Source organism: Canis aureus, chromosome 8, assembly GCF_053574225.1.
Source record: "Canis aureus isolate CA01 chromosome 8, VMU_Caureus_v.1.0, whole genome shotgun sequence".
NCBI lineage: Eukaryota > Metazoa > Chordata > Mammalia > Carnivora > Canidae > Canis > Canis aureus.
Window position 1 is genome coordinate 51,718,025 of NC_135618.1, and position 123,080 is coordinate 51,841,104.

The window sequence follows — 123,080 nt, forward strand, 5'->3', positions numbered from 1 at the left end:
CAGCCATGTCTTGATTTGGACTTTGTCACAAGAGCCAATACATTCCCTATTCTTTTGCCGAAGCCAGTTGAAGTGTTGTCACTTGCAAACAGAATCACACAGCTAGTTGAATGCAGGTTAGGGACTAAGCAACCAAGCATCTCAATATCCAGGCCAGGCTTTTTTTTCTCCACTGCACCTCTGAATGTGTTCAATGTGTCCCAGACACATGCCATGTGGCCCCTGGACTGCGAGACACAGTGTGGGTGACCTAACTCCGTGGAGATCATGAGGACATCTGGGTGATCGGCCACAGCCTTGCAACGCGGCTTGACGGGAGATGTGCTCAGCAAGGACAGCAAACCCAGCAGCAGAGGCTGGGCATCTACCCCTGCATTTCAGGGCCCCCCAGGATGACAGATCAAAATTCCAGAAATGTGCACCTGTTCTGTATTCCAGAGATTGTTTTTGCGCATAGAGAGACCACTTGAGGCCCTGTAAGCAAAGACTTAATGGAGCTGAGTCAAAGTCTGGGAATGTGATGAACTGACGTCCTCGGATAGAGAGGACTTGTGGGCATAAACTAACCGAGCAAATGCCATTGGGTGGTGATGACACTGCAGTTCAAAAGCGCTTTCCCGACCTTCGGAGTCTGCTACTAAAACAAAGCTGATACTCGACCAGAACCAGAAGTTCTCTGAATGCGGAAGAGAGAGGGAGGTATTACGTTGTGTTGGCTAGTACGAGGGTTTGACAGCTGTAACCCAAAGTCAAAATAATCATGGCTCTAACAAGATGAAGGTTTGTCTTTCCCTCTCAGGTGAAAGTCCCAGCTAGTGTGGTGGCTCAGTCTGTGACATCATAGGGGGTGCAGGGGCCTCCCATCCCGTTGGCCTGCCTTCCTCCAGATGCTATCCCATCTCTCAGTTCCAAGATAGCCACCACCATGTCCAAATTCCAGACATCAGGGAGTGGGGGGAAGAGGAAGAGGAGGGCATACTTCTTCCTTTAAGGGCATGATGCAGAAGTCCCTCATAGTACATTGGCCAGAACTTGGTCACACGTGGTCATTATTCCAGGCAGCCCTATGTCCAGCTAAAAATTGGGACAGTGTACCTGTAGAGCTTGGTTCCCCAGCCTTGGTGCCATTGATGCTTGGGCCATTGACACTTGGGCCAAGTGGGGCGGCTTGGGGCGGCTAGCCTCTATGTTATAGGGTGGTTAGCAATGTTCCTGGGCTCTACCCACTAGATGCCAGTAGTCTTCCTCCTCCACGTTGTGATGACCCAAATATTATATGTCCAGACATTACCCAAAGTCCCCTTGGAGACCAAACTGTCCCTGCTTGAGAATCCAACTAATAGTGCTTTATAAAGATAAAGCATGGTCTCTCCCATGAAAAAAATCTGGAGGCAGGTGTCCCGAGTTGGAAAGACAACTTGGCATTTTCAGCAGAGATCCAGGTTCCTCTGGCTTTGTGCCCCACCCTCATCAGCAGATGCCTTTCAATCTCAAGGTCATCTCATGGTTACGACTGGTCAACTGCTCTCCCACCCACATGCCAAGTGGTAGGAAGGAAGAGATTGGAGCAGAAGCAAGACTTTCACCTGAGCCAGCCTCTTTTCAGAGAGCTTTACCAGAAACCTTATCTGGCAACTTCTACTTCTACTTCCATCTCATTGGCCAGAATTCTCCCTGAAAGGGAATCTGGGAAATATAGTTTTGTAGCCAGGCATAGTGGCTCTCCTGGCATTATCAGAGTTCTTTTGGAAGGAAAAAGGGGTGAATTGATGTTGCGTAGGCAGCTAGAAGTTTCTGCCTCACTTTCCAAGATGGGAATCTGTGAGTGGCCAAAGGAGAGGGTGATAGGGAAGAGTGAGAGAAAAAGAGAAAAAGGAGAGAGAAATCATTGCTGAGTCAAATTCTGAGAGGAGGTACCATTCCCGGGGGCTCCTGGGTCTAGGTTGAGGAGACACAGGTCAGTGCAGAAGCTGACTTCTCACTCTGAGGCTCTGCCCTTTTGGCTCTTGGCTACTGGAGAGGCTAACTGCATGGGAGGACTCTTGGCCAGGTGTAGCTCTTCCTGGGTACACATGACCCATCAACTTGAGCTCAGCTGGGCAGTTCTCAGGGGTGTGGATGCCTGTGGCCTTGGGGATGGGTAAGGGTATCTGGAGCTCTGGATCCTGTAGCCACTTTGTTGGGAGGGCGCAGAGGTCAAGGCAGTAGAATCAAATATCCATGATGACTAAACAGAACAGAGAGGGGATCCCTGTGTGGCTCAGTGGTTGTACGCCAGCCTTTGGCCCAGGGTGTAATCCTGGAGACCCGGGATCGAGTCCCACATCAGGCTCCCTGGATGGAGCCTGCTTCTCCCTCTCCCTGTGTCTCTGCCTCTCTCTCTCTCTGTGTCTCTCATGAATAAATAAATAAAATCTTAAAACAAAACAGAGGCTCCTTGGTGGATAAGACCCCTCGCTTTGAAAGGTACCTTAGTGGGGCATGTCTCATTATTTGATCATGACCTTTGAGGAAAGGGCGTGGTGTGGTCTCCTCCCAAAACATCACTGTGTTTTACCTAAATATAGTCAAATTTTATCAAAATGAATCTCTTTCCAATATAAATACAGGAAAATAAAGATGAAATTTCCCACCAGCTCCTGAGGCTTTAACAAAGAGCCCCATCCCCCGCCACCATGCCAGACACCATTCTAAGTGCTTCACAAACATTAACTCATTTAGTTCGCCAAAACTTGCTATTTCTTGGTAACTAAGGCACAGAGAGGTTAAGTAACATGCCCAAGGTCTCCCAGCTAGTAAATGGGAGCTGAGATTCAAACCCTGGCAGGCTGGCCCTGGAGCCTATATGCTTAACCACCACGTCATCTCCCTTTCCATCATTCTGAAGGAAGGAATAAATAAACAGGGATTCCTCGTGTGCTTGCTCTCCGTAGGATGCCTTTGCATTTTGAGTGATGTACAAACACATAAAATAGGGAGGGCTCTGCCTCCAGATGGTGGCTTCTCGGGGTTGCTCTCAGGAAGTTCTCAGAATTTGCGCACCTTGGTGAGAAAGCCCCTGAGAACAGTGATGTTATCATGGGAAGGGGGCTGGTTTGGGAGGCAGCCAACGTGTGGCCAGAATCTTGACTCGGCCAAACACGAGTCATGAGACTCTGACCGAGCTACTTAAGTTCTTCATAGCTCAGTTTTCATATCAGTAGGATGGGAATAATATCACTTAACCCCCTGAGTTATTCTTAGAAGGCTTAGCTGAGATCATGCAAACGGAATGCTGGGCACGCAGTGCGACCTCAATAAACACTGGCTCCTGGTGTCATCCCCCTATTACAGTATGTGTCCCACTCTGCTGCGAGTCCCTTATTTTTGGGTAAGCACTTGTCTTTCATACTGGTTGATAAGTCCCTCAAGGGTGGAGGCTGGGTAGATTCCAGTGTTTTCTGAGGCATACCTGGCAGGGACAAGAGGAGGGTGATAAAACAGTTAGCAAACAACATTTCTCAAGATCTGTCCCATCTCGTGCTATAGAAGATCCAGATTATCAACTCCTTCATGACTTGTACTGGGAGGCCCAAGGCGCGTGTGCTCAGAACACAGACCTCTGGATTTTTATGCCCCTTCCTCCATTTGCCTCTTTCTTTAGTGATGGGCTCTTGGAAGGAAATGACTGGATCAAAAGCCATTGAACAACATCCCAACTCTCGACAGAAACTGCCAAATTGCCTGCACCAAAGCATTACAGTCTAAACTACCCAACAGTGTGTGAGGGTGTCCATTTCACCATAACATCCCCGACATTGAATCTTTCCTGTTTTTTAGCTTTTTGCCTATCTGAAGGATGAAACGTGGCATTTTGCTGCTGTTTTGGTTCTCTTTATGATGGAGTCTGCATTATTTCCTACGGTTACTGGACATGTGGTTTTCTATGAGACACCTTTCAGCAGTGGGGGACATGTAGCTCGGATGACCACACTGGGACCCCTTTTCCATGTTTTCAAATCTCTGTGCTCCCAAAGCCTACCACAGGGTATGGGACAAGGCTGGCATTCATGTGTGACTGTTGAAGGGCACTGAATCTTTTTGCAGTCGGCAATGGTCTAACTAAGCTGTTCCCTGGGGTTAGAAACCCTCCAGCTCAAGAAATCATACAAGAACAAATTGTAGAGAGTGAGTGGAATAAATATTTGAGCATTTCAGAGCTATGGTGGCTTTGATTGTTAAGCTGAGAGTCTTGCTGAGGGGCAGGTATGGAGATTGACAGATCACAGGCTGTGGAGCCCTTTGTGGGCTAGACCCGCTGTGCTATTTGGCAAGTCTGTCCCCAAAGATTCATTTGGAAGCTACACAGTGAATAGTCCAAGGCTACTGCAGGAAGCGCTGCCTCCGGGGGGGAGTGTGTTGGATGTGACCTGCCCTGTGAGTCAGAGGCTTCTTGGCTGCAAGGAATCCAGAGGGACCAACATGAGCCTCCCCTGATCACCAGCCTCCACGTCATGCCCTTCGCGACAGCCAAACAGCCCATAAGATTGCCCACTTGTCCCTGAGCCTGGCCCTCTGGCCCTGGAAACGGGCCCTGGAGTCTGGTCCCTCCTTCCTTTCCACCCTCTCCTCCATCCAGTCCCATCTACTGTTGTTTCCATTCCCTGCATCTTGAGCACAAGTGTCTCCAATTCCTTGGCTCTGAGCACAAAGTTTGAAATCAGAGACCTCTGCATTCAAGCACTGGTTTCACCATCATATCCTGAGTGCTGAGCACGATGCCGGGGGTGTAAGAAGAACTCAATCATTAGCTTAAAAATAAATGATTCCTTACCCCTCAGAGTATGGTCCCTGGATCTGTGGCAAAGGCATTGCCTTGGAGCCTCTTAGAAATACAGCATCTCAAGGGCAGCCCTGTTGGCACAGTGGTTTGGCGCTGCCTGCAGCCTGGGGTGTGATCCTGGAGACCCGGGATGGAGTCCCACATCGGGCTCCCTGCATGGAGCCTGCTTCTCCCTCTGCCTGTGTCTCTGCCTCTCTCTCTGTCTATGAATAAATGAATAAAATCTTAAAAAAAAAAAAAGAAAGAAAGAAAGAAATACAGCATCTCGGGGCCCTGCTCCAGATCTACTGAAACAGGATATGCATGGGAACAAGCCCCCCAGGTGATTCATATGCACCTTTGAATTTGAGAAGCACTGGCCTAGTTCATATACTTGGCCTGAAAATCAGTGATATCCGGTGTGTACGTGCCTGGCAAACAGCTTGATATATTACAGATGTTCAATAACATGAGTCATTTCTTTCTCTGTCCCTTCTGCCCTAGAATGCAAAATCTTTGAAGAGAGGGGCCATGTCTCATTTCTCTTGAGGTCTCTAGTCAAGTCTAGCACCTGGCTTGTAGTCATGCTCAGTAAGTTTTTAAGTGCCAAAGACTTAACACAGCTTAGTACGGTGAGTTTTCAAAGTGCAGTTTGCAATCCATTAGTAGGTGGGGAAATAAATTTAGTGGGTTTTAACTATTTAGAAAAATAATTAGGGGGTGCCTGGTTGGCTCAGTCAGTAGAGCATGGAAGTCTTGATCTCAGGTTTGTGAGTTCGAGCCCCATGGTGGGCATAGAGATTACTTAACAAATAAATTAAAAAAAAATTAAAATAGAAGAGAATAGAAAATATCAAAGTGCATCCCATATAATAAGGGTAAGTTTTATTTTGTGAGATCTTGTTTTTTCTCAGATGTGCATGTGTGGGCACATGGGTATGTATTGGGTCACTATGTCAAAGGTATTTCTTCCTGAGAGTCACAGTCTAACTTGGTCAAGCTGGCCACCCTCAGCAATTCTGTGTGCAGGTTCTGGAATCAGACAAAGATGGATCCTAATCCCAGTTTTCCTATTTACTGACTGTGTGACCTTGGGCAAGTTACTTAACCTCTCAGTTGCTTCCAACTATGAATAAAGTTGTTACAAACATCCATGTGAGGTTTTTGTGTGGACATAAGTTTTCAAACCTTTTGGGTAATGTATGGTAAGAGTATCCTTAGTTTTTGGGGTTTTTAAAAAAGTTTTTATTAAGATTTATTTATTTATTTATTTATTTATTATTTATTTATGATAGAGAGAGGCAGAGACACAGGAGGAGGGAGAAGCAGGCTCCATGCCGGGAGCCTGATGTGGGACTAGATCCCAGGACTCCAGGATTGCGCCCTAGGCCAAAGGCAGGTGCTAAACTTCTGAGCCACCCAGGATCCCCTTAATTTTTTTTTAATTTTTTATTTATTTATGATAGTCACACAGAGAGAGAGAGAGAGAGGCAGAGACACAGGCAGAGGGAGAAGCAGGCTCCATGCACCGGGAGCCCGACGTGGGACTCGATCCTGGGTCTCCAGGATCGCGCCCTGGGCCAAAGGCAGGCGCTAAACCCCTGCGCCACCCAGGGATCCCTGTCTGTGTATATTGATACGTTTAAGTCCCTGACTTACCCACAGTTAAAAAAAAAACAACAGTCCACTTGCCTAGGGATAGGGGCTTGGGGGTGATGGCTAAGGAGTATGTGTTTCCTTTTGGGAGTAATTAAAATATTCTTAAAGTGATTATGATGATGAGTGTACAAATCTGTGAATGTTCTAAAAGCCGCTACACACTTTAAATGAATGAATTTTATGGTGTGTGCTACAGACTGAATGTTTTGTCTCCACCCTCACCCCCAACTCATATGTTGAAATTTATCTCCAGTGTAATGGTATTTGGAGGTGGGGTCTTTGGGAGGTGATTAGGTCATGAGGTGGAACTCTCATGAATGGAATTAGTACACATAACAGAGACCCCTGAGAGTTTTCTCGCCCTTTCCATCATGTAAAGACATCATGGGAAGCTGGCCATCTGTGGACCGGGAAGCAGGTTCTCACCAGACACTAAGTCTGCTGGTGCCTTGATCTTAGATTTCACCTCCAGGGGTATGAGAAAGAAACTGCTTTTGTTTATACACTACCTGGCCTATGCTACTCTGTTACAGCAACAGAAACTAAGACAGAATGTGAATTGTATCTCAGAAAGCTTTTTGAAGAAGAAAGCCACCCAGATTTATTTCTGGCACACTCCAGTGGTGGCAGCAGTGCTGGTGTGCAGTGTGGGTCCCATACCCTTGAGTGTGTGGGGTTCACAGCCAGGAGTAAATGATGAGGAGCACAATGTGTCCTCAATCTATTGGAGAATGGCTCCTAAGTCTAGGGAAGTCACTTTTACCAACAATAATCAAAATGCCACCGAATTTCCAACATAGTCCCAAGCCATCTTGGCTGCTACTTTGGGCTTTGCCCCTATCTACCCCCCCGGCCCCCTCCCACACCCTGTTCCATCTAGGCTGACATACAGCAACCTACAAGGTAGACCAGCAGGCCAGCTTTCTCCCAGTTCCTCCTATCTTCTGGTGGTTGTCTGCTCTCTGCTCAGAGGGACCTCCTCATTCCCTGGGCTTTGTGAAAGGGCTTTCGGATCTTCAATTCTGAGAACTCCTGAGAAGGAAGTGAGTTGTTGATCATTATAAATCACCGAGTCCCTATTATTAATGATCTTTTGGTTCCAAGTGTTAAGAACAATTATCCACACATTTGGAAGAAAAGTAAAAAGACCGCTGTATAACTTTTAAAAATTAAATTTGACACCATCTTCTTAAAGGTTATCTGATTTTTGAGGGGATGTAACTGACTCTGTTATTGATTGGGCTCCAATTCTATAAAGGTGTTAACTGGTAGAAAATTGACAAGTTGCAAATGATTTTTGTCCCGTGGAGATGCAACTGATTTTTGCCCAGTAGAGATGGTAATCTCAAAGATTATTGACAAGTTATTATCTTATAGCAGGGGTCAGCAAACTTCTTCCGTAAAGGGTCAGGAGAGAAATATTTCAGGCTTTGCAGGCCATATATCCTCTGTTGCAACTATTCCAGTCTGCCATTGGGGCGTGAAAGCCTCCATGGACTGCTGTGAACAAGCACGGCTGCATTCCAATAAAACTTTATTTATGAACCTGGAAATTTGAATTGTATGTCATTTTCATGTTACGGAATATTGTTCTTTCTTTTTCCAGCTGTGTAAAAATGTAAAAAAACATACAAATAAAGGTGGTGGGTTTGCTCACCAGGTCATAGTTTGCTAACTCTTGGCCTAAAGGTTTTATTGTGCTGCTGGTCATTAACTAGTTTCCTATTTAACTTAGAAATATATTTCAACATTCTTTTTTTTTTAAGATTTTATTTTTTTAAGTAATCCCTACACCCAGTGTGGGGCTCAAACTCACAACTCTGAGATCAAGAGTCACACGTTTCACCTGGCATTCCTTTTTCCTACAAACTGTATTGTGGGTGTATATGTGGTGGCAGTGCGTATATATTAGTTTCTTCTATCCTCTGAACCATTTTTGCCATCTAGCTGGTTCCTTCATTAATGAATTAAATACATCTTTGTTTTTTTGTTTTTTGTTTTTAAAGATGTATTTATTTATTTATTCATGAGAGGCACACAGAGAGAGGCAGAGACATAGGCAGAAGGAGAAGCAGGTTCCCTACAGGAAGCCTGATGAGAGACTCGATCCCAGAACCCCGGGATCATGACCCAAGCCAAAGGCAGACGCTCAACCACTGAGGCACCCAGGTGGCCTTAAATACATCTTTGACACATGTTCACCATGTATTTCCAATTCATTTCGAATGTGGAATAGTTGGGTTATCTCTTTTGTTAGCTGGGCTCCTCTCTTCTCCGAGTACTTTATCAAGATATTTTTCTAAAAAAAGTCAAGTCTGTCCCTACAAGAAATTCTGATGCCTACAATTTTCCCCCATCCCTCTATTATTACTATGAGGCCCTTTTTGCAACCACGCCCTCCTTCAAGGAGCCAATGGCTGGGGCTGGCAATGGGCTGGCCTGCATGGATGAGAGATAATGAGTTAATGATACTGATAGTGGCAAATGCACAGCGGGGCTTGGCAATGAGCGACCAGTGAACGTCAAGCTGCCAGGGCCCACGTGGAGGCCAGCAGGGCGTGTAGAGCCTCTGAGGGCTCCTTCAGGGCTTCGCCCGCATCTCCCCCATCTACCCCTTGCACCCATACTTATGGCACAGCTGGGGACTCATTCCTGTGGTATCATTATAGTAGGAACCAGAGCTCCCTAGATGACTTGGCTCTGACAGCCCAGTGTTACCACTGGAGACTTTCTATTGTAAGACAAATAGCATTGACTCCAGTGGGCGTGGGGAGCAGCATGACTCCTGCTGAGGGCAAGTTCACTGGAAGCTTGGTTGTTATTTGGTTCCATGGGGGGTAGGTGTTAATTAAATAGTCCCTGGGTGCTGGGAGGGGACATCTCCCAGCTGAGGAAGACTCTAGAAACTGGCAGTTCTCCTCCCAATTCAAGATGGCCAAGACCACTATAAACAAATGCTCATCCTCAGTGGTAACCAAAGAATTATTGTTTGGGGGCATCCGAGTGGCTCAGTTGGTTAAGTGTCTGCTTTCAGCTCAGGTCATGATCCCAGGGTCCTGGGATCGAGCCCCACATCAGGCTCCCTGCTCTGTGCAGAGCCTGTTTCTTCCTCTACCTCTGCCTACCGCTCCCCCTGCTTGTGCTCTCTCTCTCTGTCAGATAAATAAAATCTTTAAAAAGCCCAATTATTGTTTAAAATCAGTACCAGCAATGAATGCTATTTTTGTCATCTTTGCATAGATTAGGGTGGAAATTGGTATTCCCTTCTTGAAAGGATTTGGCAATAAATATATTAAACATATTAGCATTTTGTCCTGGTCACTGCGGTTGGTCCTGGGTGCTTGGCCAAGTCGAACCTAGCCTTAGGGGTTATGAGAGAGAATGGGCTGAATTCATCATATTTTAAAAGTAGCTATATAGGGATCCCTGGGTGGCTCAGCGGTTTAGCGCCACCTTCAGCCCAGGGTGTGATCCTGGAGTCCCTGGATCGAGTCCCACATCAGGCTCCCTGCATGGAGCCTGCTTCTCCCTCTGCCAATCTCTCTCTCTCTCTTTCTGCCTTTCATGAATAAATAAATAAAATCTTACAAAAATAAAAAAAATTAAAGTAGCTATATATATTTTTTAAAAGATTTACTTATTTGAGGGAGAGAGAATGAGTGTCAGGGATGGGCAGAGGAAGAGGGAGAAAGAGAATCTTAAGCAGGCTCCACACCCAGCGCAGAACCTGATGTGTGGCTGGAATCACGACCTGAGCAGAAACCAAGAGTCAGATGCTTAACCTATTGTGCCACCCAGGAACCCCTAAATTATATATTTCATCCATATTTCTACAACTTGCTTTTAGCACCCAACAATATGCCTTACACATATTTTGTGTCTGTACACAGAGGCTGCACAATGTTCCACTGACATGTGCCATAGTTTATTTAACTGATGATTTCTTTTAGGGCAATAATTCTCAACCCTGTTTATCCCCCATCTCCCATGCCATAGATAATGGAAAATGTTCACATTTCACATTTATAACACATTGTTCCAGAAATGCACAGTAATATGTAATAGCCTGGGAACCTCTGCCCTCACTCTGTCTCTTCCTTTCCATTTTGAAGAATGCATATTGGAATGAAAGCCAAGGGTGAGTGTGGCTAGAACTGGGGTATAATCTTGAACTCAGTCTTAAAAAATGAGTAAATCCCTGTCACACCTTCCCTTTTAATTATTATGACTATCAAATACTTTGGGACACCTCACAACTGGTCTCCATATGCTTCCTTAGTCCCAGTTAGTTGGAAAGGGAGAAAAACCTCTCCTCCCACCATGAAACTGAATGCTTCCTTACATAACAGGCCACTTGGTTATTCGAATGTAAGACTGTAGGCTCTCTCGGTATAGAGGAAAAAACAGCTTTTCCAGTGGCCCATCCTAGCTCCTGGAAGCCATAGGAGGAGGGAATGAGGCATAATTCTGCTTTTGATGTCTGTACATCAAGGGAGAGGAGAAGGGGTGATCTGGGCACAGGAGGTGGCCAAGACTGATGAACCTGTTAGGATCCAACCACTTTGGCACGTGTCCCAAGTTGAAATGCAGAGCTGCAGTAACTCAGGCATGACTGAGTGGGCCCCACGTGGGCAAAGTGCTCCGTGTCATTCACTGCACCAAGTGCCTGCACAGGGGGCTCTGTCTCAGGTGAGCAGACTGCTATCCTGATGCCAGGTTTCAGCAGAGGTGTGCACCTGCGTCCCCACCGGTGGTCTGGCAGTGGGGAAGGAGGATGACTCAGGATTGCTTGTGTTGCGGCAGTACACGAGCCAAGAGGACCAGGACCTGGGTGCTGCCCACGTGGGTTGAAAGGTTTCTTCCTTTGAGGAGATAAACTGGAATGAACATCACCCAGGGATATTGAAGTGTCACAGAAAGAAGGATCTGTGGCAACGAGGACATTCTTAAGTACACGCAACAGGTGCCGAGTCATCCTGGTTCAATACTAAATGGGCGGTGTCCTGTCCTTGGCCTAGCTGATGAAGTGGGCATGGGAGTACCAATCAGCATAATGACAGGAGATGTTTACTGAGTGTCTACTATGTGCCAGCCACTGTGTAAGCACTTTTCATTGAGCATCTCACTCTGTCCTCACAGCCTCATTCCCATTTGCATTTCCAAGTGGAAGCCTGGCGAGGTGAAGCAGCTTGCCCCGGGTTAGACCTTGCAAGTGCAGCGGCTGGGATCTCAGCCACGACTCTGACTCCAAGCTCACGATCCTCACCTTGAGGCTCAGCAGAGCCCCTGTAGTGGGCTTGTTGAGAGGACTGCAGCAGCTTCCATGGCTAAGGTCCCTGACAGTCAGTAGATTTTGTTTTTTTGTTTTTTGTTTTTTCAGTCAGTAGATTTTGGGAAGAAGTGCTGTTGCAGCCTAACCTGGATAGAAAAGAAAGCCCTGGATTCTTCTAACATGGCATATTTGTGAGGACTGGCTTCCTCAAGAGAATTCCCCAGCTGGTCCGAGCCTCCTTAAAAGGATGGATGCCTGGCTGTTGGCTCTGAAATTCACTTCAAAATAACAGGTTTGATTTCTCTGTTGTTGTTGTTTTGTTTTTTTTTAATATATTATTGTTATCCTTTGAATTGGGTAAACCACTTAACTATGCCCCTTGTGTTTATTTTGACAGCTAATAACAGCTCCTGATTCTCTTTTGCAGCCCTACAGAGAATATGCTACTTGTTACGAGCTGAGAATAGGAAGAAAAAACACTCCCTCCAAAGACTTTTCACGGGTGTGAGATGTGGTCTTGTCCTTCTCTGGGAAGACTGCCCTGAGGCTGCAGTTAGCTTTCTGTGTTCTCATCTTCCTTCCCAATTTGAAATATTTTTTATTTTTTTATTTTTTTAAAAGATTTTATGTATTTATTCGTGAGAGACACAGAGGGAGAGAGGCAGAGACACAGGCAGAGGGAGAAACAGGCTCCACACAGGAAGCCGGATGTGGGACTCCATCCCGGGTCTCCAGGATCAGGCCCTGGGCTGAAGGCAGTGCTAAACCACTGAGCCACCTGGGCTGCCCACCAGTTTGAAATTTAGAGTTGGTTCCTCACTGCCTTCTGGTACTAGAGATATTTTTGTTGTTGTTGTTTTCAATATGGCTTCCATCAGCTCTTTTTTGACAAAACATACCTCCAATTCCTTTTGGAAAGCCACATGTCTTCAACTCTCAGGCTTGATTGCATGGATCCTGCAAGACTGATTGACTTAAGCAATCAATCTTTTCTCCTCCTGGCCATGATGATGGGTTGAATTGGCCAAACAACCCAGGTACAGCCAATGACATGATAAGAGATGGTTGCCAGGGCTTCTGAGAGACACCCCTCCTTCTCTTGAAGGATATGAGCTGTAGAATTAAACTGGCCATTTTTGTTTTCCCAAGTGGAGAGACTGGAGCTTCAGGATCAAGCCAACACCATGGCGGCAGAACAGGGAGACAAATATCTTTGACAATATCATTTAAGCCCCTGGATCGAGCTGCGACTGAAGCTAGATACCTCTGGGCTTTTCAGCTTAATGAGTAAATCAAAGTCTTCTTGTGTTTAATGCCGTTTGGGTTGGGTTTTCTGTCACCAACAATCAAAACAGTCTCAGTGATGCACTTGCCTCTGAGGACTGGCAAGGGAGCAAAAGGAGCATCCATCTGCTAACTGGGGGCTCAGTCTGAAGGTGGGCCAATGTGTTGGCAAAAGTGCAGGTAAAGAGGGACTCTATACACTGCAGGTATGAATATAAATTAGAACGGACTTTTGGCGGGGGGGTGTCTCATTGTATTTGAGGTGTATGTGTTAATCTGGGTCCTCTGAGAAGCAGGCACCAGGATGGATTAACTGTGCAAGGATTTTATTGGAGGAAATGACTTTGTGAAACAAAATACGAAGAGAGCCAGGGAAGGCTGGGAGAGGTGTCAGCCTATGATGCAAGTCTGGCCCCCCAGGGAAGGACAGAGGGTAGAGGTGTCCTAGACTGGCCTGTGGTCTAAGGCAAGTTCAGCAAGGCCATCTGGCGTCCCTGAGCCAAAGTCCACCAACAAAGGAATGCTGCCCCCTCCCTCCCCAGGAACAGGGCTGCTCAGTCATTGCCTGGGAGCAGCCTATAGGAAGTAAAGCCTCGGGGAAAACAAAACATGGATTTCAGCCACAAAAGCCAGGGCCCTCAGTCAATTATTTCCCTGGGAGTAGGAGGCCCTCAAGGTGAATTCTCATGGTGCTCACAGTACATATGCCCAGAAAACACTATCAAAAGGTCAATAGTGGCTAACTCTGGCTGGTGGGATTATGGGAGATACACATGAGGCACGCTGCATATGTTTTTGCAGTCTGCATGCACATTTTTGTAATAAAAAGTAATCCTATTTCTTAAATGTGCATACACTTTGAACTGGTAATTCCACTTCTAGGAATATATCCCCAGGAAAATAATTGAGGATGTATATACAGAGATGCTTATCACTGTGTTATCTGTAATAGGGAAAAATTAGATGCAGCTAAAAGATTAACAATAGAAGGAATGTTAAATACATTTTGATATGTCCGCATGCTGGGACTGTATGCTTCACTTACGACGACCCTATGGGTGATATATATTTATTATCTTGAGCGCCAGCCTCCCTGTCTGTCTCCCCATCTATCCACGTCTAGGTCTCTCTAAAAATATCTCTTGATTGTTTCCACCCTTTCTTCCATGCATGCATGCATCCATCCATCTATCTGCCCGTCTATCTACCCATCCATCTACCCATCCATCCATCCATCCATGCATTCATGCATGCATCCACCCATCTACCCATCCATCCATTCATCTATCTGCCCATCTATCCACCCATCCATCTACCCATCCATTCCATCCATGCATGCATTCATGCATGCATCCACCCATCCTTCCACCTATCCACCCGTCCATCCATTCATCCATCTGCCCATCTATCCATCCATCCATCCACCCACCCATCTGCCCATCCATCCATCCATGCATCCATCACTTATCTATCTCCCCTGCTTTCCCCCCACCCTCTCTCTCTCACTTTCTCTCTCATGGGTTATTCTCAGGCTTGGTTGCCTGGCTTCCCTGCCCACAGCATCTCAGCAGCAACAGTCTAGAAAAGATGGGAGATTCTGTGGGCTGTCAGAGACTGGCACACTGACACCCAGATATGATGACAGGCGACAAAAATACCTGAAGTAGATGAAGCGCACATGACCCTGAATCATCAAGAAAAGACTAATCTTGTTGAATATCATCTGTTTAGGGAAGCAGGGAAATGTATAACACTGTTTAGAAGATTCCTATTCAAAGTAGGAAAAAAAAAGAGTTAGTTGTGATGCTTGGGGAATGAGTTTTAGTTTTCAGGAAAAGTCACCTATGGAGAGCTCCTCGTTACCCAGAGCTTCCTGATAAATCACAGTCAGAGCTGGAGGGGAATGCATCTCCATTTTTCCAAGGAGAAAACTGACACTCAGAGAGGTTAAGTCACTTAAATGGGGTCACATGGTAAGTGGAAATGGTGGGATTTGAATCTATGTCTTTTTTTTAAAGATATATTTTATTTATTATTTGAAAGAAGGGAGGAGGGGCTAAGGGAGAAGAGAGAGAGAGAGAGAATCCTAAGTAGGCTCCACGCTCAGCACAGAGCCCAACTTAGGGCTCGATCCCATGACCCTGATATCATGACCTGAGCTGAAATCAAGAGTTGGATGCTTAACAGACTGAGCCACCCAGGTGCTTTGAACTTATGTCTTTGTGATTCCAGTTGTGGTAACATGGAGCTGCCCCACTCAGATCCCCCTCCGGGGGAAGAGGGCAAAGAGCTCTTAGCTGTTAGCTCCTTCAGGGTCAGCATCAGCCCCGGAGAAGTAACATCCTTTCTGGGGAAACCTGTGTCACTGACTGAATGGCCTGGCCATCTCAGCCCCATGTGGTCTGCTCCGATGTCAATATTTCTCCTGGATCTCCCTGCCAGGCTGGCTGATAATTCACCAGGTCACATCTCAGGTCCACTTGTTCCTCTGCTTTCCTCTCACAGGTATTGGTTCCTAATAAATGACCTCTATGCCAAACTCTGTTTCAGCAACTGCTACCAGAAAACCCAGTCTAGAACCACTGATACTGGGAGTGGTCTGAAGAAGCAGGCAACAAGGCAGAGCTTAGGGGCAGGATGGCTTCCCTCTATGCTGGCAATTGGTAGTGGTGGGTAGAACCCAGACAGGCCCTGGCACAAGGTGGTTGTAACTCGATGGACTGAACTGGGAGGATGTACTGGGGGGCAGGGAATGCTGTAGGAGAGGCCATGTATCAGGCAGTCGATGAACAGAGAATACAGTACCCCTGAGCATAACTAGGTTGGATGGCTGTTGCTACAAGGCTTTGATGCTCTACAGAAGGATACTCATCAGCCAAGGACAAGTAACAGACCCTTGCTCTAGAAGTGAAAGCCAAGAAACCTCTTTGGTTGCAGACAAAGAAGCTGGCAGGAGGGCAGACCAAGCCCAGGACTGAGAGGGATCGAACTTCAAAGGCAGTTAAGCTCCTAAGCAAGGCTATGGTCAAGGCTTGACTATGGTCAAGGGCCCTAGTTGGGACCCTGACCCATGGGATGAGGTCATCTGGGTGGTACCCCCAAAGATGTTTCCACTTTGGGGGCCATTGTGAATAATGCTACTATGACCCTTCACCTTCGAATACCTGTCTTCAATACCATTGGGTATATACCCAGCATTGGAATTGCTGGGTCATATGGTAATTCTATGTTCAACTTTTTGAGGAACCACCATGTTGTTTTCCAGGATGGCTTCACCGTTTTATTCTCCCACTGGCAATGTATAAATTTGTTAATATTTTTGTTTTTCTTTGGGGAACCACCAACCTCTTTAGGCCCACGTGGTTCAGATGGTATTGACTCCCATCCCTTCCTGCCCAGAGATGTGCATCTAGGCAGGGCCTAGCCAACCAACATACACCAAAGTGGAATGCGCTGAGCCAGGCCAATGAAATTCAAGTCTGAATCTAGAACAACCTCGGACTTCTGTTTAGTTGGGGCAACAAACCTGCCACCCCTTTTTATTTATCAAGCCAGTTTATCTTGTGTATCCTGTCACTTATGACCAAGTAACCACTCTGTATCATTAAAGCTTGCTTGCTTCAAATCTCTGCCTGGGAACTCTATCTCATCTGTGTTTCACATTATTGTTTCATCTACGTTACGTACAGCTACAAGATGGTGTTGGAGCTGGGCTCACTGTGAGGGGCCAAGACTGGATCAGTGAATGGTCAGAGAGGCGATCTTGCAGACAAAGGGGAACTTGTGGTTGCAGGTGTTATCATTCCAGGACCTCAGAGCTGTGATGGAAAGAAGCAGAGAATCTGGGTGAGGGTCCACCTACCACAGTAAAAGTCACCTCACCACCCCACTGGAGTAAAAGCCCTCTCCAGTGGCCTCACATCTGCTTTGGCACCCCTTTCTTGCTGATGCTTGATGAGGCTGCTGTCCAGCCTTTCTCTCTCATAAGGCTAGTCCTGACTTGCCACTGTGGATAGGGCAAGACAAACTTCACCCTGATACTTGGCCCAGCTCTGGCTCCCAGGCTCCAGCCTGGCCTCTAGGGTAGCAAGTCCCTGTTCCATACCTGCCTCTCCTGACCAGGAAAAGAAAAAGAGCACCCAGGGAGTAGCAGTTGAGTGCTTGAATCTGGACTTCAGTAGATCTTTGTTTGAAACCGCTTCACTACTTGCTGTGTGACCATGAGCAAATCACTGAACTTCTCTGAGCTTCCGTTTCTTCATCTGCCAAATGAGAATATTGATAGTTTTTACTTCTCAGGGTTGGTGTGAGGAGTAATGATACCCTTAATCCTGATGGCGGCGATTGCTAATACCGCATGCAAGCCATAGTGGCCACCTTATGTGCATTAGCTTCTTTCTTCTTCACAGCAACCCTGCAAGTTAAGTAGCATTAGCTCATTTTGCAGATGAAGACATCCAGGCACCAAGAGGTGAAGGCGTTCACTTTGGGCCCCCGAGATTAATAAGGGGTGGAGCCGGGGTTCCAGGTCAGCCCAGCTGTATCTCCTATAACCCCCAGATCTGCCCTGTGGGTAGGAACGCTTACTAAACCCATTTTACAGAAGGGCACACGGGATGTCCGAGAGCACACGTAATTCCCTGCAAGGACACAGAGCTGGAGAGCAGCAGGGCTGGGGCTTGAACCCTGGTGTGTATTCTTTTCACCACTTATACCTGCGTGCTTCTGCAGCCAGGCCTCGGTTCCAGTCCTCGGGAGCCTGGGCTAGGGTTGCACGTGGGTGCCCTGGCCAGCTGACACAGAAGCACCATCCTGTCCTTTGCTCCTTGTACAAGTGCTCCCCACCCTGGCCCCGCCCCTACCACTAATACCTTTTCATTCGGATCGCAGATTGCAGCCTGCATGTCAACCACGCACCGCCACGTACCGTTTAAACTGCATCCACCGTGGAGAAGGCCCCTGGCGCCCCCAGCAACCTAATTGGCTGCCCATGGCACCTCCCCAGCACCCCTGCAGGAGCCCTGCTCCCTAGGGCACCCACCGCTGCTGGGCCGGTACCATATCTGCACACAATCCTCCTCTTCGGGGTCCGCGTGGACGCCGTCATCTGGCTGGCTCCCGTCCCAGTAGCTGTAGTCATAGGAGGAGCCGTCCGTCCACTCAAACTGGCCTTCCTGGGCGGTCCCATCCCGAGTGGAGGAAGCAAGCCCACGAGAGAAAGATCTGGCATGAGAGCCAGCCCCAGCTGGGGAATGACACCCAACACCTCCCTATGGAGCAGGACAGAGGTCCTTGGTGGCTGTGAGATAGTGTTGTGCCACCACTGCCAGCTGCTGCTCAGTGAAGCCTTATCAGAGGCCACGCCAGGTGCTTTCACCTCGCTGTCCTCAAGGTGGGCACCCTCATCCCCATTTCACAGGTGAGGAAACCGAGATCGGAGTGGTCTAGCCAGCCAAAGTCGTACAGCTTCATAAAGCATTAGTGCTGGGATTTGAACCCAAGACCTTACCTACTACACTTTTTTTTTTTTTTTAATTTACCAGCAGACAGGGGTCACCCTTCATTTCTTTCCTTTTGTCCACAGAGGGTGTATTTTTCTTGCCCGACGTGGGACTGCTCTGTCCAATTACAAGAGAACGCCTGTCGGGAATTTGATTGGTGTTAAAATAAATGTGCAAATTAACTGTGGAGAGGACTACATCTTTGCAATGTTCTGGAACACAAGCCGTTTCTGCATTTATTCAAGTTCTTAGAAAAGTCTCCCCCGGAGCACTGATGATTGTGGAGGGGGCGATCACGGGCATGGCATGCGCCTCCCAGAGAGGTCAGAGCTTGTCCCTGCAGCTCTACCCACCTCTTCACTGCAATCTGGACAAGGGACCTTACCTCTCCGTGTCGGTTTCCGCACCGTTACCATGGGGCTGATGTCTGCCCCCAGAAAGGTCCTGGGGGACTGATGGGGTAAAGCCCATGGAGGACTTAGCTGGTACCTGGTTCCTGGTGCCCCAGCCCCGAAAAGAAAATTTAAAAAAACAAGCCCCTTTACTGTCCTATCATTCTTAAATGTTGTAATACAAGTTCCTTAAGCCCAGTTGAGTGTCTTCATCATCCCATTTCATTTCATATATATATTTTTAAAGGTTTATTTATTTACTTAAGCACTCTCTATGCCCAATGTGGGGCTTGAACTCATGACCTCAAGATCAAGAGTTGCACGCTCTTCTGACCGAGCCAGCCAGGCACCCTTATAATCCCACTTTATTTTAACATTTATTTATTTGAGAGACAGAGAGAGAGAGAGAGAGAGAGCACGCATGTGAGCATACACACACAAGTGGGGAGAGGGGCAGAGGGAGAAAGAGAATCTTCAAGTAGACCCCTCGATGAGCAGAGAGCCCAACCTGGGTCTCGATCTCATGACCCTGAGATCAGGACCTGATTCGAAACCAAGAGTCAGATGCTTAACCGACTGAGCTGCCCAACACCCCCCCAACCCACATAGTCCTATTTTAAAGTTACTATTACAAATAGAAATGTGGGTTGTTTTTTTTTTTAAATTACAACTTCTATATAGGTTCTTGCCAGATGAACTCTATGGATTTAAAAGATAGATCTCTATTGAGTTTGGCCACTATGGTTACTTTTGCTCCTTTGACAGCAGCTCTCACCAGCCTAATGAGCTGTGATAGTGTGCCAAGCATCAGGCTAAGCTCTATTACGTTTTTACATCAAGGCATTATTATCATTGTCCCAGTTTTGTATCTGAGGAAACTGAAGCCCAGAGAGGTAAAAAAAAAAAAAAAAAAAAATTTGCCCCAAGTCATCTTACTGGCCACCAGTAAGCGACAGGACAGGAGCTGGAACTGGAGACCTGTGCCCCACAGTACTCTGGGGTGAGGCTGGCAGCACAGGTGCAGAAGAGAGACAGTATTCAGCTCACCCAGGGCAAGTATGGGGACACAGTGTCCCCGTGGAGTCTGCAGGGATATCACCAGCTATAAGGTCTGGCGCTGGCTATCCTTTTTGGCCCAACGCCTCACCATTAACCCATCGACCCCTGCCCCACTCTGCATCCCAGACTCGCTTGTCTTTAAGGTCCTTGAATGGGTCACGAGCGCTCACACTTCAGGCCTTTGGCCCATGCTATTCCCTCTACCTGCTTCTTCCTCTAGCTGACTCCTATGTATCCATTAGACACCAGCTTAAACGTCTCTCAACTAGGGGGCCGGGGTAGCCATGGAAGGACACTGCTGAGAGCTCCTTTAGGAGGACCGGCTACAGGGAACATAGCTGACTGACGGCCTGAACTCGCCTGCCCCCTTGGGTCCATCCCTGCCTTCACAGAGAGACCTGGCTTCCTCCAGGCTGTGCCCAGGCCCTGTCTCAGCAAATACTCGAGGGTGCGATGGCTCATTCCTGCCGGGTGCAGCACTCCTCTAATGGCCTTCTTGCCCGAGAGACAACTCAGGCAACTCCCCACTGGCCTAACCAAATCTTTCTCAGATCATATGCTGTGATCAGAGGCTCTTCCTCTCCGGCCTTCCTTCCCCTGCTCCCCTCACAGGTCTCAGACCCACATTTCTGTCTGCCTGGACACCTTCCCTGCCTCCTTTTTTTTTTTTTTTTTATCCTCCAAGATCTTTCCCCACAGAAATCTCTTGCACATGTAATTACACGTTTGTGTATGACTTCTTGGGAACTCAAACCCAAACGGAGGCTTCTCTGACCATACTGTGTTCCCATCATATGCTCTTTTGCACCACTATATTCTAACTGGGACGTCTTGGTGTCTGATTTCTCTCTGTGTGTGGGGCACGTAGCAGTCACCTGGCATTTAGATGCCATGCGAAAGATTGGCTAAATCGAAGTGGCGTCTTGGCTAGAGCTTCCAAGAGGGCCTGATGGCTATTGCTTTCTTACCTGTCTATGATCATGAAGCCCTGTCCAGATGTCAGCTGGGATCCCAGGCACACAGCTGTTCACCAGGTCATATACAAAGACATTCTCTTCCCAGCTGCAAATGTGAGCAACGCCATTGCATGTTACTCCTTGCCTCTTTTCATAGGACAGAGTTGAAAATTGAAAGCAATCCTTATTAACCTTCCTGGACCAACATCAATTGACGGTATGATGCAATCCTGCTCTTTCTTTAATTACATCACCCAGATGTGACTGTCTTTTCTTCTTCTTCTTCTTTTTTTTTAAGATTTTATTTATTTATTCATGAGAGAGAGAGAGAGAGGCAGAGACACAGGCAGAGGGAGAAGCAGGCTCCACGCAGGGAGCCCGACGCGGGACTCGATCCCGGGTCTCCAGGATCACACCCTGGGCTGAAGGTGGCGCTAAACTGCTGAGCCACCCAGGCTGCGTGACTGTCTTTCATAGGCACCCCTGGATTGGATTCATCCTGGTTCAAAGCAGATCTTAGCACTGCGATTCATCTTAAAAATTTAAATCTGCCTCCAAAACACAAGTGAACAAGCTGGAACATATTGACAATATCGGGAAGAGACAAAGAAAATATACTACATTATGCACATGAAATAATTTAAGACAAATCTCCACTAGACATTTTTGTTTTCTCTCAAAAGCCCTCCTTATGCAGCAAGTCTTTACTTATCATACTAATTTTTTTTTTCTCACATTCCATCTCCAAAATCTTTTGCTTTCCTGGAAAATTCAGCCCTGGGCTTGAACTTAGCAGAGCCCACTCAGCAAAACCAAAGTTCTTCAGTTAACAGTCCACTCTCCTTACAAAGTGTCTTTTCAGGCTGCTATATCTAAATGCCATCGACTAGATGGCTTTCCAACAACAGAACTCTATTTCTCCAGAACAGTTCTGGGGGCAAAAATCCAAGGTCAGGGTGTCAGCATGGTCAGGTGAGGGCCGTCTTCTGGGTCACAGACTTCTCACTGTATCCTCACATGGAGGAAGGGGTTAGGGGAGCTCTGTGGGGTCTCTTGCATGAGGTCACTAATCCCATTCATGAGGGCTTCACTCTCATGGCATAAGCACCTCCCAAAGGCCCCACCTCCTAATATGATCACACTGGGTGTTAGGATTTCAACATGCGAACCTGGCGGGGGGGGGGGGGGGGCACAAATATTCAAACCATAGCAGAAGGCATTGGGATCTTTTGGGAGATTCTTACCTCCTATTGCAAAGAGCTTATAAAATAATTCACCTAACAAAAGAAATCAGTGGAGGACACTGAAGGCAGTCTGCTGCCAAAAATAACAAAGAAATAGAGATGGATGGATGGAGAGATAGACATAGAGATTTTCATTTGATCATTAAAATGTTTTCTGCGCACTGTGCTTGTTTTGCACCCATGAACTCAGTGAATCCTCGCATCAAACTGGCACTCGGGCACAGAAATTATACTACTGGTTGCTTACTCCACAGCCATGTCTAATCCCTTTGCCTGTTGCCTGCAGAAGTTAGGCAAGCTAGATTTCACTTTCCAGCCTCCTTTAGAGCTAACGCTGGCCATAAAACCCAGTTTGGCCGATTGGATGTGAGGGGAAGTTTGTAAGGGACACTTTGGACATACTCTCCTTCCTGATAAACAGACACAGGCATCTGGAAAGGGCCCAGCTTCCACCACTGCCTTTCCTTCTTGGGTTGTAGTCATGTGGGCACATGGTACATGGGGTTGCTGCAGGAAGACCGTGGGGGGCGATGAAGGCTTACCCAGTGCTCTGACGTCAGCGAGCCTGGGAGATGCCATTGGCCAAGGTCAGGAGGTTGGACAAAGCAAGTGAAAGCACATGGCTGAACAAAAGCCACACCGCACTCACAGGGTTCCCAGACCCAGAGGCACAGATCCCACTGGACAGGGGATTCCTAGTTTTGGCTTCCACCTGGCATTAAAAGGTAAAGTTTGGTGTGATGAGGAAGTTATTATAAGGTAGTAATTATCAGCCTCGGACCTAACACCTAGCGAACAACTCACTTCAAAACAGGACTATGTGGATGGACCCTCTATGTTGCCACAAAGTATATCTGCTCTCATTGGCTTCATTGGAATGGCCACCCTCCAAAGGCTGCCATCTTGTCGAAAATGCCCACTATTGGATCGCCTTTGTCTTGAGCCATTGGTAGCAAATCAAAGCACCCATGTTTATTCTCCTTAATTTTGTGTTTGTGGAAGAAATTACTACTCCATTCCAGAAGCACTTAGACCCCTGGCCCTCAGCATCTTTCCTGACATGGTTCTCCAGGCAGTCACGTTCAGGGAGTTGCTTAGCAAATACTGTTATAAACTAAATCTTAGGGTCCCTCTCAAATTCATATGTTGAAACCTAACCCCCGATGTGATGGTATTAGGAAGTGGGGACTTTGAGAGGTGATTGGATCGTGAGGGTGGAGCCCTCAGGAGTGAGATGAGGGGCCTGAAGAAAGAGATGCCAGAGAGCGCTGTCACCCCTTCCACCCTGTGAGGATGCAGCATGAAGATGGCCCATTTGTGAACCTCAGAGCGAGCTCTCACCAAGAACTCAGCTGTGCTGGCACCCTGATTTTAAACTTCCAGCCCCTGGAACTGGGAGAAATAAATTTCTGTTGTTTATCAGCCCCCCTGTCTGTAGTATTGTTGTAACAGCAGCCCGAATTGGAGGAAAGGGAGGGAAAAGAGGGTGAGCGAGGCAGGGCTTGCGTGCCCTCGCAAAGATGAGCTGACGTGGGACCGCTAAGTAAGAACTGACGCCCTGAGATGTCTAGGATTCTAACAAATGAAATCATTAACAGCTCCTACTATTGAGCACTCAGTCGAGCTAACTGTGGGAGAGCTTCACATGCTTGGTCTCCTTGGTCAGATGGTGTGAGGAGGACGAGGCGGAGCTAGGACTAGTCCAGGACTGTCTGACTCTAGTGCCCTTAGTGCATATAACATCTCCTCCCATGGGCTTCTCCAACTGGAACATCTGATGTTCCCATTCCTTAAGCTTCCTAAATTCTTCAAGGTCCTGGATCCAGGACCAGCTCTTCCAGGAAGTCTCCAGTGAGCCCCCGTAACCGCTCCTGGACCACCCGGAGCACACGTTTCTGACCTTCCAGGGGCAGGCTGGTTGGTTTAGTTCTCTATTTCTCATGGTCTGGTCTCTCCAAATGGGCCACAAGGACCACACAGACCAATAGCAAGTCTTACATCTATTTGACATTTCCTCTCATGCCATCAGCAGGCTCCATTCAATATCAATGTTCCAAGAGTGTGTGTTCTGACATGTGAATGATCCAATTTCTGGGGACAAAGTGATTTTCAGCTCAATGGGTCTTTGACCTTGGTCCTACCCAGCTGGGCAAGTGCTGGAATCCCCAAATGCCTCCCTCATTCACCGTGTGGCTACACTGACGGCCAAACATACGTTTTGAGGAGTCATCTGGTGGAGTGGCTGTCCAGTCACTTTTAGTGATTTTTGCCCTCTTTGTTCAACAACACCTGCTTGGGAAACTATTTCGATATTTTATTGCATTTCCCCCATATCTGGTCAAAATAACTGGAACAGAGGGAAGCCCAAGTTGCTACCGTAAGTATCCAGGAGCACGGATTAGATGAACTTAATTCAATCGAACAAAGATGGAAATTATTAGGTAAGCAGAAAGTATGAGGGTCTGAAGCTTCAATCAGATGCTCCACGGACATAAGCTGATTGTGTGTTTAATTATGAAAGAAAAAACATTTAAAAACCATGGAGAAAACACCAGAAATACAGAATCGGGTTGTGTCTCAGAGACAAGATATAATTAGGGATTTTACAATGGTGTCTGGCTTTCTGCAAACTGAATTCCATGTATAATAGCTGAATGAATTGTTCAGGTTTAACTTTCCTACGTGTTTGCAAGAAAGTTTTATATGGCCAAATGGAAAACAACCTGTAAAGGAGAAGGAAGGGAGAGAATGTTAGTATGAGAAAGGCAAGGAGGGGCACTGGCAGTTGAGAAGACAGGAAGAAGGTAAGTAGAGGCAGAAAAGAGCAGGAATTGGGTCGGGGGTTGCCAGAAGCATCCAGATTTGCCTGGAACACTTTCTGGTGCCTGGCTAACCAAGGTTAAGGTTATAAGCACCATGAGCAAGGTGAGCTGCCCTTCCTGTGGGCTGGCTAGAGGGAAACCTTCATTTGGGTTTTTGGTTTGTTTGTTTTTTTAAGAAAGAGAGTGCTCTGGGGTGGAGGGGCGGAGGAAGAGGGAGACACAGAATCTCAAGCAGGCTCCATGCTGACATGGGACTTGAATCCATGACCCTGAGATCAAGACCTGAGCTGAAATCAAGAGTTGGACACTTAACCGACTGAGCCACCCAGGTGCCCCTGAAATCGTTTTAGAATTTACTTTTTATCACATGTATTTCATTTTCCTCCATAGTCTCGTAATTTTTTTAAAAAAGATTTTATTTATTTATCTGAGAGAAAGAGATAGAGCATGGGGGGAGGAGTGGGAGAAGCAGACACCCCATTGAGTAGGGAGCCCAATGCGGGGCTGGATCCCAGGACCCCGGGATCCTGACCTGAGCTGAAGGCAGGTGCTCAACTGACTGAGTCCCTGAGGCACCCCCAGGCTCGAAATTTTTGAGAGCTTCTTTGACTCATCCTTGTAAGTGCCAGTCCTGTGCTCTGTTCTATATCACAGAGGATTTGCCCTGAAGACCACTTTTCCCAGGTTTTCTTGTCAGCTGCCCGGCAAGTAGTTGGAGGCATGGATAAGGATGGGAGGGAGAGAGAAACCAGGGTATGTGTCTCCCTCTCTGCCTTGGGAGTCGCTGGCAGGGGCTGCCTCACCTGGGTGGCTCCAGCTCCCCTAAGACTAGTTTGCCCTGGGGCACCTGGGTGGCTCAATCAGTTAAGCATGTGTGCCTTCAGCTCAGGTCATGATCTTGGGGTCTTGGGATTGAGTCCCACCTTGGTCTCCCAGCTCAGCAGGGAGCCTGCTTCTCCCTCTCCCCCCTGCTCCTGCTCTCTCTCTCTCTCTCTCTGACTCCCTCAAATAAATAAATACAATCTAAAAAAAAAAAAAGAAGAACTAAAAAGACTAGTTTGCCTTCCCCTTAGAGGTGGGATTGGCTTCCCTCCTTCCTGCCGTTGTGAATCTCTGGTCTGCCTCACTGCTGCCTCTTTCAGTTCTTAGATTCCATCACTTATGCATGTTAAATTCTCTGTTTTTCATATTTGTAGTGGTTCCTCTTCTTCTGAAGATCTGACTGCCTCCCTATATTCTTGAGCACCCCTGAGATTACAGGGGGAGCTCTCCATATCTGTTGGATGAAACCATGGAGGATTTGCTTAAAAATTAAGATACCTGACCCCTTCTCTGTTTTTAACAAAATTCGGTGACTCTAAAGCATAAAGCACCAACTGTCTTTCTGAGATTCTTGAGAAACAGAAGCAGGGTTGTGAAGCTGTGGTTGGGGTACCATTGGAACGTAGCACTCTTGGCTTCAAGGAACCCACAGGTCGGCGAGGACGTCTGATGTGAAAACAGGTCATAATGGGGTGATGAAAGAAAATGCTCTGGGAGAGGCGGGCAATGAGTGCAATTAGGATGCCAGAGTTGGGGTGACTTCGGTGAAGAGATGAGCCTTGAAGGCTGAGGAGGTATTTACTGGGAAATGGCAATTCCCAGCAGAGGGAACAGAATATGCAAAAGTATGGAAGAGTAAAAGGGCTGGACCAGACTGGAGAACTTGGAGATGGTCAGTGTGGCTGGGACTTATAAGGGAGACACAGACGAATGTGGAAGGAGGCCTCGGTGGGTGGGCTACGGAATTTGGCTATTTGGGTTCAAATCCCAGCTCCACCACTTTATAGGTAGGTAACTTTGAGCAAGTCACCGTCTTGGAGGATCACATTCCGTGTCTGTACAATGAAGATCCCTACCTAATATGGTTTGAGAGAGAGCTTCAACATGATGATGTCTATAAACACCCAACAAATTAGTGTCAGTTATCATTCCTTATATCATATTCTTTGCATGTATTTATGTGAGTTTTTCACAGGGTCAAGCCCCCTTGTGCCGTAGTGTGGGCCACAGCACAAAATCAGCACTTATGAAGATGGATCCTACAGCATGCCATTTGCTACCCAAGCTAAATGCTTTGCCTTCTACTGTTCCAATGAGAATTCAGGCTAGATCAAATTAGCTAGAATTACCAAAGAGAAACACCGTTGAGAAATGCATTTCTCACTCCCCTTTCCAAAGGGGGTGCTCAGTCGGGCTGTGGGGGACAGATGTCCACTCACCTGTGGATGGAGGCCAGTTTGGCGGACTTCCTGCCGATGGAGAACTCAGAACAGTAGAAGTCAGCCTCAGCCCAAGTCTTATTGAGAGGGAAAAATCTGTAGCAGTGGCCTTTGAACTCCATCCAGAACAGGGGGCAGAGGGAAGCCCGGGGCAGCTCCGGCATGGCTGTGGGCAGAAAGAACACAGACTGGCGGGAGGGTTGGCAGTGTGCAAACAAGGTTTGCAAACAGCTTCTGACACCTTTTCAAGAATGAAAATAAAACATGGCCCATTATGATAAGTCAAATTCCATGCCTGAGGTCCAAAGAACACAAGCATACCCAAAATTTACCAAATGACAAAAGTAATATATGCTCATGATAGAACACCTGGAAAATGTTACTGCTCTAGTGTATTTTTCTTCATGTCCTGCTTGAATGCAGTGATTTGTAAAAATTCAATTATTATATTGTACTCTACATACCTGTCAATATTCTGAATCCCAAAAGTGAGAATATATTTCCCCCATGTCGTTATATAAATTTTTTTTGTAAACATTGTTTTTAAATAGCTCTTGAATACTCCACTGAATGCCCCCCCCCCCAGAGTTTATTTAATCATCCCCTTAATTTGTGGATAATCAGACTGGTTCCCCTCTTTAAAAACAATTACACCGAATGCTGAGACGAACAGCCCTTGTGCATCAAGCTTTTTCAGCATTTCTGGTGATTTTCTGAGGAGGGATTTTTAAGGCTTTGATACAATTTGCTAAATTGCCTCCTGAAAGCAATTTATACTCCCCAGTAATGCCTGAGAGTGCCCACCTCACAGGGCCCTTGCCAGCACTCCATGTTATCACTTCCATGGCAATCTTTGCAAATTTTATAAGCAAAAAATACTATCTTGTTTCAATTTGCAATTCCAGGCTCTCTGGTGACGGCGGAGATTTTTCCAGGTGTTTACTGACAAACGACAGCTCATCAAACTATTTCTATCTGGAGCCCATCAAACCACTGGAGTTCAAGATGTGTTCCTAATTCTGAAAAAAGCACACAAGGGAAAACCCATGATTGGGGCAATAAAGTTTTCCCAAGTGTTGGCCTCCCTTGAAGGCCTCTTAGGAGATACTCTTTTTGGAAACCACAACTCAAGATGACTCGTTAGGGGTTGGAGGGCATGCCTAGAACCTTCCTTGAACAAAGTGAGGTGGCTCACCCATGGCAGTGGGCAATGGTGAAATCTGTTGGACTGGGATCTGGGGGCCCGAGTCCCAGCCACCAGCTCTGCCTGACGTGTCTTGTGACAATGGCACATTTCCTCCCTTCTCAGCTGTCAAACTGGCTGGTCTTTGGGGTCCCTTTTTGCGGTCACCTAAGGATGTGGGGTCTTCGCCTTTCAAGCCACTGTAACAGCTGGCTGAGCTCCTGAATAATTAAGTAATGGACAACAATTATGGAGCATTTGTGATGTGCCAAACACATACAGGGAAACTGAGGCTTAGGTTAAGTGACTTGCCCAAGGTCATCCTGCAGATAGGGATTTGAACTCAGCCTCCTGACACCAAAGTCTTGATCTGAAAGTCCGCAGGATGCTTCACCATGGGCAATTAACAGGGCTGAGAATGGTTGACAGTCTTTTAGCATCTACTTCATGAGGTAGCCAGATAAATTCGCAGAATGCATGGCATATATGGATTGCCCTGTGATAGTATGATTATTAATGATAAGCTCAGGTTTCACAACCAGGGTTAATGGGGCTTCCTGAATCCCCTGAAATTAAATGCAAAATCAAAAGTGCGTGTGTGCGCATGTGCTCATGCTTCTACCTCTGTGCATTTATTTGGGGGAAAGAAAGAGTCAGTGGTTTTAATTAAGGGGGCTATGCTAAGTGCTTCCCATCACCACCAGAGCCACTGGCCTTTCTCATTTGACCAGAACCGGCCTGTCCCCCATCCCAGGCAGCTGTGTCAGTCCTGGCTACGTCCCCTTACAGTGCTGGGTGTTGCTGAGCTCTTTGTGGGGACTTTGTGGCACTAACCTTTTATCTAGTAGAGAGACAGCAATAATCAAATGAAAGGGGCTGGAAGGGGAAAGGAGGAGACAAAGGCCGGAGCTCCCCTCTCCCTGAGGCCCAAGGGCTTCTCCTGGGCCCTAAAATCTGGTGGATATTTTTAATCAAGTCTCTCCAGGGGAAAACAAGCTCCCTCCTCCACACTGCTAGTTCCTTTGACTTTTTCCACTGAACAAACGGTGGTTATGGATGCCTGGAGTGAAGCACACCAGAAAATGGGGCTGTGACAGGTCACTACTCAATTACTCCCTTTCCACTGGGCAGGCAAAGGCCTTTAATTAGCAGAGTCTGGTAGGCAAACAGGCATGAGTTTGCCCTGGGACGATAAGGAACTCCACCCTGCCTGGTATCCCTGCACCCCCTTTGCCTCTGGGATTTGTGAAACGGAGAACAGAAGGATCCCAGAGGTCGCTCATCAGCCTGAACCCCAAAGTAGCCTGCACTAATCCGGGTCTCCCTCCTGAAGGGATCTCTCTAGGTTTATGGCTTTTACAGATAAGGATGGCAATGTGATAAACAGGACCAACACTGCCCAGCTTTCTTCTGACTCACACATTGTGTCAAGCTCTTTGTACCCATTGATTCATGTAGTGCCCACACATCCTACAAGGTAGGTACCACAATCACTCCCACTTTACAGAGGAAGAAACCAAACGACAGAGAGATTGAATAACTTGCCCAAGATCACACAGCTCCTTTTTTTTTTTTTTTTTTTTTTTTGATCACACAGCTCCTAAGGGGCAGAGGTGGTTTTTAAAGCCAGGCTGTGTGGCTCCAGATCTAATTTAGGGATTCCTGCTCCATTTTTTCTTCTTTTAAAAAAGATTTTATTTATTTATTTATTTGAAAGAGAGAGAGAGCATGAGCAGGAGGAGGGGAGAGGGGTAGAGGGATGATAACCTGAGCAGAAGGCAGAAGGCAGATGCCTAACCGACTGAGTCACCCAGGTGCCCGGGTTTCCTGCTGCATTTAAGCCCATTTCCTTTTGTCTCAATCTTGATGGTCTGGTCCTTCATTCATTCATTCTCTTTTTCATTCAACAATTCCTGTTGAGCACCTACCTGGGCTCAGGCAGCTAGTTGGCTACATGCTGGAGATATGGTGGCTTCTGAACTCTTGGGTCTTACAGTCTAATGGAGATTGACTTTAAGAAAAATTAGCACAGGGCTGTCTGGGAGCTCGTTGGTTAAGTGTCTGCCTTCGGCTCAGGTCATGATCTTGGGGTCCTGGGATCGAGCCCCATGTCATGTTGGGCTCCCTGCTCAGCAGGGAGTCTGCTTCTTCCTTTCCTTCTGCCTTCTGCTCCCCCTGCTTGTCCTCTCTCTGTCTCTGTCTCTGTCAAATAAATAAATAAAATCTTAAAAAAAAAAAACAAAAAGAAAAAGAAGTACAGATATAAAATGTCATTAATATGTTATTTGTGGATGTGTGTCCTGCGAGCAAAAACTTGAGGGAGCAGCCCCCTAATTATTGTGGAAGCTGGTCGTTTGTTTGCCCCCTTTTCCTCCCTAGTTGAACTGGGGGCCGCCACAACCCTCTCTTCAAGGAGCCTGTGGGTGATTACGACAGAGTTCCCTTTCCAGATGGGGGAATTTCAGGGTGTTGTCACAGGAGCACCTAAAAGGGGCATAGACGGATTTGGAGATCTGGGAGTCCTCCTGGAGGGGATGATGTGTCATCTGAGACCTGAAAGATAGGAGTCAGAGAAAATGTTTCAGGTGCTCGGACACAGGAGGTACAAAGGCTCGGAGGTATGAGAGAATGGAACCTTTGGAGAACATTTGCAAATGGCTCAGCCTTGCTGGGAATCTGAGGGTGGGAAGGCAAGAGATGAGGCCAGAGGTGACAGAGGGAGGGTGGAGGGATAGAGAGGGGAAGAGATGCACAAAGGAGCTTGTTGCTCTGGAAACCAGGAGGCCAAACTGCAAGGTCTTTTACTTCAATTAGCAGCACTAAAGGCCACCAAGGTCTCTCAGCTGGGGTGGGAGTCAAAGTCTTTAGGAGCTCTGAGCTTATGAAGAAAAAAGCACACACCATTGGAGTTCAGGGCTCATTTTTCCCCCCTCTCTCTCTTTTTAAAAGAATAAATTGTCACCTTCCCACTCAATCTGGCTGCTCGCTCCCCTGGCCCCAATCCAGCCGCCTACAAATGCACTACCCTGCCGCCTCCTGCCCAGATCAGCCTTGAGAGCCGGCCAGGAGAGGAGGTGAGGAAGGCTCTGGGGTCCACATCCCAGCCCCCACCCCACTCCCACGACAGGGGCCCAGATTCCAGGAGGCAGGAGGAAGTGCTTAACCTTCCTAGAAGGTGGCCCCTGGGAGGGCTCTGTTGCCCTCACCGCCTTTGCTTCCTGCTGCCTCCCTGACTACATGTCCCACTATCAGGCCGTCCTCCTCACCCGTGAGGCTTGGCTCTGGTTGTCAGAACCGGGGGTCCTGGGCCTCTCATGCCTAAGCTTTGCTTTCCCTTCTCTGGGTCACCCTTGTGGCCACATGATACAGAGGGAAAAAGCACTGGGTGACTTCTTGTATTGTCCAAAGAGTGGCCATTCATTCGGTGGTGAGTTTGTAACTGCTGAGACCAGCCTAGGAGGGCACCAGTATCCCCATTTCACAGCTGAGGAAACTGAGTCTCAGAGAGGTTAAGTTACTTACTCCCACAGCTGGCAAGTGGTGCTATCAGGGTGAGCTCAGAAATCCTTAAACAAAGGGCGCCTGGGTGGCTCAGTCAGTTAAGAGTCTGCCTTTGGCTCAGGTCAGGATCCCAGGGTTCTGGGATCGAGGCTCTGCATCCAGCTCCCTGCTCAGCAGGAAGTCTGCTCCTCCTCCTCCTCTCCCCTCCCGTCTCCCCCTCCTCTTGCTCTCTCTCTAATAAATAAATAAATCTTAAAAAAAAAGAGAAAGAAATCCCTAAGCACTTCCAGAAAACATCTTTTTTCTGCCCTTGGTTTTCTCATTTGCAAGACAGATATATTAAACACCAAATTTAACAGTGTCATGGACTGAATGCTTGTGTCTCTCCCTCTTCAAATTCATATGTTGAAGCTCTAATCCCATGTCTTTGGAAGTGGGGCGTTTGGGAGGCCAGTCGAGTTAGATGGGGTCATGGGGGGGCACTCATGATAGGACAGGTGCTCCTATAAGAAGAGAAAGAGGGGCCCCTGGGTGGTTCAGTTGGTTGAGCGTCGGCCTTCGGCTCAGGTCATGATCCCAGAGTCCCAGGGTCGAGTCCCAGGTTCAAGTCCCAGGGTCGAGTGCCTGAGTTCCAAGTCTGGCTCCCTGCTCCGTGGGGAGCCAGCTTCTCCCTCTGCCCCTCCCCCTGCTCTCTCTCTCTCAAATAAATACAATTTTTTTAAAAAAGAAGAGAAAGGAGAGAGACCAGAGTACCCCCCGCACCTCCATGCACCCCCGCCCTGCCACCACCACCTCTCTCTCTGCCAGGTGAGGACACAGCACGGTGGCCATCCGAGGGCCGAGTACTCACCAGGAGCCAAGTTGCTCAGGATCTTCATTTTGGACCTCCCAGGCTCCAGAACTGTGAGAGATAAATTCCTACTGTTCAGGCCTCCCAGTCTATGGTATTTTCACTATACATTATAGCAGCCTGAGCCGACTAAGACCAAAAAAGTTAATCAAGCAAATAATTCAATGTCTCCTGGGTTCCTATTCAGCTTTGGGGTCTGTGCCCTCACAGTCTCACCGTCTGGGGAGAGGAACCAGGGGCAAGGCCACGAGTCATGCTACCCTAAGGCGCGTTCCAGCGATATGCAGACTCCTTGTGCCCATAGAGGAGGCCTGGGGAGTGGGTCAGTGTCCGCGGGGCACTCTGGGTTCTGGATCTATGATCCAGGCCCCAGGGTGTATTCTAGAAAGTGGGGACATCAGGTTGCTCAGACCTCTATGCTCCAGCTTGGACTCTCGAGTCCAGCGGCCCCCGTTGGACACTCAGCTCTCCGTGCCTCTGTTTTCTCATCTATAAAATGGACACGATGATGACGCCTACTTCACAGGGCAGCCACGGCCCGGCTCGTAGTGGGCATTCCAGAAAGCACTGGATATTACTAGAGCAGAGACAGCCTGGGCCCCGGAACCTGCCCACAGCAGGGAGTGCAATGCCAGGTTCCTGGAGGGAAGGACAGGCCTGATGCCTCGCCTACCCCCGAAGCCCTGCAGAAGCAGCACCCCCACAAACCCCCCCACCCTGGCTTCAAACGCGCCTTGCCGAGCCAGGCACGGAAACTTGACGGTAATGGTTGAAGAGCCCTAATAGCAAATATTTATGCCGCTTTTACAACGTGCCAGGCTCTCTTCTAAAGAGCTCTACACTCATTAATCCACTTGAACAATGTGATCGAAGCCAGGTTTGGAGGAAAGGGTTTGGGAAAAGGCTGTAGTCCGGCTAAACCCTCCCAAGTCTCTCAGAAGCATCTAAAGGGATTTCTTTCCAAAGCAAATCCAGAAGTATGGCTGAGTCGCACTAGGTGCATGTATTTGCATGTTCATGGAAAGTCGGGAGCCGTGGGATGAGTGATGAAATGACTGATGCTCTGTCCTGCTTTGCACAGAAAGGCTGAGATCCGGGGAGGAAGACGACTGGGCCCATTCTCTATAAGGAGGGCTCCTGGCTGTGCACTCACCTTTGTGGTTGGCAAGGCCCACCATGACCCTAGGGAAGCCCTCCCTGGTCCACATCAACGTGCACACTCTTGCTCACTCTCTCTCTCTCTCTCTCTCACACACACACACACACACATGCTTACACTCACACACTCCCTTCTGGGTTGAAGTCACTTTCATCTAGAAGATCTGTTGCTCCGGCTCCAACTAGGCTTTCTGCTGGGCTGGGAACCTGGAGAGCAAGAGAACCACCACTTGGACGGAGGATGACCTTGGCAGGGTCACTGGCCTCCACAGGCCTCAGTTTCTACAACTGTAACATGGGAGGGGTGGGCTGACCGGAATTCCAAGCTGTGTCTCCTGACCATTTCTATCACATCACCAACAGCTGGAGCAGCAGAAGAGCTGGCAGTAATAACTCATGTGCTAAGCACTTCCTCTGCAGGATCTCACTGAAGATCCCCAAAACATTTAGTAGGCGCCATTATGATCCCCAGTTTCCAGGCGAGGAAACCTGATGCTCAGAAAGAGGTGTCACAGGAACAGGCTAGTGAGAGAGACTTCCCACCTGTTCCACTTGCAGACTCAGCCTCTGGCCCTTCCCACACACCCCGGACGGAAAGGCAAGGCTGTGGGATGTATGAGGCAGACCTCAAGGATATTTTGTCCACCTTCTCCCCTGCTTGCCCATTGCATGGATGAGGAGACTGAGGCCCAACAGCAAGGATGCAGAGTTACTGTGAGGGACTGAATTTCTGTGTCTCCTCCTACCTACTTCATATGCTAGAGTGTTAACCCCCCATGTGATGGTGTTTGGAAGGGGGGTCTTTGGCGGGTAATTAGGGTTAGATGAGGTCATGGGGAGGCCGCCATGATGGGATTAGTGTCCTTATAGGAAGAGGAAGAGAGGCCTGAGTGTGCACGTGCCCTTTCTCTCTCTGCCATGTGAGGACACAAGGAAGGTGGCCATCAGCAAACGAGCAAGAGAGCCCTCACCAGGGCACAGAATCAAGCAGCACCTCGACTCCCCAGCCTCTGAACTGTGAGAAATGATTTCCTGTTGTCAAAGCCACCCAGTCTGTGGACTTAGTGATGGCAGCCCGAGCGAAGACAGACACTCAGAGAGTTTATGACAGAAGCTGAGTCCCTAACGCTTGCCCAAATGAACAAAGACTGCCACTCATCTGCCACCATCAGGGAAGGAGCCCAGGTACATCTGAATTTCAGACAACAGATCATTTTAAGCTTATGTCCCCGGCAATATTTGAGACATGCTTATACTAAAAGATGATTGTTTATCTGAAATTCAGATGTACCCGGGCATCAGGTATTTTATCTGACACCTCTATCACCCCACTGTTTAAATTCACCCCAGCTCAGTAACAGCCCAGGAGTGGGGTCTTATGGGAATCTTATGAATATTTCATTATTAGATGCGCTTTAATAGGGATCCAAATAGTATCCCTGTCATAGACTTATTGTGGAGGTTAAATAAATCAAATCCATATACAAGGAGATCCCTGGGTGGCTTAGCAGTTTAGCACCACCTTCAGCCCAGGGTATGATCCTGGGGTCCCAAGATCGAGTCCCGCATCGGGCTCCCTGCATGGAGCCTGCTTCTCCCTCTGCCTGTGTCTCTGCCTCTCTCTCTCTGTCTGTGTGTCTCTCATGAGTAAATAAATAAAATCTTTAAAAACAAAAACCAAAAAACAAATCCATATACCAAAAGTGCTTAAAACAATGCCTGGCACCTAGTGAGGGCTATGTAAATCCCAATTGGTTATAGGTATTCTTATTATTTTAGATATTTTAAACAATGTTTGGGAAGAACCCACAGGGTGGAGGTGACAGGCAAGATCCTCAGTCCAGAGCAGACTGAAGGATTCACGAATCTTCCCACCCAGACAGGTCCCTCAGAGTGAGCACCCGGGTCTCCACATGGCAAAGAGGAAGAAAGTGAACTCATTTGAAGCCCTGAGTCTTTCAAGTGGGACCGTGGGGGGCAGGGGGGGGCACATGCCAGAGGCTGACAAGTCCTATTTGAAGGGGACACAGAAAACCCACAGAAGTGGGCCACGGAGCAGTGACCTCCAGGGAGGCCATGAGAGGGACAGCTGTGTCCCCTTGCATGCCCAGCCTGTGGTGGCACAGCAGCAGGTTTGAAAGGTCCCTGGGAACAGCTGTCACAGCCAGGGTGGGGGTGGGGGGTACCCAGATCCAAATCCCTACCCAAAATACCCTTTTCAGACCTTCCTGTGGTGCCAAGCTCCAAGCCTGAAGCACTTCCCCACTTTATCTCCCTCCCTGTGCAGAGTAGCCCCAAAGGGTGCCACTCTGACCTCCATTTTCCCAAGGAAGCTGAGCTCAGAGAGGTTAAGACATTTGGGTGAAGTCACACAGTTTTTAAGATGCAAAACTAGGATTTAAAATCAGGACTCTCGGGGCGCCTGGGTGGCTCAATTGGTTAAGCGTCTGCCTTCACCTCGGTCATGATCCCGGGGTCCTGGGATGGAGCTCCATGTGGGGCTCCCTACTCCGCAGGGAATATGCTTCTCCCTCTCCCTCTGCCCTTCCCCCTGCTGTGCACTCTCTTTCTCTCAAATAAATACATAAAATATTTTTTAAAAAATAAATTAAATCAAGACTCCATGTCTGAGCCTGGGACAAAGCCCCCCGAGTGGGGGACGGGGAGCCGGGGGTGCTCCCACCACTCCCCTCTGCCCAGCGGGCCTGCAGAGCCAGCCAGGCCTCACCGACAGAATCAGGTGTCCGTGAGGTGCCCTCTCCACCTGCTCAGGCCTGGCCCCGTGCTCACCTGGGCTGATACTGATGTCCGTCTGTGGAAAGGCCTGTGCACACAGGAGGGCCAGGGAGGCCGCGGCCCATGACCCCCACCTTTGCATCCTGAGCCCCGAGGAAGCCACCTTCAGGCCTGAGTGGAGGAGACGGGCCCTGTCACAGGAGCTCTCTTGGGAGCAGGCGAGAATTGCTGAGCTCAGGCCACTGGGCTAGACCCCAGTCTCCTCCTCCTCCCCTCCCATCTCTCCTCCCTCCTCTCTGCACCGCTGGAGACGCTCAGGCTCAGAGGGACAGCCTGAGAGCTGCCCTGCTCGGCCAAGAGAAACTACCGCCCTGCCTCGGAGCCGCTGCGTGGCTTTGGGCGTGGGTTCGCTTCTCTGAGACTCAGTTTTCTCCTCTGTGAGATGGGAGAGTAACAGAGCTTGCATCCTGTCTGTCACAGGAGATAAAGCATCTGGGGCTCCCTCGGAGGAAATACATAGCAGAAGGTAAAAAGAGAGGTCGGAGGGGCCTGCGTGCTTGGGCTCAGCTCGTCCCCACCTCACACTGGCCCTGAAGGCAAATGTTTGAACACTGCTTGCCTAGGTTGTGGCAAGGAAGGCCTAGGTGGTTTACCCTCCTCTCTTCCCCTTCCCTTTTCAGGGTTTCTTAAGAAGGGGTTAAAGGAGGGGCCAGCAGAAGGTTCCTGATCCAGAATAAGCGTCCTACCAAGAGAAGCACATATTATCATTTGTGCAGAAGTCTCATGTGTGGTTTGCTCAGACTTCGAATAACTGTTTTCTTTTGTTAAAAAAAGATCTTATTTATTTATTCATGAGAGACACAGGGAGAGAGGCAGAGACACAGGCAGAGGGAGAAGCAGAGTCCCTGTGGGGAGCCTGATGCAGGACTCAATCCCGGGACCCCGGGATCACGACCTGACCCAAAGGCAGATGCTCAACCACTGAGCCACCCAGGAGTCCCAAAATAAATGTTTTCAAATCCACTGGTGTTTCATGGGGAGTGTCACTGCATTTATGAATTAATATCTCTAAACATCGGAGCTTTACTCTCTCCCACTTCATGTGTTGTCAGGGAGTCACTTTGCCTTCCTGAGGCTGCAGTTGCCTCCTTAAGACAATAGCGGGTAACAGCAGTCCCTACCTAGCAAAGATGAAATGAAATCACCTGTTTGTAAAACTTAGCACAGATGCTGGCAAGTAGTAGGTGTTCAATAAGTGATAGCAAATTTCGCTATCGTACCACTGATCCAGAGTAAGCCTTTCCTAGCAGAAGACCCTGCATACTCTCCACCCTACACCCCCCCTCCCCTTCCTCTCCTGAAATGCTCCATCAGGTGCTCTGACACTGTGTGTGGCTGGCACCCGCAGGGAGGACTTGAACCTGTCCCAGCCACTCGTTTTATCTCTGGAACACCCGCTGCTGTGCCTGTGAGGCATAACTTAACTCGTGCCCACGCAGCATGCGTTGCCCTGCTGGCACTGGCTGGAAAGCCTGCCAAGGCCTGACTCAGGCTACAAGCACAGCTCAGGCTCAGTTTCCTCCTCCTGCCTCATGTCTACCAGTTGCCTCAAAACTTTGTGCTGGTGCACACCCCCAGAGCACGCACGTGTATTTATTTAGGAATGACATACATTTATTATATAAGCGATGTGCATGGATTACCTACGGTACTAGCAGGTCTGTTATAATAAAGTTCCCCTCCCCCCAAACTGACAATTTTTTTAAAGGTTGGTACAAAACATAAATAAGTTTGGAGCTTTTCTCCCCACGCTCCATCATCTGGGGCACTGCATTTCAGGGGCTCCTGCTGTCACAGAAATCAAGCACCCTCTGAGTGTGAACTCACCAGGTAGGGGAGGAGGGTGGTCGGACAGAGGCCTTCGGAAATCCTTTGGGAAAGTGGAGGATCCTGTGATTTGGCAAATAAACTAAATGATGTGTGTCGATAATGTGTTGGCAGGTGATGGGTGAAGGTTTTGGTATATGGGTTCATGCCCCCTCTCTGGATGGAAACAAGCAAAGTGTTTGTTATATGCTCAATCCCATGCATGGTCTGTCGACCAGCAGCACTGGTGTCTCCTGGGAGTTTGTTCAGAATGCAGAATTTCAGGCCCCAGGTCAGACCCACCGAATCAGAATCAAGGGGCTCTGTGTATGTTAAAGTTTGTGCAGCATTGCTCTAGACAGGGGTAGGCAAGCTTTTTCTTTTTGATTCTGTTTCTTAGGGGCACCTGGGTGACTCAGTGGTTGAGTATCTGCCTCTGGCTCAGGTCATGATTCTGGGGTCCTGCGATCGAGTCCCTCATCAGGCTCCCCAGAAGGAGCCTGCTTCTCCCTCTGCCTGTATCTCTGCCTCTCTCCCTGTGCCTCTCATGAATAAATAAGATCTTCAAAAATAAATAAATAAATTCTATTTTTAAATAAAAATTGTATATATCTAAGGTGTGCAACATGATGATTTGATAGACACACGCACAGTGAAATGATCCTGTAGTCAAACTAATTAATATATCATCTCACATGGTTACCGTCTTTTTGGTGAGGAGAGTACCAGAAATCTACTCTCTCAGCAAATTTATTTGTATATTTTATATATTGATGTATATTTTGTACTCATACTCATCATATTCATGATACTCATGAGTATGCCATATTCCTCATGCCGTACATTAGCTCTCTAGACTCATCCATCTCACATTACTGTAATTTAAACTTCCATAAAGAGCCAGATAGCAAGTATTTTAGGCTTTGCAGGCCACATGGACTCGGTCACAACTACTCAACTCTGCCAAAGACTATAGGAATGGGCCTGGCTGAGTTCCAATACAACTTCATTTACAAAAACAAGCAGCGAGCTGGATTTGGTCTATGGGCCATAGTTTGCCAACCTTTGCTTTAGACCCCAAGTTTACTGACCAGAAAGCACTTAACAAATACAATCTCTGCTGTCATTTGGAGGTTGTGGAAGTCTCTTTGTAACATAGTGTATAGATTTTTCTGTCTTCCTAAAGCCTTTATTCATTGTGTGATGGCATGACCCACCCTCCTGCCCCCATACACACATCCACACACACTGTGCTCATGGTGGTCTGGGGATTCAGTGATGATTGTCCCCCCACCTTCTCTGCTCTCTATCATCTTATCATCTATCATCTATCTAGCATTTATCATCTATTTATTATCTATCATCTATCTATCTATCTATCTATCTATCTATCTATCTATCTATCTATCTATCATCACCTCTTTTAGTTTCTTAGCTTTTAAAAAATTCTGTTTATCAACAAAACCAAGTCTCCTGTCCCCTTACCACCATTATAAAAGGGACAGTAAGAGGCTGGTTCATTTCATGGCTTTCCCTTCAGGCACCCACTGCAGTACCCATTATGTAAGTACATACTGATTATGTAAACCCATAAGCCTCAGTTTCCTTATCTGCAAAATGGGAACAAATCAATGCTGGCCTCATAAAAGTGCTTAGAGCAGTGCTTGACATGATAAGCACTTAATACACGTTAGCTACCATTAGATCACTATGCAACTTTCGAAAATACTAGAGGGGAAGGTATGTGGTTGAGTGGTAAAACCACCTCCCAATGGATAACTCCTGCCAGCCTTGATGGAAATGCCGTCGTTTTTTTCCCTAGGCATTTAATCTTTAGTTTTTACATAGCAGTGATCATTCCTGAGTTTTTTTTTTTTTTTAGATTTTACTTTTTATGTTTTTAAGAATTTATTTATTAGAGAAAGAGAGCACGAGTAGTGGGGAAAGGCAGAGGGAGAGGGAGAAGCTGACTACCCACAGAGCTGGGAGCCTGATGTGGGGCTCGATCCCAGGGCCCTGAGATCATGACCTGACCTGAAGGCAGAGCTTAACCATCTGAGCCATCCAGGCACCCCTTTATTTTTTAAAAAAATTATTTATTTGAGAGATCTCGTGTGCGTGCCCTGGCATGGGGGAGAGGTAGGGGGAGAGAATCTTCGAGCTGACTCCCCCCTGAGCATGGAGCCTGATGCAGGGTTAGATCTCACCACCTCAGGAGCATGACCTGAGCTGAAATCAAGAGTCGGACACCTAACCGAATGAGCCACCCAGGCCCCCCTAAGATTTTATTTTTTTAAGTAACTTCTACATCCAACACAGGGCTCAAACTCACAACCCTGAGATCAAGAGTCCCATGCTCCACACCTGAGCCAGCCGGGCGCTCCAATCCCTGAGTTATTTTCACTGGTCTTTTTGAATATAAGAAAGAGCACGTAGCTCACTGGCGGTGGAAGATTGGCCATCCAGAAGGGAAAGGAGTCCTTTCTTCCCCTGCTGTGATTCCCAGCATTCCAGAAGGGAAATATCAGTGCACCAAACAGCTGTTCCTGGTGCCCTGAGACTCAGCATGTCTGAGCTGGGCTGGCAAAGGTCACAGTTTCTGTCAACTCTCAAGAGTGGAGAGACAAGAGACAAGAGCCTCAAGGATTGGCTGTGGGAAAACAGACTTGGCTTTCAAAGGTCATCCCGTCGCTCCCATCCTACCTCCTCCCTTTGAACTTGGGTCCTCACGTCCCAAGAGGGTGTGTGCAGATGGCCCATGAATCTCCTTTCCCATCTTCTAGCTGAGGAAGAGGAGGAGGATGCTAACGAAAACATTAGCCCATAACAGGGCACCTTGGACCCAAGTTTCTATAGAAACCAAGTCGTTCCTTCACCTTCAACACGTTTCCCTCGTCTCCTGGCAGACTCTCTCCTTGGAGACATGGACGGCTCTGACATCCATCCTACAACTGTCCCCTCTGGTCAACCAGCAAACATCGCCTGACATGTGCTTCGTAGGAATAGCCAGCAAATACCGCATGGGTGCGGGCATCATCCAGGATAATCCTCATATTAACCATATGGAGTAAGAAGAGTCCCCCTATTTTCAGACAGGATAGTCCAGCAAGCGTAGTTGGTCACACCAGCTCTGCATTCGTCTCCAGGCCTGCTGAAGCAAAGTGCCACAGACAGGGTGGCTTAAACACCAGGGATTCATGGTCTCACAGTTCTGGAGGCCCAGAAGTCCAAAAGCAAGGTGTGTCTGCAAGGTTGGTTCCTTCTGAGGGCTGTGAGGGCCGGATCTGCCCAGGCCTCTCCCACTGTCTAGTAGGTGGTCATCTTCTCCTGTGTCTCCGCCCATCATCTTCCTTCTGTGCGTATCTGTCTCTGGGTCCTAATCTCTGCCCCTGCCTCTTTTTTTAAAAAAAGATTTTATTTATTCGTGAGAGAGAGAGAGGCAGAGGGAGAAGCAGTCTTCCTGTGAAGCAGGAGCCCTATGTGGCACTCGATCCCAGGACCCTGGGACCATGACCTGAGCCAAAGGCAGACATGCAGCCACTTAGCCACCCAGACGCACCCCCCCCTTTTTTTTTAATAAGGACACCAGTTATACTGGATTAGGGCCCAGTCAATGGCTTCACTTCAACTTGACTACCTCTGTGAAGACTGTCTCCAAAAAGGTCACACACTGAGGGCCTGGGGGTCAGGACACCATGTTTTTGAGGAGGCCACAATTCAGCCCATAACAGCCTCTAGAGTCAGACAGGCCCGAGCTGGTATTCTACTATCATTTACTGGCCACTTCATCTCATTAAACCCTGGCTTCCTCTTTTGTAAAAGGGGAGTCATGACATCTCCAGTGTGGGTTTCCGCGTGAGGACAACATGTTTGGCACTTCACATTGGGCTCAGCCCTCTTGTTATTACTGATGAGGGAGGCCGATGCCGGGGATGCTCCACCTCAAGAGTGAGCTCTCAGGCCATCTGATCTTCCTTGTGGCTGCTGCAGGCTGGCTGGGCATGCAGCCCAATAGGACAGTCCTCGTGTGCCAAACATTTCACATCTCCAGGGGTGGACCTCAGATCCTGAGGAATAGGCGTTGGGAGCTATATACCTCAGGTTCCCCATTACGATCACTTTTTTTAAAAAGAATTTATTTATTTATTTATTTATTTGAGACACAGAGAGAGGCAGAGACATAGGCAGAGGGAGAAGTAGGCTCCCTGCGGGGAGCCCGATGCGGGACTTGATCTCAGGACCCCCGGATCATGATCTGAGCCGAAGGCAGACGCTCAATCACTGAGCCACCCAGGTGCCCCTATCCTGATCATTTTCAAGTGTACCCTACGGGGTCCCCAGTGTGCCTAAGCCCCAGTGACCCACAGTTCGAGTCAATGCAGCTTTCATCTGCTTTTCTCCTTCCTCTTTTTCTTCCATTTATGCTTCCTAGAGTCACCTCCCCAGTAAGCAAGCTGCACCCAAGTCCTAGCCTCAGGGTCTGCTAGGTAGGGACCCTAACCAAGGTACTGAGAAGACTGTAGCTCAGAGAAGTTATAAGGCTTGTGCAAGGATACACGGTTAGGGAGAGGTGAGCCCACGATTTGAACCACGGCTTCTTTGGCTCGAAAGCCCATGGGCCCAATCGCTGCTATTCCCTCATCTCTAGTGCCAAACGCCTGCTATGCTCCCATCTTCCTCATTCTGTTTGTTCTCTCATGCTTTTATCCTCTTCTGTACAACCATGATAAGTCATTTTAAGAAAAGGGAAATGTCTTCTCTTTTTTTTTTCTCCTGAGAAACTTCACTGAACCTAGCCCTCCCGCCTTCCACCTTGACCTCTATGCCCTATTAGTGCTCTGAGTCATTGGGATGGTTTGTTACACAGCAGTAGTGACTGAAACACCTCGCACTCTTTGTGCCCCGTGTTCATGAAGAAAAAGAGAACTCAAATGCATGGCACAAATAAATAATCTTTAATTTCAATAAATAGCTCCCCATTATGCCAGACAATAGGCTGTGGGAATGATACAGAAGCATCCAACAGGGAGAGATCTATTCTAACTACACTAATTCCTTAGCATGAGAAAAATGACTTTGGGTCACACACAAACACAGAGATGCTCAGAGTATGACAAAGGAAGGAGTCTTGGATGGGAGTGTGGTGGCCATTTTCATCCATGTAGCTGTCCTTTGCAGGTCTTCTGGGTGCCACAATCACCACAAATCGGTCAAATAATGTTACTTTTGCTCTATCATATTCTATTTACTTGACATACACACATGCTGTTACTGAAGGTGGGGTCTTGACAAACAGGAGGACACTGGGTGAGATTTTGCTGGGAGAGGCAGAGAGAAGGGAGGGCTGAGGACTGAAGTCCCGCCGAGCGCCTTGCTCACCAGGAGGACACACAGGGACACACACGTGTTCACCTGGGAGGGCACACACATGAGAACGTTCACATACATACCCACAGGGGGTCTTAGGAGTAGGCTAACATGAGGACAAGTTCAGTTAAGCCAGGGAAGTTTCTTACACCGGCATATTTCTGGATGCCACTTGGTTTCTTCAGAGTCTAATCTATCACGTCCACTAAAGAGAAGACAAAGTACTTACATTTTTGGGGAAAGGTATCAGGTTTGAAGAACCCCAGGGAACAGCAGCCTGTTCAGAAGCCACCCAGGCAGCAGCTGTGCATTCTGGGTGTGGGGTCGGGCCTCCCACATACTGGCCAAGCTCTTGGAGAATTTCATCTCAATGGAGGCTGGCACCCTTGGGGAGGCCTTTCTCTGGCCTGAGGGTTAAAAGTGCATTTGGGGGTAGGAGTATCAACAGGAGCAAGTACTGCCAGTAAGTCTCACAGCAGAGTCCACTCTGCTTGTGACATATAGATGGGGTTTCCAGAGAGTTCTCAGGCTTTGCTCATTGAGAGCAACCATTTTGTGTTCAATAGTCAGCTTCCTCTCAGTTCTGAGAGGATTTAGGGTGTGTGTGTGTGTGTGTGTGTGTTTGCGTTGTGGATATAATAGGCATGTGACACATTTTCTGTCTTAAATTTTCTTCCTTTTTTTTTTTTTTTTTCCCAACAAATGAAAGCTGCTTTCCCTGCAGCCCTCAGGTCACCTCCAGCGAGGCGGGAGACACGCGGTCACACTCAGCCCGGGACCTCAGGCTGTGCCACTGCTCCACGGCGGTGCGGTGAGTGTTGAGCATCCGCCGCCAGTGGTTGGATTCAGAGGGGCCCGAGGAGTACTGGCCGATGACAATTCTTCCGATGAAGTCATTGCTGCTTTTCATGTTGTGGCCAAACACTAGGGAGCCAGAGGGGCGAGGGCAGCAGGGAGGAGGTAAGAAGAAGGAGAGAAACAGAACAGGGAGGCAGGAACAAGACAGAGGTCGTTAGTTTACAAAGTCCTCAACTGCAGGCGTGGGCTCTTTGCTTTTAGGACATAATCTGTTTCTTTTATTTCTTTTATTTTTTTATTTTTTAAATTTTTATTTATTAAAAAAAATTTTTTTTCATCTGTTTCTTTTAATGGTAAGAACTCCCACTTCCCCTCATCTCATCCTCCCGCGAGTCCCCTCACTCCAGGTGCACTGGGTGGCCTCCTGTTCCTCACCACGCCAGGCCTGTTCCCGCCGCCCGGCCTTTGCACTGGCTGTTCCTTCTGCCGGAGAGCTGCGTCCTCTACAACATGCAACATTAAGCTCACAGCCATCGCCCTCCCACGCTGTCTACAGGGCCCTGTAGTTGGGTAGTTCTAGGGGGACAGTCAACCATCACTGGAGTCTGGTTGAGTAGTTAACCCGGGGGTAACTTGGGGGTTCCCAATTGAGGCACTGCTGACATTCTTTGTTGTGGGCGCCATCCCGTGCACTGCACGATGTTGAGCAGCACCTCACGCCTCCATGCAGTGCATGCCAACAGCACCACCCCCATCAGCTGTCACAATTCAAAATGTCTCCAGACAGAACCCAATGTCCCCTGCAGGGCCAGTTCACACTGGATAAGGGCCGTGGGCCATGGGGCCAGATGTCCTCGGTGACCATTAGGCTAGCTCTGGGAGCCTGAGACAAGGGAAGGCATCTCTCTGAGACTCAGTTTCCTTCCAGGTTAAATAGGACTCTTGACAGCACTTTACCTCATATGTCACTGTGAGGTTTTGGTGAGATACTGTATGTAATGTCTCAACACACTGTACCTAGAGAAGCCCTCGTTGAAGGTTATATTGCTATTTTGACCCCAAATTTCTGTCTGTGGACCTTTTATAAAAGAGGCTTTATGTCTCCTCCGTTCTGGGCAACGGAGGCAAGCTTCCTGCGAGAAGCGGCCACGGCAATTTCTTCTACCCCTTGGTGTACTGCGTGTCTCTTTGGAAGGCTTCTCTGTTAATTCCAATGCAAAGCTTAATTTGTGTCTTTCAAGCCTAATGAGATGGTTAGCTTGATTTATCTTCCCAGCCAAGTTCTGCCTAATTCTTTATCTGCGTGTGGGTAGTCCGGGCATGCCATCTCACTAACGGGAAGGCAGGCTGTGTCTGTGTTATAAATGAAGGACTGCAGAATGGGAAATATCACAGATTCACCCAGCAGGAGCAGAGCAAAAGCGGGCTGGATCCCAGGAGGGATGCCGATTATCAAGTAAACCAGCTAAAATATGCAGCCAAAAACAGAGCTCGAATGCTAATGAGCCTCTGTTCTCCCCTGTGGGGTTCACATCAAGAATTCTAAATGATAAAAATTGGGGGAGGGGCAGGGAATGAGAAGAAAGAAAGAAAAGTAGAAAAACAAAAACAAAACTCCATCCATTGCCTTAATACCAAAAAAACTCAGGGTGAACAAGGCTAGCCCGTTCCAATTGAGTCCAGTACCACTCAAGGGTCCAGCACCTGTCAGCAATGTGGACAAAAATTGGACCATGTATATTTTTTGTAACTTGCTAAAGGGTTCAGTATGCACAGGGAGACCTTGTGAAGATCCCTTGCTGAAGGGAAAAATTAATTTTTTTAAAGATTTTATCTATTTATTTATGAGAGACACAGAGAGAGAGGCAGAGACACAGGCAGAGGGAGAAGCAGGTTCCATGCAGGGAGCCCGATGTGGGACTTGATCAGGGACTCCAGGATCATGCCCTGGGCCGAAGGGAGGTGCTCCACTGCTAAGCCACCCAGGCGTCCCTGAAGGGAAAAATTAGGACAGGAATCTTTGCTTAATAAAGGACATTACTAAGGAGTATTTGAAGTTTTTTTTTTGAAATGGTAACACTTAGGAACCACACCCGAACCACCACTAACCACGCCTAGTAGGCAGTGTAAGGTTTTATCTCACCAAACAAAAGCAAATTACCAGAGTCTCCTTCTATGCGGGCCTTGATAAAGCAAGACACTATCAGGAGGCCTTTTCAGGCTTTATTTGGGTTTCTTCCTTGAGGGCAAAATACTCTATCTTCCGCTGCCTCTCCAAAGCTCAAGAATTAAAAAAAAAAACATCCAAGTAAATGACTGTAGGTTTTCCCTGGGAAAAGGTTTTTAAGAAAGGAAATCTCAAACATTCTCAGGTATTGTTGGTGAAAGAGGAAGCTGGTTCAATTTTGGGGAAAGTTTCACAGTATCTACTTGAAATAACTTGTGATCTAGCAATTCTATTTCTAAGAATTTATCCCACAGAATTATCTGCACAAATGGACAAAGATATACTTCAAGAATGCTCTCTGGATATTAGATATTGGATAATATCTGGGTATTAGAGCCTGCCAAATCTTGCCTGCTGTTTTTTTTGTAAATAAAGTTTTATTGGAACCTTCTCAAACCCATTTGTTTACACAATGTCTACAGCTGCTATTACACTACAGCAGCAGAGTTGAGTAGCTTTAAGAGAGACTGCGCAGCCCATAAAGCTGAAAGTATTTCCTATCTGGCTCCTTATGGAAAAGCTTGCTGACTTCTGCTCTAGAACATTGGGAGAATAAAAAATGTAAATAACAAAAAATGTCCATGAAGAAGTATATCTGAGGCTGGAGTGCCCTGTTTACTCCCTTAGCCCATCCTAGAGGCTGCCCACAGCTCCTGAGCACCCAGAGCCCTTGGCTGGGGCCACACCAGTCTATGCTAACTATGACTTATGGTGGAATCCTTGGGCCACTCAATAGCAGCTTGACCTCTGCAGGGGCTGGAGACTAGCGTCAGCCACTTGGATGCCTATGGGACTGATCCCCTGATCAATATCCCAGACACCAAGGCTTGTGTGAACTTCCCTGACTGGTTACCCTTCAAGTGTGTCTCCATACATCCTTCCTGGGACATACAACTCTACTGGGGAGAGGGCAACCAGAAATTCGTGTCTGGTCTCTCCTGGACTTTGCCCTCTGTGCTTCTTTCCTTTGCTGATTGTGGTCCGTTTCCTTTTTCTGTAATAAACTATAACCATGAGTATAATGGCTTTGGTAAGTCTGTGAGTCCTTCCAGGGAATCACTGACACTGATGGTCTTGGGGACCTTCCAAGCTGCAGTTACTGGATTCATCAAATGTCCCCGACTGGCTTGCTTCCCTTTCTTAGTAAGGGTCATCTCCTTAGTAGCCTACTTGAACCCAAGTCATTGTCTTAGGATCAGCTTTGGGAAGGATCCAGACAGACTGGCAGAGACTAATTAAATCATTTCTGATGTAATAATGCCATGGAAACCAATGTCGCTGTAAAATGGGATAGACCTATATATATGAAATAGAAAAATCTCCAAGACATATTGCTAGGAGACAAAAGCAAGTTGCAAAATAGTATATGTAAACATAATCTCTTTTTGTTTAAAAAAAAATGTTAATATATAGAATAGAAAACAATCTGGAGGAATTTCACCAAACTGTTAAGAGTGGCTCTCTCCAGGGAGCGGAAACAGGGAACTTTCTGCTTTCTGTATTATATAAGTATAGTTTGCACTTCTTGTAAGTACATATTGTTTTGGAAAGAAAACAAAAGAAAAAAAAAACAAGTTGCCATTAGAGAATCCACATCTAAATCGCCAGAAGGGAAAGAAGACTAAAAGGAAGTCTAATATCCTACGCTCCTTATCCCAATTTGCAAAGTTACTTGGCTTGGTGAATCACTTGGCCCTAGAAAGGTAGGAGCTCCTAAATGATTCAGCCTTTCTGATGGGAAGCAGTTGCTGCTGTGACCATCTGAGTTAATTGGCAGGCTTTGGCACTTGCAAATCACTTGGTAAAGTTATGGCAATCTTGACAGTCTTTTAAAAATCGAACATTTAAAATGCAAATTATAATAAGCCAAAGCTGAATAAAACTAATGACTTCTATTATAAAAGTTGCCTCAGAGAATATCAAGATTTGCTATCACTGTAAATTCTAGGGAGTGTGTTGTTAGAGAAACAGGGAATTAGGACTGAATACCTACAGAATCCAGATAGGGGCCCGATACCCCGACCCCTCCATTTTACAGCTAAGGAAATCAAGTCACTGAGCTAGTTGATGATAAAACTTGAAGTATTTGCAGCAAATATCCTGTGAAGGAAGTCAATTCTTCATAACTAGATCCCTACTTTCTCTCTCTTTAGAAACAATCCCAATCAGAAATTTTGTTGTAAGGCATCCCCAAATATCACTGCTGGTTGTTATGGGGGACTCATTCTACTGCAGTCCCCAGTATATTACTGGACTATGTGCCCTAGTTATCTGGAAGCAATTTCCCAATGACCTATACAATCTAGAATAGCACAAAGGCATCACAACAGTCAGAATAGATTCAGAGTCCGTGCACAAAACCCATGGAGAGAACTCCTCACATTTTCTCTAAGAACCTATTCACTCTTCATGGATTTAGACATACTCAATAAACTTGGCCATCTGAGTTCCCCATCTGTAGTAATTCATTTTAAAATTTTTTTCAAGATTTTATTTATTTATTTGAGAGAGAGAGAGAGAGAGATCATGAGCAGGGGGAGGGGCAGTGGGAGAGGGAGGAGCAGACTCCCCACTGAGCAAGGGAGGCCAATGTGGGGCTCGATTCCAGGAGCCTGAGATCATGACCTGAGCCGAAGTCAGATGTTTAACTGATGGAGCCATCCAGGCACCCCCATCTGCAGTAATTTAATTTAGCGGATTTTAACTACCAGCAGATACAAGAACTTTATGTTTTTTTTTTTTTAAGATTTTACTTATTTATTTATTTAGGGAGCAAGAGATAGTATGCAAGTGGGTGGATGGGCAGAGGAAAGTGAGAGACCATTTTAAGCAGATCTACGCTGAGAGCGGAACCTGTCCCAGCTCGATCTCTTGATCCTGAGATCATGACCTGAGCCAAAATCAAGTCAGACACTTAGCCGACTGAGCCACCCAGGCACCCCAAGAACTTTAAGAAGTCCAGTAGAATGGGGCCATTTGGCGAAGGGGCAAACAAGAGCCAAGGTATAGTCACCGTGTGATCATTTATTTTTTATAGTTGTAACTGAATCAGTCAGAAAGCTCAGTGCTTTGGTTAATGGGTCAAAGTAAGTGTGAATAGCTCACCAAACAGTTAAAAATTTAAAGTGATTTTTAACATTGAAGGGAAGGGGATTCATTCAGTGGAAGATACACTTACACAAAACCCCTTTGGTGCCCCCTACCCCCACATGGAGCAGAGCCACCACCTTGCCCTGTGTTCTCTCACCTGTCACACTGTGTTATCTCCCTAGCCTCGACAAATCTCAAGCGCCCATGCTATGGACTCAGAGGATGGCCCTCTGTGCAGACAGGCAAGCCACCAAAGTCCAGTTTCACTACCAGATGGGAGGCACGGGTACACCTAGCATATGCCACTTTCTGGAATTTTAAGCTCACCTTATCTCTAAAGAATTACCAACATATTTGTCTGCTTCTGTGGCACCAATCACCATGGCAATTTAGGTGAGGGAAATCCCTTTGGCAAAACAAAGCATGATGAGGGGTACCCACTGGGCTCAGGGACAGGCTTTGGAGGAGCATGGAGAGTTAACACTGCTTTATTAAGTGCCTACTAGATGATGTATGGCCCAGGGCTAAGCATATCACGTGGATTAACTTGCTAAATCTATGTATCAACCCTCTAGAATAAGCTTTCTCCCCTTTAGCACTACTGACATGTGGGGCCTGTTCATTCTGTGTTGTAGGGCTGTTCGGAGCCCTACAGGATATTTAGATACACCAGGCGCCACTAGCAGTCCTCTCTCCAGTTGTGACAACCCAAAGTTACTGCCAGGCATCGCCATACATCCCCTAGCAGCATCACCTAACTCTTTTCCATGGAGAACCACGCTCTCAGGCACTTGCTATCACTGGCCCACTTTATAGCCGGGGGTGGGGGACCGAGGCCCAGGGAGGTTCGGAGGCCGGGGGGGGGGGGGGGGGGGGGAATTGCTCACTGCTCCAGTCAAAATCTAGGTGCCCTGAGTGAGTCAGGGGCAGTCTGAGGCTTTCACATGTTGATATTTGCTGTGAAAATGAATCTGTTCTTCCCCGCAAGAGCTAAACTCTTTTGGTTGCTAATTTAGTTCGCAGAGGCAGCCGGTCTGGAAGGGAAGCTGGATGACTTAGCATGTGGGTGTCATAAACACTGCAAATTAAAAGGAAAAAAAAATCTCGACAGCAACCCATTTCTGCAAGTTTGGTTCACAAGGTGATACCCTCATATGCAACTTTGAGGGTGACAACACAGTGCAGGGGTGCCCCAGGTCATGGTCAGAACCCCACCTCATCAGAGGCCCCACAGTCTACCTTCTTGGGTGCTGAGTTAAGCTGTTCCCCCATTTCTGAAAAAACAAACAAATCTCCCCTAAACAAACAAACAAACAAACAAACAAACAAAAAACAACAATGCATGAAGCCAGCAAAACCCACCCTGGGCTGTTTGCCAGTCCTCCCTAATTCCTCAGTGTGGAGGGATCCCCACACTTTGGATGTTCAGGAGTCATCTCTCAACCTTCAGAGGAGCCCCCAAAGCAAGCTCCTTGTCCTCTTTCCCTCCTGTCCCCTCCTCTCCATACATGAGCTTTTTTTAAAAAAGATTTTATTTATTTATGAAAGAGAGAGAGAGAGAGGCAGAGACACAGGCAAGGGAGAAGCAGGCTCCATGTAGAGTCCGATGTAGGACTCGATCCCGGGACTCTGGTATCATGCCCTGAGCCAAAGGCAGGAGCTCCACTGCTGAGCCACCCAGGCGTCCCCATACATCAGCTCTGACACACCCCAACAATGGTACCCACTCTCTCATCAGCTTTTGCAAAACTTCCTCAACCTATACCTCTCGCTCTTTTTTTTTTCCTCTCTGAAAGCTGAAGCTGTTTCAGGTGCTTCTTCCAAACAAAGTAAATTATATCCTTTACCTGGGCCTCAGTTTTTCCATTTATACAATGGATGGGTAAATGTAGGTTTTAAGACTCTTTTCAACTATGATATTTCTTTGGTTCTAAGAAGTTTCATCCATGACAGAAGAGTGAGGTTTCACTTTGTGATTCACAGCAGCTGCTCGGACAGAATGTTTTTTTCCATGTTCCTTCTTCCAATGGTCAAAATGGCAGTTTAGATAACAGTATTATAATTAAAAATCAGCAAAACCAGGGCGCACCTGGGTGGCTCAGTTGGTTAAGGGTCCGACTCTTGATTTAAGCTCAGGTCATGAGTTCAGGGTTATGGGATCGGCTTACGATTCTCTTTCCCTTTCCCTCTGCCCCTCCCCCACCATCCCCCCTTGCTCATGTGCACATGCACACGCTCTCACTCTTTAAAAAAATAAAATGAAAACTCAGCAATACCAAATCCTGTGTCCCCTACACTAGGCACTGAGAAAAGTAGTTCATATATATTTTTTGACTCAATCCACACCACAGCCCTATTAGGGAAAGTACTACTTATATCCTTTTGAAGATGGAGAATTAGAGGCTCACTCACAGGGGTTAGGAGGCTGAGCGCCCAAGGTCATAGAGCTGGCATGTGGCACAGTTGGGATGGACACTCAGTCCAGCAACATTTTTCCTTCTCTTGCCTCAGAAAGTCTCACCCATTCCCCATTCCACTGACTCTGCTATATGACAAAAACAAGACTCGGAGTAGAAATACAGTGCACGTACGCATTTGAGTTAGGTCCTCAAGCTGGCCTGTAAGGCAAGAAGCATCAAGAGTCACAACGTGCCTCAAAAACCCCTCACAAAAGTGCCATGTGGGAGACCTTCCCATCATCCCCCTAGAGTCCAGCAGGGTCAGGTTTGCTTCCAACATGAGAATGGACGATCCTTCAGGTGGACAGTGGACAAGGAAGCTGTCTTACGTGTACAGGGGACTGATCTGAAAAATATAATACTAGCATCTAAAACTTATATAGTACTTATTAACGTGTCAGCCCTCATTATATGGATTCTTGATTGCACTAAATGATTTTATCCACGTGTTGATTTACAAGATCAGCCTATTATTACCTCTTGGGGCTAGAGGTCACATACTACCATCATGGCTCGCTTTCCTGAAGATGCCTAGAGAGAGCCCTGGGCATGTGGTGGGCATGTGACCTCGACTCCTTGCACTTGCCTCCACACCTCTCGCCCCACTGAAAGCATAAGGCCCCAGGCAGAGGCCCCTTTTGGCCAGGTCTACAGGAAATACTGGTTTAATGGGAGTTGTTCAATTTCTTTAATGCAGGGGTTCTCAGCTGGGCCCATTTTGCTCCCCAAATATGCCAATGTCAGGAGATGTCTGAATTGTCACCACTAGGGAGTGGATGTGGCTAAACTTCCTACCATACTTGGGATAGCCTCACAACCAAGAATCTCCTGGCTCAAACTGTCCACGTGGACTGAGGCTCAGGAACCCTGACTTAAAGGGAAAGCATGTGACCTGGGGTTTTCCCTCATTAATCCACTGCACAAATTGGAGAGTAGAGAAAGAGGCCTCTGAGACCTGTCACTGTGGCTTTAGATTAGGTCTCTTCCTGCTTCCTCAAGACACAGGAGTCAAGATTGAAATTCCTTTTGGGGTGCCTGGGTGGTATAGCTGGTCAAAGACCGGCTTGGTATAGCCAAGAGTCTTTGGCTCAGGTTGTGATCTCAGAGTCATGGGATCAAGCTCCAAGTTGGGCTCCATGCTCAGTGTGGAGTCTGCTAGAGACTCTCTCCCTCTCCCTCTGCCCCTCTCATCCTCTCTCTCTCTCTCTAAGAAAAAAAAAAATAAATCTTAAAAAAAAATCAAAGTTCCTTTTGAAATTCATTTGGACCACTGCTGGACCATTTCTTTACTCTTCTGTGTGGAAACTGAGCCATGTGGAGCCTGCGTTTATAAAGATGACATATGGATTGAAGAATCACTTTCAGAGCTGAATCACACCGTCTAGGAGGAAGCATTTAAAAGTGTGACGGTAACGTAATGTGCTTGTTTTTACATGAACAACCAAAATTTATATATCTGAAAGAGGATCATCCTTGTACACTTGTCTCTGAGATGCTGGCATTGCTCTGGGGGAAATGTTCGCTACAAACTGGCTTCAGAGCTACTTGCAAGACACCTGTTGAAGCTTCAGGGGGACAATTAATCAAATCTTCCCTTCTCCATCTTCTAAAACAATCGAGAAATAATTGAGAAAATAAAGGAGAAATACCACAAACATGTGAATCACTCGCAAGGCTTTTAAAAAATACCAGTGCCCAGACCTCAGCCCAAGAGATTCTGTTGACTGGTTTGGGGTAGGGGACTGGATGCCAGTGTTTTTCAAATGCTTCCCAGGTGCTTCTCATGGGGTCAGGTTAGATATACTGTGTTAGATGTAGAACAAAGTATCAGTTGGATTGGTATCTTGGCTGGATTGTAGAAAGTGGCCTGACCCCACTATTTGTTCTTCTGGAATTAAACTTATCTGACTACTGGAAAACAGTATGGAAGTTCCTCAGAAAGTTGAAAATAGAGCTACCATATGACCCAGCAATTGCACTACTAGGGATTCACCCCCAAAATACAAATGTAGTGATCCAAAGGGGCCTATGTACCCCAATGTTTATAGCAGCAATGTCCACAAGAACCAAACTACAGAAAGAGGCCAGATATTCATCAACAGATGAATGGATAAAGAAGATGTGGTACACACACACACACACACACACACACACAATGGAATACTACCCAGCCATCAACAAATTGAAATCTTGCCATTTGCAATGACATGGATGGAACTACAGGGTGTTACGCTAAGTGAAATAAGTCAATCAGAGAAAGACCATTATCATATGATCTCACTCATACGTGGATTTAAGAAACAAAACAGAGGATCATAGAAAAAGAGAAGAAAAAATAAAACAAGATGAAATCAGAGAGGGAGACCAACCATAAGAGACTCTTAATTACAGGAAGCAAGCTGAGGGTTGCTGGAGGGGTAGGGGTAGGGAGACCCGGTAACTGGGTGATGGGCATTAAGGAGGGCATTTGATGGAATGGGCACTGGGTGTTATATAAGACTGATGAATTACTGACCTCTACCTCTGAAACTAATGATACACTATATGTTAATAAATGAATTTAAATAACATTTAAAAATAAATAAATAAATAAACTTCTCTGACCCAAACACAGAGCAGGCCTTGTCGCGGCAGGGTCAAGCATGATCAGCAGGCTCACTGAAGGAGCTACAGAGAATGCTACCCGTTGTGGGCAGGAAGGTCCCACACAGGAGAGGAGGGCTGGGAGATCTCTACTACCTTAATCCTATCCAGCAGAGGACCGTGGACCTCCACATGAAAACTCACCAGGTTCCCAGACAGGTAAGTCAATTCTTCCCTGGGAGGAGTAAATACAAGACAACAGAGAATAAATCAAATAATAAAATGAATATAAGAGAGCCCAGAGGTGTTACTTTAGTGCAAAGGTAGGTGGACTTTAACCATAAAGAGCCAGACAGTAAATATTTTAGGCTTCAAGGGCCATCTCTAGTCTCTGTCCCAACTCCTCTGCCATTGTAGCAGAAAGCAGCCACAGACAACATGTAAATGGATGGCCATGAAAGTGACATAATAAAAATATATATATTGGGTCTCTGCCCCTACTTCCTGACACAAAGCTCCTAAAACCCTTGTAATTTCCTATGTGATAGGGGTGATGGGAGCAACTTTTGTTATAATATTTGGTCCTAGTCCCTGGTTCATGACACAAGAACTTCTAAGACCCATGGAATCTTCAATCGATGAGTGTCTTCTTGTATACTCATGAGGTAGTTTCCAGATAGTTTCAGGGTGGGGGTGGGTTGCCAGAAAGACCAGGGCAGGATTTAAGGGCTGGACCTTTCAGCCCATCCCAACCCCCCAACCTATGTATCAAGCCCATATAATGCTTTTCTGTATGTTAAACTTCAACAAAAAGTCAACTTTAAAAAACAAACGAATGGGGTTGCTGTTTGCAACTGATCTCGAAATACATGAAAAAAATATAAACTGAAATATGGAGAGATGGGTAGATGTGTGATAAAGCAAACAGCAAAATATTCATTGTAAAATCTAGATGGTTGGGAATAGGGGTGTTGACTGGATAATTCTTCCAATATTTTTTTAAAGGTTTTCAATGAAATGTCGAGATAATAAAAAATAAACACACAAATTCAACTGTTTTACTTTCATAGCTGTTAACTTGCTTCTTCCTCTTTTTTAAAAAGCAGGCTCCATGCCCAACGTGGGGCTTGAACTCACCACCCTGAGATCAAGAGTCACTTGCTCTTCTGACTGGGCCAGCCAGGTGCCCTCATTAATCTGTTTTTTTTTTTATGCCACAGAAATATCAGCTTCTAGGTCTGTGTGGCTACCCTGTTCACAGGCTGGCCACAGGGTTGTTGGATCCCAGAGCAGAAGGGAGCCTGGTAAATCGTGGGGGACACAGGAGTGAACCAGGCTGCCCTATCTGGAGAGATATCGAGGACCTCCTGGTGGGTCCTCCGGCCAGGTTATCCCAATGACCACAATAACCAGATGACACGTGGCCAGAAACACTGGCCTGGGCCTGAACAGAAGGGTCTGGCACCCTGATGCTCTCTAATCACAACAGCAAACAAAATATTCAAATCAAGGGGCACCTGAGTGGCTCAGCTGGTCAAGCATCTGCCTTTGGCTAACGTCGTGATCCTGGGGTCCTGGGATCAAGTCCTGCATGGGGCTCCCTGCAGGGAGCCTGCTTCTCCCTCTGCCTGTGTCTCTTCCTCTCAATCTGTGCGTCTCATGAATAAATAAATAAAATCTTTAGAATAAATAAATAAACTTAGTTATACCAGTGGGCGTGCAGTGGATCTTACTGTGGTTTTACTTTGCATTTCTGATGACTAATGAAGCACAGAATCTTTTCAGGCGCTTCTTTGTCATTGCTGTGTCTTTTCATGAAGTGCGTCTGTTCAAATCTTTGCCCACTTTTTATTGGATTGTGGAGTGTTTGTCTTATTACTAAGTTTCTGGAGTTCTTTTTTTTAAGATTTTATTTTTTTATTTGAGATTGAGAGAGAGAGAGAAATAGAGTGTGAGCATGAGCAGGCGGAGGGGCAAAGGGAGAAGCAGACTCTCTGTTGAGCAGGGGGCCCAATGTGAGGCTCGATCCCAGGACCCCAGGAATCGTGGCCTGAGCCAAAATCAAGAGTTGGATGCTTAACTGACTGAGCCACCCAGGCATCCCTGGACTGTAAATTTTGACAATAGCTATCCAAATGGACAAACACATATGCTTTGACTGAGCAAACCCACTGCTGGGTTTTCAGCTCATAGTACATCTGGACACATCCAGGGAGACATGTTGAGGGTGACCACTCCAATAATGTTCCTAACTGCAAAAAACCCTGGAATGAATCCCAATGTTACCAACAGGGGACTAATTAAGTAAATTCTTCAACTCCTGGAGTTAATGAAACATCATGTGGTCATTAAAAATAATTAGAGGGATGGGACGCCTGGGTGGCTCAGTGGTTTAGCATCTGCCTTTGGCCCAGGACGTGATCCTGGAGTCCTGAGATCGAGTCCCGCGTCAGGCTCCCTGCATGGAGCCTACTTCTCCCTCTGCCTATGTTTCTACCTCTCTCTCTGTGTCTCTCATGAATAAGTAAATAAAATCTTAAAAAAAAAACCAATTAGGGGGAATCTGCACTCCACATTAGCCACACTGATCTCCTTGCTATTTCTCCGTGTAAGGGCTTTTGCACTTGGTATTCTTTTTGGCTACAATGCTCTTCCTACATCCACGTCCACATGGCACACCTCCAATCTCCTTCACAACTCGGCTCAAATGTCACCTTCTCCGTGAGGCCCTTCCTGGCCACCTTGGAAAAAACTGCAATCCTCACCCTACTCCTCCCTGTTCTCCTTCCTTCATTCTGTTTACTCCTTAGCACTGAACATCATCTCTACATGGCATCATACAGTTACTCGCTTTGTTTACTACCTGTCTTCCCACGTTCAAGTCGTCATCTGATGAAACCAGAATTGTGGTCTAATTTGTTCATTATTGTATCCACAGTGCCTGGCTCTCATATACACATATAAAATATGCCAGTATGAAAAGATGTCCAAGATGTATTATGTGAAAAGAGCAAGTTACAGGAAAGTATATATATTCTGGATACTAGAGGTAGCGGATGGAGATACACACACACATTCGTGTACACCTACCATGTATACACATACGTACATGCACACACTTACATACACATCCGTGCATATATTCCTAGAAAGAAGCCTTGTTAAAAGTAAATTACCTTTAAGTAGGGAGAATTAGGGACTTTTACTTTTTCATTCTACTCTCTCCTATATGGTTGTACTATATATACACATATATATGTATATATGTGTATGTGTGTATATATATCCTTTCTAATAACAACACTGAAAAGCCATGAGAATTCCTTTACCCTTATAAACCCTTTGTGTCACCACATGCAGGTGACATGCACCCATAAACCACAAGGTAGGGAGGAATAGAGCCCAGATTTTAAAATATTCTGCTTCTCTCCTGTGGAGCCAGGCTGCGCCCCATCTGTGCAGGTCACATCACCTGGGAAAGGGGCTTGTTTGCTGAGCAGGATGCTTCTGTCTGCCCAAATTTTTATGGGTGGAAGCAGGGAAGCCATTTGAAAAATCTGTACAGATGAGCACAAATTGACTCAAGTTTCTGCTCCTGAATTCTTCACACTCAGGCAGCCAAAGAAAAACCACTAGAAATGAAGAGAGGTTAAAATGCCATAAGGAGAATAAACATGCCTCAAATAGGCGCATAACTGGAGCAGACTGGCTCTGAGCTGGCGCCAACCTGCCCTTCACAGAGTTCACTACCCCCACCCGGCAAACTCCAAGACCAGCAGACCTCCTTGCTCTAGCTCAGGGTGTCACCATCCCAGGGGGGCGCTGTCCATGCACTGTGGGGTGTGAGCAGCATCCCTGACCTCCACCCACTGGATGCCGACAGCACCCCTGGAGTTGTGTCAACCAAAAACGCTTCCAGACACTGCCAACCATCTGCTGGGGGACAAAATCAGCCCAGCTGAAAACCGCCGGTCTAACTATTCTTCTACATCAGCAGGTACACTGTGCTTGCCAGCCAAAAGGAGTGTGGCGAAATCACTACGAGGACCACTCTCGTTAGCTTGAATTCCTCGAGCCTGGCGTTCAGTGAGGTGGGATTCCCCAGTGCGGACGCTCACGGTGAACTCAGAGGCAACAGGTGCTTAGGAAGGCAGCACAGCAAGCTTGTCCATGGCCCAGGCTGGCTTTCATTTGCACCCTTGGGTGTCTGTGGCCGAGATGGCTGTGAGGTCACCAAAGCCTCTTCTTCCTGGACAAGCAGCTGGACTACAATCCTGGCCTCCCCTGTAGAGGGAGCTGTAGCCAATACGGTCTGAGTCGAAGTGGAAGGGACAGGTAGAACTTCCAGACCTGGTCTATTAAAGCTTCCCACACAATCCTCATCTCTCTCTCTCTTCCCCTCCCCTAACCACCAGCTGGAGGTGAAACCCTCCAAGGCCTGAGAAGATAGCAGAGCCACAAAACGGAAGGGGCCTGGATCGCTGAATCCTTGCATGGAAGGCAGCTCATGAAAGGACCCACAAACACCAGTATGCAAGCAAGAGATAAGCTTCTACTGTGGCAAACCACAAACCAGTGTGGCTGACCTACTACCACAGCCTTACCTGACCTTAGCTAATACAGTAACTTTTAGCAAGTCACCTGAGCTCCCTGAGCTTCGGTTTCCTCCTCTGTAAAATGGGCATAACCCTACTACCTCCCTTGTTTAGTTGTTGAGGATCAACTGAGAGAGTCCTGGGAATGTGCCTGGGACTTACTAATAGGCCTTAATGAAGCCTGCCTCTTACTAAAGTGGAAAGAGTGACCATTGAATTTCTGCCCTTCTCTTTTTGCCTCTTGTGCCTTCTTTTCTGAGTCATGCTCAATAACCTGGGAAAGAATGATTTGCCGTAGTCCTCAAACGCCTTAGCGCCACACTGGGCTTTAGGGAAACTTCCTGTAGTAAGGATGGGGACCCTCACGTTATCACACGGTTGTCCATGCATCTTCTAAGTGTCCTGGCCCCTCCTTACCAAAGACATCACTGAGAGGCCTGAACAGGAATGGAAGAGGATCCCACCCATGAATCACCCATAGGCTGCCTCTCCTCTGCTTCTCCAGCCCTGATCAAATTAAACAGAGTAAGACCTAAAAGCAATCACATCATGAGAACTTTGACACTGAGCCAGTGGACACTCTTCCCAGGCCCACTCCGGGACTGAGGATCACAAAGAGAGTGGCTGTGAGTCAAGCCCCAAAGACCCTACCTTGCCTGGCCTGGGCAGGGCATTAGCTCCCTGACAGAGAGGGAAGGCCGACCCCTTCAGCTCACTCTGCTCATCCTTCACCCACCTGTTCGTGGGCGAATAATGCCCTTGCCCAGCCCGTCTCTAGAAATGATTGCCATTATAAGCCAACTACATCCTACTTTAATGTGGGGGGTTGGGAGTTAGGCAGAAACCCAGGGGAGCATTTTCACATCAACTTACACACAGGGAAAGAGAAAATCACACCCACTGAGCATCTGCTATGTGCTAAGTATCCCTGCACGCATGTCATCTCACTCCTTCGTGAAGGCAGAAGCCACATCTGTTGTGTTCACTGGTTTCCCCGCTGCCTAACAGTCTCAGGCACACAGTAGGTGTTCAATAAAGACTTGTCATCTGAGCTTACCGTGACCCCTACTTGTTGCTCTGACCTCATGTGTGTTTCATTTACAGCATTAACTAGGCTCTGGCCACTTGTGCCTCCTTGCTCATTCTGGCCCCAGGGCCTTTGCACTTGCCCATTCCTCTGCCTAGATGCTCCTCTCCTCCATCTTTGCACAGCCGGCCCTTTCTCAGCTTGTATTACCCAGTTTAAAGTGATGCTCCAGCCCCTGTCCCCATATTCTATTATTTTTTAGGTGTTGATTTGTCTTGCCCCAACTAGCATACTAGCGTCAGGGAAGGATTAATTATTTCTGCCTTTCTGCTATTTCTCCAGCAACCAGGCACAACACCTCAACATAGTAGGGGCTTGATAAATATTTGAACCTGTGTAACTCCATGACCGAGAGCCCAGATTCTAGACCCAGATGACCTGACTTTGAATCCTGACCCCAGGACCTTGGGCACACTACTTCTGCTAGCATGGCCTCAGTTTCCCTGTTCACAAAATGATGGTAATTCCTACATCACAGTGCTGCTATGAAAGCTAAATGAGTTAATTCACACAATACACACGGAGCAGCCCCTGGCTTAGAGGGAGTGCTGTGTATTTGTCTACTGTCACTGTCCAAAACAGAATGGGTCCCCTCAAGGTAGACCTTAAATGCATCCGACAGAAAATGGAGGCTCAACGAGACGCAAAGGTCCTGCTTGAGATGCTTCAGCAACCAAGCTCTTCGGACCTGGCTCTCTGACGTCTAAGCCAAAGCTATTTTCACAATGTTTCCCTGAGATGCAGGGAGAGGAGTAACACTCAGCCTGTGCTCCGCAGTCCCTGGGCTTTTAAAGGTTAAGCCTTCTCCTGCTGACTGGCAGCTCGGGGTTGGGGCAAGGGACAGAAGGGCTGTCCGGAAAGGATATTCTCGGTTTCTGATTTATCCTCCTTGCCAGGCCTCATCTCGCAGCTACCAGGTGGTGGCCTGGGCTGCTTCTCGCCAGTAGGAAAGCACAGGCAAACTGAACCTGGCCTTCACCAGCTCCCCTTTCCCACTCCTAGCCAGGGGCTCTGCAGGGACACTTTGGTTGGATAAATTCCCGGCCCCCTGATGGTTTCCCCCGTGGGGATTTGCCTGGAATGAGGCTCCATCCAAAGGCACCAAATCATGAGACAGCCATGCAAATGGAGTAAAACTCCCCAGGAGTCCTGGCAGCTGGCTTGGTCTTTAAAGGCTGCCACCGGAACCCAAAATGAATGTTTAAGATCCAGCCAAGTTTTCCCGCCTGGGTGGATGGACTTTGGCAGCTTCAAGGAGCTCTCTGGAGGAAAGGAGAGGTTGGGGGTGCCATTGCGGCCTCTGTGCTCTGCCAGGAGAGCCCCAGGGTGGCAGGTGTCTGCTTCCATCTCCTGACTGCTTGGCTGGAGCACCACCTCTGCCCACACTGGGGCTCAATGCCTCAATCCACTGAGCCCTCACTAAGGGCTGAGCGCTGGGCTAAGCACATTACATACACCATTTCCTTTTATCCCCACAACATCCTAAGAGTTGGGGGCCTGAAACCTACAGGCAAGGAAAACTTCATTCAGGAGAGTTAGGCTGCTTGCCAAGATAGACAATTGTCCTTTACATCTAATCCATGAGCACTTTCTGTTGACTCTGCCTCTTACATTACATCCCACTGAGTTTACTTCTTTGAAACCCTTCCACCACCTCCCTGGTCCAAGTCACCAACTCCTTTCCTGCAGACCAGCACTGTAGCCTCCCAGATGGTCTCCTGGCTCGCCCTCTTGTCTTCTGACGATCCTATTCTCCATTCAACAGATGGAGTGAAACTTTTTTTTTTTTTTAAGATTTTTTATTTATTTATTTTTTATTCACAAGAGACACAGAGAGAGAGGCAGAGACATAGGCAGAGGGAGGCGAAGCAGGCTCCATGCAGGAGCCCTATGTGGGACTAGATCCCAGGACTCTGGGCTCATGCCCTGAGCCGAAGGCAGACGCTCAACCACTGAGCCACCCAGGTGCCCCTAGAGTAATACTTTAAAACATCACCATAGCACTTCCCTGGTCAAAACCCTCCAAAGGCTTCTCAATGCACTCAAACAAACAAACAAACATGAGCTTCTAATCCTGCAGGTTTTACTGGGCCTGCCCTGCTGCTGTTCCAAACTCACTCTGCCTTCTGTGCTCTGGACATACAGGGGTAACATGGGAGAACAGATGAAGTGATGAAGTGTCTTCTTGTTATTCAAAGTATGGTCTTCAGACCAGCATCAGTGTTACCAGAACTTACTGGAAATACAGATGCCTGGGTCTCTCTCAGACTTACTGACTCAGAATAATCCACACTTTAACAAGATCCCCAGGAGATTCATATGCTCATTGAAGTGTAGTGGCTAAGAGTGAGGGAGACTCCGGAACCAAACAACTTGGGTTGGAAGCCTGGCCTGGCTGCTCACCAGCTGGAGGACTTGGCACAAGTGATGAGTTACTTCCTGTGTAGTGAAGAATTCCTCTTCTCCAAAGAGAGATCTTGGTCTACGCTCTTGGCTCCTGGGAGGTCATCTCTAGGCTTCTGGACTATCCTGCAGGTGTCTTTGCTTGCCTAAGAGCTCTGGCCACAGATGGTGTGACTTACGGTGAGAGCTTTGGGGTTCCTTAGAGGTATTAGCTGGACCTCCAGGAGACACTGGAGACTGGAGTTACCTACCAGAGAGTACAGGATCGAGCCCCAGTAAAAGCTCTGGACGCCAAACATCAGTAAGCTCCCCTCATTGGCAATACTCTGTGCATACTGCACACTTAGTGACTGGGAAGAGGCAACACCGTCCATGACTCCATGGGTACAAAATGACTGGAAGCCCTGCATCTGGACCTCTTCTGGACTCTGCCCCGTGTGTCTCATCCCTGGGCTGATTTTATTTTGTAAAATAAAATGTGTTTTGCCATCACAAAACTGTGCTTATATAAGTAGCACCTTCCTGAATCCTACGAGTGATTCTCATTAATTACTGAACCTGCAAGGTCACAGGGACTGTGAATTTCTCGCCAGCTGGTCCGAAGTGAGGGCAGCCCTGTGGGGACCAGTCCCTCAGATTTTGCAACTGGCTTCACTCACTGCCATTCCCTTCTTTGAACTTCGGTCTCCCTAGCATTTCTCCCCATGAAAAATGGCCATAGAGCAGATCACACCTTATATGTTAAGTGAAAGATGAAATGCAATTAACGAACACACAGGGGGTTCAGATAAATGTAAGTGCAATGTCCCCACAGTTCAGTCAAGGAAACTGGGGCTCATGGAGGCAAAGCCACGAGCCCACAGTCAGAGTCTGAAGCTAGGTCTGGCTGACTTGACCCACAGTGCGATACCGCCTCCTCGAGATGGGTTAACGCTTTCCACAAAGGGGAGGACAGTCATGGTTCAGCTGAGCCGGTGTTCGGGGAACCTGGTAAGGAACTCATGGGACCCCTGGAGGGAAGTCACCCACTGCCATCCTTTTTTTTTTTTTAAGATTTTTATTTATGCTAGACATAGAGAGAGAGAGAGAGGCAGAGACACAGGAGGAGGGAGAAGCAGGCTCCATGCCGGGAGCCCGACATGGGACTCGATCCAGGGACTCCAGGATCACGCCCTGGGCCAAAGGCAGACGCTAAACCACTGAGCCACCCAGGGATTCCCCCCCGCCCCCCCACTGCCATCCTAATGCTATCCACTGCTTCTCTTCTCTCCTCTCTTTGGGATTCATGTGGCATCAATATTAGGCTCCATTGTTCTCTTTTTCCCCCTTCTGTTCTCCTTTGCCCCAATCTTTTTATTCTGTCGTTTGCAGTACATAAATGCTCTTCATCTATGGGTTCGTTCACTCTTTCCTCGATCATCTACATTCTGCTAGAGAGTCCATCCAGTCCATCTGATTTGTTACTGTACTTTTCTGTTCGAAGTTTTTCACCTGGTTCTATCTTCTATCTTCTGTTTCTCTACTAATCTGCAATATTCTCTGTCTTACCATTCTTTTCAAGAGGATTCACCCTTCCTTCTTGGAGCATGGTTCATAGCAACTGCTTTAAAGTCTTTGTGTGATCACCCCAACATCTGGGTCATCCTGTGGTTGGTGTCTGCTGATTATATTTCCTCTGAGAATTTGCCAGGCTTTGCTGGTTCTTTGTGAATCAGGTTATTCTGGGTTGTATCCAGGGCGTTTTGAATATTATGTCATGAGACTCTAGGTCTTGTTTGAATCCTACTAATTATATTGATTTTTTTTTAGCTGTGCTGAGCAACTGACCAGGTTCGGTTCAGCCCACATGTTCTGAGCTGCCTTCCGTGTGCTGTTATGCCAAAGTCAGTTCATCTCTAAAGTCTCTGCAGTGCTCTTCATATCTGTTCCTCATTTGTGTCTTCGGGAGCCCGCTACAGACCTGGGCCGTAGTCTACACCACAGTTCAGTTCTCAAAGTCTCTTGTATACTGGTTAGGGTCATACCCACTTGTGTGTAGCTCAGGGGTGAGCCCAGTTCACATATAAGTTGACGGGCTTCCTTCTGGGCGCTGTTCTCTCTCTGCAATATTCCCTATGCTCTGGCTCCCAGGGGCCCACTTTCTGATTACTTTCTGCCTAGAAAGTGGAGGCGTTCATCTCCTCCCTCTGCCACTTACTTCCTGTGACCGAGTCTGGATCTGGAGCCAAGCACCTATTGCCAGCTCCTCCCATGCACCACCAACCCCAGGGCACTGTGGGGAACGCAAATCGGTCTGGTTCTGTGGCTGAGCTGGCACAGCTTTAGTGTCAATCCCTGCCTCCTGGACACTGCACCAGCTGGCAGCTTTGGGGTGATGACGATTAGGTGAGGGCCCTGGTCGGGAGGCGACCAGAGGCAGCTGGGCCGAGTTCGTCACCTCAAAAGTGCCAGCATAACTCTTAAAAACAACAGGCATGATTTTCCGAGTGGCTAGCTCTAGGATGGACAGGTCCATGTGTTGATTTGCCTTTAATGGTCATAATAGGAATGATTTGCTGCATTTCACACTAGACAAAGTCCAGGACCCAGAGAGGTGGAGCCATCTGCTTGGAGTCACACAGCTGGCTAACAGCAGGGCCAAGATTCAAACTCAAGTGTGAATAATTCCAGGGTCTGCTCTTCTGTGGCAAGGTCCATCAACAACAACATCATCACCATCATCATCACATTTGGTATTTACTGAGCACTAACTATGTACAAGGCACTGTCTAAAGCTCTTTATATTATGTCCTGAGGTTGGAAGGTTGGAAGAGGAGGAAATTGAGCTACAGGAAAGAGAAGTTGTTTGCTCACGGTCACACATGCTTGCTGAGCAGTAAAGGTGACATGTGAACCAAAAACTGTATCTCGCTCCAACCCATGCTCTGAGTAGCCATGCAACCATTTCTCTAGCAGGCAGAGCTGGGCCTGGGGCCCCCATAAGTCGGGCAGGAGAGAAGACAGAGGCTGTGGGCAGGCTACAGGGAGGATGTGAGGCCAGATGCTGGGGAACAGTGCAAACCCACAGCATCTCTCCATCCATCTCAAGGGACTTTCTGGCTCTTGCAGAATGGCTATGCCCCTCTCAGACTGGCTTCCTCATCTCTCCTCTGCTGGAAACCCTCAGCGTCTCCACTGTCCTGCTTCCTGAACCCCAACGCTTTCACAGTGTGTCCTCTGGTGCCCATTCGGCCCTGAGGCCTCCCCAGGCAAGTGGGTGGCAGCGCTGCTCCATCCTCCCCTCTCCTCCTGTGCCACGCCTCCCCACCCGCCTCATCTCACCAGCAGATTCAATTAACCAATTTGATGCTGTAGCTGCAGAAAGCCAAGCAATTATGGAAGCAGACCAGGTGCCTTGGAACTCACTCTCAACAGAGAGGCCTGGGAGGCCTCCAAGCAGACATCGGGGTGGGGAGGGAGGCAGAACAGTGTGGGCAAATGCTGCCAACCCAGGCTGTGCGAGAGAGCCAACTGGAGAGCTGTGAAAAACACACCCCTGTCCCCAAATGCAGATGCCCTGGCTGATTCAGCTGCTCTGGCCTGGGGCCTGGGAATCGGGATTTTTTTTTTTTTAAAGTCCCAACATCACACCAATGACTGATGGGGTTAGAAGTCTAATTGATATGCAGGGGGAAGGATCACTGCTCGAGTCTGATTCCTTCTGATGTGCATGCACTATCACTCCCCCAGACGCATGTCCAGGGGCTTCTGTGTATCTGCTCCCCAAAGCGTGGTCTGTAGACCCACAGCACTGGCCTCACTGGGGTGCCATCAGAAAGACAATCCTAAGCCACAGCCCAGACCAACTGAATCAGAATCTGCATTTTAACAAATCCCTGGGAGATGTTAAGGATGAAGGTGCCACGCTCTCTAGCCCTAGCTAGACGCATTAAGGGTTGGCAAAAAGCTAGGAATGTCAGTCACTGGTCATTGCCCTGGTTTCTCTTCTTGGGTGCTGGGAGGCTGCCAGAGGCTGGTTATCACTGAGCCCGTGCCCAGGGCAATTCCTGCAGCAGCTGCCTTGAGAAATTCTAACAGGACAGCGGGATGGCCGAGCATGGGTCCTCCATGCTGACCCCTGTTAGCTCATTAGCTCCCAGGGTGAAGTAGGGGGTTGGCCTCAATTTCTCTCCCCAACCTTAGCTTCCCTTCTGGGCTGGAGGCCTGCCCGGTCTCTCCTCACTCCCTCCAGGCCTCTGCGCCCAGCTCACGTATCACCTTCTCGCTTTCCAGACAGGGTCGGGCACTTGCAACATACCTCGCTTTGCTCCTTCATAATCCTCAGACCAATTCACAATTGCATCGTGATTGGTGTGGCATTTAGTCTAATGTCCAACTGTCCTCCTGCTAGATGTAAATGCCATGAGAACACGGGTCATGAATGTCTGGATCTCTATTGAATACACAGCACATAGTGGGTGCTTGAAAAAAAAATTCAATCCATGGAGACTGATGTTTGGTCAGCTCCCGCCCCAGGGAGCTGACCCTTACCTGCTCCCGCCCCTGCCATCAGAGGCTGCCTCTGTTCTGTCTCCATCAATTTGTCTACGCGAGATACCCCATATACCTGGGGGGCACAGTCAGTTGAGCGGCCGACTCTTAGTTTCAGCCCTGGCGTGATCTCAGGGTCATGGGATCGAGCCCCGCATCAGGCTCCCCGCCCAATGCAGAATGCACTTCTGATTCTTTCTCCCTGTCCTCCCTGCTGCTCTTCCCCACTCGCTCGTACTCACTCTCTCTCAAATGAATAAATAAAATCTTAAAATTTTTTTTAAATAAATAAATGGAATTCCACAGTATTTGACCTTTTATATCTGGTTTATGTCACCTCACAGAATATATTCAAGGTTCATCCATGTGGTAGCATGTGACCATTTCCCTCTCCTGAAGGCTGTGTAACAGTGCACTGAATGAATAGATCACATTTTCTTTATCCATTTATTCTTCTATCAATGGACGCTGGGCTACTTCCACCTTTTTTGCTACTGGGAATAGTGCCACTTACGAGCACGGGTGCACGGATGTCTGTTTGAGTCCCGCTTTCCATTCCACTGGGGATATACCCAGAAGGGGAATTGCTGGATCACATGGTGATTCTTTTTTTAATTTTTTTGAAAAGCCATCATCAAGCTGTATTTCTTTCTTTTTTTTCTTCCCCCACTTCTAATAATAGCCCACTAACCTCAGTGGCCAATTCCACATTACTTTTCTGGAAGGCCTCTGGGCCGCATGTCACTCTCACAAGTTGAGAAGCAATTTTCCCTCTTTTTTTCAACTTCAGCTGCAGAAAACCACCTGATTGAAAATTGCAGAAGAACCCTCATCCCACACAGGAACGGAACTGCTCAGAAAGCCCGGCCCGCCAGCTAATTACAGGCTTTTACCAGGATTCTCGGCAAACGCTCCAAGTGCAGCTCAACCTTACTTCTGTTATGAAGTGTTTGGAAACAAGCTAATAGGCTAGGTTTCAGATCCTTAGCTTGGAGGCGACAGCTCTTTCCCCTAGCTGATAAATAAAGCAAGTTAGAACATCATGGATTCTAATTCGGCACCATTGCAGCTTCGCCTAGAGAGACACCAGCTCAAACCGCACTTCTTTTGTAACTGCAGGCAGGACCCTTCATGTAAAATGTCATCCCAGCTGGGATTTCCACTCATAGCTATGGTTCTGAACCCTGACTGAGCACTAGAAATATCTAGGATGCAAAAATACATATACACGGGGGCGCCTGGGTGGCTCAATTAGTTCAGCGTCTGCCTTGGGCTCAGGTCCTGATCCTGGTGTCCCTGGATCAAGCCCCATATGGAGCTCCCTGCTCAGCAGGGAATCTGCTTCTCCCTCTCCTTCCACCACTTCCCACTTATCTTCTTTCTCCCAAATAAATAAACAAAATGTATATTTTCAATGGGCTTTAACCTGACAAGAGGCACCCCTGAGCTAAGGGCACAAAACCCCAACAGTTAAACAAGAGAAGCTTGCGTTCCACAAATGGAGAGCAGGGGCCTTGCCTGGTGAAGACTGCTACCTGAAACGTAGTGGGTTGAATGAGAGATGTATGGGGGGCAGGGATACTGCCCCAGTTTGAGGCTTTGGCCTGATGGGGTTCACATATGGGATTCAAGGGGTTCTAAACAACCTCTCAATGGAAGGCAAAACTTCTTATTGTTTAGGGTATTTCTCTCGGAAGGTGCTCCAGAGTTCTTATCACATTATCTTAAGCTCCATCACATACCCCTTACCTCCCCGCACCCTCCCCTACCCCCACCATGTGTAACCTCTGCCTTTATCACGGTATCACATCACCAGGGGATGGTATATAGCGCAACTATTAAAGAGCTAGGTCCATTCACATCTGCATCACCCTGGAGGGACTGGACACATTCATTTGTTAATGAAACAAAAGTAAGTTTGAGAGTGGGGTCCACAGAATGGTCTGAAAAGCTCCCCAAACTGGAGGTCTGATTTGTTCACTGCTATATTCCGAGCACCTGGAAACAGAAAGTGCTTCATACGCACTTCCTGAATTAATGAATAACTTCTTAAAAGAGCTGAATCTTCTGTATGTGGATGATGTTTGTGGGAATGAGGAAGTGTGAAATTAGCAGTGTGTGTGAAATGAGGAAAGAAGTGCGAAATCAGATGCTCAACGGTTGAGCGTCTACCTTTGGCTCAGGTCGTGATCCTGGGGTCCTGGGATCGAGTCCTGCATCAGGCTCCTCATGGGGAGCCTGCTTTTACCTCTGCCTGTGTCTCTGCCTCTTTCTGTGTGTCTCTCATGAATAAATAAATAAAATCTTGAAAAAAAAGTGTGAAATGATGCATACCAAGACATTGAGGTGGTGAGTTCAGGGAGAAGGGAATGGAGGGGGGATGAAGAAGAGACTAACACTGCCTTTTAATAATAGTTCACAGTTACTAAGTGCTTGCTGTATACTAGGCACAGTGCCCAACACAGATTGTCTTCTTTTCATCTTATCCAAATAACAATTCTTCAAGACGTCCTTGTGTGGTTATACCCATTTTACAGATGAGAAAATGTAAGCATACAGATCTTGCTCAAGGCTACAGAGCCCAGACCAAGGCCCTGGCCCTACAGCCCCCACATTTAACCCCTCTACTCTTCTGATTCTCCGTCCAAACAAACCTTTTGGTTGTGTCATTCACTGTGACAAGCATGTAATACTTTTGTCATAAAATCTTCAGTAAAATATAAAAGTGTCAGGGCTTCCCTTCTGGGCACTCAATGCCCCCTGGGGTCCCCTCCCAATCTAAATGTGCAACACTCAGTCATTTATTCTCAGTAGGGACTTGGAAATCAATATTCCATGCCTGGGTCTTACCTTGGTTCAATTTAGTTCCCACTGCCTGCTCCCTACCATTTAAAGATTCAGTGCAATCATTGTCTTCTGCTTGACCCGAAACCTTGGGGACAGTGGGACCTGTGGACAGCAGCCATCACCGGCTGCAGATAGGACTGTCATACCTGCTTAGGGCAGGCAGCTCCTGATTGGATGCAGACTCTCTGGGTGACAGGCCCTAAGAAAACCCAGAACCAACCTGCTTCAGAGGAGTCTTGGAGCACAGAGCATTTGCAATCTTAGTGATGAGAAGCAGTTAAGCCTGTGCAGAGGAAGCCTTGCATACAAGGGTTTTTTAAGCCATAGCCTTCTTTCTTGGGGGACCTGCGGATAAGGGTTTTAGACTAGATCTAAACAGATTAGGCTTTACTAATTACTCTGGAGCACGACTCCTCACTGTGATGTCAGGTCCCCAATGCCAGCACTACCTGGATGTTTGGGGAAATGTAGACCGCTTGGTCTTCAGAGCTAGTAAGACCAGAGCTGGAATCTTGACTGTACCAGTCTGAGACCACGTGGATTACTTGGGTTTGAGGCCTCAGTCTCCAGCCCTGTAAGCTGATGAGGATTATGCTGATTGGACAGCGTGAATTATGATGAATATTAGCAATAAAGTATGTGAAGCCCCTGCTGTGATCAGGACACAGGAAATAATAACCATTACTTCCATTAACTCGATGTTGTGGGAGCCAGCTTCTAAAATGGCTCCCAATGATCACTAACTCTCAGGATTTATGCCACTCTATAACCCCCTCCCCTGGATTGTGATGAACCTAGTGGGTTGTTTCTAATGAATAGAATATGGCAAAAGTGAGAGGATGTCATTCCTAAGATTAGGTTATGATAAGACTCCGGCTTCCATCTTGCTCACTCTCTCTTGCTCCCTCACTTGCCCACTTTGACGGAAACCATCCGCCACATTGGGAGTTGCCCTACGGAGAAGTCCACATAGTGAGAAATGGAGGAAGGTCACTGGCCAACATCCAGGAAGGAAAGGAAGCCTCCGATCCAATGCATCTCCACTGTGAGGAACTGAATCCTGCCAACCACTATCAATGTGAGTAAGCTTGAGAACAGATCCTCCCCCACAGATGAGCCTTGAGATGAGACTGCAGCCCCAGCCAATACCCTGACTGCAGCGTTGTCAGAGAACCTCAGTCAGAAGCATGCAGCAAACCTACGTCTGTGTTCTTGACCCACAGGAACTATGAGCTTAATAAATGTTTCTAAGTCACTCAGTTTATTATGCAGTAATAGACAACTAATACGCATTGAAAACAGCAGATTACATTCAACCAGAGTGGCACATGAAGCCTCTACTTAAAAATTATGTTCTCTAGGAAGCTTTCAAAATCCTCCTCTCCAAGTTAGGTGACATATTTCTCATTATTTCCCTGTTGGACTATAAGCTCCTTGAATCACCACATCATCAAAAGTAACAGAGTGAGCACTTATTATTATTTCAAAGTTGTAAGTCACTTAATCTCACAAACCTCTGAAGCAGGTACTAGGATTGCCCACATTTTACAGATGAAGAAACTGAGGCTCAGAGGGGTCAAGTAACATGTCCAAGGCTTCAGCAATTATGTGGAAGTGTCAAGGAATCTGGCTCCAAAGTTTACATTTGTAGTAAATATGCTTTATGGTTCTATGAATCTCACCCAAGGTCACAAGTGGTAAATGGATTCAAACCCAGGTAGCTGAATACCAGACATTACCCTGTCTAAACCCCTTCTATCTCTAGGACAAGAAGTGGAAGATGTCTCACCTGGAGTTCATCAGGGTCTGAACCACTGCCTACCTGTAAACACTAAGCTGGCATTTTCAAGTTCTTCTTGGGGAACTTTGAAGCTGAAGGATTCATTGTAAAAAGGATCGATTGTGCCTCTTAAGAAGGATGTCTTCTTTGTTTTCACAAGCTTGAGTCCATGTACCAGCTGGATTTTCACAAAGGGGTCTGAGAACCGGACACAGCATAATAGAATGTTGGAGCTCATGAAACTCAATCCATCCATCCATCCATCCATCCATCCATCCATCCATCTTCCCATCCATCTGAAAATCCAACTACCGACCCATCCTTTCATCTCTTTTATCGCATCAGTCCGTCTGTCTTTCCATCCCCCAGTCCAGGTATCCAACCCTCCTTTCATTCATCCATTCTCCCATCCATCCATTATCCACCCTTTCTTTTTTCCCATCCAGCTGCTTGTCTGGTTCATCCCTTTCTCTCCTCTTTCAGCCATCCAAAATGTATTGAGCTCTTCCCACATGTCAGGCATTGTATTCATTGTACAGATGAAGAAATTAAAGACTCAAGATAGGAAATGGTCTGCTTAAGATCAGACTAGTGGAAGAAGAGCCAGACCCAGAGCCTGCCCTGGTTTTTTGTCCCTAGAAACCCATTATCATGTCAGTGAGCCCACGGCTCCACACACAGGAGTACGGAGATGGCTGACTAATGACTATCATTCTTAGATCCCTTTACAGTTTACAAAGAGATTCATGTACATTATCCAACTTAATATTTATTTAAACAACCCAGTGCTATCTATTTTTCAGATGGAGAAATTGAGGCTTATGGAGGTTAAGTATCTTCCCCAAGGCCATGTCATTTGTAAGCAGTAGAATGAGAACTAGTTTCCAGGCAGTTTGACTCCAGAACCCTCAATCATTTTATCAAACTGTCTCTCCTGTTGTGCTAAGTCTGAAACTCTCCAGCCTCAACATCATTCCCTCCACTGGCCCCTTCAAAACCTCTATTTTTATAATGTGGTTTTTGAGAATGTAAGTTGTCTTCTAAATGCAGCTGTCACTTGATAGCAAAAGTAATTTATTTTAGCTACTGTACTTAGAGGAGACAGCGGTTTCTCCACTGAGCTGAAGAGGTCTCAGAGATCCTGGCTACTTTCACGATAATATCTTTTGCTGTCATGGGAGAAGCTACATAGAGATGGAATGTAATCTGTTCCATTTCATGAAAAGTCATGTTTGAATTGGTTTGCTATAAAGTAGATACTTTAAATATAACAGTCTTTCCAGAGCTGATTTATAAAGATTCAAGGTGCATTTGAAATGAGCTGGCAAAAAAACCCTCAGGGCGTGCCCAATACTCCGTCAGATCAGAATGCGTGGTCGGTGCCTGCCGCTCCTGCCACCAGGAGCATGGCATCTCCATCCTGCGATGGAGCATCTGGAAAGGCAGGTGACTTCCTCGGGGCTGTGTGTGCATAGAGGATCCAGGTCAGTAGTTATCCCACGAAGTCTCGGTCAAATCCCCAGTTCGAATGGGGTTATGGAGAGAGCATCATTTACCTGCCTCATCTTAAGAGACATCTGAGTGTTTATTTTCCCTCTTGATCTAACATCCTAGTTCTAAATGCTCTTTGTTTACCCTCACAGGGTTTTATGAATAGTATCCGGAATTCAGGGGAAAAAAATCGAGGCTCTGTATCAAACAAACATAGATGCCTCGTTAAGGAAATGGGGAGAGAAGGGGTTACACTGTACCTGAACCTTGGCTCACATCGGTCTGAAGAAGTTGCTTGGCTCGAATGACATCCACATTCAGTCTCCCAGCACTTGGGAGATAATTCAGTGACAGAAGCAGCTCCCCCAGCTCCACTTCATTCTGCAAAGAAATGATCAGAAAGTTGCTTTTTTCTTGTATTCCTTTTTGTACCTATCATGCAGTAAAGTGATTCTTGCAGCTCACAAATGGGCTTCTGTGGGTGGATCAGTTGACAGTGAGTGACTCTTCCTTTGACTTCTTTTAGCCTCTGTCCCCAATTATTCCATCTATCCCAGAAAGTTCTTGTAGCACCTGAGTGGCTCAATCAGTTAAGCGTCCAACTCTGGATTTTACCTCAGGTCATCATGACCTCAGGGTCGTGAGATCGAGCCCCACGTCAGGCTCTGCATTCAACAGGGAGTCTGCTCCAGGTTCTCCCTCTCCTCTGCCCCTCCCCCTGCTTGTGCTCTCTCTCTCTCTAATGAATAAATAAAATCTTAAAAAAAAAAGAAAATTCTTTCTGTTCTTAGGATGCTAAACAGCAGCAACAACATACTAACAACAAGGTATCAATAATAATAAATGCTAAATGTCAAGTTCCAAGCTAAGCACTTTATACGTGATAACCAGTTCAATCTTCATAATGAATCTGTAAGATGTTAGTATTACTTTTATTTAATAGGAGAAAGTGAGGATCAGAACAATGAAATGACATATCCAAGACCACACAGAAAGTGGTAGCACCGGCATTTAGACCCAGGGAGGCTGATTCCAGATAATCTGACTGCGATGCTATTTTGCCTCCCACCAGGATCACTGGGAGCAGGATACCCTACAGAGCAAGTATGTGGGTGAGAAATCTGTTCTCAACCTGCAGTCCACAGTAGACCCCATGCTTCTAGTCTCACTGCTGCAACACTCAGCCTATGACATTGCTTGTTAAAAAAACATGCAATCCCTTGATGTCGACACTACCACACTGGTGGGAAATTCATCCAGAGCATGGTGCCTTCCACACTTCCAAAAGTACCTAGAAAAGAGGAGGCCTCCACTTCTCTGTCCCACTTTTTCAAAAATGTTTATTGTAAAAACTTGCAACCATATACAAGTTACACGGGCCAGCATAAGGAATCTCCATAGACCCACCACCTAGTAGTAACATGATCAGAATACTTCCTTTGCTAAAGGATGTTTCATTGCGTCTTACTCTGTACTTATCTTGGTCCATATAATAAAATACCATAGACTAATAGCTTATAAACAGAAATTTCTTTCTCATACTTCTCGAGGCTGAGAGTCCAAGATCAGGGCACTAGCATGGTTAGGTGTGGTCACACACTTCTCGTGTGTCCTTGCTTAGTGGAAGGGACTAGAGAGTGCTGTAGGGCCTTGTATGTAAGGCATTAACCCCATTCATGGGGATTCCAGCTTCATGACCCAATCACCTCCCAAAGGCCCTATCTTGCAACACCATCACATTGGAAGTTAGGACTCCAACATGTAAACTTTGGAGGAGACACAAACATTCAGATCACAGCACATCTATACATCGACTTGCAAAAAATTTTGGCTGAATATTTAAACCACATCCCAGACATGATGTCACTTTACCTGTATATCCTTCAGAGAGTATCTCTAAAAGATAAGGACATTAAAACAAATATTTTTAGTATGGGAAATTTCTGATCATTCAAAAGAAGGCAGAAAAGTACAAGGAAACTCCTCATATCCACCACTACTCAGATTCAACAATTATCGTCTCATAGCCAATCTTGATTTACCTACACCCTCATTCAATGCCTCATATCATTCTGAAGTAATTCCCAGATATCATATTATTTCTCAATATTTTAGTATATATCTCTAAAAATATGATTGATCTCTTTATCCATCTAACTATCCACCAGCTATTCATTCTCCAACCACCCATCCACCATCCATTCATTGATCCTTCCTTCCACCATCCATCCATTATCCATCTACCCATTCATCCATCCATTCATCCATCCATCCATCCATCCATCCATCCATCCATCTATCTATTCACCCATAATCTCTGTCCATCCCTTTTCGTTATCAGTGATTCTAGCAAATTTATGCCAAGTGGCAGCTCTAGAACATAGCTTGGCACATGGGAGATACTCAATAAACACGTGTTGATTGGACTCCTAGTCAAACCAAAAGATTTCTGTACTAAGTGACAAGTCCTTAGACAAGAAACAATCTTACACATTAACTCAGAGGTTGCAACTTGTCAGCCTGTAGATGTGTTTTATTTGGCCTACATCAAGCTTAAACATAACTAATTGATAATTATGATAAAATTCAAGAATCAAGATACCTCACACTTTCAAAAAAAAAATCTGGATTTCCTGCCTTTCTTAAAAAATTAGAAGGTCTAGCAAGGCTGGACCCACATTCCCACCTGGCAACATGTGGCCACAGTGTGGTGTCCCCTTAGATGGGACCTGCCTCCATTTCATGAGGTCCCCATCCTTCACTGCTTTACATATGAGTTTGTAGGTTTGTCAAGACAGAATGGTCAACTCAGTATCCTGAGTAATCAAGGAATTTCAGAGCCCCTGTACACAGTGGCTAGGAGGTCCCCCCCCCTTATTTTTTAAGATTTTATTTATATTTGAGAGAGAGACAGAGAGCGCAATCATGTGTGCATGAGTGGGAAGAGGGAGAAGCAGGCTCCCCACTGAGCAAGAAGCCCAATGCAGGGCTCAATCCCAGGACCTGAGACAGAGACAGATGCTTAACTGACTGAGCCACCCAAGCACCCCTCCCTCTTGTTCTTAAAGGCCTGGAAGATGTAGTCCTCAGGACCTGATCCTGTAGACATATTTATCCTGAGACAACAAATGCTGAGAATTCTGCTGGCTCCCAGGCCAAGGAGAAGCCATTCATATCCCTATGGACTTAGAGCGAAGCCTTCCCTGCTTTTACAAGTAACCAGCTGCTCAACTCATGACATAGCTTTATAGGTAAGGATCATAACTTGTAATTCAGTCTGCTGAGTTGGTGAAATATGGATTCAAATCTAGTGTCATCATGGGTGGTTCATTTAGAGAGGGAGAGAGGGTTGCAACTGAGGAACAAAACAGTATGGTAGGAAATTAGCCTATAGACCAGTGGTTCTCAAATGGGGACAGTTTTGCCACCACCACCAGCACCGATGTCTAAAGACATTCTGGATTGTCACTCCTGAGGTGAGGGATGCTCCTGGGATCTACTGTGTAGAGGCCAGGGATGCTGTTCAACACCCTGCAATGCACAAGACAGCTCCTCAGCCCCCCAAACAAAGGATGATCCAGCCCAAAATGGCAACAGCGCTCAGATTGAGAGACATGGGACAGAAGAGAGGAAGGAGGACAGATGTTTCTTTTACAATAGCAAAAAAAGTACATATCCGTTGACTCAATATTTCCATTTCTAGGAACTTACTCCACTGACGTACCTCACTATGCGTCACCATGCATGCACAAGGACAAATGCACTATCGTGACCTTGACAGATTGACTGTGGGCCATGATATGTAAGGAGTGGGGAGAAAGATAGTTCCTGCCTTCATGGAACATATACTTTGGGTGAGGGGGTCGGAGACAGAGAGTAAACAGACTAAAGGAGACACAATTGAGGTGATTTCAGATCATGCTGAGTACTAGGGAGAATAATCCAGCAGGATACGGAGATGAAGGGCCCTTCTGGGGTGAGGGAAATACTCTGTATCTTGATTATGGTGGTGATGACATGGGTGCATTTGCCAAAAATCAACTATTTAAAATGTACATATTTATTGTATGCAAATTACACCTTGATAAAGTTGATTAAATTGGGGAGGATCCAAAGTAAACCAAATAGGACAGAATATTTATCAGCACTTGTCAGATCTGGGAGATGTGTACCTGGGTGTTTACTATTTTATGTTGGAAATGCTTCATTTAAAAACATAAAATAAATATTAAAAAAGCAAGCATGACAACCCAGGCAGGATAACAGAATGGGGACTGATAAGGCGCACGTGGGGGCCACCAGGTCAGCCACGGTGGTCAGGCAAGGACTCAGAGGTGAGGTTGGAAGAAGGGCTGAAGGAAGTGAGATGGGCAGGGGGACACACGAACACGGGGGTGGGAAGAGGGAGAAATCCAGGAACACAGTGAGGCAGTATGGCTGGAATGTGCTAAGAGGTGGGTTCTGGAAAGGTCCATGAGAGCTAGAGAAAGCTACCGAGAGGGACAGACCTGTGGGAGCATGCCCACTCCCAGCTTTATAGGAAATGGTAAAAGGAGTAAGGCTGGCTACCAGGCTCTCATTGCCTAAGGGAGCCCTCAAGCTCCTGTTCAGAGTGGAGAGAGCAGCTCTATTCCTCCCCCCCAGGGGAGGGGGGCATTGACCAAGCTTCACCAAGGCCGCTGCCTGGTGTCATCTTCTATCTTCCCCTTTCTAAGAAGATTGTTTTTCATCTCAAAAAAGGGAAAGCTCTTTTATTCTTTCTTCCTTTTGAAGGATACAAGCTGCTGCTCTCTCCAGCCCTGCCTCACCCCCAAGACAAGCCTAACAAGGTTTTCAGGAAGTATTTTTCCAAGAGAGGTCATCCCACCGACCCAGCCATTCTTTCTCTCTGCCTGGCCTTGGGGGTGATCAGTTTGTAAGACAGCTGTCTGGAATTCAGGGGACAGTTGGTAGAAACAAAAAAGAGGGCTAACCGAGCAACATGCAAGGGTTTGCTGATTTATTCAACAAACATTTATTCTACTGTTACTCAGTCCTAGGCACCAGGACATCATGATCATAATAATTATGGAAGACTTTTATCTCAAAATCACCCTAGGCTGGGTATTGACTCGGGCATATAAGGCTGAATCTCATTTCTTCCCCTCAAGAGCTCTAGAGGTTCCCCATTTTACAGATGAAAGAATTCAGGCTCAGAGAAGCCAAGTGACAGCTGGAGATCACATTCTTTTTTCTTTTTTTAAAAGATATTATTTATCCACGAGAGACACAAAGAAAGAGACATAGGCAGAGGGAGAAGCAGGCTCCCTGGGGAAAGCCCGATGCAGACCTTGATCCCAGGACCCCAGGATCACGACCTGGGCTGAAAGGCAGATGCTCAACCACTGAGCCACCCAGATGCCCCTGAAGATCACATTCTAAGAAAGGACAGGTGGCAAGTGCAGCCCATGCTTTAACTCTTATACCATGTCGCCAGTAACAAAAGCACCATGACACCAACAATTCAGTCTTTTGGTGGGGAGCAGGGAAGATATATATATATATATATGTAAATCAAATCCCCAGTGGTCTCATACTCATAAGTTCAACTATAAAAACACAACAACAAACAAAATAACAGGTGCCTTGTGGAGAAGGCTGAAGACTGTGCCCTGATGGTGGGGATGTAAGATGGCCCCACCACTGTGCTATGCGGTCTGATGGCTGTTCCTCAAAAGGTTCACCCTAGAGTTACCATGTGGACCCAGTGATTCCTCTCCTTGATATTTCTGTTCTCCCAAGAGAAGAGAAAAACGTGTAGGTGAATGTTCACAGTTGTAACTGTTCACAACAGCTGGAAGGTGGAAATGGGCCGACAGCCACCGATGGATGAACGGATGAACGAGATGGAGCCTATCCATACAATGGAATGTTATGGAAAGGAATGATGTACTGGTACACGCTACAGTATGTGTAGCTGAACCTCGTTAACGTTATAGTAGGAGAAAGAAGCCAGACGCAAAATCATATACACTATGATTCTACTTCCGAGCTATCCAGAACAGGCCAATCCATAAAGATAGAAAACAGATCAGTGGTTGTCAGGATCTGGTAGGAGCTTGGCTGGGGGGTGGGGGGCAGATATGGGGGGTGACTGTTTAGTGGCCACGGGGTCTCTTTTGGAGTGATAAAAATATTCTAGAACTAGAGAGAGAGGAGGATATTTACACAACATCGAGGATGTACTAAATGCCACTGAACTAACTGTATGCTCTAAAATGGTTACATTGACATGATGTGAATTTTGTCTCCAATAAAGCAAATTATGGGCCCTGGGTATTAATGAGCCACACAAACCTGACCTAGTGCAAGACAGAGTGAAGCACAACCCGTTCTCAGGAGGGGCATGGTCAGGGAAGGCTTCACGGAGGAGGCATTTAAGTCTTTAAAGAGAAGTAGGATGTGTTAACTAATCATATCGTGGTAATCACTTCAAAATATATATGTGTATGAAATTATGACATTGTATACTTGCAACCTACATCATATTATAAGTCAACTATATCTCAATAAAACTAGGGGAAAAAAAGATATGTAGGATTTTGTCCAGCACATATTTTAGGGAAGGACACTCTATGTAGATGGAACAGAATGAGAGAACCTTTACCACAGTCCCATTACCCTTTGCTGTTCTGGTCCTGAGGTTCTTGATTTCATAACATAAAGTCCCAAGTAAGCAAGCAAAGGCAGTTAATAATTTGGATTTCTAAAATAAGACAGTGAGCTCCTCCTTACAAATAGCATTACCCTCACTCATTTGCAGTCTTGGTTTTTGTAAGTTCCTTTGTTTTTTAAATGGGAAAAAGAATGCTAGTTCACCCTTAGGCAGAACAGGTGTGCGTTCTGGATGCCCTCAACCTGTTTCAAATTAAAAAAGAGAAATAGGGGCCTCCTGGGTGGCTCAGTTGATTAAGCGTCTGCCTTTGGCTCAGGTCATGGTCTCAGGGTCCTGGGATCCAGCCCTGAGATGGGCTTGCTGCCAGCAAGAGTCTGCTTCTCCCTCTGTTCCTCCCCACCTCGTGCTCATGCATGCATTCTCTCTTTCTGTCAAATAAATAAATAAAATATTTAAAAGAGAGAGAGAGAGAGAGAGAGACAGACAGACATGCCTGAGTGGCTCAGTGGCTGAGCGTTTGAATTCGGCTTAGGGCATGATCCCAGAGTCCTGGGATCCGAGTTCCATATCAGGCTCTCTGCAGGGACCGTGCTTCTCCCTCTGCCTATGTCTCTGCCTCTTTTTCTGTCTCTCTCATGAATAAATAAATAAAATCATAAAAAGAGAGAGAGGGATACATTTTTGGGCAAGAATTTAGTATTTGATATTTAGAAGTAGCAGTGAAGTCATCACTGTGGAGAAGTTAAGCCACTATAGTCATCCTGAATGACATATGACGAGAGTTTCCCTAATTTTCAGGCTTAGGATCTCAAGATCATATCTTAACCCAGCCTAGGAGAAAGTGGAAGGTTGTCACTAAACTCAGGGCCTTTGTCCCAGAAGGTGTGACACATCTAAACAACAACATCCACTCAGACATCGAAACTGCTCTAATCTGAGGGCAAACATGTCCCTGGAGGATTCCTGAATATGGCATCTTCTTTGTCCTTCGTCCCTAGAAACAGCTGATGCTAAATTTAAGAGCTGACCAGAGGCCAGATGGTTAAGGAGCTTAGATTATGGGAACAGAAAAAGTAAGACCATCTAGTTCAGTAGCTCTCCAATCTGTACTTCCTCCCTCAAAAGAATCATGGAATTTATGGTGATCTTTGTGGACACTCATTAAGTATTGGCCCCTTATCACCCTGGGGCAATTTTTCCCTTGCCCACACCTCCAGGGACATTTGGGAATGGCTGGAGACATTTTTTTGTTGTCACAAGCGGGGAGGGGGTTGCTGCTGACATGACACCTAGTGGGTGGAGGCCAGGGATGCTGTTAAAAATCCTACAAAGTGCACAATGCTCCCACCCGCTCAACAGAATGATCTGGCCCAAAATATCAGTTGCACTGAGGCTGAGAAATCTCAACTGAGATTCTTTTCTTATCCATGATTTTAGCCTGAACAAATGTTGATAGCAACCAAAGACTTCGAATTTTGCTCCAACAGATATGAGGGAAAGTCCATTCACTAGCTCAGCTGAGCTTGTCTTGGATCTTCCACTGACCAAGAGGCCAAAAAGCAAGCTACAACTCCATCCTCTCGCTTCCTCCCAGGTCTTTCTTGTTGGCTGCAGGCAGAAACCCCGGAGCACCCGATACAAAACCCCTCCCAGGAAGTGGACTCAGCCTCCCTAGAAAGAATGGATTGCTTATTCTGGGAGAGTCTCCAACTCTATGAAGTCTCCCTTCTCCCGCCCAAATTTAGTCAGATAAGGTTGGCATGTCAGAGCAAGAATAATTTGGTCCCACACTCTAGGTTTATAAAAGAAAACTGAACCAGGACATTCTCTCACTTCCCTATGTAACACTCTCCATCCACCATTCTTAGAACGAAATCCAACATCCTCATCTAGAGGTGTCTGGCTGGCTCAGTCAGAAGAGCACGTGTGGCTCTTGATCTTGCGGTTGAGAGTTGAAGCCCCAAATTAAATGTAGAGATTACTTAAATAAATAAACTAAAAAAAAAAAAAAAAGTCCTTAGTCTCATCTACAAGATTTATCAGCCTTGGCACTATTTGGAGCTAGATCATTCTGTGTTATGGGTGCAGTCCTGCACGCCCTAGGATGGTTAATGGCATCCCTGGTCTCTACCCTCTCGATGCCAGTAGCATACCATCCCCCATTGTGACAGCCAAGAATGTCTCTATACTTTGCCAAATGTCCTCTGAGGGCAACACCCCCCTACTGACAACCACTGGTTTACCAGGATCTAAATAATTTGACCTCAGCCTCCATCTCCGACCTCGTCCACCAGCCCCATCTGCCTTCTTTCTATTCCTTGGAAACACAAGACCATCCCTGCTGCGGGGGCTCGCATCTGCTATTCCCTCAGCCTGGGAATGTCAACTCAAACGTCACCTCCTCAGCTATGCTTTCCAAGACTACCCAACTGAAAATAGACCCTTGCCTACCTCACTTTTGATTGCTTGTCTTTATCACCTATTTTATTTCTTTCAAGGCACTTTGTCCTTATGTGATGTTTGCTAGCTCTCCACGAAGGCAAGGACAGTATCCATCTTTCCACCACTATGTTCACAGCATGTGAAGCAACTGCAATCCTAATGACCACGAGAACAGGCTATGCAGCCCCTACATGGAGGCTTGCCGCCACTACACATGGTCCGGAGAGGGGTCACCCCTGTGTCTGTGGCCTGCCTCATCCAACCTCGAGAGAACTGAAGCAGTGTTGGGAGAAAAAAAACTAGGTAACAGGTGCCATTTCTACCTTTTCCCTTTTTAACGCAATGTCACAAACAAACAGGCCCGGTTTCCTTTTTTAAGAGCCTGATGAGCTTAATTTGGTTGAACCACGTGGGGTGGGCTTGGGAGAACCGAAATAGACCATCTGTAAATTACTCAAATGCATCCAGAAACAACCCTGCAAGCCCCCAGCAGCCGGCTTGTACAAATGCTGCTCTGCTCTCTACCCAGACAAAAATTCTCTCTCCCTGCAGTCTTTGAAAACAGCTAAGTTCTAATCAATAAAAAGGAAGTCAGAGAAAACCATTTGGGACAAAAGACACTTTCTGAGGAAAACAACAGCCTGGCTCTCCTCCCGATACACGTCCTTTGATAAAGGTGCTTCGAAACGGCACTCCGGCTCTCACTCACCTGGTAGAGGGTTTCAGATGTGTGCAACTTTTAACGAGGCCCAAAGAAGGCTGCTCTGTGCTTGCCTGTCTTTGTTCTCATGGGCTGGGAGAAGCCTTTTGTCTCTTAATTTACTGCACAAACAACATTGAAATAGGAAGGGATTTTTTTAAAAAGCAAAATCCAACGATAATCCCAGTATTTTTTATACATTGCATCAAAGGCTTTCTATTCTCCACTGCCCTCACCCTGTCATGCTTTGGGATTCTTCTCCAGTCCCTGTCAATACACAAAAACAGTATTTGTATAACTGCATCGACAACACAGGCAAATTCTGAACCACTTCCCAAACTTAAATAAATAGACATGTGCATTTCTCACATTATCACCTAGACATCACGAGTGACTTATTCATTCATTCATTCATTCATTCATTCATTCATTCATTCATTCTTACCTAGGTTCTATGTCCAACATGGAATTTGAACTCACGACCCTGAGATCAAGAGTGGCATGCTTTACAGACTGAGCCTGCCTGGCGCCCCATAAGTTTCATTTTTAATGTCCACACAGAATATTCCATTAGGCTGAAACACACTGTAATTTATTTTAAGCATTTTTCTATTGCTAGGTACTTAGGTTATTTTTAATGACCTAAAGTTGGGCATTTTGACATTTTTCTTCTTTTAGATTACTTTAGATTCCTTTTAATAAAACCCACTGGTGGGATTACTGGGTCAAAGACTAGATCAAAATATATCAAAAACATCGGATATTTTTCTGCTGCTGAACGTGAACTGCCAGACCAGCCAAAAGAGCTGCACTAGCTTGATGGCAAACAGCAGAAGGATAGGAAGGACACAAGTCTCCCTGCAAAGTCACTAGGACTGAATATTAACATTTTGACACATAGGCATGGGATCAGTGGGGCTGCTAAAATATTTTTCGCTTGTATTTCTTTGAATGAATATCTAGTCATGTATCAATTTAACTGCATTTCCTTGCTTGCACGGAAATGTTGACATTCTGTTTTTCTGGGTGAGTTTAATGCCCTTCTATATGTCTGTGGCACGACTGACAATATACATTTTAGGCTGGACTGTATCTGCCAGTTACTGTCAGGCTTTCTAATTATTCCTGTCCACTGGATATCTTATTTTGGATTTAGTTTGTTATTTCCCTGGCTGTTTTCATGTTCATTGGCTCTTTATACTTTCTCTGTTATGAAAATCCTGTTCAATTCTTTGTCTTCATTTTTCCCTCCCTCCATCCCTCCCTTCCTTTCAGATTTGTTATTTATTTATTTATTTATTCATTCATTCATTCATTCATTCATTCATTCATTCATGAGAGACAGAGGGAGAGAGAGGCAGAGACACAGGCAGAGGGAGAAGCAGGCTCCATGCAGGGAGCCTGATGAGGGATTCGATCCAGAACTCGAGGATCACACCCTGGGTCGAAGGAGGCGCTAAACCGCTGAGCCACCCAGGTGTCCCTGTACCCATTTTTTCTACTGAGTACTTGTCTTCTCTTATTCATTTACAAAAAGGCCTTTAAATATTATGGATAGTCAATTACCCATCTGTTATGTGTTGTTATGGGTTGAATTGTGTTCCCCTCCCTCCAACCCCAGATTCATGTTTTAAGTCCCAACCCCCTAGGATCCCAGAACATGATTTTATTTGGAAATCGCATCCTTACATATAGGATTACTTAAGATGAAGTCATATGGGAATAGGATGTGCCTCTAATTCAATATGACCAGTGTCTTTATAAAAGAGAAATTTGGACACAGACATGCATATTAGAGAGAGAACAATGTGAAGACTGAAGTTATGCTTCCATAAGCAGTGGAACCATCAGAAACCAGGAGAAAGGACAGCAACAGATCCTTCTTAGAACTTTCGGAGGGAGCATGGCCCTGCTGACAACTGGATCTTGAAATACTCGCCTCTAAAACTATGAGATCATAAATTTCTGTTGTTTAAGACAGTTTTTAGTACTTTGTTACAACAGCCCCAGCAAACAAGTACATGTGTATAGCAAATATATTTTCCCAGTTTATGGCTTGTCTTTTTTTTTGTACCGTATTTTCTGATGAACAGAGTGCATAATTTTAATGTGGTAGACTGTACCCGGCTTCTTCTTCCACAGTTTGCACTTTATGACCTTTTCAGAAATGCTTTGCTACACTCAGGTTATAAAGACATTCTTTTTTTTTTCCTTCTAAAAGGATAGGCTTTTCAAATAAATCTAAGTCCTTGGGCCATCTGGACTTGGTCTGGTGTACGGTGTGAGGTAAGGCTCCGTTCTCATTTTTGAGGTAGTAACCATCTTTCCTGCTGTCTTTCTGCTGCATGAGACAATGACCTCATTAAGGCTAGTGATTTTATATGTCTCCTACAGGACAGACTCTTGATGAATGCTGATGCAGAGAAACATTTGTTTATATTCTGCAAATGAAGCTAAACCTTCCAGAGAAGATAGGAAAGAAGCTCAATCTTTTCATATGGAAGAGTTTCTGTCTAGCGCTCAGTGGCCATCTAAATTCAGTCAACGTACTTCAGATCCACTCAAGCATCTCAAGAGTGAGATACTGACTCTATTGTAAATTGAGCTCCCAGTGAACATCTTATAGCAAAGCTGTTTGTTCTAACAGAGATTGCCTCAGAACATGCAACACTATCAACCCAAACCTGAAATGACAGCAGGAAGCCCTCCCTGTCTCCCCAGCTACCAAGTGTCTGTAACAAAGGACTAACAGTGGACACAAATTATGTTAGAGAGAGTCCCGCTCAAGTAGAAGCAGCAGCAGCCAGGATGAGCCACAGCACCTATGGAGACATGGCTGGGAGACGTTCTGTAAGCAAAGGGACAGCTTTTGAGCCAGCAGGGCCCAGCCCCCAGATTCTTCTCCCATCTGCTCATTCCATTTCTGTGTCAAATGTCCTCCCTCTGCTTCTCTGTGTCTCACCAACACCTACCCAACCTCAGATCCAGCCCAAGCATTCTGTCACTAGTTATTTATAGACTATCTACTACATGTAGGGCATAGGGCTGGCATATAGTAGGTGCTCAATGAGTATCCTGACTGTGCTAGACACAAAGGACACAGCAGTGAGCAAGACAGTTATGATCTCTGTAATGCAGTTCCTGATAGTAAGCATTAATTAATTAATATGCATAACTAATTAATACTAGATTATTTGATTAGTACAGTGGTATGTGCTATGAAGAGTAATGGAGTGCTATGGGAACTGACCTTCCTAAGACTCCCCTGCAGAAGTAGGAACAGGGGTTGGAGGGCCAAGGAATAGGTTACACACGATAACCACAATGACCAATACGGACAAGTAAAGGGGGTCAGGGGGCTGGAGCAGGGTCGGGTGCAGACCTGAGACTGCCAGGTAAGGAGTATGGACTTACTTGAGGAACAGGGAGCCACAGAAGGCTTTAGGCAGAAAGTTACCTAATTAGACATAATGTTTTAAAAGGATGTCTCTGGGAATGCATGGGTGGCTCAGATCATGATCCTGGGGTCCTGGGATCAAGCCCAACTTTAGGCTCCCTGCTCAGCAGGAAGTCTGCTTCTCTCTCTTTCTCCCTCTGCCTCTCCCCACCACTCATTCTCTCTCTCTCAAATAAATAAATAAAATCTTAACAAAATAATAAAAAATAAAAGATACAATAAAAGGACTTCTCTGGATATACCTCATTCCTCTTCTGATGGTTCAAGCCATCTCTTGGGATGCCTGGATGGCTCAGTGGTTGAGCATCTGCCTTTGGCACAGGTTGTGATCCCAGGATCCTGGGATCGTGTCCCACACTGGGATCCCCGCAGGGAAAATGCTTCTCCCTCTGTCTATGTCTCTGCCCCTCTCTCTGTATCTCTCATGAATAAATAAAATCTTAAAAAACAACAACAACAAAAAAACCCAAACCATCTCTCCTTCTGACTCCCTCTTCCACTCACATTGTACTTATCTGCTTCTCCGGTACCTGTCAGAGCAAACTCTTTTATGGGGCTATTGGACTTTTCATATACTGTAATTTCTGTGGGGAGGGACTCCATAGTCTGTGTTTTCATGCACCCCTCTTTTCTGCCCTACCATTTGGAGTTGGGGTAGTTGTCATGCATTGGATTGTTTCCCTCAAAAGATATGTTGAAACCCTAACCCCTGACAAGGATGAATATGACCTTATTGGGACATGGGGATCTGGTCATCTGTAATCAAGTTAAGACAAGACCATATTGGATTAGGGTGACCCCTAGGTCTAACTGGTGTCCTTAGAAGCAGACAGACACAGATAGAAAAGAACACCACGGGATGATGGAAGCAGAGATCCAGGTGATACATCTAAAGCCAAGGAACATGAAGGACTGTGACACCGCAAGAAGCTAGAAGGGCATGGAACAGGATCTCCCTCAGTGCCTCCAGAAGGAACCAACCGCTGCCAACACCCTGATTTTGAACTTCTAGACTCCAGAATCGTGAAAGAATGAATTCCCGCAGTGGCACGCCATCCAATTTATGGGAACTTGTGATGGGAGCCCCAGGAAGCTAACACGGTGGGTGATTAGGCAAAGGACTGAGGTCACACACCTATAATCCAATGCCATCTCTAGCATATACTCACTGTATGGGCCTTGGACTTGCTGCTGAACCTCTCTGGGCCTCATTTCCTATCCTCCTGGGGAAAATGAGTGATATAATATACACTCTGTGAAATTCTAGTGGGGAAGAGCTCTTCTGGAAATCCTTCTGTTAGTTGGCATGACTATGCTCCCTTCTAGCTTCCCTCTAACCTCCCAGCTTTCAAGTCTTGGTCTTCATTGTTCTCATTCCCTTACTTTTGCTCTTAAATGCAGTTTTCCCCAGAATGCAACTCCTGGTTGCCTCTTCTTCTTACATTATCCAGTGTTTCTGGGCAATTTTGTGCCAGGCATGGGATTCTGAGTGCTATCCTTTATTTTCTCATTTAATCTGCACCACAAGCCCCTGGAGAGGAGCTATCATTATCCTCATTGTACATATGAGTAACCAGAGACGATGGATGGCCAAAGGTGGGTGCCTGACACCACACAGTGAGCAGTTGGCAGGGCTGCAGGTGACACAATAATACATACTTGGTTTTTGTCCCTAGCTTCTGGCGAACAGCTCCTAAAACCCTTGGAATCTCTGGGAGAGATAAGAGTGTCTTTTGTATGCTAATGAGATGACTAAGAGCTGGGGGTTCTCAGATAGCTTTGGGAAGAAGGCTGGTTGCCAGAAAGACAAAGGCACAACTAGAGGGTTGGAATTCTTGGCCTCAAACTCCAGCCTCTGGGGAGGAGAGAGTAGAGGCTGAGTTCAATCACCAATGGTCAATGATTTAATCAATCATGCCTACATAATGAAACTTCCATTAAAACAAACAAACAAAAAAACCCCTCTTAACTAACAGGGTTTAAAGAGCTTCTGAGTTAGTAAACACATCAAGGTGCTAGGAGGGTGCTGGACCCCGAGAGGGAATGGAAGCTCTGTGCCCCTCCCCCCAATACCTTGCTTTACGCATCACTTCCATTTGGTTGCTCCTGAATTCTATCCTCTAAAATAAATAAAGTGTTTCCCTGAGTTTTGTGAGCAATTCTAGCAAATTATGGAAGCCGAGGCAGAGGTCAAAAAGAACCCCTGATTTACAGCTGGGTCAGTCAGAAGTATGGGGATGCCCTGGGACTTGTGATTGGATCTGAAATGGGAGCGGTCCATGAGACTGAGCCCTTCACCTGGGTCAGGGGTCTGAGCTGATTGCAGGCAGTGTCAGTACTGTTAGGACACTCGGTTGGTGCTTGCACATATGGAGAATTTACTGTGTGGAGAAATCCCCCCTCCATACCTTTAATGTCAGAAGTGTTATGGACTAAAAGCAGCTTACAGGGTATGAGCCTAAGGAGGCTGACTCCAGATTGTGCATTCTTGACAACTGTGCTCTTTGGCTTTTTATCCCATTTTCTCCCACTGAAAACTGAGGCTCAGAGGAGTCAAGTAACTTTCCCAAGGTCACACAGTGAATGTCCCCTGTGACGAGTGCCCTGCCCCAGGGCTCAGTAAAAACTTACTGAATGGATAGAGGGGTATGTGGTCAAGTCAGGATTTGAACTCAGGTCTGTCAAACTTCAAATCCCATCCTCTTACCTAGTCCAAGACCTGGCACATGGCAAGAGTCTAAAATACCTACTGATTGATTTTAGAAAAAAGAAGAAAAACACAGACATCTCTTGTAGCTACTTTCCTTTTTTTTTTTTTTTTTAGGATTTATTAATTTATTTGAGAGTGAGAGAGAAAGAAAAAGAGAGAGAAAGCACAACCAGGGAAGGGGGGGAGGGAGAGGGAGAAGCAAGCTCCCTGTGGAGTGGGGAGACTGATGTGGGGCTCCATCCCAGGACCCCAGGATCATGACCTGAGCCAAAGGCAGATGCTTAACTGACTGAGTCGCCCAGGAACCCTGCTACTTTCCTTTCTTATGTCAGCTGCCCGCAGAAGCCCTATTACCAAAAAAATGCACTTTTGGGGCTTCTGGGTGGCTCCGTCCTGGGATTCCTGGGAGGTAGCCCCCCATCCGGCTCCCTGCTCCATGGGATGTCTGTTTCTCCTTCTCCCCTCCTCCCAGCTCATGCTCTCTCTCTCAAATAAATATAATCTTAAAAAAAAAAAAAAAAAAAAAAAAAAAACAGTTTCTCTCAGTCTCAGGTTTTGGGGGTCCTATAGGCAGTATATGTTGTTGCTGTCTATTCAGCATCTGTCCCCACTTATTCTGGTATTAGAACCTCTTTGGCTGTGGTCTGGGTGGGGCTAAGCCTGGGCATCTGACCCCCACCCCCTAGAAGTCCATGGAGCTCTGCTCAAGAAAGTCCCAGAGCTGCCCAGATGCCTCGTGGTTCAACTCTTCTTTGCTTGTATTCTTTCCTTTCCTTGCTTCCTTTACTCCACTACCCTTTCAGGACTGCCCTCTTTTGCTCCGAGAGAGCCTGGTTTGAATCCCGGGTCCACCATTTACTGTGTGACCAGCTTCCCCAACTCCCCAACCTTCGTGTTCTCACCTGCGGAATGGGATAGTAAGAACACCCATGAGGCAGAGTTGATGAAAGAATTAAATGGGTTAATATATGGGCAGAGCTTAGAGCCCAGCACTTAGTAAGTGAATCTGTTATCATTTTATTTATCACTTCCCTTTGCTGGCCAGATTCATTTCTGCTGCTGCTTGAACTGAAGACCCTTCTTTCAGGGCCCCACTAATTTCTCCTAATTTTTGATGGCCATGACTGCTTCTCAGAGGCCATGCCAGGAAAGGAGGAAATACTGAGGGCCAGAGTCACCTAAGTTCAAACCCTGGCTCTGCCACTGATTCCTTGAACATGCAAAGCAAGTCATTCACTGACTGGCACCTCTGTTTTCTCATGTGTAAAATGGGGATGATCACTGTACCTCAAAGGCTTGTAGGATTCAACGGGTTTATGCACAGAAAATGCTTTCCATGGCATCAAGAAACACAGAGCATTGACAAATACTCAGTATTTGTTATACTGAGAGTCTTGAAGGAGGGGCCTGGGTCTCTGGTTTGTAGCCCCTGCCATCGGTACAGGCTCAGTCAATGGCAACAGCCCACTGAAGTCTTCAAACTTTCCTCTGAGCAGAGCCCCCACATTCTCTCTGAAGCTTACTGTATGCCTCCAGAGCCCCCCAACCCACCAGCCACTCAAGAGCTAAAGCCTCATCTTCTCAACCCCAGTTGAGGTAGATGAATTACTTGCTGGTAAATGTTTTAATCTCCTTGGTCAAACCGAGTCACAGTCCCTTGGCTAAGAAGATTTTAGGGCAATTATCGTGGTAATGACTGACAGCAACGTTTACTTAGGGCTTGCCAGCAGGAAGCACCCATTAACAGAGGCCTTGCGATGGGCTGGGCCCATGAGCACCATAGGCATTATCAGATGCCACCCTCATTGCCACATTTGAGGTTGAATTTGCTTTTCTTATTTTCCACAGAAGGAAGCCAAGCCTCAACAAGATGGGGGGAGGGGGGAGGCCAGGAGCAGTTGCCAGACTCTGAATGCAGACTCCCCCATTCATTAACTACATAGCCTTGGGCAAGTTCCTCAGACTTTCCATGCCTCCGTTTTTTAATTTCATTTCATTTCATTTCATTTCATTTCATTTCATTTCATTTCATTTCATTTCATTTCATTTCATTTCATTTCATTTTTTAAAGTAATCTCTACCCCCATAGTGGGGCTCAAACTCACAACCCCAAGATCAAAGAGTTGCACCTTCTACCGACTAAGCCAGCCAGATAGATGCCCCTGAGCTTCAGCTTTTTAAAATGAAAACTGAAGATAATGATAGTCCCTGCTTGATTTTCAAATTGATATAGAAAGCCCTGAAACAACAGCTGGTCTATGGGACACACTCAGGAAGAGCCAGCAATTGTCATTATCAGCAACAGCGAGTAACTGCCCAAGGTCGCACCGCTGGAAGGAGCGGGGCTAATGCCAGCCTGAGGATCGTGGGACTATAGGCCTGTCCTCTTGATATGGCACCACTGTATACATACATCAAGGTTCTGTGCTTTCAGAACCAAGCCAACTGGTGGCCCACAAAAACACCCTGAAGTAAATACCACTATGATCAGTGATGTGCGGATATTTAACCCTGCAGGAGAGGAAAGGGCTCCGATTTGTAGTATTTGTCTATTTCATACACAATGGCTGGCTCCAACGTGAAGTCAATCAGCTTGTGAAATGCTTGAAAATTTAAAATGAGCTCTGCGAGCCAATGCAAGCTAGCTCCGGAATGCTATATAATCCTCATTTTATACACAAAGAAACCGAGGCTTAGAGATGATAAGGTAACTCTCCGGGGCCCACACCTCTAGAGGGTATAAAAGCCAGAACTTGAACCCAGGTCTGTATATTCTCAGCCACCACAGACCCCTTCCTGTGTGAGGTAAAACAGTGTGGCACAGTGGCAAGACCTCCTGCCTGGAAGTCAGGCAACCTAACCAGTCTCTGAAAGCTATCACTGAAAGCTGTGTGACCTTGGACAAGTCACTCAACTGCTCTGTGCTGTAGTCTTCTCATCTAGAAAACAGGCTTGGTCCAAATCATCTCTGGTTTCCCTTCTAGTTCATACTATAACCAGGAACCAAAAGCTTGGGTTGAGGTCTGAAATGTAAACTCCATTTCTACATCAGAAGGAGGAAAACAAGAAGGACCACATGAAAAGAGACTTCTAGTTAATGCTGCCTTCTAAGGCTCTGGCCTGGGCTGGGCCCTGGATGCACAGTGTTGCCAAAACACTCTGCTCACCAAAACCTGGGCAGGAAACCCTTTTAACACACACAGAGGCCAGCATCCTACTGAAAGGGGCAAGGCTGACAGCAGCTCAGGATGAGTTAAAGAGGAATGCTCATTAAAAAACTGACACTTGCCTTGCCTGTTATGGGATCACATGGGGAGCGATCTCAAAAACACAATATGCGGGCAGAAGAGGCTGGGGGCGTGTATCACTTCTGGCAGTTTCCAGGTGCTTGGCCCAATCAACACAGAACTCTGGGTGCCTCAAATCATTACCTATTTTTCCTTCCAAAAAATGAAAATTTTTTATCTAAAAGATGAAATTCTTTCTATCTTTCTATCTCTGTCTGCCCAGGACATGGTAAGGTCAAAGTAGCATGTACTGAAACCCAAATCAGATCCCCTGGCCAGTTCCTCATGGCTTTGATCTCACTTGCTTCCCAATGTCTCCTTCCTCTTTCTGGTTCTGGTTCCCTCTCTCCTTCTTCCCAGTGCATGAGCCCCGAGTCAGTACTTACTCAGCATATACTATATGTCAGGTGCTTTGCCTCCCTGATCTTGGTTTATCAAGATGGAATGAAGTGAAGCAGAATGGCTATCAGCACAGCCTCTGGAGCTGGACAGCCTGGGTGCAAATCCCAGGTGTGTGGCTGTGGGCATGTTACTTAAGGTATGCCTCAGTTTCCCTATCTATAAAGTGGGATGATAATAAATACAATAGATATGCCTAGCACCACGCCTCACACACAGTAAGTACTATGTCAGAGTCAGTCCTCTTTGTCATTATATTATCCTCACAACACTGCCCCAACTCCCCATGATGAGTTGGACTCAAATTCACACAGCTGGTACAAGGTGAAGCTGGGACCTTTACCAGGTCAGTTTAACTCTAAAGCTAATATTCTTTACACAACAATATTTTTCAATTCAAAAAACATCTAATGAGTTCCTTCTTTGTACCAAAAATACCAAGAATAGAATAAATAGAAGCAGAAGCTGATGTTATGGAGAGTCTGGCCAAGCCTTTAGTTGTACCTCAATAGGATGCAGAGGGACGCCTTCCCTGCTGGCCCCAGAACTGGCAGCCTGGGCCCAAAGCTGGGGACAGGGGACAGGTACCAAGGTGCTAGGAACAACAGGTGCTCAGCACCTCCCACTGGGATTTGTAAGAGGCAGAGATGGGATCCCGCATTATTCAAAACCATTGACGTTCCCTGCCTCGATGGGCAGAGAGGAGATGCTGGCTGAGTGGGGAAAGCTGAGGACTGTGCCAGTCCATCCACCCCAAAGCTGAGAGAGATGGCTGCCAAGAGAAACACTCTCAGAGATCGCATGCCCCTCTAGGAAGGGGAGGCACCTTCTTCTCTATGGGCATCTGTTCCACCAGTGGTCTTGCTCGCCTGCTTTTCACCCTTCTGACCAGAGGAGAGGAGGGATCGAGAGAAGTGGCAAGCAGAGGGAAGGGAGAGCCCAGAAGACCTTGCACTCAGGGTGGCAAGAGTAAGTGTGGGGATGCAGAAGGGGCCGCTCCAGCCCCCAGGCCTGACCAGCATCACTGCCAGAGGCCACCAAGCTTCCTACAGCCAGCCCCACATCTCTCCATCTGAGGAGTCTCTCTGGCCACCATGTCCAAGAAACAGGATAGAGGAGCCTCAAAAATTAAGGGTTTCTGGAAGCAGCCCTCAACCTCTATCTGGAGGGAGATGGTGAATAAATGCTCTGTTGCTGCCACTGCCCCTACACTGAGTGCCCAGGAGGATCGTGACCCAGTTGCCCGTGGTGGGAACCTGCCCAATAACAGGTCTTTTAGTGGAGGTCTCATTCCCCTGCTTCCCTTCTGGTTTTTCTTGGCATCACCCCAAAATAAAATACTTGCACTCAAATCTTGGTCTCAGGGTCTGCTTCTAGGAGAGTGCAGCCTAGGACATAGATGAGTTTCTCATGGCCACTGAGCCCCAGAGAAGGTAGGATCAGGCCATCTGACGAGGACCCATCCTTGAGAGCTCCTCCTCCAGGGAGAAGCTGCCCAGCTTTGCTGCCCAACAGTAAAAAGCCATGAGGTATAGTCCCAGGGCCCGGGCAGCCCCCTCTACTTCCAGAAACTTCCAAATAGTTGGCATCCACCTGCTACCAGGGCCAGCTCTTGAACCCCTGCCTGCCAAGGTTCTTCAGCAGGGACATTAGCCAGGGAAGTGCTAGTCAGGGAAGCAGCAACAAAGAATCCCAACCACAACTGTGGCAACTGAGTAAGGAGATATTCACTCTTCCTTCCCCTAAACCACGCTCCCTCCCATTGCAAGGCTCCTGAGTGGTGACCACCAGCTGGGGATGTGGTGACAAACAATCTCCCACTACATGGACAAGGTTAGGACCCAAGGAGGATGGGCCCCTGAGAATCCTCCCTGGGACTTCTGGAACTTTTATTTGATTTTTTAAAAAGATTTTATTTATTTATTTTGAGAGAGAAAGGTAGGGGCAGAGGGAGAAGGAGAAGCAGACTCCCCACTGAGCAGGGAGCCCAACGCTGGGGCTCGATCCCAAGACCCCAGGATCATGACCTGAGCCGAAGGCAGATGCTTAATCAACTGAGCCACCCAGGTGCCCCAGACTTCTAGAACTTTTAGAAGAGAGGACCTGTCTCCCCAAGTGCATGTCTTGGCTGGTGGGAGGTAGGCCTGGGGTAACTTGTAGCTGCTTTTGCTCCTGCACATGGGAAACGTCTTCTGAAAAGAAAACCCATGGAGAAAGGCAGAGCTGAGGAACATTCCAGCTGAGAAACTCTACAGCCAGGGATGCCGGGAGCCCACACTACCACAGGGATGCCAGGAGCCCACACTACCACAGGGATGCCGGGAGCCCACACTACCACAAACCTTCCTCTTTGGCCAAAGCTAGTTTAAGATGGGTTCTGTCAGTTTTAACCAAGATTCCTGATAAAAATAGACATTTTGGGGCACCTGGGTGGCTCACTGGTTGAGCATCTGCCTTCAGGTCAGGTCTTGGGATCGTGTCCCTTATCGAGCTCCCTGTAGGGAGCCTGCCTCTCCCTCTCCCTCTGCCTATGTCTCTGCCTCTCTGTCTCTCATGAATAAATAAAATCTAAGAAAAAAAAAAAAAAGACATTTGGGGGGCCACCCAAGAAAGTAAATCTCTTTACCTCAGAGTCATACATTTTTTTTCTATTCCTAAAAAAAACCTCACAAAAACAAAAAACCCACAAATGACAATCGCTACACAGACACCTATCTTCATTATCAAATAAGACTGTCCCACAGACATTTTCAAAAATCCAGTCAGTTTGGTGCTCCTGAGGAAAGCCATGAGCATGCCCCTCAGACTCTGAAAGCTTGCTGAAACAACACGGAACAAACACAGAACTCCTTCTAGGAGGATAAATCCAAGGGGGAAGGAAGCAAGGTACATAGTCATATTAAAATGTGGCTATACTTATGGGAAATACTGTCTTATCACACTTGAGTTACATGGTGTAGATCAACTTTCAAAGCCACTGGCCAGGGCAGTCCCTAAATTGATTATTTCATAGAGGTTATGGGTGTGGGCTCAGAGTTAGTCTCAGGTTCAATTCTCCATTCCAGCTGTGCAACCATGGGCAAGGTCCTCAACCTCTCTGAGCCTCAGGGTCCCCATCTATGAAATGCAAGTGTCATTACTATCCATCTGATAGGGTAATGTAAGTATTGCATGCAGCCCAGGGTCTAGTTAGTATGTGTGAGTCCCAGAACATATTTATTGCTAAATGTGAATCCCCGAATCTTACTTGGCAAAGGCAATATGCACAGACTTTGCTTCCTAAGCCACAGGGCCCAGAATGCTAGGCATCGAAGATTTAAAAGGCGTTCCTTTGGTCAGAGCAAATCTCAGGTTAAAGCAATTTTCAGAAACATAAATATCCAGCATTGCAGTGTGCAAATATCACTTTTGACGAAACACATTTTCTTCTTCTGAGTGCAAATCAAACATTTCTCCTTGGTGGAAAATCTGGCTTTGTAATAAGAGATGCTACACCCCATGTGACTCAGAATTATCCCCCAAGACCTTTTAAGAGCATGGTAACCTGAGTCTACTCCTTCCCAAATGGCTCCATAACACATAATCTTAATGGCAGCCTATGTTGGGCACTCAGCTCATTCAACCAACACAACAGCCAATCAGTGAGTGGCAGAGCCATGCTCCAGCCCCATACGTCCAGCCTAGACAGCTAACCCTTTCTTTCTATGGTCACCCAGTGCTGCTCAGCTGGAGGACCACAGCTCACCTGCATTAGAATCTCCCAGCACATTCGCTGAAGTGTGATTGATTCATCTAAGACTCGGGACCTTGGAATCAGCGAGGCTGATTGTGAAAATAAGAGAATAGCCAGCATGATGCAAAACCCCCTACTCTGTCAGGAAGCCTTGTTTATAGCACCCCTGAAGCTGGAGTTCAATGTCTAAGGGTTGGTCCCAGACATGAAACACTGCACCTTCAAATGGTCTCTCCGGCTGGCCCCACATGTTCCTGCACCTTACATCCAGGTCCAGGAGATCATATCCTGCCTACGCAACCGTGGCAAATTGCTCCTTACTAGGGTCTCTGTCTTCTTCTCTCTTTGCATTCCAACATTTTATCATAAAAACTGTCGCATACATACAGAAAAGCTGGAAGAACTGTACAGTCACCTCCTTTATACACACCACCTAGCTTCTGCAATGCAGTTAATATTAATAATTCTACATTAATATTTTTAAATTATGCTATACTTGCCTTATTGCATGTCTACTGATCTCTCCTTTTGAGATTTATTTATTTATTTGGGGGGGAGGGGCAGAGGGAGAGGGAGAGAGGATCTCAAGCAGACTCCCACTGAGCGCAGAGCCCGACATGGGGCTTGATCTCATGATGCTGAGATCGTGACCTGAGCCGAAACCAAGAGTCGAATGCTTAATGACTAAGCCACCCAGCACCCCCCCACCATGATCTTTTTTTGAAAGCATCTTAAAATAAGTTACAGGCATTAGTACACTTCCCCCTGAAACACTTCAGCAGGCATGTCAGTAGCCAGAGTTCAGTGTGTGTTTATGGCTCTTCCCCCCCCACCGCCCGCCCCTCGCAAATAACATTTACATCCAACAAGATGCATAATCCTTAAGCGTACCTGATGAGTTTGACAACACACACACCTGTCCCATCAAGATGTAGAACATCACTGTTAGTTCAGAAATGTCCTTCTTGCTCCCTTCCACTCAATCCCCTTCCCTCCTGTTCACGTCCCACAACTATTATTCTGGTTTTTCACCATAGACTAGTTTTGGTGGTTCTCAAATGATATAAATGCAGTCATATATATATATACAAATGTCAAATTATAAATTATATATATATATAATGTTAAAGCATAATGTTCTGCTTGTTTGTGACATTCATCCATGCTGTTGTGTGCATCAGTACTTTGTTCCCTCTTACTTCTGAATAATGCTCCATTATATGAATATACGACAGCTTGTTATCCTTATTCTGCTGATGGGACAACTGGCTGCTTCTAGTCTGGAGCCTGTGACATGTAAAGCTGCTGTGAATATCTGAGTCCAATTTTTTGTGCAGACATAACATTGTCATCTCTCTTAGGCAAATACCTAGGAATGGCTATTTATGGTTCATGGGAGTAGATAAATGCTCAGTTTCACAAAATACTACTAGAGCTTCTTCCTAAGTGGTTATACCACATTATACCCCTCCACTGCCCGAGAGTTCTGGTTGCTCCACATCCTCACCAACACTGGTGTTGTCAGTCTTTGTAACGTTTAGACATACCGGTACCTGGGTGTATAGTGCTATTTCGCTGTGGTTCCAATCTGCCCTTCTCTGATGGCTAATGACGTCAAGCACCTTTTCAATGTTGAGGGCATGAGGCTGAGTGAAACATGCTGGTCACAAAAAGACAAATACTGTATGACTCCACTTATGTGAGGTACCCAGAGTAGTCAGATTCATAGAGACCCAAGGAATGGTGATTGCCAGGCACTGGGGGCAACAAAAGATGGAAGCTATTGTTTAATGGGTATAACGTTTCAGTTCTGCAAGATGAAAAGAGTCCTGGAGACAGATGGTGGTAACGGTTGTAATGCTATGAATGTACTTAATACCACTGAAATGTGCACTTAAAAAGGGATAAGCTGTTGCACTGTATGTTAACTAACTATAATTTAAATAAATATTTTTTAAAAATGGATAACCTGGTACATTTTGTTAGGTGTGTTTTGTCATAATTACTAATAGTTTTTTTTTAAGATTTTATTTATTTATTCATGAGAGACACAGAGAGAGAGAGAGGCAACTAATAATTTTTTTTAAGAAAGTAGAGCCTAGGGATCCCTGGGTGGCGCAGCGGTTTGGCGCCTGCCTTTGGCCCAGGGCGTGATCCTGGAGACCCGGGATCGAATCCCACGTCGGGCTCCCGGTGCATGGAGCCTGCTTCTCCCTCTGCCTATGTCTCTGCCTCTCTCTCTCTCTCTCTGTGTGACTATCATAAATAAATTAAAAAAAAAAAAAGAAAGAAAGTAGAGCCTATGGGCACCCGGGTGGCTCAGTTGGTTAAGCATCTGCCTTTGGCTCAGGTCATGTTCCCAGGGTCCCAGGATTGTGCCCTGCATGGGGCTCCCTGTTCAGCTTCTCCCTCTCCTCCCTGCTCGTGTTCTCTCTTGTTCTCTCTCACATAAATAAATACAATCTTCAAAAAAAAAAAAAAAAAGAGTAGCGCCTACATAGATTTCACATTCAATGACTACAGTGCCAATTCACTGCAGTCCACTTGGATGAGCAGAATTTCTCTTAGTGGCAAGAGTAACTTTGCACCTGTTTAATCACTCCAGAGGCTTCATATTTCTCTGTCTTCATTTTCATGATCTCCTAGCCAAACCTTATCAACGAGACCAAAAAATTTACAGTAGCCCCATTAGCTGTTGTGTTCTGAAGGCCAAGGTCAAAGACACAATGCTCAAAGCCACAAAATAGCTGGGACATCCCACCGTGAGCCAGGAGAGGAGGAGGCGTGGCCCTGCCAGCCACATCCCCGTGGGTTCTCCAACACACAGAAACCGAGAGCTAACCTCTAAGAGTCATGTGGATCCCACACTAGCAAAGGTGGGCTGCAAACAAGAACCTGTCGAGCTCTGCCTCCACCCCCGGACACCGCTGCATCTTCCCCTCCTGTTCAACTGACCTCCACGTGATTTGGTGAAGGTAGACCTTGGCTGCTCTGAAAATCAGCATCGACATCCCATGGCCTCAGTGCATCACAGGAGGATTTTGTTTTCTGTCTCTAACACAGGCCTACTTTGCACAATGTGGATTTTTGTTCAGAACCAGTGTCTCCTTTTCCACAGATGGCATGAAAAACAACACCGTTACCTGGATATCTGCTCCTAACACCCTCCATCCCTGGCTTTCCCTGCTTCCCAGCAACTGTTTCTGCTGTAAGAAAACTCCCCAGCCTTCAGGGACCAGCTTGGCCCTCATCCTGCCTGCGTGGCAGACCGTGCTGCCATTCTTGAATCTGTTATCCCCTTCTCTCATCGTGGGCTCGCCCCCTCTGGCACAGACACTTCTGGCTAGAGCACCCTTTGTGGTGGGGGCTGTTCCGTGCACCGCAGGTACTTAGCAGCATCCTTGAACTCAATTCGCTGAACCCACATTTCCCAGCCCTGCCAAGTGTCCCAAGAGCAAATCTGTCCTTGGCTCAGAACCCCTATCTTTAGGACAGAAGCTATATGTAGGCCCATGGCCACCCAGCCAATGGCTGACAGATGTGGCAGGTCAAAGGCTGGCTCTGGGTCTGAAGGAGGAAGGACACTGCAGCTCCATCCACCATCCACCATCTGGGTGGGGATCCATCGTCCCCTCTCCAACCACCCATCAGGCTGAGGCTATGACCATGCTCTCAATGGGCTATCACTCTTCCCCTAGATTGCTTCTCTCTCTCCCCTGCAGGGCATTCTCCTACAACCCCCCACCAAAAGATATGTTATCATCCTCACTCCCACTACCTTAGAACGTGACCCTATGGGGAAATACGGTTATTGCAGATGTAATTATTTAAAATGGGGACATAATGAAATAGGGTGGCCCCTTTCATTCAACAGGACTGGTTCCTTAGAACTGGTTCCTTAGAACCTTAGGACTGGTTCTCTTCTTCCTTAGAAGAAGAGAAAAGACACAGACATGGACAGACAGGTCCTGTGATGGATGGAGGCAGAGGTGGGAGTGGTACAGCTGTCAGCCGAGCAATGCCAAGGATTGCCAACAACCACCAGAAGCCAGAAGGCGGCAAGGAAGAGTTCTCTCTGACAGGTTTCAGAGGGAGCGTGGCCTTGATCTTGGACTCCTAATGTCCAGACTGTGAGACAATGAATTTCTGTGGTGTTAAGCCTCTAATGTTTGTTTTGTCACAGCAGCCCTACAAGCAAATAGATTTACACCCAAATCCTTATCTCAAGCTCTGCTGCCAGGGAACCCAACCTCAGACAACTGGCCTTTCCACTAGCCTTTCTTCCAGTGAAAAGGAAGGAGGAGAGCAGGGGGCAAGGTGGCAGGTGGGAGAAAGAAATTCATTCCGGGGAATCCTTCATTCATTCCACAAATAGTGCTCGATTGAGCACTACTACACACCAGGCACTGTTATCGGTGCAGGACACACAGAAGTGAACAAAACAGAAATCTGTTCTCGTGGGGTTTCCATGCTAGCAGGGGAGACAGACCACAGAATGTATGGTCTGCAGGATGATGGTTAAAGTCTCTGGAGAAAAGCAAAAGCAGGAGAAGGGGACAGGGAGTGCCTGGGTGCTGGCTACCGTGTCAGCAGAGACATGCAGTGGACACCACCTCCGGCCCAGCTACAGACGGTCCCGAAGTTCTGCTCGGGCTTGGTCCTGGCCTTTCTTTCTCCTTCCCAGTCTTTCCGTGAGGGTGTGGGGGCCCACCTGACGAGCATGCTAGGGCCAGAATGGCAACCTGAAAAACCACTACTGATGTTCCCTCCTTCCCTGTGTCCTCCTTACCCCTCATTCCTGTTCCCCGGGATAGCCTCCTAAAGAATCTACCTGCACCCAGGTCCTGGCCTTTGGCCTCAGATTTCAGGAGAATCAAACTACAGCAGATGTGCCAGAAAAATCTTCGCTGAAGTTGTGACATTTCAGCCAATACCTAAAGGAGGCAAGGTGTGTTGATGTCCAAATTCTCTGATGTGCGCAGTCAAGCTGGCGATACAGAGTCGATCTTGTCCGGTGGGTCTCCCTCTTTCAACCCTCTTGATGGTCGAAAACCCAGTGATATCAAATATTGAAGAGGCTACATGGAAAGCGCCCAATCTATTCTGATCATGTGATGGGAAGGAGGATACGGGATTATAGCAAACACAGCTAACACTTTGACCATCACCTCCTGGTCCTGATCACTTCAGTGTACACAGGTCTGCATGTAGCTGCCAGCTCTTGCACTTTTTTTTGCATCTGTGGATGTCAAAGGTCTCTTTATCAACCAGTATTAACAGGCCAGAAATGCCAGGGAAGGAACGTCTCCATACCCCTGCCAACAGCCTTCATTCAGTGGCTGATAGGAGTTGGTATATGCACACCCCAACTCCCCCATCACTCAGGTGAAAAGACTCTAGACATGTGTCTAATCCTGGCTTCCCATTTCCCCAGCAGGTTTAGGGCCTGATCTCCCCAAAGTGGTGGCCAGCTGGATAATGCATACTTTATGTCAATTTCCCACCCTCATCCTGGTGTTTCCTCTGCTGTCACCTCCCTAATAAATGACTTCCCTTGGCTCAGGATTCTCTTCTTCCTAGGGGGATCCAAATGAAGAGAAGGATAAATCTATCTTTGAATGGAAACACACACACACACACACAACACGAGCAACCCCTCCAGTCCCCATGTTTAAAACCTAATACTCCAGGTGTGATGCTGGATCATCAAATCCCTGACCAGTAGAGTTCAGCTTTGAAAAGCACCTTGGCATGTTTGACATAAAATAATCCCGCGTGCATTACACAGGATTGTCACCGTCAGCCTGAATGGACTAGACTGGCCTCCAGCTGGCTGGGTCTTTTCCTTCCCTTGGGCTCCTACCTCGTCCTTCTCTGCACAGTTCGTGCATTGTCATCCACAGAATGCCCAAGGGAGGGACTCTATCAGCCCACTGGGGACAGAGCCTGGTCCGTGGGTGGCTTCCCAAGCAGCCAATTGCAAGTCTGTGGGCTGGTAGGGGGAAAGAAGCCAATCTCACAATTTGCCTGAAAAACATCCATATATCATCCTGTTCTGCAGCCCTCATTTTATTTTTCCCAAATCAATTTCTGAAAGTCAAAATAACTGATAGCTTCATACCCTGGACAATCATTCTCCTTATTAAATAACCCGGCATCAATGACAAAAAAGCTCCCAGGGTGGTGGTGGTTACACGAATCTATACATGTGATAAAATGTCCTAGAACTACAAACACACACACACACACACACACACACACGCACGCACACACACAATGGTGCATGTAAAAATCTGTGAAAATTCTATAAGGTCCGAAGCTCCATTGCCAACGCCAATTTGCTGGTATTGCTAAGGCACTCTGCTTGTGTAAGATTTCTCACTGGGGTTGCTAGATGAAGAGAACACAACCACTCTATATTACATCAGCAACTTCTTGGAAGTAGAAAATTATTTCAAAATGAAAAGTTGTTAAAATACAAAGACGATTTCAATAATAAAATAAAAATAATCATCTTTTTTTTTTGCAAAGATCCCGGCAGGAGACACCACCAAACCACCCCTTACCTGAGAGCTGGGGACCAGCGCCTTCCACCAATGCCCGCCTTTCACCAGGTCAACCTCGCACAAAGGCACGGACACCTTCCCAATGACACAATGGCGGGAAAACTTATCAAAATCCACCACAGTTAGCAGCAGGGTCCTCCTCTGAGCTTCGAGGAAGGGGATCTCGAAGGTGTAACGCTCCTCAAACACAGGCTTCTGGGTCTTGCGTTTGACCCCCGTCTGCTTAGAGTTCTTCTGGTCTGGCAGGAGACAGATCTTGACATAGGGGTTCGAGTGAGCCATGTCCTGGCGCGATCCGTCATGGGAGATGGGCGGTGGCAGGTCCCTGGCCTCGATCACCCGTACCGTCAGGTGGTTGTGCAGCAGGTCATATTGGGTGCTGAAGTGCAGCATGCCCAGCTGGTACTTGGACAAGATCTCCTCGTCTGTTAGGAAGTCCACATCGTCGCTGTTGGAGTCAAGGGAGTACAGCTGGGGCTCGAACTTTCTGAAGTAGTCGTCTGGGGTATAGGTCCGTCTGAGCACCGAGGGCTGGATGGGCTCCTTTTTGGCACTGAGAACGCCAAACTCGATGGGTTTAATATCAATAAGTGGGGAGCTGGGTCGTCTGGATTCGAGACCTAAACAGTCACCAGAAATAATAATTAAGACCGCCATGTATGGGACCGAACCTGGGCCACTTTGTGAAATTAGCACCATTTCTCAGATTCTCACATTGTTCACTCTGTTTCATGATGCTCTGTGCCATCTGCTCTCCACACCCTGAGATCCTCTTATTTATTCTATGAGAGGTAGCTTGGTGGCATTATCACCTCCGTCACAGCCAGGCACTGTTCTAAATGCATTGACATATCAAGTCATCTTCACAAGGTTTTAGATAACGACTATCCCTATTTGACAGATGAGGAAACAGAAACCTTAAATAATTCTCCAAAAGTGACCCAAGTAGTGAGAGGAAGAACCAGGAGTCAAGCCCAGCCTGTCTGGCTCCAAAGTCTTGATGCTAACCATTACCCTATACTGCCTCCATTTTCAGAGAGTGGACCCTGAGGCCAGAATTTCTGGGACTCAGTTTCCCTATCTGTAAAATGGAGTCAGTAATAGCCCCTACTTCAAAGACTGTGGTGATTCACAGAGCCAATGCATGGAAAGGGCTCGGCATAGAACGTGCACGTGGTAAGAGGTCACTAAATGGTAACTATTATACTTTGTCAACGATCATATTTGAACTTCACCACTTGTGGGGCACCTCACCCTTCTCCATCAACCAGCAGAGTTCATGGCTCCCAAGTCCACCATTTGAATCTTTGCTCATTCCTCTATTCTAGCAGTGAGCTCATGGAATTTTTTTTTTTAAACTATTTAACTGAAGAAAAAAAACTATTTAACTGAGGCACAAATGGCATACAAAAGGCTGTGCATGAGTTTGGAGGTAAGTATGTATCCATGAAACCACCACCACACTCTGTGCTATCAACATATCCATTATCTCCAAAAGTTTTCTACTGCCTTATTTATTTAATTTTTCTGGTGATAAAAATCTTTATATAAGGTCAAGTCTCTGTAAAATTTTAAGTAGTAAAATATTGTTAACCATATGCACTGTGCTGTACAGTAGATCTCTACACCTTATTTATCTTGCATAGTGGAAACCAACACCTCCCCAGTTCTCCCACCCTGGCAACCACACTTTACTCTCTGCTCCTAGGAGTTTGACTATTAGATTCCTCATTTAAAGCAGGGTTATATACTATTTGTTCTCTCATGACATTGCCCGAACACCTGTCGTGTCTGCTAAAATCATGACACTTTGGTCTGGTGCATGGTTGGTACTCTGATAACTATGGACTAAATGAAAATCATCTGTGTCTAGAGCTGGGCGACCTGGGACTCATCTAGACTGGTGCCATTCAAGAGAAACATCATGGGTTTCAGAAATACAAACCACGTAGGGAACATAAAATCTTCCAGGATCCCCTTTTTTAAAGGTGCAAAGTAACAGGTGAAATTAATTTTAACATTTTCAACATATAATCAAAATTAAAACATTTTAGTGATAGACGGTTTAAATTTTCTTTCAGTTCCTGGCTTCAAAATCATGAGTATAGAGCACATGAGGCGTGTCTCGATTGGGCTCAGCCCCATTTAAATGCTCGCCAGCAACATGTGGCTAGTGGCCACTGTACTGGACAGAGCAGGTCAAGAACAGGCCTCTCATTTTACAGACAGAAAGACTGAGGTCTAGAGAAGCCTCACATGTCTGCTGCTTCACTCTATCAAGCCCTTGAACTTTCTCTATTTCCCCTTCCCCCCACATTTGCCCCCAGGAAAGATCAGACACCAATATTTCCACCTGAGTGGATCTATATCATGAATTTTAAGCTTTTCTCCTCTGTTAAGTGAATAGCAGACAGCTGAAATGACTGCAGAGATACTTTCGGGATGTAAGAGGAGGCTGGGACTCTTTGGTTTCATCCTCCTTTTTCCTCCCCAGCCAAATCATGCCATTGGGTCAAACACAGACGCTGTACATCAGAGTGGACAAACTGGGTGGCCTGTGGACCCAGTTTGACCCAGAAATCTGCTTTGTTTGGGTTTAAAGCTAAGAAAGTTTTATATAAAAACCAGATTGCCAGTTTCTCTTTAGAAAGGACAGGCAGGGAACACCTGGGTGGCTCAGTGGTTGAGTGTCTGCCTTTGGCTCAGGTCGTGATCCCAGGGACCTGGGATCAAGTCCTGCGTCAGACTCCCCAAAGGGAGCCTGCTTCTCCCTCTGCCTATGTTTCTGCCTCTCTCTCTCTCTGTGTCTCTCATGAATAAATAAATAAACTCTTTTTAAAAAGAAAGGGCAGGCAGTACTGAGCCCACAGTCTCTTTCTCTCTCTCCTGCAGCGAGAGTTGAGTAGCCGCTGCCCCCTGTGACTGGGGCATCAGCTCCCCAAGTCCCCACCCTGCCCTAGTAACTGAGGCCAAGTCAGCTGCCATTTGTCACTGCATCAGAACGACATTCAGCTCTGTCCAACCCTCTGCAACTCATCCCCCAACATAACGCACCCAGCCCCTGAAGTGACCTGAATTTGCAAGTTCTCCTGTATGACACAATAACACACACCTTTTGGGGTCTGATATGATATATATGCTGGCCATGTCAATCAGTTGAGCCAATTCCATGAAACTCGTGATTAGTAAAGAGAAAAATCAATCAAAATAATCACTTCTGATTGAACTCAGCAGAAATCAGGCGTAATGCACTCCTATCACATTGTCATTATTTCTCCATCCTCTTGTCTTCTGGACTGTCACCTCACCCTGCCCCCTCCCCAGACAACCCCTGCCCTCACATCTTTCCTTGGGGATGCTGCTGAGTATCTGGGAAAGCCAGCTCTCTTCTTTTGTCCTGGGACCCCGGCTAATGGGATTTTAATTCATGGGCCTGAATGGAGGTGCAACAACACAGGATTGCATGAGCCATGACCCCTAGACAGTCACAGCAAAAACGCTTACTTGAAATCCTCCGGGTCAGGCTGTACGTAGACTTAGATGTGTCTGAGGATGAGCATCTTCGATCTGGGGAGTTGGTCCGTGGGGTCAGAGGGACTTCACTGGCTGTGTGGACAGAGTCCCCGTCCTTGTCACTGCTCCGGCTGGCCATCCTATAGGAAGGGAAGAGGTATCAATGGTTGTCAAAAAATCTGCAGGGACTGGCATCTCCATCCCTTGGAGGGCAGACCCACAATGAAATAGCTCTCAGATCCGGTTTAGACAACTTGGGGTAATACAAACCTGAATCAGCATGGCAGCCCTAAACTCTTAATAATGAGTGACTTTTTGCACAAAATGTGAAATGATATGAATAAATACTTTCCAATTTAGAACAATCTGTCAAGAATGTGCATAATTCCAAGCTAAGACTGTGGGAAGGCTTATGCAGGCTATAGCCACATGGGGGCGCCACTTTGGCTACGCCAAGCCCAGACCCAGATCTTCAGTCTGGGAAGGAACCAAGGAGGTGTTCATACCCATCTGAAATTGGGCAAGTGGCTTTTGGTGAGAAGTGCTCTGCTGTTTCAACCCTCACTGTGTCTACACTTTAACATGTTTTAAACGTATCGTATAGCAGTGTCACTCAAGAGTTCTTTGTGTGGCAGGGCTATAGCCACAAAATGGCCCTGAGAATCAATGAAGAGACCAATAGTTCAATGTGAAGAAACAGCTAAAAATGAGCAGCAGCCATGATTCAATGTGCTCCCCATGAGGATGAAAGATACTAAAAGAAGAAAAAGCACTGGGTAAGGGATGGGGAGATACAGGGTAGTAATTAAGAGCACAATCTCTTGGCCTGAACCCTGGCTGGGTGACCTTGGGCAAGGCCCTTCTCTCTGTGCCTCCATCTACCCATCTGTAAAATGGGAATAATACTAGTACCCACCTTACATGGTTGCTCTCAACACTGAATGAGTTAACACATATGAAATGCTTATTAGAATAGTTCTTGATATGTAGTAGGTATGTGCTCAACACATTTTAGCTGGCATTTATTACAATCTTTAAGATTCCCCAATCCCCATAAAGCTAGGTAAGGATGCTGGCGGGTGGAGAGAGGAGGGCAAAAAAGCTGGCAGAGTAGTGCCAGGAGATGGATGCTGCTATTGACATGCCCCTAAGCTGTCGTGGCTATAGACTGATACCTTCTGAGACTGCATCCCCCTCTCCCCCCAACTTGACATTTAAGCCTGTGCAGAAGCTAGTCTTGAAAAATGCAAGTTTCCAATTCTAGGAGGTCTTTAGATGCAGCCTATGCATGAAATGAGACCGATCTAATATTCTTCCAAAGCAATATAGGGGTCACAGCTAGGACAAGACAGGGCATGTTATGGGGGGGCAGGGGGCAGGGGAATACCCAGTCCTCGCTTGCCTCCTGCTCTTGGTCTGTAGCAGATGAAATGGGGGGAGGGGGAGGGCAGGGGAAGGCACAGAAATGCAATCATACTGTATTATTCATCCTTGGCTCTCCCTTAAACAAAAGCTGTAGCATCTTCCCAAGGTAGTAGAACCACCTCAGGCACCTCCGCCTGCATGCCTGTTACCCACCTGCCATACGTCAGTGCAGCAGCCACCTCCACCTGTAAAGTCCCATCCGGTCTTCAAGGCTCAGCTTAAGCGCTGTCGCCCCCCTGAAGCTTCAGTTGAATCTTCTCAGTCGTCTGAACCACTCCTGCCTCCTCTGCACCCACCAGGCTTCCCAGCCCTTCCTCCAACACACCGAGCCAAGCCATGCTGTTCCCTCTGCCTGGAACGCTCTTCCAGTCTCCATCTCCTGTTTGGTTCCTCCTCATCAGTCAGGTTTCAACTTCAACAGCACCTCTTCAGAAGCTCTGTCCTGTCCCCATCACCTCTTCCCCCCATCAGCCCTTCTTTACCTCTTCAACAATGCACATAACTACTACCTTTAGTGGTGGCTTATCTTCTGCATCTGACACTAAATCCTTGCTCCATGGGGGCAGGCCAATGTCTCCTACCCACCACCAAGGCTGACCTCACCCTAGCACAGCATCTTCCACGTTTATTTTCTCAGTAAATCAATGAATGGATACACCCTTCTTGTGATTCTTATCTGATTTATCTTATCTCAAGATGATCTGAGTACATATCTTACCACCCTCCACAGCAGCCCCTTCTTAATGGGGCGATCTGTTCTTATCTTGATCAAAGGTACCAGCTGCTTAGCACCACGTATGTGCCAGACACTATCCTTTTTTTTTTTTTGAAAGATTTTATTTATTTATTTATTTATTTAAAAGAGAGAGAGCACATGAGCAAGAGAGAAAGAGAGAGAGAGAGCAGGAAATTGGGACAGAGGGGAAGAAAGAAGTAGACTTCCCACTCCTCAGGGAGCCCGATGCAGTGCTTGATCCCAGGATCCTGAGATCACGACCTGAGCTGAAGGCATACACTTAACTAACTGAGCCACCCAGGCACCCCTGAGTTTACTTGTTATTAATAACCTCACCCCCCTTCCAGACTGGGGAATGGAAGGCTGGTGGGGTGGAGAATGGGATGGGTCATTATTTTGCACCACTGTTAAACTCCCAATGAAGTCCAGCAATACCAAATTTGAACTACATGCTCTAAACTACTGAGCTGGGCATCCCTGGTGAGACCCGTCAGAGCTATGCATCTAGTAGGTCAACACATGCCTGATAAACAAAGAAGTGACTTGACTTTAGTTCAACCTTCAATGAGGGTCTTTCTGGCATCGCTCCAAAAGGAGCCAGTCGGATTGTATATAGTTTTCCTGACCTTCACCGGCCCAGCCCAGCCAAAAAAAAGCTGCGGTACCCAGATGACAGGATAATATGTGACAATTAATGGTGGTGTCCCCCAAAATACCCCACACATAAAGGACTAGCTCATTTGCCACATGCTGCCCCACAGAGAGGCATGTCCTATGGTTCTCAGCTCAAATGTCACAGTAGGAACAGCACTGCAGAGCCTGCACACTTGACATTTCTACTCCCTGACTGTTTGATAACATGCAATGCCCACTTGGTAAATAAATCTGGGGAAAGCACAAGCTGTAAATTCACTTTTTGAATGATTTAACCCGCCTCCCCTTTACAGATTTCTCTTAACGTTTTGCATTATGTTGAGTGCCAAAAATATACTAAGTTGCTACCTGGGATTCAAGAAATTCATCTCAAGAAGCATGGAGAGTCGTGTACCGTTGTTCAGGCTCTAGACTGCAAAGCTCTAGGTGGTATCATTCATAATGACCATGAGGTCAAGGGAGTCTTCCAGAATTGTGTGGTGTGTTAGCCCTACTGGGAAGGTTCCAGCCCTCTTTTCTGCTTGTGGCAAGACCAAAGTGTCTTGCCAGAGGTTCCCAACCCCTTGCCCCCAGAAAGAGTCCTCCGCTTGCACAATGGGTCCACAGCCAGAGTACAACCATCCTCCGGCTCAGTGCCAGGACCTAGGGCATGCATCTGTAACACTCAACATTTGGGTATTGAGGGCAAACAGTACCTGACTGTGATTTTCAGTGTCCATCAGGATTCTCCACTGGTTCAGAAGCTAATTCAAAGTCCTTAAAATTTGGCATTCGAGACCCTACATGACCTGAGCTTGCAGGCTCATTTCCCATGATTCCCCCAACTCTTCCTAAATGTTGTGGAGTTTGCCCATTCTGGGTCCAGTCCCTCCTCTCTGGTTACAGCACCCAAATTGTCTATTACAAAGATTGGCATGGGGCACCTGGGTGGCTCAGTCAGTTAAGCATCTGCCTTTGGCTCAGCCCCACATCGGGGGAGGGGGGTGGTCCCCACTCAGCAGGGAGTCTGCTTCTCCCTCTGACCCCCTCCCCTCTCATATTCTCTCTCTCTCTCAAATATATAGAGTCTTAAAAAAAAAAAAAAAGAATGAGGCCAATATAGGGGTGCCTGGATGGCTCAGTCACTTAAGCATCCAATGCTTGATTTTGGCTCAGGTCATGATCTCAGGGTTGTGAGATTGAGCCCCACATTGCTGCTTAAGATTCTTCTCCCTCTCTCCCTGCCCCTCCCTACCTCAAAAGAAGAATGAGGCCAATACTGAAGAAACAGAGAGAGAGAGAGAGAGTATAGATGCATGCCCATGACAACATTTGAACCCCTGGATCCAGCTATGCCTGAAGCCACTATCCTTGGATTTTTTCCAAAATGAGACTCTATGCAGAACTATCGTATTGGAGTACAGGATGTGAATGCACAACTCTAGCTAGACCTATGTACCTGCCTTATCTGCTATATGATATTTAAAATCTCCTGAGCACAGTAATAGGACTCTAATTAACCTCTGCATCCTGCAGTGCTTAGCACAAAGAGCAGTCAAGAAATAATTGCCAAAGAAACTGAGATTAAGTTTCCAACCAGATGACTGGCACTTTCAAGATTCAATTTCTGCTTGCAGGTCAGTCAGTTGGTCAATAAATAATTTTTTGGAGTGAACGACACAGATAAAAACCCTGCCCTCACAGAGCTGGCATTCTTCTGAGCATGGCTTTCAAGATACCAGGTGGCCTGAGCCAATCTCTGCCACACAGGGCACTAGAAAATGGGAACGATCTCTCTCTCTCTTTTTAAAGATTTTATTTATTTGAAAGAGAGCAAGAGAGAGACATAGCGAGAGAGCACAAGCAGGAAGGAGAGGGAGAAGCAGGCTCCACACAGAGCAGGGAGCCTGATCCCAGGACCCCAGGATCTCAACCTGAGCTGAGGGCAGATACTGAAGGGACTGAGCTATCCAGGCAGTGAGGGAATGATTTCCTGATCAACGAATTGGTTTCACCACACATCTCACTCTACACATACCTGCAGGATTCAGGCTACAACCCATGAGTAACGAAAGCATTTCTTAACACTGTCTTTACACCGTTTAAAGCATCTCTATCAATACGTACAAATTCAGAAATGAATAAATACTACTCTATAAAGTATGTTATGTGCACATCTCATTGCTCTTAATCACAACCCTATAAAATAGGTTCTATTATTGTTCTCACTTCACAGATGTGGAAACTGAGACCAGGGCAGCCCGGGTGGCTCAGGGGTTTAGCGCCACTTTCAGCCCAGGGCGTGATCCTAGAGACCCCGGATCGAGTCCCACATCAGGCTCCCTGCATGGAACCTGCTTCTCCCTCTGCCTGTGTCTCTGCCTCTCTCTCTCTCTCTCTCTCTCTCTCTCGCTCTGTGTCTCTCATGAATAAATAAATAAAATCTTAAATTAAAAAAAAAAAAACTGAAACCAAACAGGGTGAGATGAGCCACTTACATTTATGACTGCCAACCAGGTGTCAACCATTCTTAAGTGTTTTTCTGTGTACTAATTTGTGCGGTCACCACAACAACCATATGAGATAAATACTATTATTTTGATCCTCCCCATTTTATAGATGTGAAGTCAAGGCACAGAGATCTAACGACTTGCCCAAGGTCACGGAACTAGAAAAAAAGGTAGGAGAAACAGGATCTGAATGCACGGAGATTGACATAGAGGCATTTTGCTATGGAAATATCTGATGCTTGTCTCTAAGAAGGGCAAATGAGAAGATTGAGGCATGACCTCCAACTTGGAGGGAAAGAGGGGACATCGTGGACTTCCAGAACCTCAGAGCAAAGATTTAGCTGGACCGGCATTGAGGCTCTGGCTGTGGGCCTTTGCACTGCCTCTTGCCCTCTCTGGGCCTCCCACTCTGTGTCAGGAGAAGCTGTACTTGATGATGGTCAGGACCTTCTCAGCGCTGGCCTTTCTAGACTCAACCCAGACTCTCTAGCCATGTGCCTCTCTCAGCCACGGAGAGGTGGACTGGACACGTGGCTGAGAGGCTTCAAAACTGCATTCCCAAAATATCTGAGCGACTGGCAGATGGAGATGTTGTATGCAGGCGCGGGAGGAGCACGAATTGGAAATAAAATGAAAGATGCCAGAGAGAACATAAACAGCGTTGGAGGACAGGATGGAGCTTGGAGGTGCTCTTCTGCTTCCCTGTTTCCGAAGCTCTTGTTCAGACCAGCAAAAAGGCACTTGTTTGTCCGTTTGGTCTACCACTCCTGCAGCAGTTTCTACTGAGCATCAACTGTGTGCCATGCACTGGGTCAGATGCTAGGACAATTCGTCATACTGACTTGGACAGAAAGCTTTAGAATTTCGACATCCCTTGAAGAATACAGATGCTCACAGATCTCTTTTCTGACTTGGAATGACACTCAACGTGATTAATAGTGCCCACATGCTTAGCAGTGTACAGTTCACATCTCAGAAGAGCCGATGTAAAACTAGCTAAACTTGAGGCCCGCCACCAGCTGGTTTCAGCAGCTTGCCAAACAAAATGAGAGAGGCACAGAGCAGGTCCCCATGGGCAGCAAAGAGGTCCACAGCCACTCAGCCTTTCCCTCGATCATACCCCAAACCCTCCTGCCCGCACCCCCTCTCACAAACTGAGAAAAGAAACCTCCTGAGATTGCCTTCGAGGAAGTTCAGAGCAGTTTTACTTACAGCCAGGGAGGAGTCTGGGCAGGGAAAGGTCCCAGAATTTCAACTTCATCCTCACTCGACTGGCAACAGCTGGACTCATAGCACTTCTGACAGCAGTGCCTGCAAGTCCATCTGCACAGTAGCAGATCGGAGATTCTAGAAAGAAAACCCTGAGGCCATCGGGGGGAGGTGGGCAGTGGAGAGGGGGAGTGGGTGGGGGATGGGAGGGGTGGAGAGGAGGAGAAGGAAAAACACTCGAAATTACAAGCAGCCGATCCCTGCTGAGAAATAAGGACATTCGGGAGGTCTGTCTCTGCTGCTGAACACTTAGAACAAAATGTTTTCCATTTCTATTTACCAACTGCAGGCATAAAGATGGCAAACACCAACTCGCTGGAGCCATTAATAGTGAGCAAAACATTTGCAGGTATTTTCTTGGGTGGCTATGTGAACGTCTTTCTTGACAGGTGGGTGGTTTATACAACATCATGAGGGCTATACGGTATGTTCTCGAAACACAATGAATATTACTGTCTTCTTGAAAGCAAAGCAAAAAGGTTTAAAAAAAAAATCACCTCAGTTACATGAAAGTAAACAGAGGTAACCAAACGGAGTAAGGAGGGGGCCGGGGAGGGAAATCTATCCTGTCTGCAAGCATCTCTCCATCGGGCTCTCCCTCCCTGCCATAGAAAGGCATCAAAACTGTGCCATTCTCAACATCCAGTTATCGTTTAACATTGAACATCCCCACAGCCCCACATCAAACTCCAAAATGAAAGGCAAGCACCTCTTGATCAGAAACAAGACTAAACGAATCATCAAATTAACCCACCTCGTTTAAAGGTTCCAACTGCCCTTTTAGAGATCCACGAAGAAGCCAAGGGGCGTCGGGGGTGAGAGGATTACAAAAAGAGAGACAAGACCAGTTTAGCAATATTCCAGCAACTCAGAAAAGAAAAAACAAAGAAAGAAAGAAAGAAAGAAAGGGAAAAAAAAAAAAGCCCTGCATCTTTCCACTTACCATCCTGGGAAGGGAGCTGACTCCCTAACAACGTACTGCTATCTGCGGGGCTGCTGGTAGCCTCCTGGCTAACCAACACCGAATAAATGGGAAACTTTAGCATTTCGATTTGATTTGCACCGTATGCTGTTATGAATCAGAGCGGGTGGATAGATAGTCATGCTATCCAATGCAGCCACACTTCAGAAGAGCAAACCTTCCTATACAGAAATAGCCATGAAGCCAACCCAAAAGGACATGATTAGCTAAACATGCAGACTGGCACAGAGTGGATGTGACTTGGCTTCCCCCACCCTCCCAGAGGCCCTACCTTATAATTCTGCTCCAATGATGATGGTGGGGAGTTTCATATGACCACCCACAAACACAGGGAGCAGAAGAGGAAGCCATAATCTGGTCCTGGGAGGGAGGGGCTGAAAAGGGAGGTAGCCCCACCCCCCACCAGGACTTCTCACAGGTTCCCAAGGCACACAGACTCCCTCCCCCTCTTCCAGGGAAGAGTCACAGTGGTTTAGGAATGGATGGGCCATGTAAACCCCAGAGATCAGGAGTCCACCTGCATCTCAGCCTGGGATATATTCCGGAGATGAACTCAAACTCAGAACACTCAATCAAGATGAAAAGTTATCCTCCTTTTCAGTTCTCTCTCAAAATGAAGGTCTCAGTTTGGTACCACTGTATGTTAACGTGTTTCTAACACTTGCACATCTCACCCCACCACCATCCCTTCTTCCTTTTTAAACAGAGAACAGACCCTAGCTCAGAGCCTTGGACATAAGTAATTATGTGACATTATTATCATTGTGTTTTATCTTTCCAGCTGCCTTCTGCTTATATCAAGTGACCATGGTTTTCTACTATCGTAGTGACATAAAATTTCCTTTTCATATGATTTTAAGTAAAGAAAAAAAATGGTCCATTTATAGGAAAAAGTATTAAGTAAATACAGTACAAGTAGTACACGGCTCATGAAAAATTCAAAATCCTTGAAGTGATGATAAGGGAATGGTTGCAGCTTAGGAAAGAAAGTGTCAGGCATTAATCACAAACTCTTCCAAATGCAAAAGTCGAACCACACGCAGAGCAAGACCCGAAGATGCTTAGGGGTCACGCAGAGCTGAGTGGGTAAATGTTGATGCTGGCTTCACCACCAGCCAGTCCTGTGACTTGGGTAGGTCAGGGGGCTACTCTGAACCTCAGTTACCTCTTTTCTTTAGTGGAAGGGCTAGCTAGGACTCTATGAAAATTCTTGCCTGTGCTGCCCAGCTGCAGAATATCTGCACTCTTTCCGTGGTTTTATGAGAACGAGGTGGTTTGTCAAGACCAGCTGGAACCTATTAGGCACCAGAGACTGTCCTGGCCAATACAGCAGTGAAAAAGGAGCAAAAAGCTATGCCTGTCTGCACTTACATGTGAGAAAGTGCTTGAGGACTTTTTTGTAAACACAATAAAGTGCAAGGATAAAGTGTGGCTTTTTCCTTAGACTACAGTCCATGCCCATTCTTTTCGGAGAGGAAAGCATTTCCTGGGTGTGTGGTGATCAAAAGACACTGTTCATAAAACCATGAGAACAGAGACAAGGCTACCACAGGGCCCAATCATCCAGCTGTCTCAAACCCCAGGTATAAGACGAATGTCAGGGAGCAAAGAGAAACCAAGAGAAAAAGGGGAGAGAAGATGTTTTTATGTGTCCAGCATGCTAAGTCTTTCCTTACATTGGGTCCACCGGGTTCAGGTATTTGGATGGAGGATCACTGATTTAAGCCAAAAACACCAAGGAGAATTCAGATCTTCTAGAACAGGGGTTGTCAAGCTATGACTTGCAAGGCTAAATCCAACCCACAACCTGTTTTTGTATGGTCCTCCAGTTAAGGATGGTTTGTACCTTTTTAAATGGTTGGAAAAAAAAAGAAAATGAATACTTCCCGACTAGTACAAAGTTGATGATATTCAAATTTCAGTATCCACAAATAGTTTTCTTGGAACACAGCCACGCCCATGCATTTACTATTGTCTATGGCTGTTTGACATCACAGTCAGAGTTGACTATTTGTGACACGGACCACGTAGCCCTCCAAGAAAATAAATTTACTATCTGGACCTTTATAGAAAAAGTTTCATACCTTGTGCTAGAAGGAAAGTCAGTATCACAGAGCCAGTCTCATTTTAGCTAAACAAATCCCCCACTGATCCCCACCATCCTCTCTCTTTTAGATCCCACCACACCCCCTAAGCAGCTGCGTGACCTTGGGCAAGTCACTCATCTCTGTCCTAAAGGTGGTTATTAAAAAACCACAGAGGCGGGTTCTAATGTTGTGCATTTCTCACTGGGTTGTGCATCCTGAGGGGCAGAGACTGCTGTTTTCACAACTGTATCCCCAGCGCCCACACAGAGTAGGTAGTCACTCAAGTGTTTGTTGAGTGACTACCCAATAGCCCCACGACAACATTCAGCATGCAGTAAGGTACAGCTCAGTGACGTGACCTTCACTGAACTTGAGGACCTAGACATTCCATAGAGGCCAAGGGAGCCAGTCTAAGCCAGGTGAGGGATGGAGAGACCACCACCGGTGACAGGGCACAGAGTTCCTGCCAGGCTGAAAAGTCCGAGGACAGGATTTGAGTCAGTGGGGAGCTAGGAGACCAGCACCCCCGCCCTGGCGGGCTGTAGCCGAGGGTAAGAGAAGGGAGTCCAGATGCACCCTAAAGGGGGGAACCTGTAGGCTTCTCTGCTAGGCAGAGAGAGGAGCCAGCCCCGGAAAGCAGGCAGCTCAACGGGTCTGACTGCATGACCTTGGCGCTGACCTGTCGCCACTTCCCCGCCTTGTATTGAAGGGAAAGGTCTCAAGCAGCCCCCCACCCCCCAAAAAAGGATGCTCGGAAATTATTTCCTTCCTTCGCAAGGATTCTTGCGAAGTTTCCTCCAGGTGTTGGGGTTCACAACTCGCAGACCCCAAGGCAAAGGCCGGAAACGATTGAAGGCCCCCGCCCCCCGCCCCCCAGGCCTCGGCACCCCGTGCCCGGGAGAGGCGACGTCCTTGTCCCTCCCGCCCGGAGCAGCTGCCTCGGGCCCGCTCCGCCGGCCAATTAGCCCGACCGTCACCACGGCAACGGCAGCTGGCGGGCCCCGCGGCCGGCGCGTCCCGGGGCGCCCCGGCGCGGCCCCTCCCCGGGGGTGGGGTGCGGGGGGCCGGGCTGCGGGGAAGTCGGCCGCACCCCCTGCGCTGCGGGGAGGCCGGGCGCGCGCGTGGCCGGGGGGGCCCCCATCCGGGGGGCGGGGGGCGGGGTCCGCAGCGGGGTCCCCAGCCCCAGCCCCTGCCCCTGCCCCGGGGCGCGCCCCGCCGCCGCCGCCCAGGTGGCGCGCCCTGGGGCACCGCTGCGGTCGAGCCAAGTTGGCGGGAGCCCGGCCGCGCGCCGTCAGCCGAGGGGGCGCCGCGGCCCCGGCCCCCCGGCCTCAGCCCTACCTGGATGTACGCCATCTTCGCCCTCGCGCGCTCACTCCGGCCCGGGCATGGCGCCGCCACGGCCGCTCTGCCCTCGCCCGCAGGGGCCGCGGGGCACAGCCAAGGGGGGAAGGAAGCAGGAGGCGGCCGGGCGGCCCCAGACGTGACCGGCGTGGCTGATGAGCGGCGCCCGCCCCTCCGCCGGCCGCCCCGTCCTTGCCCTTCCCCGCGTTCCTGCTCCCGGGGCCGGGGCCGGGGCCGGGGCCGGGCCGGGGCCGCCTCCCAGGTTGCGGGCGCTCGGGGCGCCCGGGGCCCCCGCCGCGGCCACGCTCGCCGGCCGCCGCTCCCCCCAGGCGCGGGCCGGGCTGCGCGGAGCCCCGGGCGGCCGCGGGCGGGGCTGGAGGCGCCGGGGCCGGGGCGCGCGGGCGCGGGGGCGGGGGCGGGCGCGGGGGCGGGCGCGGGGGCGGGCGGCGCGCGGCTCGGGCCGGCCCCTCCCGAGAGCGCAGCCCCCGGCACAGCCCTGCAGCCGGCGGCGCCCAGGCCTGCCCGCCGAGGAGGCCGGGGCCGGGAGGGGCCTCCCCATCCAGCCCTCTCCCGGCCCCGGCCCCGGTCGCGGTCCCGGTCGGAAAAACTTTATTCCCGCCCCACCCGAACGGTGCACGACGCGCCCGGAGCTGCTGCGGCGAGGATCGCAGGGGCCGGGGGCTTGGGAGCCCCAAGCTCAGGCGGGGCGGGGGGCTCGGGGGGCCGCGGGGGCGCGCGCCGAGACCGAGCGCCCCCGGGTCCCGAACCTGCCGGAGTTGCGCCCCGGGCGCAACAGGTCGGCGGCGGGGCGGCCCGGCAGCGCCACCCAGCGTCGCGCCCGCGATGTGCGCGCGTCCGCCGCCTCGGGCGGGCTCCGGGGCCAGAGCGAGTGCGCCCCGGGACGGGTCCCGCGGGTCCCCTCGGCGCGCGTGGCCGGGGCGCCCCGGGCCTCGGGAGCGGGGGAGTTAGAAGCGGAACATTGCCCTCCGCCGGTCCTCTCGTGAGCACGTTATGCAGCCTCTGCCGCCCAGCGCCTCCCGTCTGTCTTTTCTGCACTAAAAAAAAAAAAAAAAAAAGGCATAGAATCTCCGTCCTTGCGTCCTGCCTTCTCTCCAAGGCTGATTTGTGGGGATACGTGAGCAAATGAGCGTGGATGTCATAAATAAAAGGCGTAACGTGCCTCTGGGTAGGTATTTGGCGTGAAAATCCAGCCGGCACACATTCGTTAGCACGGAAGATTTCATTCGTAGCGCGCGGCGTGCAACACAGGCCGAGCACGCATAATCCGCCGGGCAACGTGCTCCACTGTCCACCAGCACGGAGTCATGCCCTCGTCCCCCTGCCCTGCTCACGATATGGCCAGCACGGTGCCTGACCCGAGGAGGCACTCAAGAAATGTTTTTGTGCTTGCAGGGGGGGCTCCTCCTGTTTGAGGGAGGCGCTGCAGGCGCCCCCCCCCCAGTTCACAGATGAGACTGGGGTGCAGGAGGTAGAGACCCCTCAGAGAAGCATGACAGCTGGCGTTGCAACCCGCACAGTGCACCCTCCTAACCACTTAATGGTATTTATCCCCGATGTTTCTTCAACACTGATGGAAAAGGTGCTGGGTGGGGAGAGGGCCTCCCTGGGATTGGGCGCTTTTGGGGGGAACTTGAGAGAGGTGGAAGAGTTAGCCAGGTGTTCCCAGGTGTTAAGAACAGCTAACCTGGGCAGCCCAGGTGGCTCAGTGGCTTAGTGCCCCCTTCAGCCCAGAGCCTGATCCTGGGGACCCAGGATTGAGTCCCACATCTGGCTCCTGCATGGAGCCTGCTTCTCCCTCTGCCTGTGTCTCTGCCTCTCTCTCCCTCTCTGTGTCTCGAATGAATAAATAAGTAAATAAAAATCTTTAAAAAAGAAAGAAAGAAAGAAAGAAAGAAAGAAAGAAAGAAAGAAAGAAAGAAAGAAAAGAAAAGAAAAGAAAAGAAAAGAAAGAAAAGAACAGCTAACCTTTTGGAGATGGTGTGCCAGGCTCTGCTTTAACCCTTTTGCCCAAATTCGGCTTTGACTTCCCTGATAAATGTAAGGTGGGCATTGTTGCCATCCCAGTCTCTAGATGACAAAAGAGGAGGCATGAAGCGGTGGAGTAACTTGCCCAGGGGGTAGATGGTATTGGGGAACAGTTGGGATTCAAACCGAGACAGCCTGCACCAAATCCTTCCCCTAGTCAGGGCACTGCACTGCCTCCCAGTGCTGGGTATTGGGGGAAAAGGGAGGGAATCCTTAGGGTTAGTTTAATACCTTAATCCCTAAGGACTTAAAACTGAGAAAACCGGGCACCCCTCCCAGTGAAGGTTATTTTATTTTATTTTATTTTATTTTTGAAGGTTATTTTAAATGGCCCAATAGAACCTACCTCTGAGGTTATCAAATACTTTCTGGTGTGTAAGCACCTGGCACACGATAGGTGCTTAATAAGTGCTTGTTGAATGAGTAAATGGATGGCAACAATAGCTAATATGGATGCTGCCAACCTTTGAGTCATTATTATGACCGAGAGCTGAGCATTTCACATGCATTCACCGGAGCATTCACAAGGTAGGTACTATCGTCATCCCATTTTCCAGGTGCAAAAGCTGAAGCTCTGAAGAGAGGAAGTGAGTCACTGTAGTTAAAGAAGTGAAGGGTGACAGGGACAGGACCAAAATACAAATGTGTTTAACTCTGGAAGCCTAGCTCCTCAGAGCTGCACCATCCTGCCTCCAAAGAAAGAATGAACAAGAAGTCAGTTCTAAGTCATTCATCAGATGTCACTCGAAGCCTGGCTTTCAGGGTCCCCACTTCCTCTGTCTGCCTTTCACAGGGATGTGTAGTCTGGCTTTCTTTCTTTTTTTTTTTTTTTTTTAAGATTTTTATTTATTCATGAGAGACAGAGGGGCAGAGACACAGACAGAGGGAGAAGCAGGCTCCCTGCAGGGAGCCCGATGTGGGACTTGATCCCAGGACCCTGGGATCACGTTCTGAGCCAAAGGCAGACGTTCAACCACGGAGCCACCCAGGAGCCCCTGTAGTCCGGCTTTGAGGTGTAATATGGACTCAGAGCAAGGCTGTGCCTGTCTGGACGAGGCAGCTGGCACCCACCCAGCTCTCCGTAGAGAAGCCCCTACTTCAGAATTCTGCAGGGTTCCTGAAATTAGGAAGGAAAAGAGTTACACCTCCATTGTCACTAGCCTCTACATGAAATTCAGTACCTCCTTTCATTAGGGATGCAGACAACAAACCCCAACAGATTGAAACATTTACCTGGGTTTGTGACCAATAGAAACAGAAAGAGAATAGAATAGAAATAGAAGTCAGGGGATGCCTGGGTGGCTCAGCGGTTGGGCGCCTGCCATTGGCTCAGGGCGTGATCCTGAAGACCTGGGATTGAGTCCCACATTGGGGTCCTGCATGGAGCCTGCTTCTCCCTCTGCCTGTGTCTCTGCCTTTCTCTCTCTCTCTCTCATGAATGAATGAATGAGTAAATAAATAAATAAGTAAAATCTTAAAAAAAAAAATAGAAGTCAATTGAAATCAAGTACATTCGTATCACATTACAGTTGTTGCGAATAACTTGAAGTTTTATTTGCACTCTTTACTGCTTGAAAATCACAACTACTAGGTCTATCTAATGCTTTAGTGAAGAAGCACATACATTACCATATTTAAATTGGTTTTAATAGTTTGATCAGTGTCTATCAATGGAAGTATCATTTCATTATAATCCTAGGTATCCCACTCTAGGATTTAAAAGCATTATTCTGAGATGGGGTCTACAGGCTTCAGCAGACTATTGGGGGGTCCATGGCTCAGAAAGGATTAGGAGCCCCAGCAAGTAGCATTGTGCGTTAGCCTAGGGGTGAGAGTGAGAACTGCCAAATAATTTTCTGGCTAGAGCAAGGGGAGGACGGTGCCAGGTGAGGTTCAACAGGTAGGAGAGGCCAGATGCCCTGCAGCCTGGGAAGTTACTCCACAGAAGAGCAGGAAGGGTCAGGCCCAGAAGGATTTTGGCAGGGGTGTGTGTGTGTCTGTGTGTCTGTCTGTCTGTGGACATGGAGTAGACAAGCCTGGAGGCGGGGAGGATATGGTAGTGATCCAGATATGAGGCAATTTCGAGCGTGAACGATGGTCACGGCGGTGAATCAGTGGCTGTAACTGAATGAGCAGTGAGGCTGTAGAAGGCAGCCGAGGCTAGATGAAGGCAGGTTTGCTGGGGGAGGAGTTGGGGTTTTCTATTTGCACATGTTGAATCTCAGACACATATTATGTAAGGTTCCTGGAAGAGACTCATGTCCATCCAGCTTGAGCGAAAAAGAACTTGTGGGCTCACTGACTGGGAAGTCCGAGGGCAAATCCTAGAGTCGTGGCTGGATTTAGAGATGCAAAAGAAGTCCTAAGGACTCACTCTCTCCATATCTCACCTCTTCACGGCTTTTCTCTGAACACGTGAAGTTTTTCTCCTGGAGGGGGTTTGCTTCCCGTGGCAGAAACACGGCCAGTGGTGAACGTGAGTGTATGTTTTAATAGTTAATGCTCCAAAAGTAAGGGAGGCTTTTTATGAAATCTTAAGGAAAAACTCTAATTGGTCCTGCTTGGCTCAAGTGCCTACCTCTGGACCAAGCACCATGTCCAGAGGAGTCAGCACTCTGCTGGAGTCCACCTGGACCAGGTGAGCAGAGATCATGAGCCACCATCCCATGAAGACCACGTAGAGAGGGGGAGGATGGGGTTCTCTAAGAAAGACATTCTGGAAACCAAATGACATGCCCACAGTGATGTGGCTGTGGAACATCAGGTGGAGGTGTTCAATGGGCAGAC

The 123,080-nt window shown here is 47.3% G+C and overlaps 1 protein-coding gene across 17 annotated transcripts; it reads right to left on the bottom strand.

The window, feature by feature from the left end:
• Positions 1–16,518: 16,518 nt before the first annotated feature.
• Positions 16,519–118,503, bottom strand: SYT17 (synaptotagmin 17). 17 transcript variants are annotated; one of them, XR_013384981.1, is made up of 13 exons: positions 114,781–115,066; positions 114,592–114,614; positions 113,781–113,929; positions 107,256–107,404; positions 103,752–104,371; positions 74,063–74,183; positions 72,354–72,509; positions 32,786–32,836; positions 27,252–27,417; positions 20,937–21,030; positions 18,058–18,190; positions 17,122–17,278; positions 16,519–16,834 (listed from the first exon to the last, which is right to left on the bottom strand). XR_013384981.1 is itself a non-coding variant. In XM_077906759.1 (12 exons), exons 1-12 carry the CDS (start codon positions 118,257–118,259, stop codon positions 16,755–16,757), a joined length of 1,752 nt encoding a protein of 583 aa, XP_077762885.1. In that variant the 5' UTR covers positions 118,260–118,503; the 3' UTR covers positions 16,519–16,754. The 17 variants fall into 17 exon arrangements, 16 of the variants coding, with proteins under 16 accessions (XP_077762885.1, XP_077762892.1, XP_077762891.1 ...); XM_077906759.1 differs by lacking the exons at positions 17,122–17,278; positions 114,781–115,066 and adding an exon at positions 118,245–118,503 and having other exon boundaries at positions 114,592–114,609; XM_077906766.1 differs by lacking the exons at positions 17,122–17,278; positions 114,781–115,066 and adding an exon at positions 118,245–118,501 and having other exon boundaries at positions 113,781–113,915; positions 114,592–114,609.
• Positions 118,504–123,080: the final 4,577 nt, after the last annotated feature.

Bases quoted from the DNA above. Each gene is read 5' to 3' on its own strand.
- SYT17 (XM_077906757.1), bottom strand. From the start codon at position 114,883: ATGCTAAAGTTTCCCATTTATTCGGTGTTGGTTAGCCAGGAGGCTACC. The intron at 72,510-74,062 runs GTACAGTGTAAC...TCCGGTTCTCAG, and splicing joins CGATGTGAGCCAAGGTTCAG to ACCCCTTTGTGAAAATCCAG. The intron at 18,191-20,936 runs GTAAGAAAGCAA...GGGACCGCCCAG, and splicing joins GGCTTCATGATCATAGACAG to GAAGGCCAGTTTGAGTGGAC.